At 33.0% G+C, this 144,179-nt stretch overlaps 11 protein-coding genes across 13 annotated transcripts; 5 read left to right on the top strand and 6 right to left on the bottom strand.

The window, feature by feature from the left end:
- Window positions 1-3,625: 3,625 nt before the first annotated feature.
- Window positions 3,626-15,320, bottom strand: LOC106717082. 3 transcript variants are annotated; one of them, XM_045685369.1, is made up of 8 exons: window positions 15,271-15,320; window positions 13,794-13,895; window positions 12,893-13,003; window positions 12,315-12,404; window positions 11,822-12,012; window positions 10,337-10,429; window positions 9,535-9,675; window positions 3,626-4,372 (listed from the first exon to the last, which is right to left on the bottom strand). In XM_045685369.1, exons 2-8 carry the CDS (start codon window positions 13,876-13,878, stop codon window positions 4,274-4,276), a joined length of 810 nt encoding a protein of 269 aa, XP_045541325.1. In that variant the 5' UTR covers window positions 13,879-13,895; window positions 15,271-15,320; the 3' UTR covers window positions 3,626-4,273. The 3 variants fall into 3 exon arrangements, with proteins under 3 accessions (XP_045541325.1, XP_045541326.1, XP_045541327.1); XM_045685370.1 differs by having other exon boundaries at window positions 13,794-13,883; window positions 15,271-15,317; XM_045685371.1 differs by lacking the exon at window positions 10,337-10,429.
- Window positions 15,321-31,027: 15,707 nt separating this feature from the next.
- LOC106717037 (zinc finger protein 181) lies at window positions 31,028-44,544 on the bottom strand. Its single transcript, XM_045685213.1, has 16 exons — window positions 44,391-44,544; window positions 43,835-43,957; window positions 42,541-42,688; window positions 42,153-42,250; window positions 41,637-41,751; window positions 41,128-41,294; window positions 40,498-40,689; window positions 37,168-37,256; window positions 36,789-36,911; window positions 35,909-36,016; window positions 35,277-35,379; window positions 33,798-33,919; window positions 33,376-33,484; window positions 32,465-32,563; window positions 31,850-31,966; window positions 31,028-31,263 (listed from the first exon to the last, which is right to left on the bottom strand). Exons 1-16 carry the CDS (start codon window positions 44,517-44,519, stop codon window positions 31,096-31,098), a joined length of 2,010 nt encoding a protein of 669 aa, XP_045541169.1. The 5' UTR covers window positions 44,520-44,544; the 3' UTR covers window positions 31,028-31,095.
- Window positions 44,545-45,776: 1,232 nt separating this feature from the next.
- LOC106712669 (zinc finger protein 425-like) lies at window positions 45,777-58,172 on the top strand. Its single transcript, XM_045685212.1, has 13 exons — window positions 45,777-46,079; window positions 47,176-47,307; window positions 47,713-47,932; window positions 48,516-48,636; window positions 49,391-49,519; window positions 51,075-51,192; window positions 52,138-52,356; window positions 52,438-52,559; window positions 53,984-54,094; window positions 54,755-54,958; window positions 56,187-56,298; window positions 56,859-56,966; window positions 57,909-58,172. Exons 1-13 carry the CDS (start codon window positions 45,942-45,944, stop codon window positions 58,101-58,103), a joined length of 1,929 nt encoding a protein of 642 aa, XP_045541168.1. The 5' UTR covers window positions 45,777-45,941; the 3' UTR covers window positions 58,104-58,172.
- A 1,147-nt stretch (window positions 58,173-59,319) lies between these two features.
- Window positions 59,320-64,582, bottom strand: LOC106712640 (zinc finger protein 510). The gene is made up of 6 exons (XM_045685388.1): window positions 64,332-64,582; window positions 63,794-64,140; window positions 62,967-63,107; window positions 61,858-61,962; window positions 59,513-59,627; window positions 59,320-59,449 (listed from the first exon to the last, which is right to left on the bottom strand). Exons 1-6 carry the CDS (start codon window positions 64,533-64,535, stop codon window positions 59,339-59,341), a joined length of 1,023 nt encoding a protein of 340 aa, XP_045541344.1. The 5' UTR covers window positions 64,536-64,582; the 3' UTR covers window positions 59,320-59,338.
- Window positions 64,583-70,861: 6,279 nt separating this feature from the next.
- Window positions 70,862-76,134, bottom strand: LOC106712618 (sorting nexin-16). The gene is made up of 2 exons (XM_014505236.2): window positions 75,921-76,134; window positions 70,862-71,898 (listed from the first exon to the last, which is right to left on the bottom strand). The coding sequence occupies exon 2, from the start codon at window positions 71,890-71,892 to the stop codon at window positions 71,047-71,049; it is 846 nt and encodes a 281-aa protein (XP_014360722.2). The 5' UTR covers window positions 71,893-71,898; window positions 75,921-76,134; the 3' UTR covers window positions 70,862-71,046.
- A 436-nt stretch (window positions 76,135-76,570) lies between these two features.
- LOC106712634 (WD repeat domain-containing protein 83) lies at window positions 76,571-77,576 on the top strand. The gene has a single exon (XM_014505257.2). It carries the CDS (start codon window positions 76,654-76,656, stop codon window positions 77,569-77,571), a length of 918 nt encoding a protein of 305 aa, XP_014360743.1. The 5' UTR covers window positions 76,571-76,653; the 3' UTR covers window positions 77,572-77,576.
- A 661-nt stretch (window positions 77,577-78,237) lies between these two features.
- On the top strand, window positions 78,238-81,835 carry LOC106712588. The gene is made up of 4 exons (XM_045685211.1): window positions 78,238-78,848; window positions 79,367-79,611; window positions 80,356-81,326; window positions 81,381-81,835. The coding sequence occupies exons 1-4, from the start codon at window positions 78,418-78,420 to the stop codon at window positions 81,459-81,461; spliced, it is 1,728 nt and encodes a 575-aa protein (XP_045541167.1). The 5' UTR covers window positions 78,238-78,417; the 3' UTR covers window positions 81,462-81,835.
- Window positions 81,836-82,879: 1,044 nt separating this feature from the next.
- LOC106712652 lies at window positions 82,880-86,269 on the top strand. Its single transcript, XM_014505276.2, has 5 exons — window positions 82,880-82,964; window positions 83,655-83,879; window positions 84,353-84,492; window positions 84,965-85,124; window positions 85,839-86,269. The coding sequence occupies exons 1-5, from the start codon at window positions 82,943-82,945 to the stop codon at window positions 86,267-86,269; spliced, it is 978 nt and encodes a 325-aa protein (XP_014360762.2). The 5' UTR covers window positions 82,880-82,942.
- A 5,246-nt stretch (window positions 86,270-91,515) lies between these two features.
- LOC106712628 lies at window positions 91,516-97,845 on the bottom strand. Its single transcript, XM_014505249.2, has 5 exons — window positions 97,314-97,845; window positions 95,299-95,484; window positions 94,664-94,833; window positions 94,362-94,545; window positions 91,516-92,024 (listed from the first exon to the last, which is right to left on the bottom strand). The coding sequence occupies exons 1-5, from the start codon at window positions 97,475-97,477 to the stop codon at window positions 91,943-91,945; spliced, it is 786 nt and encodes a 261-aa protein (XP_014360735.2). The 5' UTR covers window positions 97,478-97,845; the 3' UTR covers window positions 91,516-91,942.
- A 612-nt stretch (window positions 97,846-98,457) lies between these two features.
- On the top strand, window positions 98,458-110,562 carry LOC106712585. Its single transcript, XM_045685210.1, has 14 exons — window positions 98,458-98,730; window positions 99,093-99,194; window positions 99,941-100,065; window positions 100,597-100,730; window positions 101,923-102,047; window positions 102,724-102,830; window positions 103,398-103,520; window positions 104,219-104,475; window positions 104,821-104,917; window positions 107,390-107,457; window positions 107,739-107,754; window positions 108,148-108,267; window positions 108,991-109,108; window positions 109,529-110,562. The coding sequence occupies exons 1-14, from the start codon at window positions 98,566-98,568 to the stop codon at window positions 110,420-110,422; spliced, it is 2,451 nt and encodes an 816-aa protein (XP_045541166.1). The 5' UTR covers window positions 98,458-98,565; the 3' UTR covers window positions 110,423-110,562.
- A 3,634-nt stretch (window positions 110,563-114,196) lies between these two features.
- Window positions 114,197-141,014, bottom strand: LOC106712578 (cyclin G). Its single transcript, XM_045685163.1, has 11 exons — window positions 140,518-141,014; window positions 127,503-127,615; window positions 126,872-127,078; window positions 123,474-123,589; window positions 122,788-122,915; window positions 121,982-122,133; window positions 121,284-121,386; window positions 117,850-117,944; window positions 116,724-116,849; window positions 116,005-116,093; window positions 114,197-115,222 (listed from the first exon to the last, which is right to left on the bottom strand). The coding sequence occupies exons 3-11, from the start codon at window positions 127,034-127,036 to the stop codon at window positions 115,141-115,143; spliced, it is 1,056 nt and encodes a 351-aa protein (XP_045541119.1). The 5' UTR covers window positions 127,037-127,078; window positions 127,503-127,615; window positions 140,518-141,014; the 3' UTR covers window positions 114,197-115,140.
- Window positions 141,015-144,179: the final 3,165 nt, after the last annotated feature.

The raw sequence follows: 144,179 nt of genomic DNA, 5'->3' as shown, positions 1-144,179 counted from the left end.
ATTGTTTGTTCAAAGAAATAATAAGAACATAAAGCAATCAAGGGAAGTGTTCACTAACTGATCGGTTTAACTTGTAACATCAAAGATCTCACTTGTATTGATGCCGTTAAACAAATTACTCTGATATTTTCGTTCATCTACCAGTGTGACCATAATGCTGGTTATTCCACGATAGTCCCGGATAATTTTGTTTATGTTATTCTAAACTAGCTTTTTCCCGCGACTCGGTCCGCGCAGAATAAAAAAAAAAAAAAAAAGAAAACGGGGTAAAAATTATCCTATGTCCTATTCCTGGTTCTAAGCTACCTGCCCACCAATTTTCAGTCAAATCGATTCAGCCGTTCTTGAGTTATAAATGGTGTAACTAACACGACTTTCTTTTATATATATAGATTTGATCGCAGCGGAATTTATCCAGTGGTACCGATACATGAATGTTGTCTGGAGGTGTACTCTGGGCGCTAATAGCGTCTGTTAAATATAACTTAGTTATATTACAAAAAATTTGCAACATCGATCTATCTAACGTCAATGAAATCGGTATCAGGTTCAGGATCAAATTTAGTTATTGTAATAACATCTGATAAATTACTTCCTCTTATAAATTAATTTAAAATTACTTGTATTTCTGATGAGATAACAATTTTATACTAGTTTAGAAATTCGAAACACACTTCTTCTGCACATAAATTTGAACTGTATAATTTTACAATCATTCGTTTGCTCAATTTACAATTTTAAAACTGCAATAAATATGTACAAACTAGCTTTTACCCACGACTCCGTCCGCGCGGAATAAAAAATAGAAAACGGGGTAAAAATTATCCTATGTCCGTTTCCTGGTTCTAAGCTACGTGCCCACCAATTTTCAGTCAAATCGATTCAGCCGTTCTTGAGTTATAAATAGTGTAACTAACACGACTTTCTTTTATATATATAGAGTTATCGTTTCGCATATTGATTAAAATAATAATTTTCCGGAATGTCTTTGTGAATCTTTTAAGCGTGGTGTCTATACAAGTCGCGAGCCATCTTCACCACATGGCCCCGCGTCTGGTTCTAACGGAAACGTGTAATAAACTCACCAAATTAGATATACAACCTGCGCACACGGACAGAAATAGATACACTGTTTTTATATAATACATTTCATCCTCATGTTTCCTAAAAATTTAACGTCATGATGGAAGAGGATTTCGTTCACTATCATCTGTGAACCGACAAAGTTACTACAATTGACCTTATGTTATGTAGTCAAAAGATGCACTTCAGTGTGCCACTCTACTCTCGAAGGCCTTCACTTCATACTTGGAAATACTGACGCACCTTTGCTGTATTCAACGAAGATTAAACAGTGGTAGAAGCCAGCAACATCTGCTGCACGAATGAGCCAGCTCGCCAGGTGCAATAAAACGACTACACAGACAGGCGTCAAGCGTAAGTAATTCTTCGTTTCGTCAAATGATTGTGCGTTCCGAAGACTTAATTTTAGTCCTGTTTCCCTTCCCACACTTTTCTTATAAAGAAAGGATGGGAAGGGGAAGTGGTTTTGATGGTGGATGGCACGCATAGGATGGGGAAACATTCTTTGCCTGTACGTCTCTTCATTACAGATAGGCTACGCATCTGTAATTGCGAATGACGCCATTTTGGCCAGTTAAGGTGATCACTTGCTCGTTTGCCACCTTATGAAATAAAAAAAGATTCAAATCGTTTCGTTCGAACTAGAGGAAAATCGATTTTTAATGGGTACAAAATATTGGTCCGAGGAACTTCTATTTATTACATTTTTATACGGCCAAAGGAGGAAGAAGGTCGCCTGATTTTAAACCCATCTGCAAGAATATACTGCGTTGTCTACCTTTCTTGAGTGGAGGAGTGAAAAACTGGTAAAGGGTTTTTATCCTTAACCTCTATCAAGCCTCATCTCCCCTTCCTTTCCCTTAGAAAATGACGTCAAGGAAAGGTTTTTTGAAAGTGACATGAAATATTTTCGCTTATATACCTATAATTCAATGTTCTTTATATATCACGAACATTTCCTTGTTAACCATAAAAAAGTAATCGTAACTCTTTATTGCATCAGACATTTGTAACATTTTTTTAATGTGCTGATTATTTTTTTATTATTTTACTCCTTGAATGATTCATCAAATGTGTTAGCGTCAGCCAGTTATCAAAAATACCTCTTATCTTTTTTTTAAAGATGAATTAACAGTTTTAGGTAATTCAAGAGTTTAAAGTTTAGAGAATGCTGTAAAAACTACTATTTTTGGAGGCTCAATGTTATTTTTTATTTTCATTTTATTTTATTTTTTATTTAACTGGAAAACTATGTTTTTATAGTTTTCGAAAATAGACAGTGAAAATAAAATAATCTTGGAGTTATTTCGTCTGCATTGGTCCTACCACTGTCGAATCTAACATACAGAGGGATCTTCGGAAAGAGAACTTACTCCTAAGCGTGTTTTTCCACTAAGAGACTAGTCTTTTTTTGTCCTATGTATAAAAGCTAGCCGAGTGTAACGGGCACTAAAATGCAATCAGCATAGGTGGTAATCTTACTATCTCACTAACATAAACGGGAATGTTTAGAAAGATGGATGGATGGATGTTTGTTTGAAGGTATCACCGGAACGACTGAACGGTTCTTGATGAAACTTGGCACAGATGTAGAACACAGTATGGAAGAACACATAGGCTACTAATTAAGTTTTTTTAATTCCTCGTAGGCTATAGTAAGTCTTAAATATGAGAGATTTTATCGTAAAAATTGATGTCGGGAATTCTTTACAATAAAACAATAAGTTTTTACGCTTAAAAATGTATTACTTATTTCATTTATTTACATTAATAATACTTAATTCATTTTAAAATATTACAGTATCGGTTCGTTGGTGAATAAATAACATGTTGTAGCCTAACAGGATTATAAAAACTTTTATTATATCGCGGAAAAATATGGAATTCATTTCTTTGCGAACATTTTAAAGTGTTGTTGGAAGCGCTTACAGATTAGGATTTTTATTTGGTTAGGCTATAACACAAAACATCCGATAAACTGTGTTATTTTTTATATTTCTTTGGTTAAAATAATTATAAACATTAAAGTTTTGTGCAAGTTGGCGCCATTTTTTTTATAAACCATATTTGACACTTGACGTTTGGTTACATTTTTTAATTAAAAACCGTTATAAACAAGTCGTAATAGATTATATATTAATTGGAGGTGATTTTATCTATATTTTATTTATATATTTACTTAACATATTCAATGTAAAATATCAAACATGTGTTAGACATCTAATCTATAAGTGTTGCCATATTGATGTTATTTTTATGACATTATTAAATTTAATAGCGAACACTTATCGATTTTTCTATTCCATAATTAAAATTGAATTTAAATATTACATTACAAACATTAACATTCGAGTAGACTAGAATTTTATCTATTACAATAGTTATTTATAAAAAAAATACGAACTTTTTTTTGTTGTAGTAAATTTTGTTGTTTTACTAAGTTGTCATCATAAAAGAATAACAATAAATGCGTTTATTTATATATAATTAGTATACTAAACACAAAATCAAAGTCGAAATTGATAAAAGATTTTTAGAGTGTACATTATTATTTGATGCGTATGTTGAAGGTCTTTAGCATAGATAAACAACCTAAAGATGTCTTCCATACAAAGACGTATAATAAAGAATTTTCGAAATGTCATTATTTATTGTAAATGACAACACTAAGAGAATTCATCCAGACCATAGACTATTCCGGAGGCCTTTTTCTCTCTCATTCACTTGTTCACATGATCTTACTTATATTATAAATGCAAATGTTTAGATGGATGGATGTTTGTTAGAAGGTATTTCCAGGCTCAACGGATCGTGACGAAATTTATTAGACGTAGAACATAGTCTGGAAGAACACATAGGCTACTTATAAAGTTTTTTTTTTTTAATTCCGCGCGTACGGAGTCGCGGGCAAAAGCTAATAAATTGTAAATCTATAATCTTTGGTCAAATATCCATAGTATAATTTTTGGTATTCATGGAAAGGTCAAGTGACGCCTCTTGGAATGGTGGTAACTATTTCTTCACGATGTCTACGCAGAGACGTTAACTAAGGGAGTCCCTTAATGTATATTTGATAGAAATCTCTTAGATTATATGTATAAGAAATCCTTTAACGCTACTCTGAGGCAGTTAAGTATTCATTTTACTTTAATTATCAACAATTAAACTTATAGTAATTAATCTAGACTATTTAAGTCTGTAGATTCTGTTCGCTCTTCAATTCTAAAGCCCAGACATGTTGTGGCCAGCCTGTTCTACCTTTAGCCTTCTTTTCTACCAATGCACTGTTCTGAAACAAGAATTATTTATTAAAAAGTTATAAAAAACTGCAGCAATATATACATGTAAATACTAGCTGTCGCCGCGACTCTGTCCGTGCGCAGTTAAAAAAAGAACAATAAGTAGCCTGTGTTCTTCCAGACTATGATCTACATCTATGCCAAATTTCATCTAGTACCATTTAGCCGTTCTTGAGATACCTTCAAAAAAAACATCCATCCATCCATCCAATCATTCGCATTTATTATATTAGTAAGATATTAGTAAGATATAAAATTATAAACTAAGTATGAACAAATTAATCGATTCGATCACTAGTTAAAAATCGATTCATCAAAATCGTTTACATAATTAGTTGTGTTAAAATAGACATTTAAAAATGGAACGCTCAATGAACACGAATAATCTGTTACAAATAGAACTGGTGGGAAAGAAAACAAAAAAAAGTTTTTTTTTCCACCATTCGAGTATCGAAACAGTCGGCGCATTGATTGCCAGCACGTGTATTCGAGTGGCTGAACGGAGCTTGAGCTTTTGCCTTTGACAAAAAATTGGGCGGGCAAAAAACTTGCTCCTGTCTGATCGTAAATTTGACAGCCCGCTTTTTAGTTATTTTACGTTAATGGAAAGAAATACTTGTAGGTGTTTCAATATCCTCAGATAATATAATAAATATAATAAAATAAATAATATAATAAAATAGGTTAAATTCAGAAATATCACCTATCCATATCCCACTTTATGTAAGGGTGAACCAGGTTTTGAATCTCTAGATAGGTGTCTACCTTCCAAAATTTCAATCCATAGCACAGAAGACAGGCGTGAAGTGGAAGCAATTCCATGTTTTGTTTAATGACTGTGCGTGCCCGGAGGCCTAATCTTAGTCTTCTTTCCCTTCCATCCATTCCTTAGAAGGAAATGAATTTGACGGAAAAGTGGACGCATAGGAAGGGAAAATATTGCCTATCTGTGCTTACCCTCTTACGTCTATTAAAGGTAGGTAACGCATTTACAATTGTTTATATCTATTGCGCAGCGCTGACTTCGCTATTTCTGCTGTTTGCTCGTTTGCCACTTTATCAAATAAAAAAAAACTTGAGAGGTGTGTTGGGTCACCCGGATGGAACGAAGTTCCTTTCTATTAATTAGTGAAGGAACCAATGTTTATTCTATGAATAAAAAACTTAAGTCTTCACAAGAAGTACATTTTATTTCTATGAATTTTTGTTATATATTGTCACGTCATTGCCATGGTTACTATAGCAAAAAGTGTCGTGACAACTTTTCGTAAGAATTTTTTCCGTCTAGCCCCCTTTCACAACGCGCGATAAGGAACTTCGTTCCAAAAAAAAACAATTTGATATTCCTTCGCGTTGGACCGGAATGAGATACAAATGAAGGTATGTATGTAGGTCAGTCTACCTGATCTGTTTTGTTTAAAAGTTGCTCGTGCTGACTGGATAACATCAGATGGTATCCTCTGTTTACAACATAATAATTTACGACTACACGGCTACAGTTTTTTTTTAATGTTTTACAGGAAATTTCCTGTTGAAACGGTATTTTTTTGTTATAAATAGATAAACAAATGATACATGTTTTGTATTTTTTTATGCCACCAACAAGAGAAATATTATTTTTCAAGGGCATGTCCGTAAGTTATCTTACTAATATTATAAATGCGAATATTTAAATGGATGTTTGTTTGAAGGTATCTCCGGAACAGCTCAATTGATCTTAATGAAATTTGGTATAGATATAGAACGTAGTCTGGAAGAACACATAAGCCACTTATTATGTTTTTTTTAATCCGCGCGAACGGAGTCGCGGGCGACAGCTAAACATATAAATATTTCTAAGCTCTATCATTCTATTTTTAAAGTCTAAGGGCCTTACCATAAAAAACAACTTAGTGTTCAAATACATTTAAGCTTAAACATACGTCAACCTTTTTATACTGTGACGCTAAAATTATGCGTAGACTTGCGAAATACGATCTTTACCAATAAATAATGAAGTATTTATACCGAAAGCATTGTTGTGATACATATTTATGGTGAAACATAACCACGTTGAAGTCAATAATATCAATCAGCGGCAGTCAAAGGGTTAAAGTACGTGTTTAACTAAACAGTGTCTAATAGCATTTTTGGAGTAATTCAGTATATGTTTTGTTTGATCGTTTTTGTATCTTTTTTTCGATCGTCATATTTCAATAAATTGATGATTATCATTTTCAAATTAAAATACACAAAAATAATTAAAAAAAATACAAAGAGTAAAAATAAAAAAAATATAGTGTTGAAAAAAAAAATTAAACAAGTAGTTTTTATTTAGTATCGTTTTCACAATTAATCGTGCGATAGATAGTAAAAAAAAAAGTTTAATTAATACAAAATAAACGCCGTATTAAATTGTTTGATAATGTTTTTTTTTTACAAGACCAATATTAGACAGTGCATAGTTTTTCCTTGTGCACGTAAGATCTACTCTACGACACATCTCAATTAAATACAACATTACATTAAAAAAAAAACTCGTTACTTCATAGGCGTGAGTGACATGACAAATGACACTGACCTCTATAAATGGATAGGCTATAAGTCATTGTATTTTGTATCAAATTCATTCTCGCCATTTTGGCGTTGACGGTCTCGATTGGTGGCGATGGTGAGGATTCCTACTAATAACAGAAATAGTATAATCTGACAGTATAAATTCTACAGGCGCGTTTAAGTGGGAACAAAGCAAAAGATGTCATCTCCTAACAACGACCTATTCATATAGTAGAGATCAGGGGACATAGAGCGAGAAATAAAAGTTAATATTTTCATAAACACTGGCTGAAAAGAATACATCCTTCACACAAGGAAATTAAATTAAAAAAGTTTCAAGAAATAAATTCCAAACACGAGTATTTGTATTTTATTTCCCGCCATTACTTTGTTAATAACTCAATAAATACGCGCTAATCTTGTACAGACGCTCGGCTAATGTAATCGCGAACGCCACATGGCCCCGGCGGAATGTTCTAGATCAGGGATCGAGAACATTTTGTATAATTTACTCAATTAAATATTGCAAGAGATTTCTTAATAATATAAAATTAAACTCACCGATAATCTTTGTTCATTGCTAACAAAATTACGGACTTTTTAATTTAAAATTGTTATTTGTAAGTAACTAGTTTAAAAATACATTTATTTATATATGTTTGAAGAATTGAAAAATAAAATCTTGAGCAAATTGATTTATATTTGTAAAGTACAATATGGTTAGTAAACCATAAGAACATTTTGTATTCCGGACCAAATGTTTATAACCACTGTCTCAGGAACTCTGACGTACGAAACGAAAGCAATTCTATATCAGATGAAATTGAATGAAAATTACGAAAAGTAGGAGAAATACTTGAAATGGTGCTAAATTCTCGAAATAAACATATAGATAAGAACTTTTCAAACTTTCACCATAAATAGTAGGTTAATTTAACTTTGGGTTTCGACTGTTGTGACACTTGTATTAAAACATAATCTGTTTTTTCAAAGAGTATGTCCTCTATAAAAGGACAGGCTATGAGAAGTGTTATTTTGTGCCTATTTGATTTTCGCCATTTTGCGGCGCTAACGGTTGCGGTTCATAGCGGTGGTGAGAATTCGAACTAATAATGATAGAATTAATTTTCAATAACATCAATACTTTTAAGTTGGATCAAAGTAAAAGCTTTCAACAACGACATATACCCAAAGACCTTCATCACCCTCTCCATGTCCCACTTACATAAGGTCAGCGCACCAGGTTTCTGTCCTTAATAAATCTATCTACTGTCGTCTAAATCATCATTCTCTTCGCAATTCATCCCTTTCTAAACCTACCACTACCGGAGTACCCCTCCACGTTCATACTTAAAGTTCTCCCATGCCCATATCACGCTAACATTTCACTTCTCAACGTAATACTAACATTATAAATGCGAAAGTTCAGATGAATGGATGTTTATTAGCAGGTAACGCGAAAACGACGAAGCGGGCCTGTATGAAATTTGACACTAACATAGCTTATTGGAATAGCCCTACTACTAAGTTTTTTTTAAATTCCGCACATACGAAGTCACTGATAAAAGCTGTTCTACATATTACAATTGAATCTCTTTGTATATACAGAATTTCGGTCTTTTATAGTAAAAGGTAGATAAGTTATTTCATTCGTAATATTCAGCACAAAGTCATGTTTATTTTTAGATACTGTATAACGGTAGCTTCGAACAAGTGGATATCCATTAGTGAAGTTCACAGGGGAAAATTATTTCTTATCTGTATCTGTGACTGGCGCCGGCTGTACGCATCTCAAGTGCATTGCATTTGTGTATACATTTTAAATTGGATATAGAGCCATCTGACGTAAAGAGTTACATCTCATACGATTCATAAGAGTAACCCTTTTCGATGGTTATATTCGATAGGTGATGAATTATTTCATGTTTCTTGTAAGACGTCCGTAATCTTTGGTCTTGTGCCTGCTAAGACCAGACCTCAGTTAACACGTCCCCCACTGCCATAAGTAAGACTAGGTCTCAGTCTGTTCTAACCTCATACAAACACATGATGATGTTAATCAGCTCATTATACGTCCTCACCATGTCGCTCGGAGCCAACCCTAAGTTAGAAGTGACCAGGCCATAGTCGACAGGCACAGTGCGAGTTGACTTCACACATATCTTTGAATTTCTTCTCAGATATGTGCATCATGATGTTTTCCTTTACCATAAGAACGTCGGATAAATGTACATATGTAAATCGAAAATGCAAAAACATATTGGTACATGTTGGAATTCAAACCCAGGACTTGTAGATTACAAGTCAAGTGCAACCCTTGAGTCACCAACGCTCTCAAACTATCATTCACGAACATTTCTTACCAGATATATTTATATATCGTGATATTTTCCAGAAGAACGTTCAATGTATGTAATTTAAAAATGCCAAAAAAAAACATTGGTGCTTTAGGGATGGAACCCAGACCAGTAGATTACAAATCCTATGCTTAAACAATGTGCCGTCGGCACTCTGTGACTGCACCTATAGCATTTACCCTATTTCGTAAGTTCTAAGGTCCTGTGTAAGACTTAGGTTTATTAGAAGTTTTCAATCAAAGTAATATAGCCTTTATTACCTGTGCATTAGGATCTGTAGTTCTTCGCCTCGGTGGTGTATGGTGTAACTCCGCCCGGAACCCCCCCGCTGGCTCCCCATCGGTCTCCAGAACTTTTAGTAAGTAGGAGATGTACGATGTTGCAAGACGTAAAGTTTTAATCTGTTGGAAGATGTTAAAATTACATTTATATAGGCATTTAGTACGTCTTTTTTCGACTCACTTTAGTGCTCCGGATTAGAGGACCTAGCACGAATATTCATGAGAACGTTTTCGTAAAATTATCGACAAAAATTGTATTAGAATTTGTTTAGCGTATCGGGTGTAAAGTACACCAACAAACAAAGCACATATTTTGTCGATGACGTTACGAAGGTGCGTATCTCAAATATTCGTATTAGGCCCTTAGATATCTGTACGTTATATATCTATGGCGGCTGTAAGCTAGTGTTTAAAAGACCGGACTGACTGTAATACTCCGGAATGAATCAAATGTTACCTCACACTTCAAAAACGGCACTTATACGTGTATTTTGCTAACAAGTTAAAAGTCTCAAAAGAAAAAGAGAAAAGAAATATAAGTATATTAATTATTATAAGAAAAAACGTACGAAATAATCATGTTGTTGAAATATCATAGAATAGAGAGAAGATGGAAGCGAGAAAAACATTTTTCTAAACAACAAAACCAATTGTTTGTCATAGATTAGATTGAAAATAGAAGTAAGACCCTTCAAGATGTTTTGACATATCAACACTTTTTAATTCTACCATAGACTAGACATAAAATAGAATCATCAACATGTTTTAGGGTATCACTGACCTTGGTCATCTTTGTATCGGGTAGAACGCTTGGTATACGATCCCTGAGGTTTGAGAACGCAGTGTTGATGCTCTGCGATCTCTTTCGCACCATCTGGTACAAGTACAAGTTGAAATGAGACAGCATATATTAAAATGGTTATTCTGAGAAAACTATAAAAGATAGATATATGCTATCGCGGACTTTTATTTAGCACATTTAAAGAGCTACAATTCGCCATACATCATTTTTATGTAGGTCTTATAGTTTAGCCTACGTAAGCGCTGAAAGCAAAAATGTCCCTAATTTTCGCAACAAATTTTGAAGCTATATTCAAAATCTACTAGTCTTATAGTTATTTAAAAAAAAATGGGACCCATCTACAAGCACTTCCTTTCGATTAAAATAATTTTTATCAAAATCGGACCACCAGGGGCGGAGATTCGCAGTAACACACAGAAAAAAAAAATTCAGTCGAATTGATAACCTCCTTCTTTTTGAAGTCGGCTAATAAAAGTACGTATTTTAACACGTTATAGTTTGAATATAAAATAAAGACTATAAAATGCAAGTTAACTATTCTAAAAAGTACTTTCCATAGTTATTTCAGATATTGAAACACTAGCTTTTGTCCGCTACTTCAGCTCGTGCTAAATTTCGTCAAACCGTTGCGGACTTACCAAGTAAATATGTTAATCAAACGAACCGAATCCGAATAGGTAGCCTATGTGTTCTTTCAGACTGTGTTCTACATCTATACGAAATTCCATCGTAATCCATACAGCCGTTCTGGAGATATTTACTAACAAAAAAAAACCTGAGAGGTGTGTTGGGACACCCGGATGGAACGAAGTTCCTTTCAATTAATTAGTGAAGGAACCAATGTTTATTCTATGCATAAAAAACTTAAGTCTTCACAAGAAGTACATTTTATTTCTATGAATTTTCGTTATATATTGTCACGTCGTTGCCATGGTGACATAGCAAAAAGTGTCGTGACAACTTTTCGTAAGATTTTTTTCCGTCTAGCCCCCTTTCACAACGCGCGATAAGGAACTTCGTTCTAATATCCACCCAAACATTCGCATTTGTAATAAATAACTACATATTTACCGAAGCCTATAAATTTAATTCTAGCCATAATATAAAAAGCGTCGATAGTATGTTATGGAAAATCTCAAACTTCAACCGTAATCATTAGCGTTTTATTTCAGAACATACTTATTAATTTTAAAGGAAGGATTGTGTCAAAAATTAAATGATCAAAGCCCTGCAAAGATGGATGATGTATCGACATATAAAATACGTGATTCAAATTTATTGCTCGACCGACAGAAGTGTAACTATTTCGCGTCTAAGTTCGTGACTTATTGTGACTAAAATGACTTGACCGATTTTAAAGTGTGAGGTGTCAATCGATTCGTATTATATCTAAGAGTGTCATAGTCTTACAGTCAGTCCGACATATTAATATTTATATTAACTATTACTTGTTTTCTAACTTACCTTAGATAGTTTCGTATCAGGAGGTACATTTGGTATACATTCTCTGAGATCGGTGAAAGCGGTGTTAATACTCTGCGTTCGTCTTCTCTCTTTCTTATTTGCTGTCGTTCTCCTCTTGACAACTCTCACGAAAGAAGAGGGAGTCGGTCGTTCGTAACGGAGAGGTAGAGATTGCATCTCACAATCCAGACCTGAGAATAAATTGTTTAAGAAGGAACATTTAAATAATTGATTTTACTGCTGAATAAGTTATCATTGCAAATAATTAGTACAAAAAAATGTCATTTCTCTCTCTTACAGACAGAGATACCAACATAGTTTTGTGCAGGTTTTTCGCCAGTTGAAATTCACAGTACCTAACTAAAATTCTCTCTTGTTTCTTTTTTAAGTAATTTTTTATAAGAACACGAAAGGTAGCGTTTGGTCGCAATAATGAGTCTTCTAAAGATGACGTCATCACATGAAGTAACAACCATATAATTATAGTACTCACCAGGGTTATTGGGTGCGAAGCTGTGGTGCATAACATTATGGTGATACGTATCGTATGGCTCGTTCCCAGCTATCTGCATATCCTCGTAACCTGTTAGGTAGAAAACAATAAAAAATCTAATCTTTGGACTTGATTAAAAAAGATATTTAATCTGTGAAATGTGTTTTAAATCAAAGAGTAGATATACAACAGATAACAGACGGGACAAAATTAAGTTTATTTCGACAAACTTTACTATTCACCGTCTAGGAAAGTTAGATGTATTAATAATAGCAACCAGATAATAAACGATCAAGCCCAGGTTCGGCCCTCTCGGGCACTCCTAAATCGGATTGTAAACGAGTAATGAGTGATAGCCCAAGCAGAGGTCTTCTCTCGGGGGCCCTTGAGCCCAGTCACTCCACCGAAGCAACCTAAAAGTTCGTCGTCCTCCCAATCCGGTAATAATAACAAAGTATCGGCCTGAGCCTAGACATCTAAGCCGTCGAGCCTAGTAACTCTTAAACGAGGTTTAGGTTAAGCAGCATCTGCACCCGGCCACCTCAAGCCTGGTGAAGCTGTAACAAAGAAATACTCACCGTATCCTCTACCGATGTAATTATTAGTGTCATGGTAAACATCCTGGGTGTCATACTCGTGAGTTTCTCCATTGGAGTTGGCCCAGTACACACCTCCATCCATTGGACTACCTAATTGAACAGAGAAGTACATCACAACACAAATCTTAAGTAACTATTATTTTTTTTAAATTAAAAGGTGGCAAACTAGCAAATTGCCACCTGGATTCGCCGCAATAGCGAGGCGACCGTTACCCATAGACATCCGCAAATGCAGATGTGTTGCCTACCTTTAATTAACGGAGAAGGGGACGCACAGAAAGAGGATATTTCTCCTTCCTATGCGTCCCCTCTTACGCCAAATCCACTTCCCCTTCCCATCATTTTCTCTATTGGAAAGGGAACTAAAATTAGGCCTCCGGTACTAGTTAGTTGAAAAAAGAGACAAAATCTATCTGTCAAATTCGTCACCCAAATCGATGTATCATTCGTCCCCTTTCATTCTCTTCACAAAAACAGATATAACAATATTTTTGCGCCAGTCGTTTAGATTTATTTTCACATCGTCCTTTTTAAAATCTTTGTAGTTTCAGTAAAAATGCTATTGAATTTCTTCGACTTGTTTCATCAATTTTGTTTCACCGCCAGGTGTTCCGTGAACCCCATGGGTCCTGAACTAACTAGGCAATCACTAATCTAATATACTGTTCGGAAGAAACGGGATTCTTACCACGATTAGGCTGTTTGAGCTCCCGATATTTCGGCACAGTTGCATGCGCCATGTTCACGGGTTGACTGGTGTTGTGCGGTAGTGTGAAAAATGTTAAAGATATGATCGTGGTAAGAATCCCGTTTCTTACGAACAGTATATTAGTAAAAACCAGGAAAGTTTGAAGTTATAAATCACTAATCTAGTACATACCTTGATGTGTAGGTTGACAGTAGAAAGGCGGTTCATATCTATCGAAGCCTTCGTCTGACGGCGACATGCTGCCGTAACTCGACATCGGACCTGGTGAATTGACTGGTTGTTCAAATAAAAAAACTTAAATTAATTAAATGAACAGATTGTTTCAGAGAAATTTAATGAAAACAAAAAGACATTTGCAATCAAAATTCAGTGATTATATTACTAATATTATAAATGCGAATATTTAGATGGATGGATGTTTGTTAGAAGGTATCTGCAGAAGCTCAATGGATCTAGACGAAATTAGGCATAGATGTACATAGTCCGGAAGCACACTTAAGTTAGTTTTTAGTTCCGCGCGGATGGAGTCGCGGGCGACAGCTAGTTTCTAATATATTATGAATTTTATATGTAATATTATAAACTTAATTTTTTCAGAGGTAAAAATAGAGTTATCTAGAAATCCTTATTAAATGGACGCATAAGAGGCACATACAAAGTACCGAAGATGTAAGTAGACCGAGAAACATTAATATAATGAAATTGTTATTTAAATTAAATATAAATTACACTAGAACATAAAACTAAAAACTTTAAATAATATAATACAAATTAAAAACTAAAATATACCATTAAAAGGAGTCCGTTTAGACATTCGGTATATTATAAGTGACTTTTAAAATGAAGAGGTTATTAATTCGTCTTTATGGTTTAACAGTATTTCGAGTTTAATCATTAAAGGATTAAAATCAGTTTGGAACATTATGACCACGTATACAATATGTTTACGTTCCTTGCTTCCACATTGTCAATATAAACATTTGACTCGTCTGTCGGTCAAAACGTGTGCAACACGTGTTTAACAAATATCTTATCATTGTATCAAATACCTTAGACGTAAGGAGTAATAAAAACTGACCTTGACAATTCTGATAGTCAATTTGACCACAGATAATACAGTACTGATTTTATAGATGTGTAAAAGTGTCTTAAACATAAATAAGAACAAGGCAGTGTTATTATGCCAGAATAATATAGATTAAAAATATATTCGAAATTACGATATAATTCGAGTGAGATAAGTACTTACTATTGCCGTTAGGTAAAATAATATTAGTTTTTAATTTTTGCCAATTTTTTTAAAGCGAAATTATTATATTTTTTTTGAATATCTTAAAAAGTAATGAATCGATTTTGATAGTTCTTTCACAAATAATACATAGTAATGATTTAATCAAAAGTAATTAAAACATTATTTTAATATTAATAAAAGTAAATATATCTTACTAATATTATAAATGCGAATGTTTAGATAGATGCTTTTTTGAAGGTATCTGCGGAACGGCTCAATGGATCTTGATGCAATTTGTCACAGATGAAGAACATAGTCTGCACGAACACATAAGAATACTTATTAAGTTTTTTTAAATTTAATTCCGCACGGATGGAGTCGCGGGCGACAGCTTGTAGCTTTATAAATATTACTTACCAAGGGTAGTTTTAAAATTACACACAATTGAGTAAATAATTCACAAATAACCCATTACAGCACAACTTATTTCATTTTTTTAATGAAAAAAACACTGCTTTTAATTTAGCGATAAACAAAAAAGTTATCAAAACATTAAAAACCTCTTTTGTCAACACAAAATAGATGTAACTGTCAACCGAAACACTTTTTTTTTAAATATTTGTTACTAATATTGTTAACAACCGTCTGGTGTCCTGACTTTTCGTAACTAAATCCATATTCGAGCTAAAAACCCTGGATTGGAAATAAAAGGCGGGGTTACGGGAACGCCTTATCGTAATAACAAAATGACTTAAACGACATCACAGAATATCTGTCTGACTTCGATCTAAAATTATAACTCTGAAATTTAAAAAAAAAAACTTTATCTATGTTTTGTGGAAAAAAAATCTTACAAAAATTTATCATTTTGGTATTAGAATTAAAATTTTTTAAGAGTCGTATCTTTCGATTACATAAGACCTTATTACACGATATAAGACTTCCGACGAATCGGGATACGCTTGCGTTTGTCTCCGCCCATTTAGATTGGATACGGCTTTCTCTTTTCCTCTTACAGTATTAGTAAAGAACGCAGAGATTTGTTTTAATTTGATTAAGTCTTCTACGTTGGTGACGCAGTGGTTAAAAATTTTAACCTATAAGCCCTGGGTACTGTTTTCGAATACCGGAACGGCTGCACCGATTTTAATGGGACTTTATCTGGAAGGTATCTGATCCACGCGGATATATTACAGGCTACTTTTTTAAATTTCGTACTGACAAAGTCGCAGGCAATTGCTAGTGTTTGTATTTTTTATTTATTTATGATCACATACCTATTATTGTTCTTTATTTCACCTTCCAAATCATAAACACACTACATCTTTTGTTTAAAAATGTGTTTTCTTTCGTTTACATTTTACAAGCTGTCGTCCGCGACTCCGTCCGCGCGGAATTAAAAAAAAAAAACGTAATTAGTAGCCGTTTTGTTCTTCCAGACTATGTTCCACATCTGTGACAAATTTCAGCGAGATCTATGCAGTCGTTCTGGAGATATCTTCTAACAAATATCCATCCATCCATCCATACATTCGTATTTATAATATTAGTAACATTGGTGCAAGTTACAATTATTTACACTATAAGAAATGTTTCAACAAATAATTAATTTTTACTTTGACGTGTGCTTCCATTGATACATGTGTCTCATTCATTCTCTTTTACAAAAATGAGACGAAATATATATGCATATATTTACGCAATAAAAACCCACCGTTATTCCAACAATTATCACAATTGCCTTATGAAATGCATCATTATTTGTACAGCTTTTGGAAAAATGTATTGTTAAAATTTTGTATATAAATACGGTTTTAACTTTATAATATTATATCAAAAGCATAAAGTACATCATGGATAAAATTATTTTAATATTGCTGGCTTTGGTAAGTAATTTCAATATTTTTTTTTGTCAAAAGATATTTATTTTTTACCTATTTGTAATACTTCAGATGTCAGTCTATGTCAATTTAATTTTTAATTTCAATTTTCGTTTTTATAGTCTATGACAGTTTTTTATTTTTTTCTTTTATTTCTAGGCACTAGTTGCTGTAGTACAGCCAAGTAAGTAAACTATTGTTTATTTTTAAATTACTTAATTAATTAAAATGTTATTGAAAATGTTTAAACAATTATTGTGAAATTTTGAATTATTTAAAAATATACATGACTTTCAATATTTTTGGTAAATAAAAAAAAAATATCTCAAACAGATTGCATTAATCTTATAAAAACGACCACAACAACAACGAAGAAACCAACAGCTTGCACGGATACAACAACAACATCACCAACAACAAAAAAACCGACGACAACAACAACAAACCCAACGACGACAACAACAAAACCAATGACGACAACAACAAAACCAACGACAACAACAACAAAACCATCGACAACAACAACAAAACCAACGACAACAACAACAAAACCAACGACAACAACAACAAAACCAACGACAACATCAACACCAACAACAACCGAACCCTGCACAAGTCCAGAAACAACAGAACAACCTAGTTGCACAGATAAACCTGAATCCAATCCGTATTACAATGCCTATAGCAGCGCTGAAAGTGAAGCGGCAAGCATTGCTTCAGGTAAAGGAGGCAACGCTTTAGCATTAGCTAAAGCGAAAAGCAAGGCGACCAGCATAGTGTGAAACTCTGCAAACAGCGCTGCAGTCGCTTACAGTAACAATCTGACAATTATTTGTAGATGTTATTTTTAAATATTGACGATTGTTAAAATTAAATCATTTAACGGTTTCATTTTTTTTAATTCCTAATTTAATTGAACATAAGTAATCATCATCAGCTCACTATACCTATGTCCCCACTGAGGGTCTCGGAGCCTACCCTAAGTTAGGGGTGATTAGGCCATAGTCAACCACGCTGGCACAGTGCGAGTTGGTTGGCTACACACATATCATTAAATTTCTTCTCAGATATGTGCAGCATCACGATGTTATCCTTCACCGTAAGAACGTCGGATAAATGTACATATGTAGGTAAATCGAAAAACACATTGGTACATGGCGGGATTCGAACCCAGGACCTGTAGATTGCAAGTCAAGTGCTTGACCCCAGAGTCACCGACGCTCAACATAAGTAATATATAAAAAAAAATCTCTATAAAACGAAAAGAGCAAATGGGTAAAATGCTACCCGTAAAATGCGACTGTTACGGTATCGGTTGTTTATTGCGTGCCGGAAGCCTTATTTTAGCCATCTTTCCTTTTCCACCCTTTTATTATAAGCAAAGGATGAGAAGGAGAAGTTGATTTGACGGAGGAGGAGGTGCATATGAAGGGAAAATATCGTCTTTCTGTGCGTCCACTCCTCCGTCGATTAAAGGTAGGCAATGCATCAACAATTTTGGGCAGCGATGAATTGCTCGTTTACCACCTTACAATATAAAAAATCCATTCGCATTCTCTCTGTTATTTCAAAATGTATGAGAGGAATAACAATATGTTTTCATAGAATTGTTTAGATAATCATAGTTTCGTAGACGCTGAATCAAAAAAAAATCTAGGAATAAAATATATTGGAGTTAGCCTAGCCTATATCATTCGGGGATTGTGTAGCTAGCCAACATTGAAATAATTTTTCATATCGTTTCAGTAGTTTAGAAGTTCATAATTTATTCAATACAAACAAAAAAAAACTTTACTCTTTTATTTATGTCTTTATTGGTATAGATCTAAATTTAATTTTATTAAATTTTTACAACAAATAATTCTGTTAATCTTATTCAAATAAAAATATCAAGCAACCTTATCTAATGTTGATTATAATTATATAATAAAACCATTAACAGACCCCAAGTTTATCGTATAATTACATTATTATCAACGTAACACAAAACCGCAATCGAATAGATTTCGCGCCATTGTATTTTCCCTCCAAATGTTTTGACAGCGTTACGCCATTTTGATAATTGAAATGTCACAGGGGAGAGTCTGTATTAACTATAAACTTAACGATAGTTTAACTCTTAATTCTTGGAAATTATAAAAGACGGACTAAATAAATTTAGATAACACTATCATCATTATCATTTGATTTTAGAGAATAAACATTTTAGTTGCAAAATAGAATTATTAAAGATTTTGCTTTTAGTTTTTTTAAGGTTATAAAGTGGCAAACGAGCAAGCGGCAACTTGAATTCGAAAAAATAGCAAAGCGACCGTTGCCCATGCATTTGCAGATGCGTAGGTATACCTTTAATCGACAAAGGATGGAATGCACAGAATGATGGTTGTTTCCTATGCGTCCCAGTCTGCCAAATCCACCTCCCTTTATCATCCCTTCCTTATAACAAAAGAATTTGAAGGGGAATAGTACTAAAATGAGGACTGCAGCCCGGTGGTATTACACCAGTACAACCGGGTCACTCATGCAAAATATATAATTGCGGGTCCTTGTTAAATTTTAAACTGTAGTTAACTATCCCGTTACCAGTAACAGTTTTACCAGACTCAATAAATACGCCCCTCTAATACACTTGATACTTGAATTGATAACCTAAAATGTAGATTTACGATATTTCTGTATGGAATAAAAGGTTACATTAATTTCTCACAGCCATATTATTTCCATGGGTTATAATGTTTTAAATTATATTAAAATTTCCACAATGATAGCTATTTTTAGTAAAAAGTCTTTCAATCATTTTTGCTCAACTGAGAGAAAGGTTATTTCTTAAGATCGTCCGTTCCATTATGCACTGTAACTAAACGACTTGACCGAATTTTAAGTTATTCGATTGGTATACTTTGTTGTATTTATTGTCGCATTCCAAAACTTTAAAGTGTCACTAAGGGAGACGCTCAGTGTAAATTTCTGGCACTAAATGTATTAAGAAAGACTACTTAATGATTCCGAGTACAGTTAATCTAGCAAATTTAATGTATTCATTAATTACTAGTTCTGTCAGTTTGACCTTTTAATATGTTATTTTACTAATATTATAAATAAGAAAGCTTAGATGGATGGATGAATGTTTGTTTCAAGGTTTCTCCGGAACGGTTCAACGGATCTTGATGAAATTTGATGCATATGTGGAACATAGTCTGGAAGAACACATAAGCCATTTATAAAGTTTGTTTTTAATTCCGCATGAACGGAGTCATTTAACTTTTTAATTTCCAAAAAGATCAAGGTACGCCAAACAATCTTCTAATTCTTTGTTTTTTTTTTAACTTTTTTTCGACAAACTATTTAAAAGACTAATGTTTGTAAAAGTGCGTAAAGGTCATAAATAAACACTTTAATTGTGTGAGCACACGCCGTTACACTGGGGACTCGTAAACTGACGCCCATACATTCCCAATTATCACAATATTGCTGTTTAGTGCTCAAGGTTCCGTATCAATATTAAAAAAATTAAGTAGCTATTGAAATATGTATAATATTCTTGGTCTAATTGGAACGAAGTTCCTTATCGCGCATTGTGAAAGGGGGCTAGACGGAAAAAATTCTTACGAAAAGTTGTCACGACACTTTTTGCAATAGTAAGTATGTTAACGACGAATGAGCGCTACTTCACCATGGCAACCACGTGACAATATATAACGAAAATTCATAGAAATAAAATGTACTTCTTGTGAAGACTTAAGTTTTTTATTCATAGAATAAACATTGGTTCCTTCACTAATTAATCGAAAGGAACTTCGTTCCATCCGGGTGTCCCAACACACCTCTCAAGTTTTTTTTATGTCGTATACGACTCAGTCCAAGTAAAAAAAATTAAAGAGTCAGTTAAGAACATATTTTAAAATACACTAAAATCTCATCAAAACTTTTCATTTTAATTTACAATCAATGAATTCTTGAATTTTAATATAAAATTAACATTATTTAATTAGATTTACATAAGCATAATTTGACAAGTAAAAGTCCAAATACATCATTAAAAATATCACACCTAAAACCGTTTTATGTACCGTGTAAAGGAACGCTAAAATCATCAACAAAAATGCAATCTAAAACCGCGCGTGTCACATAACATTCAAATTAGGAAGCGGAACGGAACGCGACCTCGCCTTAGATTTGCCGCCATTTTTTCTGTCACTTTTTTGGCTGCTGTCATTTATTTACGATCCGTGAAATATTTTTTTTTTCTTTAAGTAGGAATAATTGATATCCCATGTTAAATATTAGACGATTGCAATGAAAACGTATTTATTTTTTAGAATTCGCAAAACCATATACATTTTATGCAACTAAAAACATCTGTGTTCATATAACCTTTGTTTTAAATTGTTTTTAATCATACATCTGAATAAATATTTTGCAAAATAATACACCTACTTATCAATTAAGTAAACAAAAATTACAGTATTCATAATTTATTAAATTGCATATTTGTGCAGTCTCTGTACGTTTCTTACATTATTTATCAAATATAGTTATTGTCCTTTCCAATGAATTATCGTCGTATATAGAAAGAAGTTTTGTTTCTGTCGCGTTTAACAAAGTTATGGCAATTTCAAAATACGCTTCTAAACACGACGCCAAAGCAGAGTCGAAAGCTGGCGACCTTTGCTATAACCTGTGTACGTCACAGCATTAACTATGACGTCACGTAATTAGGAACTCATATATATTGATTCTTTTTGGAACGAAGTTCCTTATCGCGCGTTGTGAAAGGGGGCTAGACGGAAAAAATTCTTAGGAAAAGTTGTCACGACACTTTTTGCTATAGTAAGTATGTTAACGACGAATGAGCGCTACTTCACCATGGCAACCACGTGACAATATATAACGAAAATTCATAGAAATAAAATGTACTTCTTGTGAAGACTTAAGTTTTTTATTCATAGAATAAACATTGGTTCCTTCACTAATTAATCGAAAGGAACTTCGTTCCATCCGGGTGTCCCAACACACCTCTCAAGTTTTTTTTATTTATTGTTTGACTTTTAGAATTAGAGAAGAATATGGAGTGGGAAATAAGTAAAAAATAATGAAAATTGACGACGATAAAATGAAGTTTTTAATACGAGCCGCCCCCTACATGTATACAGTTACAAAGCGAAGTAAAAGCAGACAAAACTTTTTTTTTTCTCTTTCTTATTTTTTTTCTCTTGTATTTGTGTGGTAATAAACGAGTTTCTTTCTTTCTTTCTTCTTTAAAACATTTTCTTTGAATAATTAAAAATTTTTGGCTTTATAGCATCTATAAAATTACGCGAATAATTAAAAAAAAAATCGTGAATCACGCGAACAGTTTATGCTGTAATTTATACGTCTATAATTATGAGGTTATATTATAAAAGACATGTTTTGTTTTAAGACATTTACAAAAACGAATACTTCGCTCTGTGGTTGAGTCGAATATTTTTTTATTCATCAGTAATTTTTTATCGACAATATGAAATATCTTTTCTTCTTCCTTGTGGTAAGTTTTATATTTAAAGAGTATGTAGACCATAGATAACCATTTTAGTTCTGGTAGAATCTTTACAAAAATCACTTGTTTCTTCTTCACTGGTAAGGCAAAATAGTAAGTTTTATAGTTTTCAAATGTCTTGGTCGCTCTGAACTTCGCGTGAGTCGTTGCGCTATACGCAATGTCAAGTAGAGGTGCGTAGTGGGATGTGGAAGGAGGGCATTATTCAGCGTGCCGAAGACCTTGAGCCGCCAAGATATATGAAAAGAAATATACCCGTATTCGAAGAGCATGTTTCCTTTTCCATACCTCCCCTCTCCCCAACCCTACCTCGGGCAGTAACGGTTCTAGCTCTTCTACCGCCCTGTGCATTTTAACTGTGCCTTTCATGGTGTTTACAGGTTTATGTGAGTCTGTGTAATTCGCAGACCTGTGGCACCCCTTTCTGTGCAACGCCCTGGTGGGTCGTCCAACCGCAAACCCTAACGCCGACCCTGTCTGTTACAAATGTGTTTTATATTAACGTAATACTTTCTTCATCAGGTCACAGTAGCGTTTTACAGCCCTGGTAAATCGGATGGTAGGTTTTTTTTTTTAAAAAAGTGTATTTTTAATAACATGCCACTCGGGAGGTTCATCACATTGCAACCGCACCGACAGTTTGACATCTCATATACTGTTCGTAAGAAACGGAATTCTTACCACGATTAGGCTGTTTAAGCTCCCGATATTTCGGCACAGTTTCATGCGCCATGATCACGGGTTGACTGGTGTTGTGCGGTAGTGTGAAAAATGTTAAAGATAGTCGTATCGCTCTACCTTCTTTCTAATTCGGCGACCACTACTACTGTCCGCGTTCTCACTGCACATTAAGTTCGCACTCGATGTTATTTTTTGGTGTCGACGCAGTTTCTTACGAACAGTATATTAGTAAAAACCACGAAAGTTTAAAGTTGTGCATCTCTCTTATATTCTCTGTTCTCATACAAATAGAGATGATGGTCATCTTGTCTTTTTTCAGATGACAATGACGTGGCGAATGCTATTAGTAAGTGTCCTTAATATCGTCTTAAAACTTTCAATTTATGACCAGCTGTAGCCCGCGGATTCGTCCGCGCTGATTAAAAAAAAACTCAATAAGTAGCTTATGTGTTCTTCAAGACTATATTCTACATCTATGTCAAATTTCATCAAGATTCATTGAGTCGTTCCGGAGGTATCTTCAAACAAACATCCATCTAAACATTAGTATTTATAATATTAGTACATACATAAAAAATATTTAATTTACAATTTTTTTTTCCAGCTGAAGGTCTTAAAAAAGCAACCGATTTTAACGAAAAGATATGTAAGTTATATATTATGTATTAATTAAAAGACGCTCAAAAATTGAGCCTATTTAACAGGGGGTCTAGCAAGAATTTTTGCTAATAATCGTTGGTTTCTGAGATTAAAATACCTATATAAAAGTTATCTCTGTTTTGGTAATGATAATGAGAGTGCTGACAGTATGTTTTCTACATAGATTATGTTCTCAAGAACCAACGATAAACATATCGACACCGACAAAATTCTTATTAGATTTGTACAATGCACCTACCGTTCGAAAGTACAACGAGAAATCTCGTACTCATTTTATCATTTTTTATATTGATGGCGTTACGTAATACTTTATCGAAAATCGAAGCGAGCGTATCACCATCTCAAAGGCCGGCAACGCATCTGCGATTCCTCTGGTATTGTAGATGTCCATGGGCGTCGATGAACATCTTGGTGTTCCCGATGCTCGTTTGCCCCCTTCTCTTATAAAAAAATAAAAAAAAAAAAAAAAAATTTGCGTGCTTCGAAATTCTTGGCTGTACGTGCAATCGAACATAGATTCTAATTGCTTTGTTAGACTGCGCAAAACATCTGATCGGAAGATCAGCCGTACTTTAGAGTCGACATCTGGCGAATGCTCAGCGCGCAAGCTACTCGCAAGATGCTTGCATATGACACTTTTATCAGCCGTGATATCTGAATTCACTTACTTCGGTCTTCCTCTTTCACATGCTCTAAACCTTGGTTACATACGAGTAAATGCTACAAAATATTTTTTATGTTACAGCGGATTTAGCAATGAAGTTTTTATCGAAAATTAACGGTAAGTTTGTCTCATACTTTCTCAACTATTAATATCAGTTTAAACTTCATCAGTGGGTTTCTGAGACCAATATGTCCGTTTAAAACATATCAGTATTCTGCTTTTAGACCAGTGTAGAAGCTGTTTAAAATAATAAAAAATGAAAAAAACCTTAAAGAGAGATCAGATCGCCCGTAAATTATTTTTCCTTTAATTTTTATATCCCCCTCCTTTTCTAATGCGTTTCATTCTATTATTTTTTTTTTTTTATTTTTTTTTTGTTTTAAAAATTATCGTCATTGGTCTATTTGTCAAAGATAACGATAGGGATGTGTTTTATACAAAGACAATGATCTCAGAAACCAACGGTTAATAATTTTTTTTTGACAATTCGTTGTACAATTTTCACAGACCAAGTGGAGGACTTTATTGATAAAGTCAGAAGAGGTAAGTAAATTAAAATACGTTGTTAATAATAAATTATCTATATATTAGGACGTGAAGTGTCAAAATTCAATTGCTCAAATGTTAACGGACGGCTTCGTCATTGGTTGAGAATTGCCACCAAGGCAACCATCGTTGCTGCTATTGGCTTGCAATTACTAACACCCTAAGTTAAGTTTAATTACGCGAAAATGTATATCCTAAAAAGTGTCGTAAGTATAGGGCTTTTAATTAAAATAAAGTATTACTCAAAAATATGCTTTGATTGTTAACGTCCTACATAATAAAGAAGAGTGTACATAACCTCCTTCTTTTTTAGGTCGGCCAAAAAAGAACGCTTTTTTATAGTAGTAAAGATGTCTTGTATTTTCTTTTCAGCAAATCTTTTCTCAAAGGCAAAAGATATCACAGAAAATATAAGTAAGTTCTTTATCGTGTTAAAATTATTTTTATAGCCCGAATAGGAAAAAAAAAACTTGGCCGTAATACGGAAATATATGGAAATACATACTTTGCGTACTTTAGAAAATAACGTACGTAATAAAGAAGCCTATTGAAGCGCACCCCAGGCCAGAATATTTATATTCAGAATATATATATATGAATTGATTGACCCCTGAAATTATTAATATTTTAAATCTGCAAGGAAGTAGACTTATTTTATATCTGACTAGCTTTTGTCCGAAATTTTGTCTGCGAAGAATTCAAAAGAGAGAAAGAAAAAAAAGGGTAAAATATCTCGTGTGTTATTCGAGACTATGTTTTATATCTGAGCCAGATTTCAATACGATGTGTTGAACCATTTTGGAATAAATGTGAATGATAGGTAGCCTTTATGTTCTTCCAGACTGTGTTCTACATCTATGCCAAATTTAAACGAGATCCATACAGCCATTATAAATGCGAAATTTATAATAGTACTAAGATATTGTATGTAAGTTTTAAAAGAAAAGTTGCCAGATAGAAGAACCACAGAAATAAATATTTCAAGTCTTCTAAACAAACTACTAAATGTACTTGTTGTCTATGCTTTCGTCAAATATAATTTATCTGTGTCCAGATAATATCGCTATCGAAGCGGTTCAATCTAATAAGGATGTTGGTAAGTAAAGTCTAATTATTATTAACACCTTGGCAATGGTAAGTAAATCCATAAACCTTCATTAGAAGTAGCGGCGGGTCGATATTCACCTCCAACGATATCTTTGCCAGTGCGTGGTAGGTAGACCCACTACCAAGAGGTTTAATTAAAATTATTATAGTTTTTGGAACGAAGTTCCTTATCGCGCGTTGTGAAAGGGGGCTAGACGGAAAAAAATCTTACGAAAAGTTGTCACGACACTTTTTGCTATAGTAAGTATGTTAACGACGAATGAGCGCTACTTCACCATGGTAACGACGTGACAATATATAACGAAAATTCATAGAAATAAAATGTACTTCTTGTGAAGACTTAAGTTTTTTATTCATAGAATAAACATTGGTTCCTTCACTAATTAATAGAAAGGAACTTCGTTCCATCCGGGTGTCCCAACACACCTCTCAAGTTTTTTTTTACTGTTAAATTGACCTTGAACCTGACTTCATTAGGTGTGATTCTTCCCTGGATTTGCTAAACAGGATATGAGAAATAAATAAGATAAACCGACAGGCCATCATCGAATTCAACCGCAATAGAAAGTAATAATGGGACAGGCAAAAATAAAACAGAATTATCGTGATAAAAACGAAAAAAGTTTTTTTTATTAATTACATACATTTTTTTTTTTTATCTTTTTTTCTTAGAGGAAAGGATTTCTTTAATATTGCAAGTTAAATAACTCTGCGCTCAGTAAGGTAGGGTCGCTAGCTGTCTCTTGTGACGGTGAGCAGGAGAACCTCTGCCGCATTGAGCGAAGGTTTTTCATCTTCAGAATGTAGTAGGCTATAATGTTTTGAATGGGAAAACCTATAAGTTTGTCCTCAAGTTGAAATATATATTTATCTCTGTCGATATCTTACAAATACCTGAGATGATCGTACGCACAAGCAGGAGGGACATAATTTAGGTTTAGTTTTTAAGAATTCTAAAAAAAGACAAACAAAAAGTCACTTACATGAAAACAATATTGTACCACTATACATAATACAATAGGGTCGTCGTTTTAGTTGTCAATTTACTTTTTTACAACAAATCTAAAATGTATTGAGCCAGTCTTTGATTTAAATTGATAACATGAACTTACATTTTTAATGGATGAAGGTAAAAAGTTATAAAGTTGTACTCCTTCGTAAATTTTCATCCTTATTAATTAAATTTAAAACTTGTACCGCAGTGAACGTGTAAAATATAATTTAGTGTTTAATTTTTAAAATATGATGTAGTCTAAAAATGCTTTTGGCTATGCAACCATTTTGAATTGTATTTTTTTTTAATCAGTAATTAACATTTGACAATTTCAGCCGACGCCATTTTGAATTCTCTTACTGGTGAGTAATTGCTATTGAAATTGGTAACGTATTGTTTTATTTTTAAGGTTAATTACTGTGATATTGAAATAAAAAATCTTAGAATATTGTTGTGCAAAAAATTCTTAAATATAAAAAAATATATATATATTATATTCCTTATAGTTAACAACACATTACCTATATCCATATATATAGTTCAATATTTTTTATTCAATATATTTAAAAAACTCACAGAGGTGGTGCAGGAAGCTGCTGATGGTAAGTTTTTATATTTATTATTAAAACTAACTGTCGCCCGCGACTCCGTCTGCGGGGAAACAAAAAAAAAAACTTAATAAGTAGACTATGTGTTCTTGCAGATTGTTTTCTACATCAATGCCAAATTTCAGTAAGATCTATGCAGCCGTTCTGAAGATACCTTCTTACAAACATACATCCATTCAAACATTCGCATTTATAATATTAGTAAGAGTAAGATTGTATCTGTTATCGTATAAACTTAAAAACTACTTGTTTAGTTTTATTTTTATTTACTTATTTGGTTCAATAACAACCCTTAGATACATTTTATTAGTGACTACAGAGAAAAAGATTTTTCACTCAAAAACTACAGTTTTATTATTCTAGCTGTCGCCCGCGTCTTTATTCGTATGAAATCTTACTAAATGCGAATGTTTAGTTGGATGTTTGTTTGTAGGTATGTCCCGAACGGTTCAACGGATCTTGATGAAATTTAGCACAGGACATAATCTGGAAGAACACATAGGCTACTTATTAAGTTTTTTTTTAATTCCGCGCGGACGTAGATGCGCGTGACAGTTATAAAAAATAAACTGAGTTGTGTAGCCTATGTATTATTCCAAACTGTAATCTGTCTTCCAAATTCCATTTAGATACGTTCAGCCATTAATAAAAATCCATCACACATTCGCATTAATGAAAAAAAAATTTAATAAAATTGTTGCCATAGATAAAGATGGTGACCAAAGATAAAATATTTGAAATTTATTATTGACTTTTCAATCCAATAAACAATTTATTATTCTTTAACAGTTATAAGCGATATTATTAAAGAAGCGAAAGACGATGCAAAAAGTAAGTAAATAACGATTTTTTTTATATAATATATTGTAGGATTCGATTGCAATGACAATTGTATTAATACATATTGTTGTCTTTGTTTTGTCAAAGTGATTGAAAGGGACGGCAATATGTGTCAATACAAATGTCACTGCAGACGAAACCCAGATTTAAGGTAACAAAAAATATTAAATACTTAATACGTTTAGTACAAAAGTGTAATGTTTTTGTTATAAATTGTTACCTTTTTCAGGTATAGCTGAAGCTCTAGCTAATTAAAATTGTCTGTCCTGTGAATAAAAAGATTTTTTCAAGGATATGAAGTTTTATTTATTACTAACTGTGCATAACTTCGTCTGCGTGAACTTTCTTCGGGTATTATTTTTGATGACTCAGGTTAACTATTTTACTTAAAATTATAAAATGTTAGAACAAAACTTATTAATCTTACAAAACATACACGTAAACTTTATATGTATATTCAAGTACAAACTTGCATCTCTTATCCCCTATTTACCCCTATTTTACATCCTTAAGGGTAAAACTTTTACGAACTTTCAATGTCATATTTATTCATATCAAATAAGTTCTTAAAAAATAAGTTTCAATCTTCAAACTGTAAACCATACGACCACCCCAACTTTCAACCCCTTTTTCGCGTTAAAAAAGTACCCTATGTCCTTTCTCAGGATCTAGACTATCTGTGTACCAAATTTTATTTAAATCGGTTCAGTAGTTTTGGCGTGAAAGCGACGCAAACAGACAGAGTTACTTTCGCATTTATAATATTAGTATAGTATAATAAGTATAATTAGTATAATAAAAATAATAGGACTAGTGATCGCCGGCCACTTCATCAAAAGTCTTGAATAAAAAATATCCTAAGTTACTTCTGCATATGTATGCTTGTATGTATGATGTAGCTACCTTCCAGTAAAAGCCCTATCAAAATCGGTAAACCCGTTTCAGAGATTACTCTGAACAAAATCGGTTTTAGAAACAGACGAATAAAAAACTTAAAAATTGGTTTGGCTTCGTTACTAACTGACACTCAAATTTTTTTAAATGTATGGATATTATCTTTAACTAATAGAATATTAATAAAATTCTACCCATAGATAAACCTATAGACATCTAATCTGGAGCACAGTAAGGCGAAAAAGACTCGGCAGTGGCCTTTTGTTAAAGTAAAGTTCCTCAGTGCTGTCAATTACAAACTCAAATGACATCAAACTTGTATGAAACACTCCATATATCTTACTAATATTATAAATGTGAATGTTTAGATGTATGTTTGTTTGAAGATATCTCCAGAATGTCTCAACAGATCTTGATGAAATTTGTCACAGATGTAGAACATAGTCTGGAATAACACATAGACTACTTTTTTTTTTGTTTCCCCACAGACAAAGTCGCGGTCGACAGCTAGTAGGTTATATATCTAGTATTCGAAGTTTTTGTGAATTAAATGTGACATTTCTATATTTTTCCTCAAATACGTAATGATTGAAATAAAACTAATTTTGTTTACGTATTAATTTTATTTATACAATATATGAGTATTAGAGAAGTAAAAATAAGTCATTTATTTATCGATTTCAATACAAATGACAAATTATAACAAACCTGTCTAACAGATTTATTAAAAACAGACATGTTTATATCTAATATATAAAATTCTCGTGTCACAGTTTTCGTTCCCGTACTCCTCCGAAACGTCTTGACCGATTCTCATGAAATTTTGTGAGCATATTCAGTAGGTCTGAGAATCGGACAACATCTATATTTCATTTTTTTTTAACTGCGCGCGGACAGAGTCGCGGGCGACAGCTAGTCAATTAATAAATCCATAGACAAGAAATGTCAATGTCAGTTTGACATGCGTAAATAATTTCTCATTTCCATTGAATTCGACTCTACATATATAATTAAATAGAAATAATTTCATTAAATTCTTATAATACGTTTATTAATATGTCAAAATATATTACATATTTAGGATAGACAGAGGTTACAAATTTATATTTTATAAAATCTCAAGACATTTCTCTCTCTCATTACCAACAAGGCTAATCTCACCCGATGGGTATAAGTCAAACTAAATTATGTCAGCACACTAGCGCCCCCCTGTCAATGTCACAATAACCTTGTCGTACTCTGTCATGTCATTTCTATTATTTTCTATGTCTGTTTATTTTAATATTTTGTGACAGAAGTAAATGAGTCTCTTACTGGCGCAGAGAAGCGCAGATATAGATTTGATTAAAATTACTAAATTTGTCAATTATTACCAAATGTGTCACATAGATTTGAAATATGTTACCAATCTTGTCATCTAACTTTGACATTTATTACCAATTGTATGATATCGACTAGATTTATTACCAATTTGATTATAGATTTATTACCAAATGTGTCACATATATTTTAATATTACCAAATGTGACACATATATTTTAATATTACCAAATATGTCACATATATTTGAATATTACTAAAAGTCAAATATATTTGAATATTACCAAATGTGTCACATATATTTTAATATTACCAAATGTGACACATATATTTTAATATTACCAAATATGTCACATATATTTGAATATTACTAAAAGTCAAATATATTTGAATATTACCAAATATCAAATATATTTTTATATTACCAAATATGTCACATAATTTAACATCTATTACCAATCGTGTCAAATGAATCTGACACCTTTATAATACAATAATGGCAAGTGATATCACCAACTGACAATAAATTGTTCAGAATTTCCTTTACCAAGAAATAATTCAGGACAACTCTTCTGTAATTCATTTACTTTTTCTTCCGTCGAAGGATATACATCTTTTTTATCTTCTTTTCTCTTCTTACAGATATTGTATCTTTTAGTTTTAATGTTTAAATGTACCTGAAAATATATTTTTTTTTCATAAAAACATGAAAACTAGTAGTTACTCTATTTCATAGAAACTAGCAGTTACTCGTGACTTCTTCCGCGCGGAATTAAAAAAAACCTAGTATAAATATAGTAAGTCACTAAGGGATTAGTGTAGCTTCACAACAGTGAAAGAAATTCAAATCAGTTCAGTAGTTTTTGAGTCTATTCGATGCAAACAAACAAACAAACAAATCTTTCCTTTTTATATATCATCATATTTGTACACTTTTTTAGAACAAACGGAAAGTAATGAATGTCTTTGACATACTTAAATTAAACTTGGAGAAGAACATAAAATTATCTTATATATATAGTCAGAAAGTGGTGTTAGTTACACTATTTATAACTCAAGATAGGTCGAACTGATTTAGCTGAAAATTGATGGGGAGGTAGCTTAGAACTAGGAGACGGACATAGGAACTTTTTTATCTTGTGTGCATTTTTTTTATTCCGCGCGAACGGAGTCGCCGGTAAAAGCTAGTTTTTAAATAAAAAGAAATCTTTGATTATGAACTATAGGCGAATTTCGACAAATAGGCGACCAGTATATTCTTACCTGTCTGTTATGTTTATATAAATTAGATTTCTGTGAAAATGTCGTAGGACAGTATTCACATATGAAAGGTCTCTCCCCTGTATGTGTACGAATATGAGATTCTAACTGAACTTTAGTCTGAAATAAATACATACATATAAACTATATTTAAATATTATAGGGCCCTTACATAGGACATGCTCGAGGCCCTAGATTTTTATTGATGAAATAACTGTACGAAAAGAAAATATCATTTTAATTTAGTCTGAAATAAAAAATACACGCTATTATTTGTTAACTTTGAAATTGACAAGAATCAGTGTTAGTAGTTTTTAAGTTTTTCAGGAAAAACTGTTTATTTTCAAATTTAAAAATTAAACGAGTAGTTTTTGAGTTTTACAGGAACAAGTACTGAGTTTATTTTTAAATATGAAAATTTAACGAGTAGTTTTTTAGTTATACAGGAACAAATACTGAGTTTATTTTTAAATATGAAAATTAAACGAGTAGTTTTTGAGTTTTTCAGGAAGAAATGGTAAGTTTATTTTAAATTATGAAAATTTAATAAGTAGTTTTTGAGTTCATTTTGAACAAATTACATTTTCTTCTATATATAAAATTAATAATTATACATACAGGAAATCCTTTGCCACAGTAATGACACATTTTATTATTAGGTCTGTCCCGATGTACATATCTTATATGTTGATCTAGACCAACTCGATTCTTTGTAGCCTGAAAATAACATTACATATACAGGGTGATTCTTAATGGACGACTCGAAAACTTCATGGAGGTAGAGGACTTCTACAGCTATTTGTTTTATTTTTATTTATTTTTTATATCAAAATGTGACAAACGAGCAAACTGGATTCGCCGAAATAGCAAGGCGACCGTTGCCCATAGACATCCGCAAATGCAGATGTGTTGCCTACCTTTAATCAACGGAGAAGAGGACGCACAGAAAGAGGTTATTTCTCCTTCCTATGTGTCCCCTCTTCCGCCAAATCCACTTCCTCTTCCCATCCTTTCCTAATAAGGAAGGGGAAGATGACTAAAATTAGGCCTCCTCCTTTTATTTTAACTTTATAAGTAGCCTGTGTGTTCCAGACAATATTCTATCTATCTCTACTCTATTTGTTCCAGAGATACCTTCCAACAAATTATCCATCCATCCATCTATCTAAGCTTTCACATTTATAATATTAATAAGATTTATTAAATCACGCCAAAAAAAAAATCACTGATACTTTTTGGAACTGTATACTAATTAAAGGCATGTATAAATTAAATTGTACACATGTAAAATAGTCACTAACTATATTAATTAGTACTATATATGAGTGTCTGTGGCTCAGGAGTTAAGCACTTGACTTGCAATCTGCAGGTCATAGGTTCGAATCCCGTTATGTACTAATGTGTATTTCGAATTACAATATGTACATTGTGAAGGAAAAAATCGTGATTCAACCCGAACATATATGAATTTCGGTGAGGAAAAGCCTTATGTACGAAAGGCTATGTAATAAGTATATAAGTTATATTACCTTATTACATATATGACAATTATATACTTTATGTAAATGTTTATCTTCTATATGATCTCTAAGTTTAGTTTTGTCCGCGAAACGTTTATTACAATGGTCGCATATAAATCTGAAAAATACATTTTATAATCTATGTAGTTTAATAGTTTTTGAGTTTTATTAGTAGAAACAAGTTAGTTTTTCAAGATTTCATGCCAAAAGAAAATATTTTCCTACATTATTATAAGGTTATTTGAACAGAAAGATAAATCGGCTAAGTAGTTTTTGAGTTAATTTGAGCCAAACACATTTTTTAAAATAAATTAAATGTTTTTATGTTATTGATGCCTCTGTTCTCGTCTATAAAGAATAAAAGGTATGTAAATATATAATAAAAATGTCACTGCAATGGATTTCTATTATTATATGTTTAAATGACCTACTTTAGTTGATCTCTTGATACATGTTTTAAACTATTACGTAAATGTCTCTTGTAGGAACATATTGATGAGAATTCTATACTACAAGTGACACAAAAAGCTGCCCCACTATTTGTCGCCTTTGTCTGTAACAAAAATAGAAGACATGACAAGGTAAATAGACTGACAACTTTATCTGACAAGGAAGCCCCACCTTGAAATTAAACTACAATAGGTTATTAGCTCTCCTCTGTCAATGTCACAAGATCCTTGTCGTGTAGCCTATCATTTTCTATGTATGTTAAATAAGTATGTTATATATATATATATATATATATATATATATATATATATTATAAGATATTTGATGCAAAAGTATTTTAAAAGAATTAAACTAACAGCGAAATAATGAATTTAACTCTACTTCATAATAATCCTCGCTGTAGTATAAACTCAAGCCGAACGTAAATAAACAAAAATGTCAGACGTTCCGCAATGACGGATGGGAAGAGACTGCCTCGAGCAGCAGCGCATGCGACCTTATAAAACCTTTTGTGAGACTACCCTCAACAGTCCTAACAATATTTTATGTCAGAACCGCGATAACAGTCTATCTCCCTGGGATAGATAACTTGTCGGTTTATCAGTACGACAAGGATTTTGTGACATTGACAGTTACTAATGAGTTTTTGTAATTTAGTTTTTTTTTCACATCATACTGTAGCAAACCAGCAAGCTACTACTTGAATTCGCGGAAATGGCGAAGCGACTGCTCATAGACCTCCACAATTGCAGATGCGTTGCCTATCTCTAATAGTCAGAGTAGGGAACTCACAGAAAGAGGATATTTCAACTTCCTATGCGTCCCCTTCTTCGTCAATCCCACTTCTCCTTTCCCATTTACTTTTAAGAAAACTCCATCAAGTCAGATAAATTTGTCAGTCAATGGATGCCTTAATCTAAATTCTAAAGTGTCAGGTGTCATTACATTTGTATTACCGTGGCATGAAATGGGTTCAGTCGATTTTATTTACCTACCTGACTCATCCGTTTTTATGTATGTAGATTTGTATGTATGTAGGTTCTTTTGTGACAACCTACAGCCTAAACGCCTGAACAGATTTTGACAAGTGAGGTGTCATTCGATTGGGATTCTTTCCCTGAGTGTCATAGAGTATTCAGTGTTTTTGGAACGAAGTTCCTTATCGCGCGTTGTGAAAGGGGGCTAGACGGAAAAAATTCTTAGGAAAAGTTGTCACGATACTTTTTGCTATAGTAAGTATGTTAACGACGTGACAATATATAACGAAAATTCATAGAAATAAAATGTACTTCTTGTGAAGACTTAAGTTTTTTATTCATAGAATAAACATTGGTTCCTTCACTAATTAATAGAAAGGAACTTCGTTCCATCCGGGTGTCCCAACACACCTCTCAAGTTTTTTTTTTTGTTAATAAAGTCCCATTTAATTAATAACAATTATATATAATATAATAAACTACCTTAGTATCATGTTTTTCGAGATGTCGTTTCAAACTAGTCCTCCAACGAAATACTTTATCACATATTGTACAAGGGAATGTGTTTTGTAATTCGTGTACCGCTCTGGAAACATATATACCGATAGTTTATAAACTGACGAAGTGCGGTGTTACACAAAAAAATAAATAAATAAAGTGATAAATTAAGTTTCATGTATACACTTGCTTCATTAAATAATAATAATAATAATAAAAAACTCATTTAATCCATTCAGAAAGCAAACAATAATTGGAAAGAAAACAATAATAATGTAATATAAATAAAAAAATAACAAACATGCTGAAGGGAGGGAAAAACACAAAACTATATATATAAAAAAGCAACAGGCATGTACATATTAACAAGTATAAAAAATTAAAGTTCCTACTAGGTTTGCAATGCTGAATGGACAAGGCCTTTACTCAGCATTGTGCTTATTACTTTTCAGAAATAAGCGCTGATATCTAAAACTAAAACTAAACTATCCGTTCATATCATACACTTTTGAACGCAACTTCATTTCATTCATTTGTGAACGCTAGTTCACTTCATTCACTAATTAAAGACATAGAGACCGAGCTGCAAGAGACAATCATTAATTTTAAATACTCACAGTCTATGGTTGACGAGGCCCGCTCTATGACTAAATGTCTTCTCACAATCTGTGCACTGAACTCTAGATTTGTGACTGTCTCTATGGTAGCGATGGCTGTCTATTGAACTGTCAAAGTAAATTGAAATTATTATGAACAAAACAAACATATTTTTAAGAAATTATTCCACCATGCTTTGGAACTACGTGACATTGTACAGTCAAACCTGGATAAGCGAGAGTTCAAGAGATCGCGATTTCTCGCTTATAGAGATTTCTCTTAAAGAGTTTCTCGCTTATCCTGGTTCGAAAATATAAGCTAGATTTTTTTTATCCGACTGACAAGAGGGTAATATTCGCGTTTAACTTTGTTTTTATGTCTAAGTTTGTATGTCTGTGAATTACATTGTATCCGAAACAACTGAACAGATTTTAACGAGTGAGGTGTCACTTAATTCATGCACTTTCCCTGAGTGTCATAAAGTATATTATACTAGCTTTAAAAAACGAATAAAAAAATGCATACAAGATAAAAAAGTTCCTATGTCCGTCTCCTAGTTCTAAGCTACCTCCCCATCAATTTTCAGCTAAATCAGTTCGACCGATCTTCTGTTATAAATAGTGTAACTAACATGACTTTCTTTTAGATATATAAAGATTCCAGAGAAAAACTCCTATTCCGGTAAAACGAAGTACAAGCCCTAGCAGAGGCTCTTTAGGTAGCCCTTGAGCCTAAAACGAAGAACTAAGCACAATCTGAGCCCGACCACTTCAAACCTTTTGAATATGTAAATGCTTTAGGCAAAATAGTGACTCAGTCACAAAAAAAAAGCTTCAAAAACTTCTCCCTCTGTCAGTCAATTAAAAAGAAAAATTAAATAGTAAAATTAAAAAAACATACTTAGATATCTTCCCGCACAGATTACATTGATATTCCTTTAAAGATATCTCATGCGTTGTATAATAATGCTGCTCTATCGCCTTCTTGTCTATGGTACGTTTCTGACAGATCCCGCACTCGTATCTATGGTCGGTAAATACAGATTAAATATAACAACCATCTATATTTATAGACCAAATGCTAATTAATAAAGATAAAAAAAGGAATTGAAATTAAAACTTTAGTCTTCTCTAATTAAAAAAAGGCTAAGAAACTAATAATTTTATAATTTTTTTTATTTCAAAAAAAATTATCGTTGGTTGACAAAATGTTTTTATACAAGTGTTGCCATAGTGGAAACGCACAGATATATATAAATACAGATAAAAATATAACTTACCTCCTAAAATGTCTTTTACAATGTTCAGTAAAAGATTCAACCGAAGAAAGTAAAACACTGCATATAGGACATCTGTGCTTACCTATATCCTGATAGTATAAAAAAAATAAGAAAAATCCTTTAAAAAAACAAATTTTTTATTATATTTTTGTTAATTAAAAAAAACTGAGAATTAAAAAAAAGTCAAACTAATCATCAAGACGAGTCAAATGAGCCCAAACTCGATAAGGTTGTGTAATTTCATAGCAAAGTTCCTATGACCACCTTCCAGTTCCATCATCAGATCATCACCATGTCATCATAATATTGTATTATCACACAATTTACACATTTATACAAAATTTCACATCAATCAGTAAACGAGAAGTTGATCTTTAATTTGTAAGATTTTATGACAAACATCGGAGCATATTAAACTAAATAAAAGCTTCTAGAAAAGTAAACATTTAGTATTATATAATTTAAAAAAAACTAAATAAGTAGCCTATGTGTTCTTTCAAACTATCATCAGCTCACTATACATCCCCACTAAGTGTCTCAGAGTCTACCCTAAGTTAGAGATGACTATGTCATAGTCAACCACAGTGAAGTATAGTGACTTCACACATATCATTGAATTTCTTCTCAGATATGTGCAGCATCACAATGTTTTACTTCACAGTAAGAACGTCAGATATATGTACATATGTAAATAGAAAAACACATTGATACATGGCGGGATTCGAATCCAGGACTTGCAGATTGCAAGTCAAGTGCTTAACCTCAGTCACCGATGCTCTCTTTTATAGTCTAAGAGCCCGTGAACCCCAGACCTTCGTTATTTTATAAAAGCTGAAAGTTTGTCAGCGCATGCTCCCAACACAGGTAAGAACGATGGACTATTATGAAGTTTGGGTTACCGTGGCTTTGGCAGGTAAACGGTACTAAAGGTGTGTAAAATACCGATCTAAATTCGTCAAATTATAAAGTGTGATTTTTTGGTATTACCTTCAGAATATTATTAAAAATCACGTTATTGATTGCCAGACACTTAACATCGTGGCAACCCCTTGCCAGACACCCCTAATGTTCATGAAATTATAATTCTACTTATGTTATAGTATAAAAGCTGATTTTTATATATAATACTTAGGTAATAATTAGATGATGTTTCTTCATCAGCCAGACATTTTTGATAGTTCCAACCCCTTGCCAGACAATGATGTAGGGTCGCTGTAGGAGCGAGCGCGAGACAGTATATGTATGGTGGGTGCGAGTGAGATGGCGAGATAGGTCTATCGCGATCCCTCAATAACAGATTATAAAAAAAAAACCAAATAAATAATACTCAAAAATTTAATTAAAAATATATGAATAACATTACAAGTTATTATAGAGCAAGAGCCCGTGAACCCCAGACCTTTATTATTAGTAGTAGTAAAAGTAGTATCCATTTCAATGGAATTCTCTGCATATATTCTCTCCAATGAATCAGTATATAATTCATGTAAATGGAATTATATACTGATGACAGCGGCCATTGTTGATAATATCTTCTTCTATGATGCTACAAATTTCATTGAAAGATTCTTGGTGGTACTCTCGATAATGATGCCAATCACTTTTAACAGATATTTTCGCCAATGAAGATATTTTATTATTAAACTGAATCCTACAGTCAGTGTGATAGTATATTTTCGGATTTGCAATACTTTCCAATCTACTTAACAACTCATTATACTCTTTTTGATTTTCAATGCTAGACATTATACGAGACTGAAATTGGTTTTTATCACCTTCATGGAGTGGAAGCATTTTTGATCTCACTTGTCTCTTTTTTTTATTGCAAAATAAACAAATTTTTTTACTTATATCAACACTGGTATCACTTGAATCGAACTATTTACTTCTGTGGTTGCATTAGCATTTTCACTCACTTCTTCAAGTCCGCGAATGTCCACAGCTGCCTGGGAAGGTTGAAGTTCTGATGATTGAGAAGCTGAAGGTGGGTGTGATACAGTTAACTCAGACAAATGCGATGAACCTGGTATTGAATCGTCTGTTGATATATTTACGTCTTTAGATGGCTCTTTTTCTTGCTCTGTTTCAACAGTCTTTTTAGAATTTTTAGGTTCTGGGGTAAAATATTTTTTCATCAGTCATAAGTCATTAGTCATTTTAATCAGTATAAGTAAAAAAAATTGTTTATTTTGTAATAAAAAAAAGAGACAAGTGAGATCAAAAATGCTTCCACTCCATGAAGGTGATAAAAACCAATTTCAGTCTCGTATAATGTCTAGCATTGAAAATCAAAAAGAGTATAATGAGTTGTTAAGTAGATTGGAAAGTATTGCAAATCCGAAAATATACTATCACACTGACTGTAGGATTCAGTTTAATAATAAAATATCTTCATTGGCGAAAATATCTGTTAAAAGTGATTGGCATCATTATCGAGAGTACCACCAAGAATCTTTCAATGAAATTTGTAGCATCATAGAAGAAGATATTATCAACAATGGCCGCTGTCATCAGTATATAATTCCATTTACATGAATTATATACTGATTCATTGGAGAGAATATATGCAGAGAATTCCATTGAAATGGATACTACTTTTACTACTACTAATAATAAAGGTCTGGGGTTCACGGGCTCTTGCTCTATAATAACTTGTAATGTTATTCATATATTTTTAATTAAATTTTTGAGTATTATTTATTTGGTTTTTTTTTTATAATCTGTTATTGAGGGATCGCGATAGACCTATCTCGCCATCTCACTCGCACCCACCATACATATACTGTCTCGCGCTCGCTCCTACAGCGACCCTACATCATTGTCTGGCAAGGGGTTGGAACTATCAAAAATGTCTGGCTGATGAGGAAACATCATCTAATTATTACCTAAGTATTATATATAAAAATCAGCTTTTATACTATAACATAAGTAGAATTATAATTTCATGAACATTAGGGGTGTCTGGCAAGGGGTTGCCACGATGTTAAGTGTCTGGCAATCAATAACGTGATTTTTAATAATATTCTGAAGGTAATACCAAAAAATCACACTTTATAATTTGACGAATTTAGATCGGTATTTTACACACCTTTAGTACCGTTTACCTGCCAAAGCCACGGTAACCCAAACTTCATAATAGTCCATCGTTCTTACCTGTGTTGGGAGCATGCGCTGACAAACTTTCAGCTTTTATAAAATAACGAAGGTCTGGGGTTCACGGGCTCTTGCTCTATTAGTCTATGTTCTATATTTATGTCAAATTCTAACAAGATCCATTGAACCGTTCCGGAGATATCTTCAAATAAACATCCATATATAAAAAATACTTACCGACTTATGTTTGTTTGTTACATGTGTATTATAAGTTTTGTAACTATTATATCCAATAATACATGTATCACATTTATACTTCGCTTTGTTAAACACATCTCTTCCTTTTTCTTTCTCTCTTTCCAACAACATATCTTCGTATGTCAATTCAATTGTTAATATCTTACGACTCTCTTCTAATGATTTTTTCGACTACAATTTAAAAAAAAACTTTATAAAATAAAGTAGTTTTTGATCTATACAAATATTATTAAAACTAAAGTTTGTTTGATAAAATAAACTCAAAAACTACTGAACTGATTTGAAAAATTCATTGTTAGGTACACTATCTTCAGGTGACATAGACTATATTTTTTTATTAGATTTTTTTTTAATTCTGCATGGACGAAGTCGCTCGCAACAGCTATGTGCAATAAAATTATAAAGATGTAGTTTTTTATGTAACAAATAAACTAAAAAACTACTAAACTGATCTTAAAAATTCTTTCACCATTAGAAAGCTACATTATCACTGAGTGACATAGAATATATTTATTAGTATTTTTTTATATACTTGTTGATTTAAAAAAATTATTATAAAATCTAGTCTGATTAGAAATTGTCGAAATTAAAAATCTGACTGCAACATACCTTTTTAGAACTCTCCTTTAACTTTCCCTTTTTGACAACTTTACCTCGTTCTCTTTTATTTTTTATATTCTTCTTTGATCTTATGAACTTCTGTAATTCACTGTCCAGTTCCAAATCGGAACAGTCTGATGATAAAGTGTCTTTTGTGTCTGAGTAATCTTGTAAATCAAAAAAAATGACAAAAGGCCTTACCATAAAAAAACTTAGTGACAAAAAAAAAACAATGATATTTTAACTTTAAAATATGGCAACCCTTTACTGCATGCTGATATGAGATATCAGAAATCATGATGATTGCAATACTAGCTATTGCCAGCGACTCCATTCGCGCAAAATTAAAAAGTAATCTACGTGTTCTTTCAGACTATGTTCTACATCTGTGCCAAATTTCATCAAGATCTGTTGAGCCGTTCTGGAGATATTTTCAAACAAACATCAATCCATCCATCCAAACATTCGTATTTATAATATTAGTAAGATTAGTGTCGCACAGTTACATAGATACATACCTTTGTCATATTCAATTTTTAATTCATCTTTAACACAAACAATCTGCAAATCTTTCGGTCTGTTTGTATCAATATCTTTGTCCTGAGATGTCCCATCAGTCTTTTCATTCTGGTTCTAAAATTAATTTATTTACAAACATTAGTATTTTTACACCATTATTTTGTAATCACATGATTCAAAAATATTATTCCTTATAACTCCGGACTTGAACTCCGGAATGCAAAGAGGTTAAAATTGATAAGAAATACATTTTTTTTCTACAAGTGTTTAAACCAGGGATTCCCAAAGTGGTTGAGTCTACCTCTTGGAGTCAACATCGAACTTAAAGCATTGCTAATTCTCACTCTGTCTTCTATTGACTTAAGTCAGAATTAATAATAATAGTTGATCTTAAAAGTAGGTAATTTGGCCTTGGGGGGTCTGAGGTAAAAGTTCATTTTGGAAAAGGGGTCGCTTATCCAAAATAGTTTGGGGGATTCCTGGTTAAAACATAGAATAGAAACTCATAGTAATACCTGAATATTGGTGATCTCAGTGTGTCTATCTTGGTCTATATCTGAACTATCCGATAACAAAGTGTTTATCTCTTCCAAATTATTCCTTATATTGTCATCTGTAAAGGATATTAAAGTGAGTATGAATTAAAATAGTATATTTTATCTACACTTGATAATAAATTTTTAATTCTAGTCTAATTACAAATTGACCAAATTAACAAATGTACTGTGACATTAATACAATACAATTAGACTATCTAAATTTTTAAACCAACTTTGAAACAATATTAATTGCAAATTAATTGTTAGTTTAAAAAAAATATATTTATGGTCTTATCATCTAGTCAAATTATGTACTGACCAAGTTTATAATCTGGCTGTGACATAAACAAACACTGGTAATTACCTTCAATTTTCAATTCATCTTTAACACAATCTAATTGACTCCAATCTTGTAACCAATCATTTTTTGGTGTAATATCGATATTTTTATTAACAACCACTTTTAATCTAGGAGGTCTAGACACATCTGACAGAAGACGTTCTGCAAGATTCTAGAAAAAAAAGTTTTTTTTTTAATTCCGAGAAACACTGCCTTTTGCACACTATAGATGTAAGCATAATCAAGAGAGGTAGAAGCACTAAATATACCACTGATATACAAAAAAAACTTGAGAGGTGTGTTGGGACACCCGGATGGAACGAAGTTCCTTTCTATTAATTAGTGAAGGAACCAATGTTTATTCTATGCATAAAAAACTAAAGTACATTTTATTTCTATGAATTTTCATTATATATTGTCACGTCGCTGCCATGGTGATATAGCAAAAAGTGTCGTGACAACTTTTCGTAAGAATTTTTTCCGTCTAGCCCCCTTTCACAACGCGCGATAAGGAACTTCGTTCCAAAAACAAATTACTTTATTAACAAAGCACATATTTATCTGTGGACTGTAATAGCCATTTAAAAAAAAACAGCATAAATGCCTATGGAGCCCTTTAATTAATTCCTGTAAAGTCAATAATAATAAAACTTTAATGCAGGCACATGGTCCGCAAAACAAACTGAGAAATTAAATAAAATTACAACACATGTAGATGTGGCCACATGGCTAATACGGGACAATCCAAACCCGCTCTATCAACAATGAGTTACAAGTAGCTTTTGGCGCTAAGCAATAATAAGCAAGACATTTGTAATTGGAACGAAGTTCCTTATCGCGCGTTGTGAAAGGGGGGCTAGACGGAAAAAATTCTTACGAAAAGTTGTCACGACACTTTTTGCTATAGTAACCATGGCAACGACGTGACAATATATAACAAAAATTCATAGAAATAAAATGTACTTCTTGTGAAGACTTAAGTTTTTTATTCATAGAATAAACATTGGTTCCTTTACTAATTAATCGAAAGGAACTTCGTTCCATCCGGGTGTCCCAACACACCTCTCAAGTTTTTTTTTATTACAAAATTGCTAGAATGAAGTTTAAATACATTAACACAGACAACGGACTCTTTATGCTGCCGCCAATAACTTAAAGAACTTCATGGTACTATAGTGTTTGTTTAAACAAAATGCAATAAGAGATATACCAGAGATGGGACTGAATTTAGATATGACAGCTCATAGAAATATATGAAAGAGTATTTACTGGCACATAAAAATAAAGGCAGATTGATAATTTAGTACCCAGTACTTACTTCACTCGTGTAAGTCTGCAGTATCCGATATGAATCTTTAACTTGTTCCCTGAAGCTAACAGCTCTCTTCAAAATTGCTTCACACTCCCAGCATATTGTTATAGACTTTGGTATATCACAGAGCTGCCAAAATAAATTATAATTTTTTTTAACATTTACTTCAATCTTTATTATGAGTACTAGCTATTGTCCATGACTCCATCCATGAGGAATAAAAAAAACTTAATTAATAGTCCATGTGTTCTTCCAAACTATGTTCTATATCCATGCCAAATTTCATCCACATCCATTGAGTTGTTCTGGTTAAACATTGTAACATACATCCATCCAAACATTTCCATCTATAATATTATTAAGATTAATATGTGAGACCATGTATAAATATAGACAAGGACAGAACCATGTAAAATGGATATTCATAATCTCTGCCTATCCCTTGAAGTACGTACAATGTTCTATGCAGAAACCATTGATGTATAAAAACATCTGATAATATATAGTGTCATCTTATTTTTTTTTAAATAAATGGGTAAAGGAATATGTTTTATATACTTACAGAAATTTCGTTAATACAATCCAAATAATACTTGATAATATCAAGTGATATGAATTCTTTTAAAGATTTTTCCACACACAAACAGGCCATACAGAGCAAATTCTTTGCAGCCTCAGTTTTAGACTCCATTGTAAATGTTTATTTCTTTAACACACTATATATTAAAAACAAATTAATTTTGAAAATATATTTTGAGCCATTTAACAACTCATTACTGAAACATATATTTTAATGAACTTATAAAACACATAACGAGTTTTATTTTAGTAAACATCACACGCTACACACACAAACTACAATGTGAAAGTTGAAGGAATTTGTATCAATAACAAAACAAACTGCAAACTTTAATCATTGTTGTAGTTTGTCTATTGAAAGATGATTAGTTTGACAATTCAGTAGAGGTGAGTTGAGTAAAATCGTTTATGAATTTTTTCGATTTTCGATTATTGTTTTTGAATTACAATATTTAAAAATTTGTTTCTTTCTTCTACTTTATTCTCCAAAACAACATAAAGAATTAAAACATTAAACTAAAAAAAATAAAGTGTTGGCAAACAAAAAAATATATGTATTTAATGTTTTTTTAGAAATGAGCGATATATAGCCAAATAACTGTAATAAATTCAAAAAGTAATAAAAACCGAAATTGTAGTACTTATTTTTAATTGTATACTTATTTATTTATCAACTAGCAACACTTAAATTGCAACAAACCCTTGATTATGAACAAACGGACTAGGCAAAGAGTCGCCGCCGTTGCACTAAAAAACAATTGGTCTTTTCATAAGGTTCAGGTACCGTAAAAGATGACAATCCAAAAGATGAACTGTCATTGCTCGGAAATGACAGATTTTTCTTTCCAGAGTTGCCTTCTAAAGGGAACTTAAACGGGCACTTTTAAGTTAACGTTAAGGGAACTTAAAGGGCACAGTTAAAGAACTGGTTCAAGTCGTCAGCGCCAAAATGGAGAATATCAAATATGCACTAAATACCACGGCTTATGGCCTATCCATGTATAGAGGTCAGTGTAACAATTACACATTTAAAAAAAAAATTACTTATTTTCAACATTTTAAAACAAATTACTCGCTTTTATTTGTCAGGGGAATTGCTGATATCTATAGATATAAGTTGGATAGTTCGCTGCTAGAAAATGACAGCTTTTGTTTTTTTTCGACTCAAAAACACTAATTGAAGTTACTATCACTTATTCTATCTCTATTATTAGTTCGATGCTCCAACAACGCTATCAATCGGGAGCCAAAGTGGTGAAAATTAAATAGGCACAAAATACCACAGCTTCTAGCCAATCCAGTGGTTTTTAAAGATCAGTGGAACATATGTAAGCAATGACAGATCCTGTCATTTAAAGTCAAAGCGGCAAACATAAGCAGCCATTTTGTAGTGTCGTGGTGCTATTAAAAGTTGTTCATCAAATTTCGTCTATTTTACATGGGAGTATTACTTTTTGTTATGATTCGATATTTCATTTCAAACTGATAGTATAATTCAGATTGTACGAAAAAAATATTTAGAAATTGTAACAAAATGGAGCAAGACGTGGAAACATTACAGCGCAGGATCTGTAATACTTGTCTTAGTTCCGATCGTGATATAATTATAATAAACGAACAATCGGATTTATTCCAAATATTTCGCCTTTTAACTTACGATTTCGCGGGTGAAGTGAGTATTTTAAAACATATCAAACTTTTACAAGTTATTTATAATTTTATTATATTGTAAAAATGCATGTAAATCCTTTTATGGGTTTTAGATAATCTAAAATAAACGGAGAGATGCACAAAATACGAAATATACTTAAAAAAGATTCATATTTAATACTCAAACTTATAAAAACAAAACATATTAAACTTACAAAACATTCATCCCCTATTCCTAATCGTTATTTTCGAACTTTGAACGTCATATTTATTTATATCAAACTAGCTTTTACCCGCGACTCCGTCCGCGCGGAATAAAAAATAGAAAGCGGTTTAAAAATTATCCTATGTCCGTTTCCTGGTTCTAAACTACCTGCCCACCAATTTTCATTCAAACGATTCAGCCGTTCTTAAGTTATAAATAGTGTATCACGACTTTCTTTTATATATATACTAGCTTTTACCCGCGACTCCGTCCGCGCGGAATAAAAAAAAATAGAAAACGGGGTAAAAATTATCCTATGTCCGTTTCCTGGTTCTAAGCTACCTACCCACCAATTTTCAGTCTAATCAATTCAGCCGTTCTTGAGTTATAAGTGGTGTAACTAACACGACTTTCTTTTATATATATAGATAGATATTAACAGTGTTAAAATATAAGTTACAAAGTTCTAACTGTAAAAACTAATTCCATACAACTTTCCATTCCCACTTTTATCCCCTTACAACCGTATTTTCGCATAAAAAATAGCCTACATCCTTTCTTAGGCTTTTGTCTGTGTATTAAATTTCTTGAGAATATATGTAGCGTAAGGGTTATTAATCTTGTATTCTTCCCTGAAGTGTCGTTCTGGAGATACCTTCATACAAACATACATCCATCCATGTAAACATTTGCATTAATAATATTAGCAAATTTTTCTGCCAGAACTATCTAATTAGATTGAGGGTAGGCAATGCATTCGCAATTGCGAATGTCTATAGTCAGCGGTCGCTTCGCCATTTCGGCGAATTCAACTGTAGAATATAAAAAAAACTTACTAAAGCTTTCTTAGAAGGATAGATACATTTTTTAGATGCTCTTATTTTTTTTAAAATCATTGATTACTTATTTTCAGGTTGACCCATTAAGTATCCAGACACTAGAAGTGTGTTGGGAATGTGTTGCCATGTTGAAGAAATTCACAAAATTCAGAGCAAAAGTACAAACAGCTCAACAACATTTACGAGTCATCAACGATTCACATGAAGTATGTAATTTTTTTTTTATAATCCATAATAAAGCATTTAGTAAAAGTATTTGAAAATATTAGCAGAACTAATATTTCTTGCAATCATTCCAACTTAGGTCTACGCTTATTATCAGCTCACCCTACCTTAAGTTAGGGGTGACTAGGCCATGAACCATGCTGGCCAAGTGCAAGTTGACTTTTTGGTTGCATCACAATGTTTTCCTTGAATGTAAGAACATCGGATAAATGCACATATTTAAACCGAAAATCACATTGGTACACAGCAGTTTTCAAACCCAGGAACTGCAGATTTCAAGTCAAGTACTTGATACCTGAGTCACTGACGCTCCTCCTTCATACCTTGAACCTATAATTATTAACAAGTATATAAGTTAATAATAGAGGTAGTTAATAATTTTTCAGAACATGGATCATACATATTTATCCCAATCTTTATCATCTATGGAGATGATATTAAAGTTAGGTTATGACAAAATATATATAGACACATCGGCCAAATTATTGACGGAGTGGTCAGCTCATTATATAGAAATAAGTACATCGGAGAATATAAAAAATGAACAGTATGATATCGCTCAAATTGTGAGAGAGAATATCGATTTGGATGAAAATATACTAACTGGTATGTATGTATATAAGGAACAGAATTGTTGGTTGTAGCCTCATAAGGAAGTACACGGTACTGCTCTGTGCAATTTCTTTCCATCCATCATTGTGTCAGACATTTTTGTTTATTTACTTTCGGTTTGAATTTGTATTATTTTAGGATTATTTAGAATGTGTTACTGTTTTTTTTTAAATACTTTTGGATCAAATAACTACCCGCAATTTCGAACTGGTTTAATTTTTTTGTGACGTCATTACTAGAATAATGGCTTATATAGAACTTTTTTGGTATCATTAGTTGCTTGACTAGTGTGTGTGTGGTTGCCGGTTTCAATCCCGAGACTGAACAAAATTTTTGGGTGATTCTTTAAAATTATTTGTGTTTGCAAAGACTAAAAGCTTCTAGAATGTTCAGTCAACAAATGTTTTACTTGTGTATCCATGTTTGTATGTATGTCAATTCCATTGAAACCCGGAGACTAAACGACTAAAATAATTTTGACAAGTGAGGTGACATTTGATTTGTATACTTATTCCAAGTGCCATAACGTTACAATAAGTTTGATTTTAAAATTAACAGAGTTTTATTTGATACACAGTTCCATCTATGGTTATTGATGGTCAAACGGTACCTCATATCATGATAAATGCTGAACCTTTAGCCACAGAGACGGGTTACAAGGAATCAAATAATTTGATCATACCGGAACTTACAGTCAGGTAAGAGGTTAAAATTATTAATATTAAATAACTCTGGGACTTGTAAATTAGTGGAAATAAGTGATAATCTTTATAAGAATAGGATGAGAAGGTAATTTGGCGGAGGAGGGGAGGAAGGGTTTTTCTTCTTTTTAAATTAATAGTGGACCCCATCGTTTTTTCGATGTTTTCGTCAACATCAGGTTGAAGATAAATGGAAGTGTGTGATCAAAATATTAAATAGCAAAGGAAAATCAAGGTAACGGGGTCCGGTATTCTCTGACTAAAGACCAAAAATGGGATATTAATGGTGGGGAATTTGGGGAGAAGTCATACAATTGAATTTTAAGTTTCGGAGAATAGGAACGGTTATTACCTCTTTCTGTGCATACCCTCCTTTGTCTTGTAGGTAGGTAACGCATCTGCTAATGTGGATGTCTATGGGCAGTGGTTGTCTGTCTATTTTGGCTTATTCAGATTGCTGCTTGCTCTTTTGTTACCTTATACTATTTAAAAATGGTTTTATTAAGCGATTACTCTTACAAGAAAAGATTTGTATTTACGTATGTAACGAAAAAACTCAAAAACTAGTGGACTAATTAAAAAAATCTTTTTGCCATTAGAAAGGTATATTATTACTGAGGGACATAGGCTATAATTATTGTTAGATTTTTTTTTCAAGTGATTTAAGACAAATTCCTCTGAGTGTTATAATAAATTTACATATATTTAATTTTTTTCATTCAATTACTACTTTGTTAGCTGGTATTTTCAGTTCATTAGAAATTCCCAATTTAAATGCAAATGTTGAACAAATACAAAAAGTTGTAATTGAAGAAAAACCAGATTTAAAAGCTGGGTATACAACGGAATATATGAATGAAGAAGACATGCTGGCATTTAGGTGAGAACACAACAATACATGCACTTTATTACCATCATCAGCTCACTATAAGTCCCCACCGAGGTGCTCAGAGCCTACCCTAAGGCTGCCTGTCCATTGACGCGGAGAGAGGCAGCGGAGCTGAGCTAGCGAGTATTGCGGAGCGGAGTTACGGACTGTGTCTGTCCATTGACGCGGAGCTAGGCAGCGGTGCGGAGCCAGCGAGTATTGCGGAGCGGAGTAACGGACTGTGCGGAGCTAGGCCGAGTTCACGCAACGAGTCATTTGAGCGGAGGGCGGCGGGCGGTCAGTTCAGTCATACGCGAAATATTACGGAAAACAGACATGTTGTCGACGCAAAAGTTGAAATGTTACTACCTCACATTGCTCGAAGAAGAAATGTTAGACTACTATCCCAATATCCCATACCCCCGCCCCCGAGACCGGGCCGTTTCCCCGCCGCGCCGCGCCGGCTCACTCGGCTGCCCCGCTCCGCCGCCCCGCTCCGCCGCCTCGCACCGCTACCTCGCACCGCTACCACGCACCGCTTCCGAAAATGTATGAATTTTTAAACTAGCTCGCAAATCCCTTTCCACTAAAGCGGAGCGGAGATTTCATGCAATCCTATTGGTTAATATTTCTTCGTTTCTCCGCTCCGCTGCCCCTCTCCGCGTCAATGGACAGGCAGCCTAACTGAGGGGTGACACGCACTTTATAGTCCCACAAAATATATAAAAAAAACTTGAGAGGTGTGTTGGGACACCCGGATGGAACGAAGTTCCTTTCTATTAATTAGTGAAGGAACCAATGTTTATTCTATGAATAAAAAACTTAAGTCTTCACAAAAAGTACATTTTATTTCTATGAATTTTCGTTATATATTGTGACGTGGTTGCCATGGTGAAGTAGCGCTCATTCGTCGTAACATACTTACTATAGCAAAAAGTGTCGTGACAACTTTTCGTAAGAATTTTTTCCGTCTAGCCCCCTTTCACAACGCGCGATAAGGAACTTCGTTCCAAAAACACATTAAGATGAATACATGAAAAATGACACACATGACATAACAAGATGGTTACAATTTCTGACAATTTGACATTAACAGAAGATTTGACCGACAAGGCTATTTCACTAGCGCCCCCCAGTCAACATCAAAAAAGTGTCACAAATTCCTTTTAGTAGTTGTCATGATTTTACTTTTATGCCATTCTTCTACGTCAGTGTTTCTCAAAGTGGGCGCTAACGCCCCCTTGGGGGCGTTTGAAACCTAGGAGGGGGCGATAAGGGGCCCAAAAAATGGGGGGCATTGAAATTAATTAAAGTAATGAAATTGTGATTTTTAAGTTTTAGGGCTGAATAAAAATTAGGGGCGCTCTGAAATATAATTGATTTTCAAAGGGGGCGGTGAAAGAAATAAGTTTGACAATCACTGATCTACGCCTATATTTTCTGACAAAACTAAACGAAATAGGAACGCCGTCACCGGGCCAGATAACCTTGTTTGCCATAGTTTCACTTTAACCCATCGGGTCAGATAAGTTCGTCACATTTATGAAACGTTATTTTTTTCTTTCAGGGAAGAAGCGAAAAAGAAATTCGCTTATGCAAGTGCGTTACATAAATGTGAACTTTGTATTATTGGTTTCTACACACAACAACAAGTCGAAGAACATTACGAGCGCGCTCATAAAGCTGTAAGTCAACACATTACACTGTATGTCATCTATAAACTACATTACTTGCCAAACTGTTATTAAAAATGACACCATTTGCCAATTTGTAATTTTGAGACTACATCATTTGCCAGATTGTCATTCAAAATTCACAACATTTGCCAGATTGTCGTTTAAACATTACAATGATTGCCAAGTTATATTTTATCACTACAAAATTTTCCAAACTGCAAGTCTTTCGTAGATTACAACTTTTGTCGATTTTTAAGTCATTTTGAGAATACAAAATTTGTCAAACATAAATTACAATATTTGCCAGCCTATCATTAAAAAACTACAAAATTTGTTCTTACTATATTTGACATATGTATTCCACTAACGTCACAAAACAAATAATACAAACAAATAATTGTTGATATAAGACGCCATGATTTAGTCACATGCAAGGACACTACGTGCGACACACTAAGGGCCACTACGTGCGGCACATTCAGAACCTCCACTTACGTCACATTATTTGTTGGTATAAGACACTATGAGTCCCTTAGACTATTAGAGACTTAGTCACATGCAAAGCCACAACGTGCGACACACGAAGAGCTACTACTTGCGGCACATGCAGGGCATCTAATTGCGGCACATTTAGAGCCTCCACTTGTGGCACATTCAAGGCCTCTTTGCGGCACATGCAGAGCCACTTTATGTGGCACATGCAGGGCCACTACGTGCGGCACGTGTGCCTGTGACGTCACAGTAGTTGCGTGGCTTAGCACAGCTGAGATAGTTCCCCCGTCGCGTCGCGCAGAGGGAGGGCACCGCGCCGTGCAAGGTGTGCTACTCGTACGTGGAGGAGGGGCGCGTGTCGCAGCACATGCAGGGCCACTACGTGCGGCACGTGTGCCTGTGACGTCACAGTAGTTGCGTGGCTTAGCACAGCTGAGATAGTTCCCCCGTCGCGTCGCGCAGAGGGAGGGCACCGCGCCGTGCAAGGTGTGCTACTCGTACGTGGAGGAGGGGCGCGTGTCGCAGCACATGCAGGGCCACTACGTGCGGCACGTGTGCCGGCTCTGCGGACACGCCGAGGCGACCGTGCGTTGCGCACAGCTGCACGTGCAGACACACCACGAGAAGAAGTTGCCGAGCTCACTCATCAAGATCGGGGATATTAAGCAAGTTGAAAAAATGGTAAGTTATTATGTCAACTAATCAGTCTAACTATTTTTTATTAATTAAAATAAGAATTTGATATAGTGACTTTCGTTTCAGCGTCAGAAAAAGAAAAAAAAAGATGCGCCATCGACCACTCCTGATCCAAAGGGTTTAAGGAAATTGCTTTCAAAAACTACAATTGTTGGATATCAATGTTTAGAATGTGATATGTTCTTTAAGTGAGTACTTTAATATACAATTTTTAGAAAGATATGTCATAACTACGCCAAATGGAGGACCATATCTGCCTTTCTTTCACTAAACTTTAAAAGGAATAGAGCACAATACATTAGTGAAAACAGCATTTAAATAGCTTAAGTCGTTTCTGAGATTAGCGCACACAAAGAAAAATTTTCAGACAATGTTTTTATTCTGCCCTGTAGCCTAAACTAAAACGGTTTATATAATAGCCGCCATTACAAAATGGCGGATGACAAATGAAAAATTATAAATGTACGAAATTATTACATCCGCTATTTTGAGACAGCGGCCATTTTGGATTCTATGAGTCAAGCATTCATTTGACATTCATATTTTTTGTGCAATATGTTAACATGTTATCCATCAATTTGTAATTGCGACCATCTTGAATTTAACATAATCTATATTCTACTTCTTCAAGCCTTTACATTTGATACCCATGTCGAAGTTGGTTGTCCAAATATATGTGTTTCGCCATTTTATGATGGCGGTCTGGATTTTTTATCCTGCACTGTATTATTCTCTAACGTAGTAAATACATTTTTAATTCACTTAAAAAATACTTTAAATGTTACACCAACAAAATTCTCTGACCTGGTGGGCATAAGTCAAACTAAATTACAACTCACTAGCGACCTCCTGTCAAGGATAAAAATTACAAGATCTTGTTTGTATTATAGCTGTCATGTCATTTTCTATGTCTAAGTAGGTTTTATATATTCTGTCAGAACGGCGATAGTAGCGCCCCTCACTAATTCAAATATTACTTATATGTATGTAAAACTAGTTGTCGTCCTCGAATCCCTCCGCATGAAATAAAAAAAAAAATAAGTAGCCTATGTGTTCTGTTGCGGCCTCTGGGTTGCATACAGCCTTTTTGCTTCAGCCTTTTAGGACATTTTTAAATATTTTTTGACGTTTTGTTTTATATCTTGTACATTTTTATATGACTTTATCTTGTTCCTGTCTTTTCATTGAAAAAGTTATTAGTGAAAATTTATTCAGTACATTCATGTTCTACTAGACTATGTTCTACATCTGTGATAAATTTCATCAAGATCTGTTGAACTGTTCCGGAGATACAAACAAAAAACTTGAGAGGTGTGTTGGGACACCCGGATGGAACGAAGTTCCTTTCTATTAATTAGTGAAGGAACCAATGTTTATTCTATGAATAAAAAACTTAAGTCTTCACAAGAAGTACATTTCATTTCTATGAGTTTTCGTTATATATTGTCACGTCGTTGCCATGGTGATATAGCAAAAAATGTCGTGACAATTTTTCGTAAATTTTTTTTCCATCTAGCCCCCTTTCAAAACGCGCGATAAGGAACTTCGTTCCAACAAACATACATTTAAACATTCGCATTTATAATATTAGTAATGTTACTTACTATTTCAGGAATTCCCGAGCTCGTAAAGCGCATGTCGCCAGATATCATAGAGAAGGACTACAATGTGATCATTGTAAGAAGAGATTTGTGAACAGAACTACATTAGTTACACATCTCAAGTAAGTTATATAAAATACAGGATGTTTTGTTGGGTCTATCGATGAACACACTGAATGGATTTTTTCTTTGACAATTTAATCTATAGGTTCAATGCTAAACACCCCTTATATGTAAAGTAGAAACTTTAATCCCCTTTTAAAGTGTAAAAAGTTATCTATATATATATATATATATAGTCAGAAAGTGATGTTAGTTACACTATTTATAACTCAAGATAGGTCGAACTGATTTAGCTGAAAATTAATGGGGAGGTAGCTTAGAACTAGGAGACGGACATAGGAACTTTTTTATCTTGTGTGCATTTTTTTATTCCGCGCGGACGGAGTCGCGGGTAAAAGCTAGTTTATAATAAAAAAATTATTAATTGTTTTCAATATGCATTTTAAGTCTCCTAATAATGGTCAATGTACAAATTGACAACTTTACAGGAGACGTTCAAAAAAACGAAAAATAGAAAACGGGGTAAAAACTATCCTATGTCCGTTTCCTGGTTCTAAGCTACCTGCCCACCAATTTTCAGTCAAATCGATTCAGCCGTTCTTGAGTTATAAATAGTGTAACTAACACAACTTTCTTTTATATATATATATATAGATGGTCTCTTTATAAAGTTTAAATAATTCATATTGAATAACTTTAGTATATATTTATATCAACAGGTTACATGAAGGTCCACCACCGAGGAAACCATGTCCTATCTGTTCAAAACTGGTCCGAGTGGTACAGTTAAAGTACCACATACAACGACATCAGAATAAAGGTCGGTACGAGTGTACCGATTGTAACAAAGTGTTCTCCTATCTCACTACGTACCAGGGACATCTTAAATACTCGAGGGCACATGCTTCAGAACAAGTTCTCAAGTAAGTACACTACAGTACAGTTTGTTTGATGTGAAACATCTATAGGATCACTTGTAAACCGAATTGTTGGCGTGGCGACGCTTGCCGTGGCGACGGGTCGCCAAGCTATACTGAGAGGTATTTAAATCTCTAACATTATCTTTGCTCTGAGCAACGCTACGGGTCGATAACAAAACGGGTCGTAAATTCCCTCTCCCTATATGGCACCGAACCCGGCCTGAATCCACCACAATACGACGCTTTCCGTCCTGTCGCCGGGGACTTTCCACAGGATGAAGGAACCTTTAAGGTTCAGTATGTAATCCCGATAATTGAACTGATCGGAACCTCGAACATTTTAAATCGTTGCTTTGCATATATATTAAGCTACTAGAAAAACTTCAATATCGTGTTTTAGAACTTAAATCAAATTGATGTGAAACATCTATAGGCTCACTTGTAAACCGAACTGTTATACATATTACTTGTACACACACGATGTTTCACATCTGTCAGGCATCCCATGACGGCTCACAAGTTTTTTTTATATTACAATGTAGCAAACGAGCAAGTGGCCACATGAATTCGCCGAAATGGCGAAGCGACCACAGCCCATAGACATTGGCAATTACAGATGTGTTGCCTACCCTCAATCGACTAAGGAGGAGACGCACAAAAAGAGAATATATAACCTTTCTATGCATCTCCTCCTCCTATAATAAAAGAGATGGGGAAGAGAAAGAGAAGTAAAACAAGTCCTGTGTGAGACAGAGATGAGAGTGTAGTTGAGGCGTGTCTTCTGTAAGGTCGTGGTATTTCACTGAGAGAGGACAATTCCTACAACTTATGTTGTTGATGATGACTAACAATGTTAAACATACAGTCAGAATCTGTTATAACGACATCGAAGGGACTACTCATATTGAGTCGTAAAAACCGATAGTTGTAACAACCGGTGACAGGTTAATAGGAAAGATATGTAATAACATTCAGCCAGGACCTTTGATTTTGGTCAATTTAACCGGTATGTTGTTCTAAACGATGTCGCTATAAACGGTTTTGACTGTACTTATATGTAGGCCAATTTAATTGTTTGACAAATAAAATGGTTCTGTTTTGATGGGTTTGTAATTTGGAAGGTAGTCGATGTTTTTTTTTTTTTACATTTGCTCTGATAAAGTCGCAGGCAATGTATTAGTCTTAGTTTGAATTTTTTTTGTAGTTATTTATTTAAAGCATTTCCCCTCAGGTTCCCATGTCCGATGTGCAACAAGGGATATCCTACGAAAGAGGCGATGCAGGATCACTTCAACTATCAACATCTCGGCAAAACATCACACAAATGTCCGCTCTGTGATAAGGTGAATTCATTTTTATACAGCCTAGAAATATTTATCTAAAAGCAAGTTTTCATTTTGTTCTGTGTATTTAAAAATTTGCTATTACAAAATGGCAGGCGCATTGGTGTTTAAATTGCTTTAGTTGAGGAATTGCTATTAAAAAATGGCAGGCGCATTGGTGTTTAAATTGCTTTAGTTGAGGAATTGCTATTAAAATATGGCAGGCGCATTGACGCTTAAATTCCTTTAGTTAGGGAATTGCTATTAAAATATGTCAGGCGCATTGGCTTTTAAATTACGTTAGTTGAGGAATTGCTATTAAAATATGTCAGGCGCATTGGTGCTTAAATTCCTTTACTTGAGGAATTGCTATTAAAATATGGCAGGCGCATTGACGCTTAAATTCCTTTAGTTAGGGAATTGCTATTAAAATATGTCAGGCGCATTGGCTTTTAAATTACGTTAGTTGAGGAATTGCTATTAAAATATGTCAGGCGCATTGACGTGACTAATGTAAGATATTAAATTCTAAATGTGATGTTAATTAATGTAAAAATAATCATTTATAAATGTTTTTTTAGCCTATAGCGTCTAGAGCTAACGTAGAGCGCCATCTAATGAGGGTACATGGAGAAAAGAAGGAGAAACCAAAGAACCACGTCTGTCAGCAATGCGGGAAGGGATTCACTGTGAGTATACATTGCTTGTTTAATAGAGACAGGACTTACAGGATATTTCAGTTCCTGTAGGTTCCTTACCCTACCAAATACATAAAAAAAATTATTGGGAAGGGAAAAAAAACTAGAATTAAGCCTTCAATCATTTAATATCACAATATATTCATAAACTGTAGCACTTTTAAAATTCATTTATCCAAATGAAGGGTGATTTATGCAAAATTATCATACTATAGTAAGTTACGTAGCCATTGTAGTGTTTGTGTCTATGGAATAGATACAATTCACTGTCTCATGTACCACACTGGAAGGTACAGCTGTCTCTGGGTAGTTGAGTGACGAACGCGGTACGAAGCGGACGTGCGCCTGCGCTCCAGTGTGGTAGTGGTGAGCCAGTGTCTGTCCTTAATCATCTTTAGGGACCCTATGGTCCTACAGCCACCAAATAGCATAAGTTTATCATAAGCACTCACTTAGACCTGATAACATTCAGATTGTATTACAACGCTTTATTGTATCCTAATGCTTTCCTTAGAGATAAGTTCAATAGAATATTTAGTTCGCTTGTAACCTTCTTAAAGTATAGTTGTCTTGTAAAAAAACTTGAGAGGTGTGTTGGGACACCCGGATGGAACGAAGTTCCTTTCAATTAATTAGTGAAGGAACCAATGTTTATTCTATGAATAAAAAACTTAAGTCTTCACAAGAAGTACATTTTATTTCTATGAATTTTCGTTATATATTGTCACGTGGTTGCCATGGTGAAGTAGCGCTCATTCGTCGTTAACATACTTACTATAGCAAAAAGTGTCGTGACAACTTTTCCTAAGAATTTTTACCGTCTAGCCCCCTTTCACAACGCGCGATAAGGAACTTCGTTCCAATAAATAATTTTTTTTTAAAAGCCCTATCCCTGACCGCATGACATAACTAGTGTAATATTTTATTTTTCAGGACAAAAAATCATTAAATCAACACGAAGTTATCCATTCTGGTGACAGACCATTATCTTGTAACATCTGTTATCAAACTTTTAAACAAAAAGCATCTCTTTACACTCACAGGAAGAGAGTTCACAATATAACGCCCGCGAAACGAGTCGTTGAATTCATTGATGATAAAACTAAGATAGAAGTTAAATCAAGTTGAAGGTAGAACAAAAAAAAAAAGAATGTAGGTAGAAGAAGAAAAAATTAAAATGAAGGTAGATGTTAAATCCAATTTGAAGTTTTTTTTTTGAGACAGGAAATGGCCGCAGATGGTTCAGTCTAGAATTTATTTAAAAGGAGACTTGAGGTCTTAAGTTGTCTCTTGCTGTTAATTATTACGAGATTGAATTAAATTGAAGGTAGTATAAGAAAAAAAATATAAAACATTAAAATTTATTTAATAGATCTAGAAATTAAATCAAGATTTAAGATCTTTTTTTTATTTGGTAAATAACAGCCTAAATTCTATCTTTTGATAATTTTTACTTATCTTTAGTACTTGTAATCGGATTACATCCCTTAATCCACTTTGATATCTATCTTTTTTTTTTGCCCTACTCACAGGAGGGTAAAATTTTTTGCGTTAATGACACTTGAGATTAAGAATCTAATGAAAATTATTACTTTAAAAATACAATGGATATAAAATACATTACCCACCTAAGTAGGGCAAAAATAAACTGCGAGACAGCTATGTATTTTTTTTACTATATTCAGTTTAGCGCCATCTTTGTTGTGAAATTAAAATATATTGTTCTATTAAAAATGTATAAATAAATATGTAATTATAAAATAAACATGTTTAAAAATTATGGGCTTATTTTTATTTATCAAATATTTTTTTTATAATCATGGAAAGTTTATAAACTATCAACAATGTATAGTTTATATTTCTTGAAAGTTTATTTTGAAAGAATATTAAAACTAATTTTCTTGAGATTTCTCCTTTTCGTGTACTCTTTGATGTCCTCTCAATACTTGGTTAGTCTGAAATTAACAAAAAAAAACATTATAACCTACTTTTAATGAAGACAAATAAAATTAAAAAAAAAACTAAAAGACTACTCATGATTGTAGTTTTTGAGTTCGAATTTTTAAAATACAGATCTGACTCCATGTAATCTTCTTTTATATATATCTATATATATATATATATATATATATATATATATATATATATATATATATATATATATATATATATATATATATATATATATATAAAAGAAAGTTGTGTTAGTTACACTATTTATAACTCAAGATCGGTCGAACTGATTTAGCTGAAAATTGATGGGGAGGTAGCTTAGAACTAGGAGACGGACATAGGAACTTTTTTATCTTGTGGGCATTTTTTTTATTCCGCGCGGACGGAGTCGCGGGTAAAAGCTAGTATAGTTATAAACTTACCTTAAAGCCGATGCCACATATTTCACAAACATAATTCCGTTTAGTGATACCACCAACATGGCGTCTCATATGACACCTCAATGCACGAACACTGCAATACTGTAAAAATATTTAATTTTCAGAAAATCTTAACTTAATTTCAACTCAGTTAAAAAATCAGACCTTTCTCGGACATCTTGCACATTGTAGCCTGTTCTTTTGAAGATGTACCGTCTCATTATGTCTATCTCTTTCTTTAAATGTTAGAAATCCTTTGCCGCAAGCGGGACAACAATAACTGAAAAGAAAGACAATTTATTCAGTTCTTGATAATTACTTGCCGGAGGCTTAGTTTTAGTCCCCTTTCCCTTCCTACCATTTTCGTATAAGGGTAGGAAAAGTGGATAGAGAGGATGCATAGGAATATCCACAGGTGGGCACAGTTAATCGAAAAGTTAACTTCGTTAATCGTTAATTCGTTAATTAAAAAATTAACTTCGTTAATCGTTAAAGCGTTAAATTCTCGAAAATTTAACGCAAGTTAAAGTTAATCGTTAACAGTTAACTATACCAAAATTATACATACTAATTTCACACTTATGTGGCGACACTTGTTTAAAATAGTAATTTGACTATACATTTATAGAATGTATACATTAGTATTAGAGACAAATATGAATGCATTATAGTTTATTTCATTACGAGTGCGGAAAGCCTTACTGAGCCTTACGGAAGAGTAACTGAAACAACGCTTGCTTAGTGCAGACTGCTTTAATGACATCACATTGACGTAATGGTCGGACGCAGCCGACCGTTCCTATTTGCGCATAGTTGATGCGCATATATAACACTTACATTGCAAAGAGTTCCAACAAACGTCTACCCGAGCCGAGGCGCAGCCGAAGGTGAGGGTTGACAGTTGGAACAAGTTGTAATGACAGTTTCGCACGTGTACTAAACAACTATTTTTGATACAGTTGCGAAAAAATGAAGCAATTCAATAGAATATTAAAAACACAATAAACTCAACTAACTAAAATGTTTGAAAAATGGCGCCAACCGTAAAAGAATACAAACAGAGATTTTTTGTTTTTTTCACCCATTCTGGGTAGGCAAAGGGAACTATGCCCAAAGAACCAAGTCTTCAGTAGATTATTTTTATTGATATGAAATGAAAATGAAATTTAATGAGATGAAATAAAATGAAACCTAACCTAATTCCTTGAATCAAATCATTAAATCTGATATTTTAACATATTAGAAGCTTCTTTTTAGAAATATTTGCGTGAATCATAAAAACTTCAATGATTTTTTTTTTTGTAAAAACTTCGTGGTTGGTTATTCTTTTTAACAGACATTATTTTGACAGTTGGGAAAGACAAGTTCAGAAAAGCTAAAGAAAAAGCACGAGTAAAAAAGTGTTTTAATACAGTTGCTCAAAAAGTTTCGTATTGCAGGGACGAAGAGCGTTCGGAATGGTGGCTATTACATACTCTTGCTTTTATATACTCGTAATGAAATATACTACTTCGAACCTTCTTTTGATTTTGTCCTGTTGGTCACGTCTTTCCCGGACGCTCTGATGCATACACTTGCACGTGAACTTCACATATTATATCAATTATCAACTTGTTCGTTCACCATTCGAGTCGCCGACAGTCGCCCTACATAGCTGAACTTACGAGCGTGGCGTGGCGCGTAATTTAAACAAAATGACAGCACGTCTCAAAGTTTCTAATTTAACGATTAACGGACTTTTACTAACGGAAGTTAACAAAAGCGTTAACACTTTTTGAAGTTAACTTAAAAGTTAATCCGTTAAGCAAAATGTTAACTTCGTTAATTAACGATTAACGGATTAACGAGTTAATGCCCAGCTCTGGGAATATCCTTATTCTGTATGTCCCCTCCTCCGTCGATCAAAGGTAGACAATGCATCTGCTATTGTGAATGTCTATGTTGCAGTGGTATTCAGGTGACTGCGCTCATTTGGCACCATTAATATAAAAAAAAATACTATTGAAAATCTATACGTAATCTTACTAATATTATAAATGTGAATGTTTAGATGTATGGATGGATGTATGTTTGAAGATATCTCCGGAACTGCTCAATGGTCTTAATTAAATTTATCACAGATGTAGAACATAGTCTAAAAGAACACATAGGATACTTATTAAGTTATTTTAACCCCTCGGACAGAGTCGCGGGCTACAGCTAGTTTATAAAACATGTGTAGTTATCAACAATATTAAAGCCAAAACTATGATTTTCAGAAAGTTTGTTAGTTTGTGTGTCCTAATCTCAAAAACTATATTAAATTATGATGCAGTTTTTACTAATATATTTTTATAAATACCATTAAGTAATTAAAGTTTCTTTCAAATAAGTAACTTAATAAACAAGTTATATCAATTATTTCCTACATTTTGATCACTATTTTAAGTTGAACTCTGATCGGTTAGATCAACCATTTAAATAGGGTTCTGCGTACACTGGAAATTTAATTTAAAGAAAATAGTACTCACCGTAATAACTGTGGATCAATATGTCGTGCTGAAATACGTAAATGTTTGTTGTAACTGCAACTTGTTTTGAAAAATTTATCACATGGCTGACAGTAATGCCTGAAACTGAAATATAAACCTAATTATTGATACAAATTTGTCTATCCCACTACTGTGGTGATTTTTTAAATTATTTTGTGAAAATTGTGACATAAAACGAAGTGACATAAAATAATATTGTAAAGTAGCTAATGTTACATAATTATGTAAGTGTTTTACCAGAAATGTTTTGGAATTAATTAGTATTTTTTTATATTATAAGGTGGCAAATGAATACTAAAATTCGCAAAAATGGCGAAACGACCGGCGGCTCATAGACATACGCAATTACAGATGCGTTGCCTACCTTTAATCAAAGGAGAAGGGGACGCACAGAAAGAAAAATTTTTCCCCTTCCTTTGCGTCCCCTCTTCCGCCAAATCCATTTCCCCTTCCCATCCTTTCCTAATAGGAAAGGGTGGGAAGGGAAAGAAGACTAAAATTAGGCCTCCGGTACCACACTCATCAGACTGCACGCGGAATTGCTTCCACTTCACGCCTGTCTTCTGTGAGGTCGTGGTATTTCACTGAGCGAGGACAATTCGTGCACACAACAAATATTGTTGTTGCGGGATCTACCACTATAGACTGAACTGAACTAAAATTAGGCCTTCGGCTTGCACTCATCAGACCATAGTAGAATTACTTCCACTTGATGACTGTCTTCTGTGTAGTCATGGGTTGAGTTGAGGTTGGTCACCAGTTGAGCCGGCCCATTTATACTACAGATGTTGCTGATGTCTACTACAGTTACTAGTAGCTAATGTTTTATAGTTATACTAGCTTTTACCCGCGACTCCGTTCGCGCGGAATAAAAAATAGAAGACGGGGTAAAAATTATCCTATGTCCGTTTCCTGGTTCTAAGCTACCTGCCCACCAATTTTCATCCAAATCAATTCAGCCTTTCCTGAGTTATAAATAGTGTAACTAACACGACTTTCTTTTATATATATAGATTAGAAGTTAACTAGTTTTTAGGTAAATTACAATTTGTTTAAGATTTACAGATTTAAGTATCTGGTGTACTTACATATTATCTCTAGGCGTTGTAGTATGTACAGTAGCATGGTGGGTAGACAGAGAACTGCGGCTAGAGAACTCTTTGTTGCACACTGAACATATCACTTTGCCACGATGCTTCTGTCTGTGGTATTCATATTTACCTCTGCTTCTGTAATTATAATTGATTGAACTAGTAATTGCCTGTGACTTTATCACCCGGAATAGTGTAACTTTCCAACAGTGAAACAATTTTTCAAATCAGTTCAATAGTTTCTGAGTTTATTAAATCGACGTCCTCACCGAATAACCTCAAGTAATAGGAAAAATAAAAATTTTCAGGAGAAGCAAAAAACCGTATTTCTTTAATAACTTCATCAATAATTATTGTACAAGAATCTTTTAGATACCAAAACAATGCTAATTTTTATAGCTACATTGTATTTAATTTACATTCATATATTCCGAGCGTATTCTGTGATATGAAGGTAAATAGATAATATCGGAAATAAAAACGAATCTGTTTCAATAATGACTTTTTATCTCCGTAATTAACATTAAGAAAAAATTAAAAAAAATATCACAATGTGTAATAGGACCTTTATATACCGAATTCGACGGAAAAGCAAGAACCCGGTAAGAGTGCATTACAGGATTATTCGAAGGGGGTTCGAAATGTAAACTAATATACAAATCTATCCTTTTTATAATATTAGTTTGGATTAGAGTCTTGTGACATTGAGAGAAATAGTTTGGGACTCTCCGATCAATCTTGACTGGATGCAAGTTCACTTTAAAAATAATTAAATCGTAGATTTATTATAACTGATATGATTAATGAGTCATGGAAAAACTTACTCAAACTTTTCCTTACACTCACTGCAACTATATTGTTTGTTTGTTATTACTCTCTTCTTTTTACTTCTTACTTTCTTCTTTTTTGTTCTTTTAACTATACTTTTCACATTTGTATCAACACATTTGTCTTTGATCAAATCTCTATCTAATAAACTATTTTTGGACATCCCTAATTCAATACCTTTGCCTAATTCTGGGTTAATTAATTCAGTGTTGCCAGATAATTTTGATTCAATATTTTTGGTATTTTCTTCAATAAATTGATGATTATCACCAAGTGAAAATGTAAATATATAACATGTGCCCAAATTGGAACTGCTTTGTACAGATATAGGTGTTTTATTTACCTAAAAATAAAATAAGCTATAAAAGTACTAATAAATAATACTGTAAAAGTAATAAGAAGCAATTTCTTCTTAGTGACAGAATACATTTAGTTTTTGGGCCCAAAATTAGTGTATGCTACATCTTAACCATATCTGGAGGTAAAATTTAAAGTTTTTTTACCGTAAAAACAAAGCAAGATTTTGTTTCTTACCTTAAAATGTTTATCCAATATATCTTTAGAGTTCAATGCTCTTTTTCTTAATTTTAATAAATGTTTCAAACTTGCTAAACACTCCCAACATAACTTCGATATTTCAATTTCCTGTAGTATCATTCTCATAATCTCCTCCAATGGTGTTGATATACGAAATAATTTACGATCGTTACTTAAACATATTAAGCAAATACTTTCCATATTTATTTTCAAATTTAGTTCATTAAAAATTATACACAATTCACGAAACTGGATTCGACAATTCAAATATAATGTCAATGTCACTTTTGTTTTTTGTCAATGTTAAGTTAAAGAATGTTGCCAGATACATAAAAATTAAACAGTTACTGCTGCAATAAGTTTTACAATAATTCAATGCAATAAGACTTAAAAGCACAATCAACATCTCTCCTACAAAATATGTATAATTTTATCCGAAATGATTTTTTCATACTAAACAGCACCACTTCAATAATTTTACAAAAAATAAATATAGCTGAAATTGACCAACGCCCAAAAAATTCACAACAAAGAAACTGCAGATTAGGTAAAAGTACTTAGTTAGTACTAAAGGTATAAAAAAAACAAATAAAGTAAAAATAACTTTAATGAATTCATATCAAATGCTGTAAAAGCGTTATGTGGTACATACTATTGTTTAAATCACCGCATATTTTTCTTAAATCTAAAATTTTCGAAGGCACAAAGTTATTGCTTTGAACACTTTATTATGAATATAACCATACTTTTGTATTTTATAGAGAACAAAGTAATTATTAAACCTATGGTCAATTGGACCATATAGAAAAATTATAAAAATATTAGATGACCTTTTAAGCCGTGCAATTATAAAGCTGCTATTTAGATAAAAGGACGCCTAATATTCCAATATTAAGATACTAGAATTAATTAAAAGAAAATTACAACCTATTTGAGAATACCTAATAATTTATCTGTGATGCGTTTTGTTGTTTAACCTATATTTATTTGAACATTTCATTTTGTACATTAAAAAACTATCATAAACTATGAAATACATTTAAAATGCGCTGTAAAAACGGTCATTACTTAAATGCATTTATGCAACACCGAAATATATTTTAGTTAAAGAAAAATCGTTTAATTCATAGAAATTTGGATCTTAATGCACGAGTTTTAAATACGATTCTACTCTAAAATTATATTTAAAGTTAGTAGTGACCCAAAATATTCTAAGACAGTTCAAAACTTAACTAAAATAACATAAAATTATATATTTATTAATCACATTTCAAATGCTTTGTTAAAATTAGTGACATGGTTAGCACCCATATGATATTTTTCGCGCAAAACTGCTAGAGTGAAGTTGTCGCGAATAACTGCTATAGTTCGAAAACCTTATCTGTCCCGGTGAGAGGCGCTGTTATCTCGGTTAGATCTGTCAGAAATCATGTTAAAACATACTTATAGGCCTAAAACTAACACCCAAGATAAAATGGCTATAGCAAGAAGAATCTTGTGGCACTTTGACTGAAAGGTAACTGAAGAACTATTGCAATTAAATATGAACTGCCCTGATATGCACACCGGATCAGATAAGTCGGTCTATGTGTATATAAAAATACTATTTATAATGAAAAATGTAAATATCACTTTAAATTTGTACATAAGAGTAATCATTTACCACATTTAGATATAAAACAGGTTATTTATAATATATCTAAATCCAAAAATTAATATCTAATTATAAACAGTAAAAACTTCAGTAAGTGACATGGCGAAAAAACTGGTATCCAATTTCTAATGAAAAATTAAAAAAGTAAATGTCTTAGTTTTCTATTTATTACCAATAGAAAACAAAAACTTGCTTAACCTTTTCATTACTTTTCATAGAATACCAACCAAAACAGCTTATAAAATAGAAGAACCAACTTTTTTGTTAATCTATGATCTTGTCACTAAGTTTTTTTACTCTATGACAATCAAAATAAGTTTTTACTGTATTAAATAAAACCTCCGTGAAGTTGGCCCCCTCACTTTAATTTTTTTAACTTTTTTTTACGCAAATCGTTTGAGAATCGTTTGAGAGGGTTTGAGAGAAAAGAAATATCGTTTGAGAGTTCCTACTTTCTCCGTAAAAACAATTTCAAATTCTAGTGTTAAGTTGGCCCCCTCACTTTACTTTTTTTTATTTTTTTCAATGCGAATCGTTAGAGAGTCGTTTGAGAGACATTAAGAGAAAAGAAATATCGTTTGAGAGTTTTTACTTTTTCTATAATAAATATTTTAATTCTGGGCATCGAAAGTTACAAGTCGATTTTCTTTTTTTTCCGAATTAAATATGGCAATCATGCACTTGGACGTTTCAAATTTATTGTGTAGGTAGAGAATGGTAAGAGAGTGATTGAGAGAAAAGAGAAATCGTTTGAGAGTTAATACTTTTTCTGAAATATATATTTCAATGTCGGAATCGAAAGTAACAAATCGAATTTCCTTTTTTCCGAATTAAATATAGCAATCATGCACTTAGACGATTCAAATTTATGGTGTAGGTAGAGAATGGTAATAGAGTGATTGAGAGAAAAGAGAAATCGTTTGAGAGTTAATACTTTTTCTGAAATATATATTTCAATGTCGGAATCGAAAGTAACAAATCGAATTTCCTTTTTTCCGAATTAAATATAGCAATCATGCACTTAGACGATTCAAATTTATGGTGTAGGTAGAGAATGGTAATAGAGTGATTGAGAAAAAACAGAAATCGTTTGAGAGTTAATACTTTTTTTGAAATAAATATTTCAATATCGGAATCAAAAGTTACAAATCGATTTTCCTTTTATTTCGAATTAAATATGGCAATCATGCACTAAGACGTCTCAAATTTATTGTGTAGGTAGAGAATGGTAAGAGAGTGATTGAGAGAAAAGAGAAATCGTTTGAGAGTTAATACTTTTTCTGAAATATATATTTCAATGTCGGAATCGAAAGTAACAAATCGATTTTCCTTTTTTCCGAATTAAATATAGCAATCATGCACTTAGACGATTGAAATTTATGGTGTAGGTAGAGAATGGTAATAGAGTGATTGAGAGAAAACAGAAATCGTTTGAGAGTTAATACTTTTTCTTAAATAAATATTTCAATTTCGGAATCGAAAGTAACAAATCGATTTTCCTTTTATTTCGAATTAAATATGGCAATCATGCACTTGGACGTTTCAAATTTATTGTGTAGGTAGAGAATGGTAAGAGAGTGATTGAGAGAAAAGAGAAATCGTTTGAGAGTTAATACTTTTTCTTAAATAAATATTTCAATTTCGGAATCGAAAGTTACAGATCGGTTTTCCTTTGCTCCGAAATAAATATGGCAATCATGCACTTGGACGTTTCAAATTTATTGTGTAGGTAGGGAATGGTAATAGAGTGATTGAGAGAAAAGAGAAATCGTTTGAGAGTTAATACTTTTTCTGAAATATATATTTCAATGTCGGAATCGAAAGTAACAAATCGATTTTCCTTTTTTCCGAATTAAATATAGCAATCATGCACTTAGACGATTCAAATTTATGGTGTAGGTAGAGAATGGTAAGAGAGTGATTAAGTGAAAAGAGAAATCGTTTGAGAGTTGATACTTTTCCTGAAATAAATATTTCACTGTCGGAATCGAAAGTTACAAATCGATTTTCCTTTTTTTCGAATTAAATATGGCAATCATGCACTAAGACGTCTCAAATTTATTGTGTAGGTAGAGAATGGTAAGAGAGTGATTGAGAGAAAAGAGAAATCGTTTGAGAGTTAATACTTTTTCTGAAATATATATTTCAATGTCGGAATCGAAAGTAACAAATCGATTTTCCTTTTTTCCAAATTAAATATAGCAATCATGCACTTAGACGATTCAAATTTATGGTGTAGGTAGAGAATGGCAATAGAGTGAATGAGAAAAAACAGAAATCGTTTGAGAGTTAATACTTTTTTTGAAATAAATATTTCAATATCGGAATCAAAAGCTACAAATCGATTTTCCTTTTATTTCGAATTAAATATGGCAATCATGCACTAAGACGTCTCAAATTTATTGTGTAGGTAGAGAATGCTTAGAGAGTGATTGAGAGAAAAGAGAAATCGTTTGAGAGTTAATTCTTTTCCTGAAATAAATATTTCAATTTCTGAATCGAAAGTAACAAATCGATTTTCCTTTTTTCCGAATTAAATATGGCAATCATGCACTTAGATGATTTAAATTTATGGTGTAGACAGAGAATGGTAATAGAGCCATTGAGAGAAAACAGAAATCGTTTGAGAGTTAATACTTTTTTTGAAATAAATATTTCAATGTCGGAATCGAAAGTTACAAATCGATTTTCCTTTTTTTCCGAAATAATTATGGCAAGAATGCACTTAGACGTTTCAAATTTTTTGTATAGGTATAGAATGATTAGGCAGTGATTGAGAGAAAAGAGAAATCGTTTGAGAGTAAATACTTTTCCTGAAATAAATATTTCAATTTCGGAATCGTAAGTAACAAATTGATTTTCAAAAACTTACAAATCTCAAAAATCGAAATATTTCTTTTGGAAAAAGTATTAACTCTCAAACGATTTCTCTTTTCTTTAAATCAATCTATAACCATTCTCTACCTACACAGTAAATTTGAATCGTTTATCCTCATGATTCCCATATTTAATTCGAAAAAAACGAAAATCGATTTGTAACTTTCGATTCCGACAGTGAAATATTTATTTAAGGAAAAGTATCAACTCTCAAAAGATTTCTCTTTTCACTTAATCACTCTCTTACCATTCTCTACCTACGCCATAAATTTGAATCGTCTAAGTGCATGATTGCCATATTTAATTCGGAAAAAAGGAAAATCGATTTGTTACTTTCGATTCCGACATTGAAATATATATTTCAGAAAAAGTATTAACTCTCAAACGATTTCTCTTTTCTCTCAATCACTCTCTAAGCATTCTCTACCTACACAATAAATTTGAGACGTCTTAGTGCATGATTGCCATATTTAATTCGAAATAAAAGGAAAATCGATTTGTAACTTTTGATTCCGATATTGAAATATTTATTTCAAAAAAAGTATTAACTCTCAAACGATTTCTGTTTTTTCTCATCCACTCTATTACCATTCTCTACCTACACCATAAATTTGAATCGTCTAAGTGCATGATTGCTATATTTAATTCGGAAAAAAGGAAAATCGATTTGTAACTTTCGATTCCGATATTGAAATATTTATTTCAAAAAAAGTATTAACTCTCAAACGATTTCTGTTTTCTCTCAATCACTCTTTAAGCATTCTCTACCTACACAATAAATTAGAAACGTCTTAGTGCATGATTGCCATATTTAATTCGTAATAAAAGAAAATCCGATTTGTAACTTTCGATTCTGACATTGAAATATATACTTCAGAAAAAGTATTAACTCTCAAACGATTTCTCTTTTCTCTCAATCACTCTATTACCATTCTCTACCTACACTATTAATTTGAATCGTCTTAGTGCATGATTGCCATATTTTATTCGTAATAAAAGAAAAATCGATTTGTAACTTTCGATTCCGACATTGAAATATATACTTCAGAAAAAGTATTAACTCTCAAACGATTTCTCTTTTCTCTCAATCACTCTATTACCATTCTCTACCTACTCCATTAATTTGAAACGTCTTAGTGCATGATTGCTATATTTAATTCGGAAAAAAGGAAAATCGATTTGTAACTTTCGATTCCGATATTGAAATATTTATTTCAAAATAAGTATTAACTCTCAAACGATTTCTCTTTTCTCTCAATCACTCTCTTACCATTCTCTACCTACACAATAAATTTGAAACGTCCAAGTGCATGATTGCCATATTTATTTCGGAGCAAAGGAAAACCGATCTGTAACTTTCGATTCCGAAATTGAAATATTTATTTAAGAAAAAGTATTAACTCTCAAACGATTTCTCTTTTCTCTTAATCACTCTCTAAGCATTCTCTACCTACACAATAAATTTGAAACGTCCAAGTGCATGATTGCCATATTTAATTCGGAAAAAAGGAAAATCGATTTGTTACTTTCGATTCCGACATTGAAATATATATTTCAGAAAAAGTATTAACTCTCAAACGATTTCTCTTTTCTCTCAATCACTCTCTTACCATTCTCTACCTACACAATAAATTTGAAACGTCCAAGTGCATGATTGCCATATTTAAATCGGAAAAAAAAGAAAATCGACTTGTAACTTTCGATGCCCAGAATTAAAATATTTATTACAGAAAAAGTAAAAACTCTCAAACGATATTTCTTTTCTCTTAATGTCTCTCAAACGACTCTCTAACGATTCGCATTGAAAAAAATAAAAAAAAGTAAAGTGAGGGGGCCAACTTAACACTAGAATTTGAAATTGTTTTTACGGAGAAAGTAGGAACTCTCAAACGATATTTCTTTTCTCTCAAACCCTCTCAAACGATTCTCAAACGATTTGCGTAAAAAAAAGTTAAAAAAATTAAAGTGAGGGGGCCAACTTCACGGAGGTTTAAATAAAGACCTAAACACACTGCAAATTAATAAAGATAACGAATATTTCATGCATGAATTACCTATAGGTAAAACCAGAATCTCATAGATCCATTGCAGTGACATTTGCTGAATATTGCTGTCTGTTTCTTTTAAGCAGAATAAGAGGGACGGCAATATAACAGGTATTATAACAGATTCACCGTTAATTCAAGATTTACTACAATTTGGACAATTCTTTGATTTCAATTCGAATTGCGCTAATTGTCTTTGCAGATGCATTATAGTCGCATCCTTTTGCTTTAATTGGACCTTTAAAGTTGTTATGGAGTCCTCCAAAGCACCATACACAGCTTGAACTTCAGGTTGATATGTAAAAACTTGTGGTGGTTCATCTAAACAGAAAAATTCCCTCACCACTGGATGATTGGGTAGTTTTAAAAGTACCGCATTCACAAACACTTGTAAACCTCTAACACGCTCTTCTAAGAATGCCGGTTCGAAGTTATCACGGAACCATCTTTTGCCAGGTAAAGGAAGCATTACGTTTGGTAATTCAGATTTTATCCTTGTATATAATCTTACAAAATCAGTATACCTACGAAATACTAACCAAGATTGATCCCTTTTATCGTCTTCTACTTTTAATTTATATATAGTGAACCTAGCTCTTTCTTCCATTACTTCATAACCTACAATTGGTATTTGTAATGATTCAAATTTTTTAATTTCATCGCTGTGTAAACTTAAATCTATATTACTTATACTATTTTGTACATTTCTATTAAAATCTCTTGAATAATTTTCATTTATATTACCCATAGATTTATAATGATTTCTTTGCATATTTGATTTACGCTGCTCTGTGACTTCATTGTCAGATGTCGATTCTTTATATCTAGCTTTATAGAAGTTATTGAACTGCACTATGGCATTTGTTTGTGTTTGACAATCATCACTGGATGTAGATGATACTTCATTGTTCATGCTATCACGTTCTATCAAAGGTATCGTTCTATTATTGTCCAAATTTTGTACAGTTGCCATTTTTACCATATGTTCCTGTAAAATAAAGAAATATCATAAATACATATAAATTTAATAAAAAACCAGTCAAGCCGTTTCAGAGGAGTATGGTAATTAACATTGTGACACGAGAATTATAATAATGTATGGATGTTTGTTTAAAGCAGTGTTTCCCAAAGTGGGCGATAACGCCCTCATGGGGGCGTTTGAAACCTAGGAGGGGGCGATATGGGGCACAAAAAATGGGGGGCATTGAAATTAATTAAAGTAATGAAATTGTGGTTTTTAAGTTTTAGGGCTGAATAAAAATTAGGGGCGCTCTGAAATTAATAATTGATTTTCAAAGGGGGCGGTGAAAGATATAAGTTTGACAATCACTGGTTTAAAGGTATCTCCGGAACGACTCAAGGGATGTCGATGAAATTTGGCACAGATGTGGAACATAGTCTGGAAGAACATAGGCTACTTATTACGTCTTTTTTGTCGCGGGCGACAGCTAATATAAGATAGATTTCCTTGCGTGTATTTATCTACATCGTGTTCGTATTAGAAAACATTAACATAAAACACGTTTCATTATTGAACCGGCATCTTTTACTTTAGATATTATTTTTTAAAAAAAATGGGACCCATCTGCAAGCACTTCCTTTCTATTAAAATAATTTTTATCAAAATCGCACCACCAGGGGAGGAGTTTCGCGGTAACATACATAAAAAAAACAGTCGAATTGATAACCTCCTTCTTTTTGAAGTCGGCTAAAAATAATGTTTTAGGTCTTAATGGAAAGGATCGTATCGTCCCCGGCTTTATTCACGTCAAGGTCATTGAAGACAAATTTATATGCGAATTGAATTTAAATAAAGCTGTTGAAGCCTTGATATATTCAATAAACTAATCTACTAATATACCATACTAGCGATACATTTAGGCTTTACAGGAGAGCATGTAATATATTTTGAATACATTTTTAACTTTATCATTAGACTAGCTGTCGCCCGCGATTCTGTCCGCGCGGCATTAAAAAACCTTAATAAGTAACCTATGCGTTCGTCCAGACTATGTTCTACATCTGTGACAAATTTCATCAAGATCTGTTGAGCTGTTCCGGAGATACCTTCAAACAAACATCCAATCATCTAAACATTCGCATTTATCTCATCTATATATATAAAAGAAAGTCGTGTTAGTTACACTATTTATAACTCAAGAACGGCTGAATCGATTTGACTGAAAATTGGTGGGCAGGTAGCTTAGAACCAGGAAACGGACATAGGATAATTTTTACCCCGTTTTCTATTTTTTATTCCGCGCGGACGGAGTCGCGGGTAAAAGCTAGTTTATAATATTAGTAAGATAGTATTTATGTACTTCAATAAAATAATGGACAATCTTTTGAGATTTTAAGCCTTTGTCATTACGTAAAAATATTTCGTAAATAACCATTTAATTTGTAAAAATACAGTATCATAATGGAAGTCAGTGGAAAAACTCCTAAACTAATAAAAAAGAACTTGATGAAATTTCATACATTCAAGTAAATGAACTTACACTGAACTAAATATAAACAAGTTCATTGACATCTATTTACCGCTGTAACACGTAACTGTAAAAGTGTTAATAAAAAAATTATAATTGTACCAGCTCGTAAAGTGACGTAGTCACAAAAAATCACCGACAAAAAATAAAAATTATTCCGCCTTTTTCAATTAAAAAAAAAATCCACAAACTAAAGACCGAACCGATATTTTAAGGCATAACATCGCCAATTGAAATTAAAACAATCGATTTTATAAAATCAAAAGCTATTGTCTGCTACTGCTACTGCATTAGTGTAGAATTAAATAACCCGATATTACTGCCGGATACGTCAGCTACCTTACAAAAAGTCCTCAGTATTTTTTTTTTGATTTAATAAGGCATTGGAATCCTGGCAAAGTCGATCCAGACGTTTCACAGATTACGCGTAACCGTAACAAATGTCGACAGACAAAATTTTAAAAAATAAATCTTTCATCATCAGTGAGGCATAGACGAAATATTTTTTTTTATTACGTACCGAAATTCCATTTCATTAAATCTATAGTTGGAAATATTCTGTTTTACTACAACGCCATCTATGATTATAAAGCTCACAATATTTTGAAAATAAAATACAAGACTACTAATTAACGGGCAGTTAAAGTAATTATGCATCATAATGAGTCAAAAGCAAGTATTTTAATTATACTTAATGAAACTTACAGTTAATTTGTATCGGAGAAAGTATAAGTTAAAAAATACTTTCTTTTATCAAGAGCTCGCCAAATGGAAGTCCGCATTCTCTACTTTTTTTTCGTAATGCGTTCTCTAACTAAAGCTCTGGGTTAGGGGTGTCACTTTGGTTGTATTTATGAATACATTTAAATTACCATAATGTACTTTTGATTTATCAAACCCTTAGCATAAGTTGAGGAGCGTCAGAACAAAAATCGATAAATATGTTTTCTTTTTAAACATTTTGATTTTTTTATATTGTCAATTGGTTGTGAACCATAAACTTGGCCATATATTTACACTTTAAAAAAAAATTGACTTATCGGTTTTTGTTCCGATGCACCTCAACTATCTTTCAATAAAATTATACTAAACTGCTATTTAAAGACTGTGAGTGTTACAATTAAACAACAATTTTGTTGATACCTATAAATACAAGTCCAACCTGGATAAGTGAGAGTACATAAGACTGCTTTTTCTCTCTCATGGACATTGTCCATCGGGACGGACCAATAACTCGCCTATCAACTGTATTTACTTCTAAATAACATGGGGTCAGTAGATATTTGACCTCTATAAACTTGTTTAAGGCTCAAGGTCTTTTGACTGAATTAAATTGCCAGAATTAAAGAATTAAATATTGAATCTGATAAAGGTACATATGTATGTAACTGTGTGACACTAAAATTACATACTAGCTGTCTCCCGCGACTCCGTTTGCGAGAAATTAAAAACTTAATTAATAGCCTATGTGTTCTTCCGGACTATATTCTACATCTATGCTGAATTTCAGCTAGATCCCTTAAGCCATTCTGGAGATATACCTTCTAACATTCATCCATCTACACTTTCAAATTTATAATAAGTAAGATAACAATTTTGAACAAGACAATGCACTAGGTGCAATTTTAGGAATTGGTAGAATATAAAGAGATGTTAGATGGGGTAGAACCCCGCACACACTTCGTCTACCTGCAGTAGTATGTTCTACAGACATATGAGCATGCACTTTTGTTTAGTTATTGCTTCTATTAAATTTTATAATACACAGTAATAAAAAGGTTATTTAAAACAATTTTACGATCATGACATTATCAGCACTAAACAAATCCAATGTCAAATAAAACATGAAATTATAATAAACTTACGGAATTCTAAATTGTTATTAGTTTTTGTCCTGGCACTTGTCTCTCGTCTTATACACACATACATACAAAACAATAACAAACATAACAATTGACAGATTGCCAAACTGTTTACTAAAACATTCTCTTAAAACAAACAATATTATTATATTGATTCAGAAAATATCTATGACAATAATTTAATAAACAACAAAGCCTGTAACTATATGGGGTGATCAGAGATTGTATATTTTCCTTACAACAGGCAGAGTTTATCAATCACTTTTTAATCCTGTCACCTTTCACAAAATACAACATATTCCTAATTACTTGTTACTTCTTATACCACCATTTGCATGACTAACTGCTACCTGACTAGTTAATTATAAATGGGGGTAGACTTTATCTCATTGTAAGGAACAAGGCAAGTTTTTGTAAGTGGATCACCGCGAAATTCCCTGACATTACACATAGTAAATTTGCCTATCGCAATTTAACACACTCACTGTATTCTCTGCAGATACACTTAAGAGAATTATTATTCTCACTGAAATGTGTTCAGGTGTAGCAGTAGTAAAAACCTACGATAATGAGTTGTTTTTGTTTATTTGATTGACGTTTTTTCGATGTATTTGATTTAGCATATTGTGATAATTAATAAGATAAATTACAATACTTACTTTTAGTTTAAAATGAACTTTCTGATAACAGTGCGCAGTATAATTTGGTTCAAATTTGACACCTTTGATTTGATTACTGCACAATAGTTCGTATTCGACGAGACATTTTCACAATAGAATGATTGCTATATGACGTCAGCGTTTCAATATTAAAATAATGTAAACTTGTATTTTTAAATTATCACATATCCTTGAAGATAACGAATTTAGCAATATGAAATTGAAATATATATATATTAGAAAGACAAACTTATTTTACGACGACGCTTCACAAAAAGTTATGACACATAATAAATAAAGAAAATACAGGATAGTGTTGTCAACTTTATATCGATCATAATTTCGATTTACCAAATCGATATAAAAGTTCGTCTTCCTTTTTATCTATTTTTAAATGTAAGAATACATCATTGTGTGAATTTGTAAACCGCTTTGTGTAAATCTAAACTTTTTCGGTAACTAATTTTGTCCGTGGTTGTTTTGTTACTAGTCTTGCTCTTCATGTACTCTTTGAATCAAAGATCAACAGAGACTAATTATTTTTGACAAAATTACAAATGACACATGTCAAATAGTAGCTAAGTCAAAACAAACAATTCGTTTTAAATATTGTAAAAGAAAATGCTATATTTAATTCTTCGACAAAAACAACATAAAGCCATCATTTAATGCACTGAGTCTCAGAAATATACTTGAGAATATCTTACTATATACTTGGATTTAATGAGATTAAATGATGACTGAACTAGAATTATCAAATTTAGTAACAATTAAATGCAAACAACAAGTGGTACGAGCAGTGCGCTTTAACATTGATGGTTCTTACTGTTTAACCTGTGGAGCTGACAAGAAAATAAAACTATGGAATCCACATCGTCAATTACTTTTAAAAACTTACGGAGGACATGCGAATGAGGTTTTAGATGCAGCAGGTTCATGTGATAGCAGTCATATCGTCTCTTGCAGTGCTGATAAGTCTGTTATACTATGGGACGTGGCTACTGGCCAGCCTGTACGCAGATATCGTGGCCATGCTAGCACGGTAACATGTGTAAAGTTTAATGAAGAGTCAACCATGGCTGTTTCTGGATCCGTAGATAATACCGTTGCCTTTTGGGATGTTGTTAGCAGAAGGCAAGAACCTGTTCAAGTGTTAAAAGATGCTAAAGACACAATAACATCTATACAAGTTACAAATAATGAAATTTTAACATGTTCCATAGATTGTCACGTCCGTTTGTATGATATACGTGTTGGTAAGATGATTTCGGATTATATTGGAAAAATGGTTACTTTTGGAAGTATAACACATGATGGACAATGCTATGTGTTAAGTTGTGCGGATAGTACAATTATGTTGTTTGACAAAGATTCTGGAGAACTGTTGAATACTTTCTCCGGTCATGAGAGTAGAGATTACCTTTTAGAAAATGCTATTAATGAGAAAGACAGTTTAATAATATCAGGGTCAGCAAGTGGAGAGATATTATACTACGACTTAATAAGTAGTAAATGTGTGAAGAAATTAATACATAACTTAAATAAGCCTGTTATTTCTATCAGTCATCATCCTACTGATAGTTACATGTTAAGTGCTTCTGAAGATGAAATAAAACTTTGGGGTACTAGATTAATGGAAATGGAACAATAAACAATATAACATTAACTTTGCCATTTTTTTTAAATTATATTTTTCAAATATCTTGGCGGACTAAGGTCTTCGACAAGCTGTGCAGTGCCCTTCCCCATATCCTGCTATTTATTGCAACAGTGTTTTATTGCTTTGGTGTAAAGATTACCACGGAAACGACTCGCTCTAGCAGTAACAGCAATTTTCTAAAATTAGTTACTTTATCAATTCATGGCGGAGTGACGGAGATTCAATAGGTAGGTAGGTGTTGTGGGAGATGAAAGGATGCTGCAAAAATAATTGCAATAAATAATCTAAATAGGAATTAGTAAAAACCTTAAATGACCACGGATAATTTAGGATTGCTTTTTTAGACGTATAAATTGTAGTGCCAAAACTTTCTAAAAGCAACATATTTAACGCTGTTTAACTGTCCAATGTTATGTACTCTTTGGCAACAAGTGCAATTGCAATTGACAATAGTTTCGATTCCTGTTAAATCGATTTAAGAATCGTTTGATCGACATATCAAACATGAAAATGCAAAACACTTTAATTTCATTCTTTTATAAGTTTTGTTAGTTTCTCATCTGATAATAAGAATTCGTTACTTTTTAATTATCACCGTAAAAAATAAAGTTTTACTGCTGAAGTATTGATTGGACAAAGAAATTACCATAAAAATCGATTTTAAAAAAATCGACTGTGGGTACGACACTTCGAAATGCCCATCCTTATCGCACAGAATTAAAAAATTAAATTCTCAAATTCCGACAGGCGTCACTCGATCGTTTTTTAACATTTCATACGAGTAGAAGTCAAAACAATATAAAAATACGCTTAAAAGTTTTAAATGCTAACCAGAAAATGGGGACCCGATCATCTGCTAAAATAAAACTGCGGAGTCTTGCCTTTAAATGCGACATTTGCGGTCGCAGATTAATGAGTGCAGAAGCCCTCAGAACACATCAATTGTGCATACACAATATTACAAATAAAGTTAAAACGAAAGTTGCACCTAAACAGGGCGTTACCAAACCGAAGACTCAGCCACAAACACAAAAAATGAAGAATATAAAACTTGAAAAGCCAAAGTCTGCACCGACGAAGAATGTTGCAGTCAACAGTAAACTAGTGAACAAAATAGAAGAGAAAGTAATTGCAAAACGTGGAAGTAAATCTATTGAAACTTGCAACGAATACGAATGCCCGAAATGTTTTAAGAATTTCCCTGATTATTTCCTAGCTCATAGACACATACAAAAGTATCATTGCTTTAACAGTAATAATGAAAAAGTGTAAGTTAATTCTTCCATTTCATAACAACATATTTCAAAAGATTATAAATTGGCAACTAAAAAAAAAATTGTAGGTTATGGTATCAAATATTTTCAAACAATTGCATTTGGTGTACTGTTTCCCCTTTATCTTATAAAACAAGTGATACTTACACAACTATGAAGAACTATTATTTAATTGATAAATTCAATAGACCGGATATTTAATTTTCTACCTTCATAGTGTCTATCTAATATATAAAATTCTCGTGTCACAGTTTTCGTTCCCGTACTCCTCCGAAACGGTTTGACCGATTCTCATGAAATTTTGTGAGCATATTCAGTAGGTCAGAGAATCGGCCAACATCTATTTTTCATACCCCCTCCCCATTTTTTAACTGCGCGCGGACGGAGTCGCGGGCGAAAGCTAGTATAGTATATATTCTTTCTTACATCTCTATCAACAGTCATATCTTATTTGATTCCTTTATAATATAAAAAAAGTTAAACAAAAAAAAAATCTTAATTCTTAATTTCAGGTCTCCCAATTCACCAAATTTAATAAAGCCAAATATAATGTTGGTTTGCGCCAAATGTAATCGACGACCGAAGTCATTAGAGACACATAAATGTACATCGTTTAAGTATGACCAGATTGAAAACGCAGCCTTGTATATATGCATGGGTTGTAAAGAACAATTCCAAAGTTTGAGGTTATTCGATCTTCATGTGTCGGGATTACACTGTGACGGAGTTGAGAGTATGTTCTTCCCAACAAATGAAGGTAATGTTCATGAAATTATTAATACAATGAAATCTCACACTTTAACATCGGATAATCTGTTTATGGGTCACAATGGGTTATACATTCATTTATATAATTACCTTATGCCACTGAACAAAGTATGTAAATATCTAGCTTTTTCCCGCAGCTTTATTCATACAGAATTAAAAAAAAACATAATAAGTATCCTATGTGTTCTTACAGACAGATGATCTACATCTGTGCTAAATTTCATCGAGATCCGTTGAGCCATTCTGGAGATACCTACAAACAAACATCCATCCAATGGTTCAATGTCTCTTGCTTATTAGTTAGTGAGTGTGGTGCCTAATTCTAGTCCACATTCCCTTCCCACCATTTTCTTATACTGAAAGGAAGGGTAGGGGTACTGGATTTAACAGAGGAGGGGACAAATAGGAAGAGGAAATATCATCTGTATGTGAATCCGCAATTGCGGATATCTATGGATAGCGCTCACTTCGCTATTTAGGCGGATTCAGGTGACCGCTTGCATGTTTGCCACCCTATGATATATAAAAAAAATCAAGATCCTGTACTAGGTGACTTGAAACTAATTTCTGCCTATCCCTTATTTAATATGAACATATTTAACTTATATAGGAACAGCTAAAACACTCACACATGTCCGGTGTGGGCACTGACTAGTTTATAATTATGTAGTAGTTTATGATAATGTCTCACGAAAGTTTGAATAATTTAATAAATATGTTTTGTAATTTTCAGTATTCCTATCATGGAAAGAAGACGTATTAAAACAGACAGGACTAAATTATTATGTACTTGGTAATTATAATTACAAAGAGATACTCCGTTGTCCTTGTATACCAGATGAAAACGTTAATGGTGATATTATACCATATTTATGTCCGTCTTGTATAGTTGTGCAAGAATTACCCAAAGGTACACAAGTGCACTTTTACAAGAATCATTACAGTCATGCGTGTGGTACATACACTTTACCAGATAAATATAAAAAATATACATTATCCACACTTATACAAAATGAAGAAGCGTACACAGAAATTGATATGAAAGCAAATGGAACTGAAATTTATCAACAGTTTAAACAGTTAATGGATTGTATTGTTCAAGATGCGGCTAATATAAAAATTGATTCTTTAAAAATCTTGTTAACGAAAGCATTAGATATGACAACTGTTTTGAGTAAGGAAGTTGATACGGATAGTACATTTATGTCAATGAAATTAATATTAGATAATAATATTACTGGTTTATTAAATAATGATAATCAACAAGTTGGGAAAAGAAAAAATATATTGAATGAAAAAAAAACTGAACCTATAACGAAAAGATTTAAAACAAGAACTTATAAAGATAGTAAATCTGGAAGTTTAGAAGATGCTTCAATAAAAATTGTCAATTCATTCTCTTTAGCTGAACATGAAATAGTTGATGCAATTAATAAGGGTAATGAAAATAATGAAGAAAATACAAGTAATAAAGTTACCGAGAAAAATATAAAAGATTCACCATCGAGTTCCGATAAAGAGAAAGATGAAGTTGTAAATGTTAAAAAGAAACAAACTGAACAATCGCCATCATCGTTTGCTGACTCATATAAAGTATTTGTGAAACAATTATCAGAACCCAGTCCACCATTACGAAAGAAAAAATCTAATACAATAATTAAACAAGTTATAAAATCTGAAATTGATATACCTAAAGAAATAAATATAAAACAAGAAATAATTGATAATGAAAATTCATCTGATATCAAACAAAAAGATGTCAAAATAATACCAATAGATTATGAATATGAAATAAAAGAACAAGAAAATGATTGTAATATACTTATTCTTAAAATATAAAAATAAAAAGACGTAAATTAAAAAAAAAACTTGTAAATAACCAAACTTTATGGTGGCTCGGAATAACATGATATTGCGCAGAACACAATTTTACTATGAATTTCGACTGCACACAAAATTTATTGACATTCCTCAAAATCTAAAAAAAAAAAATATGAGATTCACAGTTATGGTGAATTCACTTTCGTAAAATTATTGCGTACTTCCCTACAATATTGCTATTCCTTTTGTTTTCTTTCAGAAAACATCATTTGAAATTCTTAGTTGTGTTCCAGCTCGATATTAAAGATCGCGGTCAAACCCGCCATAGAGTTTGAATCTTTTAATACTTTTATGTTGTGAAACAGTCAATCAACATTTACGGAATTGTGGTTTAATTTTTACAAATAAAATTTTGTCTTTTTTAATGTTTTTTTTTATTGTTTACTATAGTTGTAATTCTGATTACAATACTTATTATATTAAATTGTTTTAAATGGCTACGAAATCATGTTTTTTTTTTTCGGAAAACTTAACACTTTCTAAATGTTATTGAAAAAAGTAGTTCGTATTGTAAAGTTTGAAAGAAATAAAAACTACTTGCTTTGTTTTAAATTATGTTACAGTTTAAATATATTATTTGGTATTTTAATCAGATCATTAAATTTTTGATATTATTTTTGCACCTCAATTGTTAGTTTGTATGGTCAGTTGTAATAATAAAAAGTTGTATATTTTTAGGAAGTTTCATTTGCCTCATTACAATAATTTACTCATAAGATGAAGAAGACAAACATTAATAGCTAATTACGACATTAATTTGATCAAATCTGATTTGAATAAATGATTTTTTCGGAACAAAAATTTTCAAAATGTTAAAGAAGGACAATTTAAGATGTTACAAAATTTATTAAAAACTTGTAAACAAAATCGGTGCTTTTATATTTCATCTCTTATGTCACACTATTGTACTAAGTTTGTGCCTTGTCTGTGTCTTTTTTTGTTTTATATTTATTGTGTGACAATAAATGTTTTTTAATCATAATTAATTTCTGCAGTATTATTTTGTTCAACCGATTCTATCTATTTAAGTAGAAAACATTTATTTAACACTAGCTGTCGTCCGCGCGTAATTAATAAGTACCCATGTGTTTTTCTAGACGATGTCCCACATCCGTGTCAAATTCCATCAACATCCGTTGAGCCAAGATACCTTCAAATAAACATCCATAAATCCATTTATCTGAAAATTCGCATTTATAATATTAGTAAGATTTGTTTTTTAGCCTATAGGTTAAAGACAAGGTAAAACTTGTCTTTAAACTTGAAAGTTAAGTAGTTTCACACTCTTTGGTTAAATACTCTTTGATTTTATCATGTCAAAACACCATGTTTGAATTTAAAAAAACAAAACATAACGGTTTTAATGTTTATGTTTTGTGATATGTGCTAAAATTATATTAAATTCTGATCATATATTAGGAAATAATATAGAAAAGGAGATGAGTAACGCAACCAAAATGCGTGAGTACAATTTTTACCACTATTACATATGAATAATTTAATAATGTTAACATATTGATTCATAGAATTCACGAATTTAAAATAAATGCCAAAAGATAACTGTAACTTCGTCAGTAATATTCTTGTTTTTTTCTTTGATTGTCGGATCATTGCATGAATATGCTTTTATTAATAAACTAGGTTTAAAAAAACGATTGTGATGACTATGTTTTTACATGTGTTTTATTGCAAACCCATAGTAAATAAAGGCAAAATTAGTGATAAATATTGTAGGTAACAGCAACAGTCTTTAGTACCTTCAAGAAAAGACCGTATTCCTTAACCCTCAACTCATTAACTGTTCTCTTATTACGTCCAAGTTTGATCAATTAAAATTGTGCTTGGTTTACATTATACTAGTATAGTTATGCTCAAAATCAGTAACTGGCGCCAGTGAGCTTGAACAGTCCATGCCAGGCCAGTGTCAATGTCGTACTCTAGTTGCATAACATAAACCTGGTATAAGTCAATACACTGATTTTTAGCCGACTTCAAAAAGAGGGTTATCAATTCGACTGTTTTTTTTTTTTATGTGACTGCGAATCTCCGCCCCTGGTGGTCCGATTTTGATAAAAAATATTTTAATTGAAAGGAAGTGCTTGCAGATGGGTCCCATTTTTTTTTTTAATAATTATAATTATCTTTTTCTAGAACTGGATGAATTAGAAAGACTGATGAGTAGAATGCCACGAGAGCTCTGCTGTACAACATTGCTGCCGGAATTTGGTGTGCGCTGGCGTGACATGGCTAAAGCTATACGCAGTGCTCGTATGTCGATGACATCAGCAAGTATTGCAAAGATTGTGTGCAGGAAGGTCGCTAAGAATCTACCTGCGTTAACTGTCGATGAGATTATAGCTAAATTGAGGTTGCAGAGTAAGTAAATTTTACTAAAATAAATCCGAAAGTTTAGATGGATGGATGTTTGTTAGAAGGTATTGTCGTAATGTATCAACAGATTTTGATGTAAATTGGCATAGATATAGAACATAGTCTGGAAGAAAACATAGGCTACTTATTAAGTGTTATATATATGTATATATTCCTATCAAGTGGGGTCGGTGATAGGCAGACAGTTGTAAAAATAAGGTCTATAACACCTTGTGTGCTGACCCCTTGTGAGTGGGATGAGGCCAGGGTGATAAGTAGAGTAGAAACTTTTGTGACTTTGAGCAGTTTGAACAGACATTTTGGTAAATTTCACATTAATTTTGACACAAAAATACTGATAATTTTATGTGTGTACAGCCTCCTTAAAGGATTTCTAGTTAAGATGGCTTTCTTTGTAAATAATAAATTTCTAGCTTAATTCCAACACATTTATGTAAAAGTTTTTTTAATTCTTTCAGTGGTTGCGATACAGAATCGTATCTGGCATGTGATTAATCTACAAGAACCGCTAGGTGAGCTGTGGGAGCCGGATGAGTTGCCGGAGAGACTAGTTGACGCACTGACGACTGCGCGCGTCAGCAAGAATAAGCACTCAGAGGTATGTTTTATCTAATAATGTAGTGTTTTTATAATGTGTACTTTGAAGACTTTGTTTTTAAACCAGAAAACATTCAAAAACAAAAAAGTCACATATTTGGATTATAAAATCTTACTTTCATTGGCATAATATTACCAATGCTTTGGTTCATTCATAAACATACAAACTTTTTGATGTGAAACTTCTATAGGATCACTTGTAAACCGAATTGTTGGCGTGGCGACGCTTGCCGTGGCGACGGGTCGCCACGCTATACTGAGATATACATATAATATATATATTTTATTTTAGTAATATTTAATATTATTTATTATTATTATTATCATTACTATTACTATTATTATTTATTTAATTATAATGTTTAATATTTTATGCATATTGCTTGTACAGACACGATGTTTCACATCTGCCAGGCGTCCCATGACGGCTCACAATTTTTATTTAAGTAGATAACTTATACTTATATCCCCAGGTCCAAACGGTCCAGTTAGGTGATCTAGTGTTTGTGAGTATACAACTCAAGTCTGAAGTGAGATGTAGTGCTCCAGTATATTTGGCAATGCCTTTAGGACTCCCCGTTGCATTGGTTAGTTCCATAAAAGCTAATGGGTTACTACAAGCTTGTGTGTTAGGTGAGTAACTTAGATAATAATATAAAGGTAAACTCAAAGTGGCAATGTTTTTTTTTTCTGGATTTTGTGACTTTATTGGTCTTAAGGTGTTTTTTTAATGTTTATATTCCTTATTTATTGGATGTATGGATTTTAGTGATGTCGAAGTACCAAAGAAATAGACATCTTACTAATATAAACTAGCTTTTACCCGCGACTCCGTCCGCGCGGAATAAAAATAAATGCACCCAAGATAAAAAAGTTCCTATGTCCGTCTCCTAGTTCTAAGCTACCTCCCCATCAATTTTCAGCTAAATCAGTTGGACCTATCTTGAGTTATAAATAGTGTAACTAACACCACTTTCTTTTATATATATAGATGAATATTTAGATGGATGGATGTTTGAAGGTATCTCCAGAACTGTTTAATGGATCTAGATGAAATATGGCTTAGAGTTAGAGCATAGTCTAGAAGAACACTTACGCTACTTATCAAGTTTTTTTTTTTTAAATTACACGCGGATGGAGTCGCGTGCGATAGCTAGTTTTTCGTTTTTTTCAAATTTGCCAAATATTTTGACAACAAATTAATAGCTAGATTTAAGATTCAAACTTTAACAAATTAAAATATAAATACTTAAATGCCAACATAAATTTTATGTTGTTACAAGTTTTATTTGTTATTTTTTCATAATTTTTTTTTTAAAAACTGTAAACTAATTAATTATTTTCCAGGTTTAGGATACAAAACCTTTTCGGACGCCAACCTGAATGGTAGACATATACCCTCACTACTTCGTATCCATGGTGGTTGGGACGAAAACCAAGGTTACATGACTGAAATACCTAAATACGATCCCGTACCAATTGTAACTAAAACTGGTATAGATTATACCAACAAAGCTTACGATGAACATTACGTTAATACAATATTAGGACCGGATCCGCCATTGTTGACAGATTTACATGTAACTACGTCTAAGATGTTGTTCAACAACGTTGATGATAAATTAATAAATTTAAAAGCTCATTTTTCCAGTCAAGATATTGCAAAGACTTTGAAAACTTTCGTAAGCAAAGGTTCTTTGGCACCTAATTCGGAATTATTACATATTCTACATACAGCAAAATCTAATAGATTGGAAAATTATACGGAAAGTGAATAATCTATATACCTAGTCTTGCCATATATTCTGTCCCTAGCTAAAACATGTCTATCTCAAAAATAAATTAGCTAAAAGTAATGAAATACAACACAGTTATTCTTTATTAACTATTTAAAGGAACAAATAAGAAATTAACTCAATATGACTAGTTTTGGCTTCACACATGTCTTCAATCAATCCGGACACTTGTCTATCGCCGCACGCACCGTTTCCAAAGGTATCGAAGCCTCTCCTGCCAGCAAATAACGTTTCAACAACTTGATACTGTGGTGAGGTTTCGAGCAGGCTATCTCTCTAAAACTGCCCACAGTTGTTAATCCCTAGGGCTGAGGTCTGAACTGCCCGAGGGCAATCTTCACACGCGATAAAACCCGGCAAATTGTCCTTTAGCCACTGCTGAGTGGTTCGTGCTTTATGTGCCGGGGCCGAGTCCTGTTGAAAGATCCAATGCTCATTGGAAAACATTGTTTGAGTGAGTAGCTTCACAACAGGCTCCAAAATGTCACTCAGGTAGTTTGCCATCTTCGTTTTTATGCCATTTTGGCAAAAATGGAGGTCAGTGACCCCTTCGTACGACACGCCCCACCAAACCATGACTGATGCCGGGTGATGGCCTCTTTTCACCTTGGCAACCTTCTCCAAAGCCTCCTGAGAGCTGTGAGCATAGACCCTGTCATTTTGACGGTTGTATTTCTCTTCTACCGTGAAAATTTTCTCATCGGAAAACAGGATTCTTCGGTACCCGCCATTAGCGTGCTGTTGAAACGGCTATTTCGCTCTGGTCGCTCTTATGATTTGTAAAGCAACTGTCAAGCGATATCGTGTACTTCATCGATAAGCGACAAATCTAAGGTCTTCTTTAGTCATGCGAGAGATGGTTCTCGGTGGAATTTTCATCTCCCTAGACAAGATTTTCTGCTTGCGGAGAGGATTTCTTCAGATTCGCTCAGCGACAGCTTTGATCACCGCTGGCGTCCTGGAATTACGCTGGCTGCCGCTCCTGGGCCTGTCATCGATAGAGGACATCTCACTGAACCTTTTGATAGTAAGGTACACGAATTTCATTGAGATTCGAAGCGATTGTAACAGATTGAATATCTCGCTCGAAGTTTTACTGCACTTATGTAGAGCTGTTACAGCGATTTGATTGTCTTTGCCGCCCCACTCCATGATGATTTCTTGGATGAATACCATCAAGTGAGGGTTTTCTAGGAGAATGAAACCTGCTAATGTCACATGAAAATAAAAAAAATTGAAATGACATTCCATTTTCGAAAATTTTTAATACAAAACTTTGGGACAGTATTTATGGCTAGACTAGGTATATAAAATTCTCGTGTCACAGTTTTCGTTCCCGTACTCCTCCGAAACGGTTTGACCGATTCTCATGAAATTTTGTGAGCATATTCAGTAGGTCTGAGAATCGGACAACATCTATTTTTCATTTTTTTTTTAACTCCGCGCGGACGGAGTCGCGGGCGACAGCTAGTAATGAAAAAAAAATCATCGTGACATCAGCTGATTATGTCAAAATGGCGGCAATCATATAGTCATAAAATGCAACAGCTTATAGCCTGTCCAGTGGATGAATATGATGCTTTCTCTGTTTTTTTTTTTAAAGAGAATGTGAGAGATAAGGTGTTACGACTGAAGAATTAACGTAACACTTTCACTGCCGACTTTATATAATAAAATAGTATTGAACATGTTAATTATAATAAATTTAAAACAAGATTATTAATTTTTGTAATTTAAGTGGAATAATTATATAATTAAATTTTTTTACAATGTTTTTTATTTTATAAATTCCTTTAAATTTCTGCGTGGTTTTCTTCGTTTTTTGTTCGTATTTTTTTATTTGGAAAAATAAAACAGAATTTGACAAGATATTTTTATTTAGACCACCACATTCGATAATTCTAAACAAACTTATAGAAACAAAATATAGACTAGAAATATAATAAATCTATAGTTTGAAAGAAGTTTATTGGACCAAATTATTAAAAAAAAAATCGCCAAAACGAAAGACATTTCTTTTTTTGATTCCATAAGAGCCAAAAACAAAAGCCATTTCAATAACAGTCCAATAAACTTCTTTATTTATAACTGAAAGGAAAAAAAACACTTCAATTCCATAACAAAAAACAATATAATTATCTTCTCCGTCACATTTTCTTCGACTAGTGCCTAATGATGGCAATATTTTTAATATTAATGGCATCTCCATTTAAAAAAAAAAGTTTTCGCACCAAAACAACTGTCATGTAATTTTTTTTTTTACTTTATGACCTTGTTACACTGTGGTATAACAGACATTTTATGGAGACCATAGAGAATAAACTGCAGCCTTTTTGTTTTTTTTTTACTTGAATTTTGTCAAAGAAAAATTAATATTTATCAATGTTATTTCTAGTGAGCTGTAAAAAGGAATAGCTGTAAAATGTAACATAAAAAAATTCCAAAGGAACTATTTAAAATAATAACTAACTTTCCCGACATTTATATCAATCCAGATAAACATAACCATGGATTATTACGACATTGAATAATCTTTATTAAAAACAAAAAATGTTATATTAGAATTTTTTTTTTCATACATCCTATTTTGTCCATTAAAAGTAGGCAACGCTGCAATCTTAAATTTACTGTAGATTGTCACTTCGCTACTTAAGCGATATGATGTGGCCGTTTGCCAATTTATTTATGAAAATTTAGTGTTGAGCGTGTGTTTTCCGGTTTTTAATCGTTAACTTTTAGGATATTTTTACTTGTTATAACAGTTTCTTTTATCAGAATCAAAGTGGATTGTAATATGTAATTTATTTTTGGATGCTTTTTATGGCATTTTAAATAAAATTATATTGATTTCAAATTTATTAATCTTTCATTTATATAAAAGACGATTCAATGTCGTACATAACTAAATTTGACACTCAAGCGTCTAAGACTTAAACCAACACTGAAACCCCCCTCAGTTACCAATTAACAACTGGATATAGTAATTAATAATCATTTATCTATATCTAGCAAATATGTAACAAATAACCGAAAGCAAAAAATCGACAACTTAAACACGATAGTATCAATAAAAAAAATATATGAATTTCTTTTAAAAAATATGGCAACACCATTGCACCAATACCGATGACACTAAAGAGATCAAACAGTTCAATTCAACAAACATTTGACTTTCCTTACCTATAATAACTATGCGAGTAAAAAAAAACATGCCTAAAATCAACTATATCGCCAATCGTTATTAAAAAAAATAATTTTGAAATTTTATTTCGTTATTATTTTTATATTGCATACAGAATACATATATATTTATTTAAAATTTAACTATCTACATACAAGCACACATGAAATTTTTATGTAGTAAGTAGTGTAATAGTTATGTAGTTATGAACATATTCTACAAAAAGACAAAGCCTACATCAAAATCAATACCAGCGTTAGGGTAGGGAAAGATCGGGGCGCTGGATAGAAAGGGGCGCCATAGGTCTAGGAATTAGTCACGTGAACAGTTAACTCCCCCCCAAGGCATGATAGAAAACCGACACTGATCAAACTAGTTGCTATTTATCTTATGTAACTCTTGTGTTAATACATATTGTGTTTTCTCTCTGTCAGCAGCGTTAGGGTAGGGCAAGGGCGAACGCTTAGAGCGCTAGACATAAGCGGGCGTCGCATACCAGAGAAGGAAGAAAAGGGGCGCCAGCAGTGCCTCCTTATATCTTTGAAAAATTTCTCCCAATACTAAAAATGGAGGGGGGGCGTCGCAAAAATCGCGCCCAGGGCGCCGGAAATTCTAAAACCGACCCTGCTCTGTTTTATCAGATAGAATGACAAGTAGGGCAATATGTATTAAAACAAGTATCACTGTAGTCTACAATTGGAATTTTAACGGAAAACTAAAGAGGCATAGACAATGAAATAAAAAGCGATTTACAAACTGCACACACTAATTACATTTTGACAGCTGTCATTCGATAGTGATGTACCCGATAGCGAATCGGTAACATAAAATACCGATTCATCGATTATTTTACAAAATCGATAAAAAAATCCGGTTATTTTGTTATTTTAAATTCTTATTTTCTTGATATAATGTAAAAAGTATAAGCGAGGTTATCTTTCGATAAATTTTGGCAAGATATTAATATAAATATTTATTATTTAACCAGGACATTAATTATTTACAAACAATTTTTTAAAACGAATATTAGCACCAAGTTTGAAACGCGACAGCGTTAAATCAAATTTATAGCAAGCTATAATAATAATATTTTTTCATATTGCAACACTCTTACCATTGTCAATTAAATTTTTCTTAACTATTTAAGTTACGTTTAATCCTTAATGATAATGAAAACTTCCACAAATCTAAAAATCTACGAAGAACTTTTTTTTAAAAACCTTATTTATCCTAAAAATGTTCTTAATATTACTATTTATAATAGAATTTTGTACTGAAAAAACGGCCGATTCAATTTTTTCCCCCTTTTTTCACTGTCTTACCTTAGATTGTACTTTTATCCTAGACTTTAATGAACGTAGGGCAATTTAGGACTCAACAATATTACAAATGGTACTTTAAATTGTTATTAAACATTACTCAATAGCGTTATTTTCAAAAACCTAAAAATTATAAGAAAAAAAATCTTGAAAAAAATAATATTTGACAAAAAAGATACATAAATTTTCTAGAGCCAAACATAGATAAAATTCAAACTTCATTTTAAAATAAACGCTTCTCGTACAGATTATAACATTCATAAAATCTAGAACAAAGTCAATCTATGGTAAAAATCTTCCAATCTCTATACTACGATCACATTATGCCAACTGATCACAGATTTTTTTAACCCTGCCACTTCTTTGCCGCTACTCAGAAATTATTTATTCACGTTTTATTTCTAAAAATATTTTTTACATGTGTTTATAACTTAAAAAAAATCCTTAATCTTTTATAGTTTTAAGGAACAAAAATTCTAATTTCCAATATAATGTACGAAATAGAATAATGTAGACAAAAAATAATAAAATAATTTCTGCAGCGGCAACACCATTTTCAAACCTCAATATCCTTTCAATCCTCTCCCATTGTTCAAATCCATATATTAACATACTAATATATAATAATAAATATGTTTATAATATAATAAATTACATAAACATATCTTCAATCAAGGAATATACAGAAAATGTATATTTTAGACACATCTACAAGACTTGTCTATGGGTCATAAGACAAAAGATAACTTAAGACCACAGACAATTACTGCCAATGATATTTTCTTACTAGTTTCATATTCATTGACACATAATGTTGTCTATGTTTTGTCAATGAAAGTTTTTGCCGCCAATTATCAAGTGACGCCTGCGCCATCTTGATACTTTTAGCGCCATATTGCAAACGTCATTTTTTTTAATAAGACAGAGACAAACATGTGTAAATATTGAACAAAAAAAATAACTCGAACATTCTTAAATCGGAAAAACATACTTATAAAATAAATTAGTCGAAAATAGACTTTAACGTTTGGAAATAAGATTGAATTTATCAAACTAAATGTACTTCATGTAAACTATGATCTAATGGTTGTTATTTTAAACCATATCCCATTACAATAAGAATCATTTTACAATGTCAAGTGAAAGTCATACCTTCTAAATGGATTTCACATCTTTTTCTATTTCGTTGGTATCCTTTATATCATCAGATTCAATATGTGACATAGTCATGTGACGTCTGAAAAATTAAACATAAACAAATTGAAAGTAACAATCTTATATATATAAAAGAAAGTCGTGTTAGTTACACTATTTATAACTCAAGAACGGCTGAATCGATTTGACTGAAAATTGATGGGCCGGCAGCTTAGGACCAGGAAAAGGACATAGGATAATTTTTACCACGTTTTCTATTTTTTATTCCGCGCGGACGGAGTCGCGGGTAAAAGCTAGTCTATATATATAAAAGAAAGTCGTATTAGTTACACTATTTATAACTCAAGATAGGTCGAACTGATTTAGCTGAAAATTGATGGGCAGGTAGCTTAGAACTAGGAGATGGACATGGGATTTTTTTTATCTTGTGTGCATTTTTTTTATTCCGCGCGGACGAGTCGCGGCTAAAAGCTAGTTAGAACTAAAAAAAACTCTATTGTACCTCACAAACTGTAGGAAAGAAAACTAATTGAATTACACCGAACTCATCAAAATCCTATATTTTATCTATACTTATATTAGGTCCTTACATATGAAATTGGCGTTTTGTATGGGAGGAACAAAAAGTCGAATATTTTTTAATATAATATATTTAATTAGTCAAAGTATGAACCATTTTTTTCTATGCACTTTTGCCATCTCATAGGTAGTTCATTGATCCCTTTACTAAAAAAACCAGTCGGACGGGAATCAATAAAATCTTTGAAGGCGATTTGGACTGCCCCATCGGAGTTGAATTTTTTCCCTTGCAAGAAGTTATCCAAATTTCGAAAAAAATGGTAATCTGTTGGAGCAAGGTCCGGGGAGTACGGAGGATGTCTTAGACTTTCCAATTGAAGCTCTTCTAATTTAGTAGCCGTCTGTTGCGCAGTGTGTGGTCTAGCGTTGTCGTGAAGCAGCAGTGGCGTGGAGCGATTGACCAGCCTAGGTTGTTTAGCCGCTAGCTTTTCCATCATGGTTTGCAATTGCTGACAATAGACATCAGCCGTAATAGTCTGGCCAGATTTGAGAAAACTGTAATGAACAATACCGGCACTAGTCCACCAAACGCTTACAAGTAACTTTTTTGGGGTTAATTTTCGCTTGGGGCAGGATTTGGCTGGCTGGCCAGGATCCAACCATTGCGCTGAGCGCTTCCGATTATCTTAAAGAACCCATTTTTCATCACAGGTAATGATTCGGTTTAAAATACCTTCATTATTGTGCCGGTTTAGTAATGTAACGCAACAGTCGACGCGCGTTTGCCGGTTTGCTTCAGTCAATTCGTGAGGTACCCACCTTTCAAGCTTTTTAATCTTCCCAATTTGCTTCAAGTGAATTAAAACAGTTTTATCACTAACATCGCAGCCTGCAGCTAACTCGGACGTGGTTTGCGATGGATCCGCTTCCACAATAGCCTTCAACTCTTCATTATCAACTTGAGTCTCAGGCCGTCCACGGGGCTTGTTCTGCAGATCGAAATTTCCAGAACGAAAACGTTGGAACCAAAAACGAACTGTGTTTTCTTTTGCAACACGACCGCCATACACATCATTCACCCTTCGAGTCGTTTCCGCAGCACTAGTGCCACGGCGGAACTCGTACTCGTAAATAATGCGATATTTTAAGTTTTCCATTTTGTAAAATGAGTGACGCAAACAGAAAAAAACAGAAGAAAAAAACAAATGAATGACGGTCATCGAACCACAAATACATGAGTCTATAGCTGTACAAATTTGAATTTGGAATTCCTTACCAAAGAGGAGAAATTTGTGATTAAAGTGGCCAGTACGAAAAACGCCAATTTCATATGTAAGGACCTAATATAAAGAGAATCTTCAATTAAAAACATATCTGCGTTACTAATAACAAAAAAAAAGAAATGAAATAAAAAAAAAATTAGGCTAAAATTAATAAACTTAAATCTTAAATTGATATCAACTGAAAGAAAAGAGGTCTCTTTTCTTTACAGTTGTATAAAAAAAAGGAAAATTTCGTTTGTTTGCATTGAATAGGCTTGGAGACTAGTAAATAGATTTGAAAAAATTGCTTAACTGTTGAGAAGCTACACTAAGCCGGGTGACATAGGCTATATTTATTACTAGATATTTAGTATACCTGGCGGAAGAAGTCGCGGGAAATTACTAGTAGACATAACGGATAATACTGATCAGTTGAGAAGAAATAAATGCAAGCATTAAAATCTTTTAATCCTATTACTAGTGAGAGATAACTTTATATACCATTTTAAAGAAATTATATGAACTGTTCAACTGTCATAAGAAAAAAAATGGAGTGCATAAAGCTTTTTTTATGAAAAAAAAATTTTTTTTTTTGTTTTTGGTTAAATTTCGATCAAAGGAGGTTAATTAGTTCTTACCTTAAACCTCTTTCTCCACGGAATGATAAACTGCAAATAGGACAGTGTTTCCATTGCTGACTCTTGTCCGATATCGGTTTTTGGCTGGTTTTCAACTTGATAGGAATATCTTCGGATATTGAATTAGTTGGTTCATCTTGTTTTTGTTGATTCTTTTGTGTTGATTTAGGTTTCTGTTTAGATTCTAGAAAAAAAATTGTTTTTCAATTAAAAGGACTAAGACTGCTTATATAACCTTTGTGTACCTGCTTATATAAAAAAGAGTAAAAAAAAATACAAATGGTCCTTCAAGTCGGATTTACCTTTCGCAACAATAATAATATTAGGCACACCCATCACACTGTCAGGTGATTCACTTTGACTGTTCCTCGTGTCAATATCAACACGACTTAGTGGTATAGCTTCATCACTGGAACAATCACTGCCACTCCGAGTCTTGTTTGCCTGATGTTTCTTGACACGCTTCCTAAATCTGTAAAGGAATTCCTAAAGTTGTAGACTCACTTTTTAATGTAAAAGTTGGAAAACAGAAGACAGAATAGATTGCATTAATGGACAGAGGAAGGAACACTGAAAAAAATATGTGACTCCTTGTATTTGAATATTGGTCTAGATCAGTGTTTCCCAAAGTGGGCGATAACGCCCCATTGGGGGTGTTTGAAACCTAGGAGGGGGCGATAAGGGGCCCAAAAAATAGGGGTCATTGAAATTAATTAAAGTAATGAAATTGTGGTTTTTAAGTTTTAGGGCTGAATAAAAAATTAGGGGGCTCTGAAATATAATTGATTTTCAAAGGGGACGGTGAAAGAAATAAGTTTGACAATCACTGGTCTAGACTCTAGATAGTTATTCATGGATAGGACATACATACAAACATTTCTACCAATCAGTGATGGTTAAAAGACTCAATAGTAGTATACAATAATATAATACTAACCGTTTCCTTGGTCTCTTGTAAACTGGAGCAGGTTTATTAAGTTTGGTTTCTTCATTGTTATTTATATTAATGTACTTCTCGCACTTGCTGATAGCTCTCTCCTGGTCTGTACTACTGGATAGGGAACTCTTGTCGCAGGCAAACAGATCTGTTTCGTTACTGAGCTCATTGCTGTCTATTTGATCACTGAAAATACATATAGTGAAATAAAACGAATAGAAAACCTGAAAATAGTTTTTTCAGAAATTACGATTTATAAGTGAGAGTCGTTAACCAGTCCCAATGGATGACCTACATAATGAGGAACTCAGGTAAAAGGGAAACCTTGATAAGCAAGAAAAATATGGTCCCTTGGACCGTTGCTTATCAAGTTCAACTGTGTTCATAAAGATGGCGATGAGATTACGTTCCGGACACATTCCCAGCAACAAGTTCGGATTTCTCATGAAAAAAGTTCAATCACCTAATTGCAGAGACTGTGGGGTAGTGGAAGACATCCACCATGTTGTTTTGGAGTGTGCTCGGAACGAAAGGCTTAGACGTAATTATTTCAAGGTGTTCGGGTATAATGTCGGTCAGATAAACACTATCCTGGCTTACCCGTCTTCTGACGAGGCCAGGATGATGTTTAAGTTGACCGACATGTGTTTAAGAATCAATGTAGATAATTAGATGTAAGGTGTATTTATTGGAAGGCTTATGGGGCAATATGGTCGCATTGCGACAAAGCCTCTTAAATTACTAAAAAAAAAAAAAAACTGTGTTTAAAATTAAGTTCTTAATATTTGTTTATATTTAACAATATCCTTTCAGGTTCCACAACCGAAAATAACACTTATCTTCATTAAAAAAAGTTTAAATGTTGTTTTTCAGTGCATAGATATTGATAGACTCCTATGAATAAGGGCCAATGTGCATATTGATTACAGGAGAGGCTCTCAAAGTTTCAACCATATAGGATAATAGACCGAATATGCCCTTTAACTTCAGCAAAAAATAACATTTACACATGTAAATGTGTATTTATGTTTAGTGCATGTTGTTAACTAAACTAAGAGGTAGCTCTTAACATAAAAAGTAAAAATCAAATGAGAAAATGATGTTCCAAATTCTATCTTCAAAGTCTGATAGCTGGTATTATTACTGAAAAAAAAACCTTATAATAAATAACCTACTTTCCATAACTAAAAAATTAAGGCTGTTATTGAATAATCAAGACCTTGAATTAAAAAAAAAACTGTTAAGAAACATTTGTTTTAGGTTGATTTCACTATCACTACCTAAGCACTTGTTAAATACGTTATAACCATTTACTTAAATTAATTGTATTAATATAACCTAATTTAATAACTTATAGCTATGTTTATATAAAGCAAGGAACCTGCAGTCAAAGTGCGTAAGCAGTTTTGCAGGGCATTATACCATAATTGAAAATAACTTATTTCATATTAAAAAATTCAAATTAAAAAAAAGTTTTTTTTTTAACAAGAACAATAAAAATATATATTAGTATAGTTTATAAACATTGATATTCAATAGATGAAGGTTTTCATACAATTTTGACATCTATTCAATGGTCAATTTTCAAAATGTATTATAAATGACAACTTCAAAGAAATTTAACCCAACAAAAGGCCTCCAGAGGTTTTTTGCCTCATTTTTGTACTCCAGATTAGGTATCCAGTTTAGTCTATGTTTATAGCAGTTACATCTGCTATAAACATAGACATTATCATTAACTAATATAAGTATGGCTAAAACACTCACATACATATGTCCACTGTCGGCACTGACTAGTTTCGAGCCCATCGGGGGCCCTTCATTGGGGTGAATGGGACTGGTATTATTTCACATGTGCAGCCCGTTGTGGCCTCGAAACTAGTCGGTGCCGACCGGACACATGTACATGAGTGTTTAAGCCGTTTCTATATTAGTTATCTGCTGTAATGTTATTGAGAGATAAAAATAGGTAGTAAACTACTGAAAAAAGAAAAAAAAAGAAAACATTATCTTACCTACAATCTGAGATATCACTTTGTGATCCAGTTTCAAGTTTTTTGATTTGAAATGTTATATTAATCCTTTTATAAATCTCTTCAGTGATATTAAGACATTTTTCCTTAGGGTTCAGAGTTTCACCGGAAATTTTCGACCAAGCTGAGTCTTGTATGGTCGACATTGTTCCAATTAGAATCTTATTCGTATTTTCTTATTTACTTGCCATTTTTATTACAGTAATATCATTGAAACGAACAACTTTAACCGTGTATGACATGGTGCGTACTTATATGTGAAAATGGCGGGATGAGATAAAATATTATCCTTGGAACAATGTTACATATGCCACTGTTTAATACGCAATTTGTTAATCATTTCTTAAATGTTGAAATCGAAAATTTTCCTTCAACGTTTCGACACTTTTTGTATATATAAAAACAAAGAATCGTCAATAATGGCACTCAAGTCAGTAACAAAACTTCTATATATGTATTTAAATAAGACTAGATATATAATGGTTCTCGCACTCTCAAAGAGTACAATTCAACAATAATAAAACATAAATAACATTATGAACTAAATTAAAACTACAATAGCATTTGCGGTGTTTTTTTTTTTGGAGGTTTTTTGACGTTTTAAATTTAGTGTTGCTTGACGTTAATTGCTCATAATTTTAAAATGAAAAACCACTTTCCGGGATAGGCAACACATTAATACTATTTTCGCGATGTTAAAATGACATTTGAGGAGATTAATAAGTAGCAAAAAAGTGTTATACACTGTTATAGGACTTGCATTAAGGCTTATTAACACTTTAGGCGTAGGTTCAATGCCAAACCACGCTTTAACTGCTCTTGTAACAAAGGAAATGATCTTCGATTGATAAAAGCTGACTTTGATGGATGTTTCAAAAATGTTGTATCTTGTCTATTGATTCCAATAAAGCAAATGAAATTAAGAAAATTTCAGGTGTTTTGTTACATTTACGTATTCATTCGTTAAAAACTAACATTGAATGAAATAAATAATTTTTATACAAAATTTTCATATTTCAGAACGGAAATTAAATGTCATTGACGTTTATGGTTTGCATTCCCGCCATAGTTATGTTATTTTGACAAGAATATTTTATGTTTTGTACTTTTGTACTGTACCATTTGATTTAATTAATTGTGTTTTCGTGATGAATTTGTTTACGATCTTTGTATTTTATATTGAAATAGTTATTTATAGTACATTTTAGTCGTAATCTTGTAATAATCAATTATCATGTCTTGCAAAAAGGGAGGCAAAACTAAAAAACATTTACTCTTAGCTAAATTAGTCACTGCTGATATTGGTTCTTGTTCATTTTGCAATCGAAATATTGACGATGAAACTATTTATGGCAAATTGTACTCAATCGGTGATATTTACTGTCATTATTTCTGTGTTGTAAGTATTAATTTATCGTTAACATTCCGTTAAGTTCATTATTGTTTATAAATAAACGTGTATGTACTTTTGACCTACAGTATGCATAAAAAAACATTAAAGTTAATTTATGTCGCGAAAGTGAGTGACAGTGTTGTCGGGGTCTTCTCAAACGGACTTATACAGTCTAGATTGATGAAACACTCAAGAGGAACAGTATTAAGAGTGCACGAAACCGATGTACATGTATGTGTGGATGGATGAATGTAGAAGAAGCGAGAGTGGTGTATCAGAAGTGATCCAGAAGTTATTGGTCTCTACCTAAACCTCAGGGTTATGGCAGTTTTGTGATAATAATATTAACTGTATGTTTAATTTTTTAGCTACTATCTTGCTGTTTGATACAAAAGGGTAAAGACAATGAAGGACTATTTGGCTTCTTATATCCTGATATTGTAGCAGAAATTGAGAGAAGTAAAAAACATGTAAGTGCCATATTTGCTAATAGCATTGCCAGGCATGCAGATAAAGCCGGACATAGGTAGGCTTTTTGTTTGCGTGTCCGGCCAAAATAAACAGTTGTCCGGCTTTTGTTAGGCTTTTTACATTTCCCAAACAAGAGTGTACCTATTAATACTGAGACAAAATTCTAAATAATACAGGGTGTCCTACCTTTCTACCCAAATGTCCAGCCAAACTGGCTGGTTTGTCTGGTTAGTAGGTTTGGAGACCTGACAACCCTATTTGCTACTGTAATATACAAAAGATTTTGTTTAAGCTATTTCTTAATGTCATCATTGGTTCATATATGTACGTACACATGTACACATACTGAGGAGTTCAGAGACTACCCAATGTTAAGGCTTCCTCAACTATAGTCGTTAATAGCCAATTGCTTCACTTTACACATACTTCTTTGCATCGTAATGTTTTCCTTCACCGTAACAATGTGTAATAAATATCCATTTTGCACGATAGAGACTTAATTTTAGTTCTATTTCAATTGTGGAAGTGGATTTGACAGGGGAAGAGATATATTCTCTTTTTGTACATCCACTGCAACTAATGGCAAGGGTTGCTTTGCTATTTCTGGGAATATTGGTGGCCGGTTTGCCTTATATTCGAAAATTTAACATGTTACAAGGCAGGGATTGAACATCAACTTGTAGGTCCTAAATCCGGAGGTTAACCACTTCACCATTAATTATTATCAAACTATTTTTTATTACAGAAATGTTCTTACTGTGGTAAAGAGGGAGCCACTCTCGGTTGTTCTGTGACACAATGCAGGAAACAGTTCCACTTACCCTGCGGAAGAGAGAAAGATGCTGTATCACTATTTTATGGGAATTATAAGTAAGTTATTATAAACTGTCACATGAAAGAGAGAAATTAAGACTTATATAAGGGATTGTACATCAATTAGACGATGCTCGGAAGAGGTGGAAGAATGAAGGTCACAACGAGGGACCTTTAAAATTATCACATATATTTATTTTCTGAAAATAAATTGACGAAAATTTTATTTATTAATTAACTATCTATCACCCGCGACTATGTCCGCTAAAAAATATGTTATAAGACTATGTTCTACATCTGGGACAAATTTTATCAAGATCCATTGAGCTGTTCCGGAGATGTCTTTAAACAAACATACATCTAAATCTAAACATTTGCATTTATAATATTAGTCAGTTAATATTTTGCAAATCTCAGTATTCTATTAAACTAAATACACACGTGTGATTTTGGGTGTAGGTTTGAGGGGTAGACCTATACCTCTATTTATTTCACCAAAGTGGAATTGTCGGTCTAAAAGTTGGTTAAAAAAACCATCATGTGATTAGTCATGACACCTTATTCTGCTAATTAATGAGTATTCTACAGGTCTTTTTGTCAATTGCATGCACCAAGACAAAAAATTAATAAAGAAATAATGACCAAAGTTAAAGAAAGGACGTCAGCACAGAGAAAATACAAGGTTTTGGAAGAGACAGAAATAGTTGATATTAATTCAAATGGTAAGTACACATATAACCAAACTTTAACCAAATTTATTTATTTGTGATTCTGTAATATAATGGATTAAGATTGCAAGATGGAATGATGATCTGATCAAGGTTGCGGGAATATCCTGGATGTGGGTTGCACAGGACGGATCATTGTGGCGATATTTATGAGAGGCCTATGCCCAGCAGTGGGCGTTACTAGGCTGAATACATAGATAGAAAATGGATGCAAACAAAAATATATCCTAACTGAATTCTTATGTTGCCGCAGGCTAATTTTTATTCCAAAGAAGCTTTTCCACATATGATTCAATTTTTTAATGATAAACGGACAGTTAGTTTTTGAGTTAGCTATTTAGGATTGTAGGCATCTTATTATTTCAGAGTAGTTTAAACTTCTATTGATATTTTTTGATTGTTTAGAGAGGGAATTTCATCTCTGCATTTCCACCCCCATGTACAGTCAGAGCGCTTCGCAGTGTTCAACTTTCGGAAAAATTGTCTTGTTTCTTTCAACAAGACAAATTAGAGACAGTAGTAAACAATAGGGAGAAAAACTAACTTTTGCTTACAATAGATGTCAGCATAATTAACTATAACACTAAATATATCACAGATATACAAAAAACACTTTATTTTATGTACAAAGTACTATTTACACTTCCTCTAAATTACACTCAATAAATTAAAAATAAATAATTTTGAAACATAGTTCATAAATTATTTATAACAAAACATGAAAAAGATATTTGTTTGAAATCGCTAAAATGACGTAAAAATACTTTAACAGATGATAGCCCACTCTAAGAGCTGGCGCCACCTACTCAAAGCTTTCAGATTTTCTCCCCATAAGTCATATAGATCTGATATCAAGAAAGCGTCACAACATCTTTGTTTTTTTTTTATGTCTTAGTAGGTTTTACATATTTTCTGACAGAACTAACTGCGATAGCAGTGCCTCTCTCTTCGTATCAGAAATCCATGTTGGATTGGAAATTTAACTTTTGAATAAAGATTGAATGATGGCTGTGAAGGTAGAGAAAGTCCAAAGAAAGTATGGATGGATTGTGTGAAAGAGGATATACGTAAGAAGGGGGTAAATTCAGATATGTCAGCTGATAGAGATGTATGGAGGAGTATATACTGTGCCAACCCTCCATAGGGATAAGGACAGGTTGATGATGATTATATATTTAATTTTCAGATAGACAAGTAATAGATATTGTATGTGTAATATGTTACGAGCCAGTAGAAGCCAGTCCATCTATAAACACATTCTGGCCGCCATGTTGTGCGAGAGATGCGTGGTTTCATAGGAATTGTTTGCAGGTATATATGTTTACTAATTTAATGTTTTTTGGAAGAAAAAGAATGAATCACCATGTATATTTATTTGTTTATACAGTCAAAATCTGTTATAACGACATCGAAGGGACTACTCATATTGAGTCGTAAAAACCGATAGTTGTAACAACCGGTGACAGGTATTAATAGGAAAGATATGTAATAACATTCAGCCAGGACCTTTGATTTTGGTCAATTTAACCGGTATGTTGTTCTAAACGATGTCGCTATAAACGGTTTTGACTGTATTTATATTTAAAACAAGCTGTATCTCGCGACTCCGTCCAGGCGCAATTAAAGAAAAACCTAATAAGTAGCCTATGTGTTCTTCCAAACTTAATCTACATCTGCGCCAAATTTCATTGATATCCTTTGAGTCGTTCCAGATATATCTTCTAACAAACATCCGTCCATGTAAAATTCTCAACATTAGCATTTACAATATTACTAACTATATCCCGTGCCTCCGTCCGCGCGGAATTTAAAAAAAACTTATTAAGTAGTCTATGTGTTCTTCCAGACTTATTCTACAAGTATACTAAATTTCATAGAGATCCATGCAGCCTTTCTGGAGATACATTCAAACAAACATCCGTCCACCTAAACAGTCTTATTTATAATACTCGTATTAGTAAGATTTAATAGACAATTCTATCAACAGCGCATGGCATTAAGTGCTGGGATGCATTACTTGAAATGTCCTCTTTGTAACGACAAAGAGATATTCCTAGACGCTGTTATGACACAAGGATACTATGTTCCCGATAGGTATGCACTTTACATTGTCACACTTGTATATAAATTAAAAAAAAACTACCGATTTCAAAAATTTCACCTTTCACTATAACAATTACGTTGATGAGTGTTTGTGCCGACAAAATTTCAGTTCTCTTCATCTTTTCACCATTTCCATATAATAAAATACATTAGCTTTTGCCCGCGACTCCGTCTGCCCGGAATTAAAAAGAAAACCTAATAAGTATCTTATGTGTTCTTCCAGATTATGTCTACACCTGTACCAAATTTCATCAAGATCTGTTGAACCGTTCCGGAGATACCTACTTAAACTTTTGAATTTTTATAATATTAGATTGGTATACATCCTTTTTCATGTACCCTTCCCTTGTCTATTAAAAGTAAGCAATGGATCTTGAACTTTTTAACATATAGCATACTTTAAAAGTAGCCTGTGTTCTTTCAGACTATGTTCTACACCTATACTAAATTTCATCAAGATCCATTGAATCGTTTTGGAGATACATTCAAACAAACATCCATCCATCCATTTAAACATTCGCATTTATAATATTAGTAAGATTTACTGGTATATAACAGAGACGCGTCGTGGGAGTTAGAACAAAACGCGTTCTCGGAGATGTACGAGAGAAGTATCAGTTGTTGTGCGCTCGATTGTCGATGTCCTTTGGGCAGAGAACACGATTCTGACAATGATAATGGGTAAGTCTGACTAAATTTAACCAAACTGTTGCCATTTTTTATTATTTGTTAATTGATTATAATCTATCATATTTTAAATTAGCTGTCGATCGCGACTCGTCCGCGCAGAATTAAAAAAATAAGTAATAAGTAGTCTATGTGTTATAGATTATAGACTATTTTCTACATCTGTGACAAATTTCATCAAGATCCGTTGATCCATTCCGGAGATACATTCAAACAAACATCCATCTAAACATTAGCATTAATAATTTTAGTAAATTGACTTACCCTTTTTTATAATGTACTATTAATGAATCTGACGGTATTTCGACTTAAAAGCGACATTCGTTTGGACGTTTCGTAAGCATTGAGACGATGCGGAAACAATACCCAAATTAGGACGCTTTTAAATTTGTCTGTACGAATCGCTTTTTACAATTATACCATCGTTTGCGCAACATAATGCTGCCTAATTGGTTATTTTGTAAGAAGGGGCGAAGTTTGTTGCATTTTTTCTGTAAATGGAACACCGCGGAATTCCCTGACTGTACAAATCAGCGTTTGACCATTTTCTTAAAGATACACATTTTTTAACTAGCTTTAACTATTTTGAAGTAATTAAATATTCCTGAAGTCATAGAATAGTCGATACGGTTATTTTTTTAATGAATTATTGACTGGTTTCTGTAAATAATTATATCTTTATATAATTACAGATCTTGGGACATAAAGTTATGCATATTATGCGGCAGTAGTGGTATGCATGAGAAATGCATGCAAACAGAAAATAACAAAAATTGCAGCAATTGCAAATGTTGCAGTAATTGCGAAAATTGCAGTAATTGCAAAAGTTGCAGTAATTGCAAAATTTGCAGTAACTGCAATAACGGAAGGAACGTCAGATATGTTTGTATTACATGCGCTCCTGCCGCGCCTAAAGATATCGATTCTCTCGCTGCTAATATTGAAAAAGGTAAGTTAATGATTTTTTTATATCATAAGGTGCGTTAGCGGTCTTTTAAATTCGCATAAATAGCGAAGCGACTTATAGATATCCGCAATTGCATATGCGTTACCTTTAATCGACGGTGGAGGGGACACACAGAAAAAGGATGTTTCCGTCTACCGTCTAATACTTTTCCACCTTCCACTCTTTTACCTACTTAAAGTACTGAACTAAGGGAATAATTTTAAAGATAGGTAACCCCTAGATAAATAGTTAGACTAGATTTTTTCAAATAATCCTAGAATACATATTTTTATCTTATTTTTTTGGGTAAGGATATGATAAATTCATTATTTTTTTTATTTTTTCCAGTTGTAGTGGGGGAGGAAACCGCACCCCAAATAGTCAGACGCGGCCCCGTGATGCCTTGTCGTATGTCACTGAGACGAACTAAACAGATATATAACAGGTAGATATGACCAAATTACATGTTTAATATTGAATAATATAAAAGACCGATTAAATATACTGACTTATTCCACTGACTAACTTTCCCAACTGATTGACTTAATTCACCAACCGACTGACTAACTTCCCCAACTGAAACTTTCCCAACTGATTGACTTACTTCCCCAACCGACTGGCTAACTTCCTCAGCTGATTGACTAGCTTTCCTTACTGACAGACTGATTAAATTACCCAATATATTGACTAACTTTTTTGACTGACTGACTATCTTCCTCAACTGATTAACTAACTATCCTTACTGGCAGACAGACTGATTAAATTACCCAAATGATTGACTAACTTTCTTGACTAATTGACTGATTAACTTCCCCAACTGATTAACTATCCTTACTGACAGACTGATTAACTACTCCAACTGATTGACTTCCTTTCCTGACTGACAGACTGACTAACTTTCCTTACTGACTGACTGTCTGATTAACTTCCACAACTGATTACTTAACTTTCTTGACTGACTGATTAACTTCCCCAACTGATTAACTAACTATCCTTACTGACAGACTGATTGACTTCCTTTCCTGACTGACAGACTGACTAACTTTCCTGACAGACTGATTAACTTTTCCAACTGATTGACTATCTTGACAGACTGATTAACCTCTCCAATTAAATTACTAACATTCACTACTTAAATTATTCAAACTTTCGTGAGACATTATCACTAACTTATATAGAAACGGCTAAAACACTCACGTATATATATCCGGTGTCGTCACCGACTAGTTTCGAGCCCTACGGGGGCTCTTCATCAGAGTTACCGAATAGCGAACACGACCAGCAAACCACGGCCTCAGGTTGCAGAGCGGGTCCCGGTCTATTTACCATTTATGCGAGGGGTTACGGACAAAATTGGACACCTGTTACGCCGTAGGTTCAGCATCAGGACAATTTTCCGCCCAATGACACAGATCAAACAACTTCTGCGATCTCCAAAGGACCGGGATCCCCTGGATAGTCCTGGTGTCTACGAGATCCCGTGCGACTGTGGTAAAAGTTACGTCGGCGAAACGGGGCGCAATATAAAGTCGAGACTCTCTGAGCATATCCGCAGTATGCGTAAATTAGACGGCAACACCTCGGCGGTTGCGGATCACGCACTTAACTCCGGAACCTCGCATTATATTAGGTTCGACAAAGTTAAAGTGCTGGCCCGTGAGAGGAACTTCGTGTCTCGGAAGCTTCGGGAGGCTATTGAAATAGGTCGTCGACCTAATTTCAACAGAGACAAGGGGTGGGCTCTGCCGCGTACATGGGAACCCGTCTTAATGAACGCGGCGCGACACAACATCAACAGTGCTGAAGACGATATTGTGGATATAATCAGTACATTTTGTGCCCCCGGAAACGCTAATAACAACACCAACACTGCTTTGGTATCAACCTCGTCAACGACGCCGGCGCACCCCGCGCCCCCCGCCCCCTCAAGACGCGCCCTAAGAGCGCAGGCGCGCAGTGAGCGACGGGCCGCGTCCGCGAAATAATACCAATCCCACTCACCCTGATGAAGAGCCCCCGTAGGGCTCGAAACTAGTCGGTGCCGACACCGGATATATATACGTGAGTGTTTTAGCCGTTTCTATATAAGTTATTCACTACTTACTAATGAAGCATTGATACTAATAAAAATATGTATAGATATAGGACTCTTTGCTTTAAAAAAATAACTATTGTTTTCAAAGACAGTGTTATAAAGTTTTCATATTTTTGTGACAATCGCCTTCGTAACCTTATCGTGAATTATGTCGAAATTAGTATGACGTTTATTTTATGACGTCATGAAGGCTATGGTCATAAATAAATGTCTCCTATGAATAAAGGTTAATGTCAATCACCGAGAACACACCCAGAGATCACCGACATCAAGTTGTTGGGTTTCTTTAGAGTGTTGTGTTGTCCGGAGTGAATCTAGATCCTGGTCACAGGCAAAATATACACCAGGTCAATGTACAAATTGACAACTTTACAGGAGACGCTTACAAAGTTTCAAACATATAGGAAAATAGACTGTTTTATTTCAGAAAAAAAAAACATTTACACTTATAAATGTGTACTAGCTGTCGCCCGCGACTCCGTCCGCGCGCAATTAAAAAAAAAACTAAATGGGGGGGGGTGTATGAAAAATAGATGTTGTCCGATTCTCAGACCTACTGAATATGCTCACAAAATTTCATGAGAATCGGTCAGGTCGTTTCGGAGGAGTACGGGAACGAAAACTGTGACACGAGAATTTTATATATTAGATTTATGTTTAGTGCATGTTGTTAACTAAACTAAGAGGTAGATTTTAACATAAAAAAGTAAAAATTATCAATTTGTTACTTAGGTCATTATACATAGGAACCATATATATTCGTAGTCGGTCAATAAAGATATATGATTTATTAATTTTTTTTAATTATTTTTTTATTTTCAGTGCATCAAGTTCAAATAATTTGGATTTCAAACATATAGATACAAATAAGATAGATGAAAAACAAAATGGTTTGTCTATTTTTTTTATTTTGTTACGAAATTTATTAATTTCTTTATAACTCTATGGTCATAGATAAGAACAATGATAAGTATACTCTTATTTTTAGTTATAAACTAGCTTTTACCCGCGACTCCGTCTGCGCGGAATAAAAAAAAACACAAGATAAAAAAGTTCCTATGTCCGTTTCTGTAACTAACACGACTTTCTTTTATATATAAGATGTAAAATAATAAATATTTATCATATTCTGATCTATGACTGAATTATAACAAGGTATATATGTAATTAGAGGAAGACCAAAGAATGTATGTATGGATTATGTGAAAGAGGATATACATAAGAAGGGGGTAAATTCAGATATGACAGCTGATAGAAATGTATGGAGGAGTATATACTGTGCCTACCTTATATAGGGATAAAGGCAGGTTGATGATGATGAAAAAAAAAAAGAAAAATGAAGACAAAAAAAGGAAAAAAATGCTTCATAAGTATTCTATGTAAATCTTTTAAATTGTAAGGAATCAATAAAAACTATAATTATATGTGTAATTTTTTTTTTCAGATATAAAAGAAGATATTAAAATATCTCGTATGGATTTAAATTTAAAATCACCTAAAAGAAGAAATTATATACAAACTAATATATTAAATGTGATTGATAATAATTTGATATCGCCATTGAAATTATTTGAGAACAGTTTGTGTGAAAGAATCAGTGACAATGAAAATGTCGAATTGGATTTAAAAAAAATTATAGATATAATGTCGGTGAAATTTAAAAAACCGAAACCATTGATTGTTAAGAAGAAAATTATCAAGTAATTATATCTTACTAGCTTTTACCCGCGACTCCGTCCGCGCGGAATAAAAAAACTGCACACAAGATAAAAAAGTTCCTATGTCCGTCTCCTAGTTCTAAGCTACCTCCCCATCAATTTTCAGCTAAATCAGTTCGACCTATCTTAAGTTATAAATAGTGTAACTAACACCACTTTCTGACTATATATATAGATGTGAATGTTTAGATGTATGTATGTTTGAAGATATCTCCGGAACAGTTCAACAGATCTTGATGAAATTTGTCACAGATGTAGAACATAGTCTGGAAGAACACATAGGATACTTATTAAGTTTTTTTTTAATTCCACACAGATAGAGTCGCGGGTGAAAACTAGTATGTCTTCTTCCAGACTATGTTCTACATCTGTGACAAATTTCATCAAGATCTGTTGAACTGTTCCGGAGATATCTTCAAACATACATACATCTAAACATTCACATCTATATATATAGTCAGAAAGTCGTGTTAGTTACACTATTTATAACTCAAGATCGGTCGAACTGATTTAGCTGAAAATTGGTGGGCAGGTAGCTTAGAACCAGGAAACAGACATAGGAACTTTTTTTATCTTGTGTACATTTTTTTTATTCCGCGCGGACGGAGTCGCGGGTAAAAGCTAGTTTATAATATTAGTAAGATTTTGTTCCGTAATAGTATTTATGCTCTTTAACATAAACTAAAACCATGTTTTTTTTCTCAGTGACTTATTGGAGAATGTTCTAGAAGATTTGAAGAAAGATAAAATTAAATCCATAGAATGTATCAAAGAATGGAAATCACCTAAGAAATGTGATGAAATAGAAAATGATAATATTAAGGTAATAATATAATTAATATGTTTTATATTTTTAGTTTCAATTGTCGAAACATGTACAAAGACATTGACTTTATCATAGTTTATCATTGAAAAAAAAAACACAAATTAACTGACAGACTTGTGATGGTTTTTTTTTAGCATTAAATTCAAATTACAATGAGATTTTAAAAAAATAAATAAAAAAATTGGTATGTTAAAAAATGAAAGAGGAAATGATGTAGTTTGTATATGTAACAAATAAACTAAAAAACTACTGAACTGAATTAAAAAATTCTTTCACCATTAGAAAGCTACATTATCACTGAGTGACATAGGCTATTTTTATTACTAGATTTTTTAAAATTCCGGGCGAAATCGCAGATAAAATCTAGTTAAAAATCGTAACACGCGGACAACTACTAATAATTCTAATATTTTACAGAAAGAAGATTCATTTGAAGCAAGTTTTAAAGGATTTGATATTGTCAATGAAAATCCAACGATAAATATAGAAAAACAAATCACAGAAGAACCAGACACAAAAGATAATATAGAAAAGATAAAAGATAACTCTGAAAACATATTCACAACACCTAAAAAACTGAGACCAATACATATACAAAAAGATTCCACTATGGAAATATCAGAAAACGATCAAACTGTTAAAATAGAGGTTTTTAAAAGCGAAGAAAATACACCGGAAAATATTAATAGAAAAGATTCAGAAATAAATTGTATGGAGAAAATAAAATGTGCTTTCAAATTTGATCCCAACAAAGAAGAATTACATACAAATATACATAATATAGATATTGAAAGTTTTAAAGATCATTATTTAAATGAAGTGGAAAAAGATAAAAAATGTATCAATAATAGAAATGTCAAAAATAATGAAATAAAATCAGCTGTCAAAAGAAAGTTGCCAATCAAAGAAACTGTCATTAAAAGAAAAAAAAGAAAAATAAACAAAGAAATAGAAATCGAATGTTCTAATATGAAATCTTTAAAGAAAAAAAATAAAAAGATAAGAAAACATAATACGAAATTGTCAATTAAAAATAAAGATATAAAAGTTAAGATACGATGGAAATGTGAACAATTAAAATTGAAAATAACAGAATCATCTAGAAGAAAGAAAATACAAAAGACGAAGAAATTAAAACAATATTTATTGAAATTCTCTCCAGAAAAGATGCGACAAAATTTAGAAAAGCCAAAAGAAGAAATACAACCAATAAAAAGGAAAAATGTAAGAAATGAAAAAACCACAGATAAATTAATTCAAACTTCTTTGTATGACTTCTTTAAATCTAAAAATGACAAGAAAACTTCATAAAGTAATAAGAAAAACTTATTCCAAATGAAAGCTTATAAATATACAAGTGTCATATTAAAGTTGCGGACAACTGCTTATTTATAATATACTAGCTAAAGCCCGCAACACTGTCCGCGTGCAATTAAAAAAAAAACATAAAAGTAACCTATATGTTCTACATCTGTGATAAATTTCATCAAGATCTGTTCCGGAGATATCTTCAAACATACATACATCTAGATTCTAGACATTCACATTTATAATATTAGTAAAATATACTTTGGATTGAAATGAGGAAGTTTTTTTTAAATATCTGTAATTTGTATTTATATTTAGGACTCTATTTTTTGTGTTATTTTCAATAAACTATATATTAAATGGCTGCTAAATTATTCAAACTTTCCTGAGATATTATCATTAACTTATATAGAAACGTCTAAAACACTCACGTATATATATCCGGTGTCGTCACCGACTAGTTTCGAGCCTATCAGTGACCTTGGGGCCGCGTCCGCGAAATAATACCAGTCCCACTCACCCTGATGAAGGTCCCCCGAAGGGCTCGAAACTAGTCGGTGCCGACACCGGATATATATACGTGAGTGTTTTAACCGTTTCTATATAAGTTAAGTGGATGCTTTAATATTTTTGTTTTTTTCAAACGGTTTTTTTTTTTTGTTATATTTTTTTCGAATACATTGCTATAGTTAAGGTTATAATAATGTTAGGTTAGGATTTTTTATAATCAATACATAGTATAAAACAAAGTCGCTTTCGCTGTATGTCCGTATGTATGCTTAGATCTTTAAAACTACGCAACGGATTTTGACGCGGTTTTTTTTAATAGATAGAGTGATTCTTAAGAAAGGTTTGTATGTATAATAAATGCATAATATAGTAGAGAAACACTGATAAATTTAAAGTTTTCTAATGTGATGTCGTAAATAAGCACGTTTTTTTGCGCTTATATTGCAAACGCTGGCTGAACCCTACGAGATAGACCAAAATAATGTACTACAGTATTGTTCACCTTAAAAAGTTCAACAAAAAAGTCCGCGATGGTATATGTCTATCTCTTAGGGATAACCCAGCATAACCATTTTTATTCTTTTACGAAGTGATTTTAAACAATACAGCATTAATCCTTATCCATTTAAGTACCTTAAATAAATTGTGCATTTATTCTGTAGTAGGTATATTTTGCATTGCACCCGTGCGAAGCCGGGGCGGGTCGCTAGTTTAATATATTTTGGCAATTGAAATGGGATAATGCCATTTTTGCATCAAATTTATGGAAATGACATTTTGTATTGTTTAAAAATACATAATGTACTTTTTCCTCCAATTTACATAAAAACCCCGGAATGCAATGTTTTTGTTGCGCAGTAGAAACTTTAATAAATGTCTAGAGATGTTGCATGTTGAATTTCAAAAGGAAATCGAATAGTAAAAATAATTTTTCCTACTTCTAGTAAATATTCAACTGATATGAATTTATTTCAGAATAGAATGTATTAAAGACCGTTAAAGTTATCTGACCCGGTGGGTATACAAACTAAATTATATTTCGCTAGCCAAGGCAATATCAAAAACGTGTCACAACATCCTTGTCGTGTCGTACTGTAGCTGTTTTATATATTACTAGTTTTTACCCGCGACTCCGTCCGCGCGGAATAAAAAATGAAAAACGGGGTAAAAATTATCCTATGTCCGTTTCCTGGTTCTAAGCTACCTGCCCACCAATTTTCAGTAAAATCGATTCAGCCGTTCTTGAGTTATAAATAGTGTAACTAACGCGACTTTCTTTTATATATATAGAAGATTTTTGTCTTTATTACGACAACCTGCGATAACATCGCCTCTCATCGGGTCAGATAATCTTGTTACTGCAATTACGTAGTTATGAAATTAAAGTTAACTTTATTGTTAAAATTGTTTTATTTAATAAATCTTACCTTTGTTTTTTCTCACGATGATTTTGATGAAGTTTTCTTTTGATATAAGAAAAAGAAACAACAAAATAGAATCGCAACTGTTTATTCTCGTTTCGAGACAATATTTCTTTCATTATTTTTTCATCACAATTATTGGTGTTCACAATATAAATTCACAAAATAAAACAACGTGGCGTGCAATATGTCACATCAATAAATAACTTCGCCTAAAATTGAAACAATAATTCTTTTACATTATTTTAAAAATACAATTTCGATTCATTTTCACCGATACCGCCAAACTGTTGCGAAACGATTTGACAGTTTGTTTTTTTTTCATCCACTGGAGGCAAAAGTAAACTTCTTTTCAGCCAAACAACTTTTTGGCTATTTTAACAATCCATCAACTCGTTTTCTACACTAACATGCTTATCATAGACATTTCTCATACAAGTTCTAACATTAAAACCTTCACGCGTCACATAGATATTTTTTTAAAACAAAAAAACTACCACAAACTCGCCACAAATCTTTGTATTGGGTGATATTAGCAAATATAACGACACGTACGACAAAAATGCACTGTAGGTATCTTTGTCTCATACACAAATGTGGCTTAAAAGCCGAAATGCAGACTGTTCCATACATACATTTTACATTAAAATTTACACACAACACAGACACATGCAAAGACAAAAATCTTTTTTTTTTTTCTTACAGTTTTTTCAATGATTCGATTCGTGTTATGCTATTGAAAAAATACCTGAGATCACATTTTTTTACGGATTTTTTACAATATTATATATATTTTTTTTGTCATTTATTATCATTTACACCTAGATTAATTAATAAGTATCAAATATTAAGAATAATTACAAAATAAAGTGAAAATAATAATTTTTTTTTGTTTTTTTTTTCTATCCCAAATTACATAAACCCTTGATAATAGAGTTAGTCATTTGAAAAAAAAAATTACAATCATTCTATTAATTACTAAGTAATGTACTTTTAAAAAAAAATATCGGTGGCATTTTCATATTTACCCCCGTGTTTTTTAAATACTTACGAACTATTTATATGGAATATTTAACGCCGCTTACAAAAAAGAACATCACAGAGACAAAACTGTTTATAGAGTTGATGGGAGGGATTTTTTTTTATTTTTCCACGTTACAAAAAAAATGGGAAACTATTAAAGCTACATTTCTACAAGTTTCATAAACATTTCTAGATCGATCGAGCATTTCATAAACAAGCCAATATTTAACGGGGTAGACAGAAATTATAAAAAATAAATTCTTGTCTTGAAATTTTTTTAAGCTTTTTTCCAACTTTTTTTTTAATCAGAACACTAAAATAGGCTAAAAAAATTACAAAACCAGAAACAATTATAAAACAGATAAGATTAAATTTATATAAATTGTACGGAAATTTCAAATAATAAAAATTTTTAATTAAAAAAATACATTAAAATTATCCCCGTAAATAGGCATTTTACGAAAATCTCAACTGATCTATAAATGTTTATATATAAAAAAAACTATTTATCCCCATTCCGCACTCTTTATGTACAATTTTTTTAAACTTCATGTCCTTTCCAATGTTGAAAAAAAAAATTCTCAAACTACCTACAATTTTTAAATTTTTTGGATGATTGGATTTATAAAAATTTTTGGCTCAATTCTTGCTAAATTAGATTACGTTATTGTAGAATTAACTATGTAAGTAACTTTATATATATAAAAAAAAAATTGGTTATTAAGTGACATCTATAGGGCAAATTGTAAATCTGTACAGAAAAAAATCATTCCAGAACTTTTAAATGCAAATAAATACTAAATACTCGGTTTATTTTATTAAAATTTAAACTTAAAATTGTCCATTATACAAGATTATCGTGATTTCTAATATTGTAACGTACATACAAAACAAAATCTTTGTATATATATATATATTTCGGTAGTGACAAACTTTTATTAAAGCAACCGATAGATAACGGATCACGGAATTTTGACTTTATTCAAAAGTGGGATCCAAATATTTAACACAAGATATCCCCAATATTATCTCAGACCACTATTCCACTGGATAGGCTATAAGTGGTGGTATTTTGTGCCAATTTGAAATTAGCTTATCGTAACTTCAACTTGCTTCAAATTGGAACAAAACATTTCTAAGCAGTGACCTGTCCAGTTGATAAAAAATATATTTTTCAATATTAAGATATGTTAAGGTAAATTTTCACTAGCTGCCATAAATATTGTTAAAAAAAGAATTTTTGATAAATTCGCCTATTTAAAATTTTGTACATTTTAAGATGGTTTGATACAAAATGTATTAAGCATAGGAAAATATATTGAAACATATTGGAACATTGTATATGCCTTTTAATTATAATTATTGATTTCTAATCCAAGTCTAGTCTAGTCTAGTCTTCTTCTAATCAAAGTCTAGTCCAAGAACGACTTGATACTCTTGTGTTTATGGGGTCGTTGTTAACTTTTATAACCGACTAACGATAGACGTTAGATCTTGAATTTTTGGTGTCTTTTGAAAGACTAGTAGTGTCGGTTTGGGGGTCTTGTTTTTTTTAATTTTTTTTCAACTATACATCTTGTTGGATCTTGAAGTCTTGGAGGTCTTCGTTACTGTAAGACATGAAGGGTTTTGGGGGTCGTTGTTTTAACTTTTGATTTTTTTTTCAACTATACATCTTGTTGGATCTTGAAGTCTTGAGGGGTCTTCATTACTGTTGGACACGAGAGGTTTTGGGGGTCGGTGTTTGTTCAGGGGGTGTAGTCAACGTCAGTTGCTGCAGTAAACAGGTAGTACCGGACTCCTCGGCCAATCGGAGGTCTCCTCACTTTCGCTACTTTCGCTACCCGTTCTATAAGAGAAGAATACAGATAATTACAATATTAAGAAAATTTCACATTTAGTAATTGATCAGTTTTAAGGATATAGTTCACAATATCAATGTAACATGACATACAACCATACAAACATATTTTTAATCCCTCTAAAACAAATAGAATAAACCTTCTTTCTATTGGGGAGGAATTACGAATATATTTAATTTTAAGATATTCCTCTCAAATATGTTTGGTGACAGTCAGATGGCTGTAAAAATTAAGCCAAAACTTTAATGTTTATAATGGAATAAGGCCAAGGAGATGATGGGGAATAAATACAAATGATTTTTTTGTATATAAATGGATAGAAGAAAGGACATAGCCTGATTAGAAATATAAAAGTAATGCAATAAAGTCATTAAAGCGCTTCAATGCCAGTATTTTTACATTCTTGCTTGTACTATACATAAATAGAATTCGATTGCATGAACACACATTCTCTGTTTTGTCAAAGAGAATAAAAGAGACCACAAAAGAGGGACAGTTTTGGCATTACCCAGAGCCAGAAGGGCCCAGAGCGCGATTTCTATTACGCCCCCCTTTTACCATAACTTGGGAAATGGTGGGGGTTGTGTAATTCGCAGACCTGTGGCGCCCTCTTTCTGTACAACACTTTAACGCCGGCACTACAGTTTTTTTTTTCGTTATAAGGTGGCAAACGACCAAGCTGCCATACGAATTCGCCGGAATGGCGAAGCAACCGCTGCCCATAGACTTTTGCAATTGCAGATGCGTTGCCTATCCTTTGTATACTGACCTGTTCCTACTGGGCGTGGTGTCTGTGGCAAGGTGTTGCTCCTCTATGGTCGGCAATAGCGAGGTCAGACGGTCCGTCGGCCGCAATACCTGATCATAATTATGTAATATTAGTAAGATTGTAAAAAAATCTTATTTTTTTTTGTTCATGTTAATCTCAGAAAAAATTGAAACGATTTTGTCTGGATTTTGACTGGAAAGATTTATTTCTTTGTATTGAATAGGTTCAGAAATTACTGAATATAGTTAAAAATATTCTTTCACTGTCGTTAAGTTATATTAACACTTGGCATGAGAGTAACGTATTTTTACGTTTTTGCAGTCACTGGAGCGAGGGTCACGTAAAAATCACGTATTTAGTACATTTATGTTGGACAAATCTACGAAATACGTACATTATAATATACGAATACGTATATGTTAAATAGGATTGTTAAATTAAATAATACAGTAAACAAAATAAAAAACAACATTATTTATGCGTGTTGTTTACGTTGCTAGGCAACGTTTTAAAATTTTTTTTTCCACAACTTCTCATTGTCGAGTTAATTCGTATCTCCAGAGCTTATAAGCGGTGATTTACCAATTTGAAGCTAGTTTTTTTTTTGTTATAGATTGCAAAATTGATAAAATGAGCTGTTGTGACAAAACCGCCCGTTGCACGCGTAATTCGATGCTAAGTGTTAATTGATTATTTTTTTAAAAATTCCCTTAGTATACCTTTAGTGTACGTTCCGATAGTCTCCATACGAGTCGTTGTCGCTGTGTGGCTGCACAACGTCCTTCATATCGCGACAGTACAGTGCGGAACACATCGCGAGTACGAAGCAATGATGTTTCCGACATCTGAAACATATTGAAAACATATATTAACTGTCAAATTGTTTCAAATACCGTAAGACATAATAATAGGTAGGTCGATATCTATCTATATATATATAGTCAGAAAGTGGTGTTAGTTACACTATTTATAACTCAAGATAGGTCGAACTGATTTAGCTGAAAATTGATGGGGAGGTAGCTTAGAACTAGGAGACAGACATAGGAACTTTTTTATCTTGTGTTTTTTTTATTCCGCGCGGACGGAAACGCGGGTAAAAGCTATTTGTATATATAGTACAATTGCTGAAATATTGTATTATTTTATTATATTTTTATTAATATTTGTATTGTTTTATCACTGTTCATGTGGATACAGATTTGGTTTATTCATCTTAATTTCTACCCAAAGGTTGTCTGACAAAGATCGCTGCTTAGCAATAAGAAAACTGTGGGTAGGGAACGTGGACTAAAATTAAACCACTAATTAACTAAGGCTCACTAATGCAACAAAATAAATATGTAATTGGAATTTGATAAAAAGTCAAACTATGCAATTTTAACTTCAATAAATAATCTTACTAATATTATAAATGTGAATGTTTAGATGTATGTTTGTTTAAATATATCTCCGGAACGTCTCAACAGATCTTGATGAAATTTGTCACAGATGTAGAACATAGTCTGGAAGAATACAGACTACTTATTAAGTTTATTTTTAATTCTGCGCGGACAGAGTCGCATGCGACAACTAGTATTTCATAACCGCAGTTACAACATTGTTGGATTTTGGTGAAGTATCAAATGTTATCTATTAAAATGGCTGACCTATAATACAAATGTCAAGGCAATCATTTTAAAAAGATTGTTTTTTTATCAAAATTTGTTTTAAAAAAAGAATAGTTTTAATTAAAAACTAAACTAAACTCAAACTACTAAACTAATTTCACATTTTTTTTAATGAAAAAAAAATCTCGTGCAAATATCCACTTGAATATGGGTTGGATTATTTAAAATATATACTTACATTGCAATATGCTTGTAATTGAGCTGCGAATTCATATAAATAGTACAACTCTTCAGACACGTCTTTATGTCTAGCCCATTCCGTTAGTTGTTTTTCTGAAAAAAAAAAAACATAAAATAAAGAAATAAAACTAAGAAGTTCATCATCATCAGCTCACTATACCCACTGAGGGACTCAGAGTCTACCCTAAGTTAGAGATAACTATGTCATAGTCAACCACAGTCAAGTGTAGTGACTTCACACATATCATTGAATTTCTTCTCAGATATGTGCAGCATCACAATGTTTTACTTCACAGTAAGAACATCAGATAAATGTACATATGTAAATAGAAAAACACATTGGTACATGACGGGATTCGAAGTCAGAACCTACAGATTACAAGTCAAGTGTTTAACCACTGAGCCACCTATTATTTTTTTTTAATATAAAAATATAAATAAGCAAAACATTACTAACAAAATACTATTGTGAATAGTTTATTTTATATAAGGAAATAAAAAAAACTTTATTATTATATTTATCAATCAACGGCAGTCAAAGGGTTAAAATAAATGTTCAACTAAACAGTCACTAATAGTATTTTTTTGGAGTAATACAATATTGCACAGGACCAATCATTTTGGCAATCTTTGGAGGAGATTTATGCCCAGCAGTGGGCGTAATTAGGCTGAATAGATAGACAGATCTTAAGTACAATTTTGCACAGAACTGATCATAGCGTGGATTTTATGGGAGACCTATGCCCAGCAGTGGGCGTAACTAGGCTGAATATATATATATAATACAGTATTTATCTCACCTAGCTGATGATATACAATGACCAGCGCCAGTTCACTCATCCTTGCATTAGCACATCCGGCATCACATATAGCTATATACAGTGTTTATCTTACCTAGCTGATGATATACAATGACCAGCGCCAGTTCACTCATCCTTGCATTAGCACATCCGGCATCACATATAGCTATATACAGTGTTTATCTTACCTAGCTGATGATATACAATGACCAGCGCCAGTTCACTCATCCTTGCATTAGCACATCCGGCATCACATATAGCTATATACAGTGTTTATCTTACCTAGCTGATGATATACAATGACCAGCGCCAGTTCACTCATCCTTGCATTAGCACATCCGGCATCACATATAGCTATATACAGTGTTTATCTTACCTAGCTGATGATATACAATGACCAGCGCCAGTTCACTCATCCTTGCATTAGCACATCCGGCATCACATATAGCTATATACAGTGTTTATCTTACCTAGCTGATGATATACAATGACCAGCGCCAGTTCACTCATCCTTGCATTAGCACATCCGGCATCACATATAGCTATATACAGTGTTTATCTTACCTAGCTGATGATATACAATGACCAGCGCCAGTTCACTCATCCTTGCATTAGCACATCCGGCATCACATATAGCTATATACAGTGTTTATCTTACCTAGCTGATGATATACAATGACCAGCGCCAGTTCACTCATCCTTGCATTAGCACATCCGGCATCACATATAGCTATATACAGTGTTTATCTTACCTAGCTGATGATATACAATGACCAGCGCCAGTTCACTCATCCTTGCATTAGCACATCCGGCATCACATATAGCTATATACAGTGTTTATCTTACCTAGCTGATGATATACAATGACCAGCGCCAGTTCACTCATCCTTGCATTAGCACATCCGGCATCACATATAGCTATATACAGTGTTTATCTTACCTAGCTGATGATATACAATGACCAGCGCCAGTTCACTCATCCTTGCATTAGCACATCCGGCATCACATATAGCTATATACAGTGTTTATCTTACCTAGCTGATGATATACAATGACCAGCGCCAGTTCACTCATCCTTGCATTAGCACATCCGGCATCACATATAGCTATATACAGTGTTTATCTTACCTAGCTGATGATATACAATGACCAGCGCCAGTTCACTCATCCTTGCATTAGCACATCCGGCATCACATATAGCTATATACAGTGTTTATCTTACCTAGCTGATGATATACAATGACCAGCGCCAGTTCACTCATCCTTGCATTAGCACATCCGGCATCACATATAGCTATATACAGTGTTTATCTTACCTAGCTGATGATATACAATGACCAGCGCCAGTTCACTCATCCTTGCATTAGCACATCCGGCATCACATATAGCTATATACAGTGTTTATCTTACCTAGCTGATGATATACAATGACCAGCGCCAGTTCACTCATCCTTGCATTAGCACATCCGGCATCACATATAGCTATATACAGTGTTTATCTTACCTAGCTGATGATATACAATGACCAGCGCCAGTTCACTCATCCTTGCATTAGCACATCCGGCATCACATATAGCTATATACAGTGTTTATCTTACCTAGCTGATGATATACAATGACCAGCGCCAGTTCACTCATCCTTGCATTAGCACATCCGGCATCACATATAGCTATATACAGTGTTTATCTTACCTAGCTGATGATATACAATGACCAGCGCCAGTTCACTCATCCTTGCATTAGCACATCCGGCATCACATATAGCTATATACAGTGTTTATCTTACCTAGCTGATGATATACAATGACCAGCGCCAGTTCACTCATCCTTGCATTAGCACATCCGGCATCACATATAGCTATATACAGTGTTTATCTTACCTAGCTGATGATATACAATGACCAGCGCCAGTTCACTCATCCTTGCATTAGCACATCCGGCATCACATATAGCTATATACAGTGTTTATCTTACCTAGCTGATGATATACAATGACCAGCGCCAGTTCACTCATCCTTGCATTAGCACATCCGGCATCACATATAGCTATATACAGTGTTTATCTTACCTAGCTGATGATATACAATGACCAGCGCCAGTTCACTCATCCTTGCATTAGCACATCCGGCATCACATATAGCTATATACAGTGTTTATCTTACCTAGCTGATGATATACAATGACCAGCGCCAGTTCACTCATCCTTGCATTAGCACATCCGGCATCACATATAGCTATATACAGTGTTTATCTTACCTAGCTGATGATATACAATGACCAGCGCCAGTTCACTCATCCTTGCATTAGCACATCCGGCATCACATATAGCTATATACAGTGTTTATCTTACCTAGCTGATGATATACAATGACCAGCGCCAGTTCACTCATCCTTGCATTAGCACATCCGGCATCACATATAGCTATATACAGTGTTTATCTTACCTAGCTGATGATATACAATGACCAGCGCCAGTTCACTCATCCTTGCATTAGCACATCCGGCATCACATATAGCTATATACAGTGTTTATCTTACCTAGCTGATGATATACAATGACCAGCGCCAGTTCACTCATCCTTGCATTAGCACATCCGGCATCACATATAGCTATATACAGTGTTTATCTTACCTAGCTGATGATATACAATGACCAGCGCCAGTTCACTCATCCTTGCATTAGCACATCCGGCATCACATATAGCTATCTCCAATAAGTTAACTAGTTCACTTTCCTGCAATCAAAAATATTTTTTTTTATTATTTTTACAGTATTTTATAGTAAAATTCAATAGAATCTTACTAATATTATAAATGTTAATGTATGGATGGATGGATTAATTTTTGTTAAATTTGATGAAATTTGTCACAAATGTAGAACTCGAGTGGACGGAGTCGCGGGCGACAGCTAGTTGATGATATAAACATGTTAATTTTCAACAGACTACAAAAAGGATGTTCTCAATTCGTCTGTATGTTTTTTTTTTTAATTTTTGTTCCTTTATAACTCCGTCCATGTTTGGCCGATGTTTATAATACTTTTTTTAATCCAAATGTATTGCACGTGATTTAGTCCCATTAAAAAAAGTGTCTAAAGTATTTTAATAAATCTGTTTACAGACTTATAAAGATAAAATTGTTTCCATAAGTTTATTAAAATTTCACAATTGTATTAAATTCGACTAATTTATTTAATAATATATTCAAACAAACATGAGGACACGAAAAAAAAAAAGACACCATTGTCCATAGAACCTATTTGATCCCCTCCTCTGCCAAACTCACTTCCCTTCCCTATGTAAATGTGTAAAGTGTGTAGAGGAGACATACCTGAGGCGCGGGCGCAGCAGCCAGCGCTCTGACGAGCCTCAGCCAATGCAGAGGTGTGACAGCGCGTGCGTTGTTCAGCGCCAGTTTGTCAGCCAACACACGTGACATGCGCGCCACGTCCCGCCACGTGCACGCCGACTGAGACACCGACACTGAAATGTTCAGTCGACATTATGTAATGTTCAGTCGACATTATGTAATGTTCAGTCGACATTATGTAATGTTCAGTCGACATTATGTAATGTTCAGTCGACATTATGTAATGTTCAGTCGACGTTATGTAACGTTCAGTCGACGTTATGTAACGTTCAGTCGACATTATGTAATGTTCAGTCGACATTATGTAACGTTCAGTTGACGTTATGTAACGTTCAGTCGACATTATGTAATGTTCAGTCGACATTATGTAACGTTCAGTTGACGTTATGTAACGTTCAGTCGACATTATGTAACGTTCAGTCGACATTATGTAACGTTCAGTCGACGTTATGTAACGTTCAGTCGACGTTATGTAATGTTCAGTCAACGTTATGTAATGTTCAGTCGACGTTATTTAAACAGTAGAACTATACTACAGTAATAACTTTACTTCTTACTAATATTATAAATGTGAATGTTTAGATGGATGTTTATTTGAAGATATCTCCGGAACAGTTCAACAGATCTTGATGAAATTTGACAAAGATGTAGAACATAATCTAGAAGAACACATAGGCTACTTAATTTAATATCGCACGAATAAAGTCGACGAAACATATAAAGTGAATCTGATAATGTTTAAGATGTTCAGTGGTAGTAATACTCACCCAACTCCTCAATGGAGACAGTCCTGGCTTGCTTTGTGAGTTCCGCGTGTTCGTCCAATGCCACATTCATACAGGACACGGTGATGCAAGGAACATGACAAGGACGTACCTTCATCTTTGTTAGAAACCTGAAATAAATATCATTTGTGTAAAGGGCATTTATAAAGTAATCTTACTAATATTATAAATGTAAATGTTAAATGATTGTATGGATCATTATTCTTATTACAGTGTAAACTCTTTATAACGAAACTCAAGGGACTGAGAATTTTTTGTTGTTATAGAGACTTATCGTTATATGGAGTAAACAAAAAAAAACAACCAAATTAACAAGATAACATAACAAACTAAACTAGTTTGGCTCACTTCAACGTTACCGGGAGTTTATTGTTTTAAAGGATAACGTTATAAAGAGTTTACACTGTATTTTGAAAAAAAAATAAAAAAAATTGGTTAGTTGCCTATGTGTGCCTTCGAGACTATGTTCTGCAACTGTGCTAAAAGTATTTCGCTGAAATTTGTCACAGATGTAGAACATATAGTTTGGAAGAACACAGAGGATACTAATTAAGTTTTTTTTAAATTGATTTTTTAAATTTCCTAATAAAAAAATTTGAGAAACAGAACTACAATTTCAATTGTCCTAAGATACACAAGAAGTTATCTCGTGTCTTCTGTTGACTTACCTATCGAATAAATTGATGGCACTGATAAGTACATCAGCGGGCAAGTCGAACCACACTTTGAGGCAGCGAAGCACATGTGCAGCGCCGTCTCTCGCACCTATAGTTACCTCACCACTCTGGAATCAATTCAACTCATAGTAAAAAAAAAAGAAAAAAGAACAATTCATAAAAAAAAACAATCTCAAACAAAATGCACTAAAAAATAACAACTGACAAGTTCTTTCTTGTAACATGTCTATATTGTATAATTATTGTTATTTCGCAGTCGGTGTCGGCCGAAGTAATGAGGTGACATTTAATATCTGAGATGTCTTAGACATAGTTACGTTTATGTCCCTACTTAGGCTGAAAGCGAATCCAAAATAACAATAACTGGGCATGGGCATATTAATATCACATCTTTGTCAACTGTCTGGATAGCTGTTCTGTTCTATATTTGAACCAGTGAGAGGCTTGCTTGGTTCTGTCAGAATATATATAAAACTACTTCTACTTCTATATCTATGAAAATTATTTGTAAAAAAAAATTTACTACCTAATAAGTTATTTATGAAAATGGGCGGTGTATGGATCGTTACAAGAAACATGGTATTTTTTCTGTAAGTGGAACACCGCGGATTTCCTCGACTGTATCTAATACAAAAGGTATTCTTATAAAAGTGAAATGTTAGTTTTTATTTAAATATTAAAACCATATAATTTAATTAACTCATTATTTTCGAAATACAAGAAACAAATGCGCTATTTAAACATTATTTCATAATTTCTAAGCACTAAAATAGCGCATTTAACTTCTGTTGTAACCGACATTATAGTTATTACGTAAGACCTCATCTCTATGCGAGGTATAACCAAGCAAATTTCGAAACAGAGCTATACGTTACGTACATAACAATTGTGAACAAACAAGTGTGAATGGGTTTTCATTGAAGAAAACATATTTAGTCTGATGTTTCAGATGTACAGCACTAGATAACTAACAAACTTTATTTGCAGAATGTGAAAAGGCATCATCATCAATCAGCTCACTATACTTCCCCACTGAGGGGCTCGGAGCCTACCCTAACTTAGCAGTGACTAGGCCATAGTCTTATTAACTGTGTGCTTCTGAGACCAAAATCTCTATTTTATTCAAAGTTAATAATCGGGATGAAGATATGTTTTTTCAGTCAGAGATTTTTATTTCAGAAACCCACGGTTAGACATTCTGAAACAGGCATAAGAATAAACAGAAAAGTAATAAGATTCAATGTCAATGGCTAAGGCTTACAAAGACGAGCGATATAATTCTTTAAGAAGATGGCAATAATTACAAAATATAACTTCTGATAGAGATGTACGGAAGAGTTGGTACATTTGCTGATAGAAGTACAAAAGGTGATGGTGATGAAGATATGTTTAAATACAAGTTTTACTGCAATGTAAACTCATATATAATTTCGTATTAGAGTTTAGAAAAACTTTGCGAAATATTTACAAATTCAAAAAACAGATCGCTTTGTTCGAATACATCTGAATAGCAAACATTGGTAATTGTAATTCACAGTTAGGTTTCTCGGTTTTTTAAATAACTTACATCAACTTTACAGAAGACGTAAAAAACTGTCTATTTAAAAAAAATCGATGGATTTTTTTCAGTAATCTTACTTATATTGTAAATAAATGCGAATGCTTAGATGGATGGGTGTTTGTTAGAACGGACAACTGCATAGATCTTGATGAAATGTGGCTTAAATGTAGGATTGTGTATGTAGGATTTTTTAATTCCACCGCGAACAAAGTCGCGGGCGACAGCTAGTTCTTTATAACCTTACAAATTAAATTCAACAGACGACAAAACGGTTACATTTTTATTTGGGTCAAGGATTCATTACGTGTCACCAAACTATTAAGAAATGCTTTAATGCAGTATTTTTCATGGGGACGGAAAACATCCGTTAGCAGCTGAATTTAGGTCAATCGATAAACTAATATATAATTTTAATTTTAAGAGCGTCGGTGGCGGTATCTGTAAGTCCAGGGTTCGAATCCCGCCATGTACCAATGTGCTTTTCGAGTTTCGATTTAGATATGTACATTTATCCAATGTTTTTACGATGAAGGAAAACATTGTGATGCTGCACATATCTGAGAAGAAATTCAAAGATATGTGTGAAGTCAACCCGCACTGGGCCAGCGTGGTTGACTATGGCCTAGTCACCCCTAACTTGGGGTGACTAGGCCATAGTCCCTCCCCTCGGTGGAGATGTATAGTGAGCTGATGATGATGATAATTTTAATTGAAGTCGAGATACTTTGAAACAAACATCTATCGATCCATCTAAACATTCGCATTTATAATGTTAAGTCAGATTTGGTTAAATTTCAAACTGAATTTCCACCAAATAATGATGTACAATAACATATTGTAATCTGTGTTTCTTGTCCAGCGTAAACAATTTGTTTTTACTTTTATTATTAAAAAAATAAAGATAATTTAAAAACATCCTATATAATATATTTTTCGCAAGAACCGACCTCCGCTCTATGTAAATGGTACGCAACAAGGTCAGTAGCGATAAAAGATTTTCGCTGTATAAATAAGACAGGGGCAACAAACTACGGCCCGCTATTTTATATAGTTTCTTTACTTCGGATATAAATCGAATAATATTATTTAATGACTTTACTACATTGTTTATTTATTTTAAAATAATATTTTCACACTATTTTATGCAATTTACAATAATATTTTTATAACGACAAAGAGTCACATCTCGTTATGAGATTTCATAAGAGATGTACCTATTGTCAAGTAGTTCGACTTTATCCACTAAATGACAATGGCTATGTACATCAGTGTCTCCATAAAAAAAAAACAACTAAAAAAAAAATAAGAAATACGTCCGCTACGTTACTACAACATACTTGTACTTTCAAGTATGTCAGTAGGTCAAGATTTATTTTTTATTAAAGCGGCCCTTAATAAGAGAAATTTTAGCACCCCTGCTATAGGTGGCAATAGTCTGTTTTAATACGCAATAGTTTTGTATATAGTTGTCGTTGAAAATATTTATTTTGTAAAGTTCAAGTAATTCGTTATTTATTAGTACTCATGTTACGAGTGAAGAAATGTATGTTACTGAAAAGACTTTAAATATGAATGTGGAGGTAGGCCTAGGTAAAGATGGATTGCGTGAAGTTAACATGATTAAGTACTAATAATAAAGACCCAGTGATCCAAACATTTCAATAAAAAACTACTAGTCTTCTAGTTATTTAAAAAAAAGTTAAAAAAAAAAATGGGACCCATCGAATGGGAGGGAGCATCGCGGTAACACACATAGAAAAAAAAATACAGTCGAATTGATAACCTCCTTCTTTTTAAAGTCGGCTAAAAACATAAAAATTCAACTCACCTCAGATTCATCAGGTAAACACAACCTTGGTTGAAACTTATGCTCCAATTGAAGATATTCGTTGAGTGTGGCGTACAGCTGTTCAGGTCTATCACCCATTGTGTCGGTTGACGAGCTGGGTATACTGTCGTCAGCACCCGGGTGCCTCGCGCCCGCTCGCGACATCTCGCCCGGTCTGGCAGTATCGAGCAAAGGGTGAATCGGCACCTATAATAAAACATACATCATCACCCTATCCTTAATTAGGCCAAGTAGGATCGACAAATAGTCTTTCCACTAGTCACAGTAGAATTTAAAACTCTTTTTCCTCTTCGTTACTATTTTAAAGAGTAATGTATACCACCGGTTTTCTAAAGGATGAAAATTTCAAATCTTAGAAGGATTCCAAAATTATTTTATTACCTTTCGTATGTATTGAAGTGTGAACAATATTCGATGACCTCGGTAACACCGGGTTAAGTAAGTCATATCGTCATCCCCCTGTTTATATTTGGCAGAATAGAGATAACAATATGTTACACTAGAATTTTGTTCTCAAACCAAAAAGTAGACAATTATAAGTCATCTAGAATTTAGTCTAAAACGATGGTGTGTCAAATGACACCTAGTTTTGTACAAACACAGCACTTACCAAAGCTTGTGCAGGAGAAGAGCTATATTCGACAAATCCCCCTTTTGCGCTCGCGCCGATTCCCCCACTGCCCGACCCGACAGTCCCAGCGACCGGGCGACGAGGCCTAGTACCTGACAAGAGAGCGTCGACTGTCAGCGCTGAACACTCCATGGTATACCACAGAGCGTTCCGAGATAAGGGATAAAGGTTTATGAGACCAAAGGAAAAAAGGGACTGAGTAGTCTTGGTACTAGTAGCAAAGGATAAGGAGTGATAAGGATAATGTAAGGAAGGACTTCCCTATTAGGTTACCGGGTACAATGTCTTGTTGAAAGACAATTGCCCAGCCACCTCGCGCCTGAGTGTCAGGTTACTCGCAGTAATGGTTGAGCACTACTGCCCGGCCCAGCTGTCGTAGACTACAATAGCCTCAGTAGACTACACTTCAGCCTGTAGTAGACTACACTTCAGCCTGTAGTAAACTACAACAGCTAAACTACAATATAAATAATTATATATCGCCACGGTCTATCCCGATCCCGCTAGTATACACCGGGTTAACACCCTTGATACTATTTTTATGTCTCGTAATGAGATTGTGGGATCTCTTGATGAGGGATATAGTAGTTATAAATAAATCAATACCTGTAAAATATTAATTTTAAAATTATTTTGCAAAAATTCAAACATTCATTGGGCCATTATTTTACAAATCATATTTACTCTGAAAAAAAAAAAAAATCAACAAATATAACGTCATACAAGGAAGCGTTTTACGATATACAAAATGATAAATATATTTTTACATTAGATAACTGAACTAAAGAACTTAAAATTGGTCAACAAAGTGACTTACAAAAGTACGTTAGGACGAAGGTACTTAAAAAAAAATTATCAAGTTTTTTTATCGTTATTTGCATGATACTTGTCTGGCCTTGGCAGTCAAAACACGCGGGCGATGGCTGACAACTCAGGGTTGTCACAAATTAAATTTAAAACAAAGTATTTATAGTGTGTTTTAATTTAGATTGTTTAGTAACCCTGGAGGTTTTAAAAGCGTAATATATTAGTAGCCTATTTTTTCTTCCAGACTATGTTCTATATCCGTGCCAAATTTCATCCAGATCTGTTGAGGTATTCTGGAGATACCTTCAAATAAACATCTATCCATCTAAACATTCGCATTTTCAAATTAGATACTTCTAAATTTTCCAAAAAAACTCTCACTCTTAAATAACTAAAGTGTTTATTTTAGGTTATTTTTACCAACAGTAATACTACTGTTAATTAGGACTAGGCTATGTCTAGAAAGGGACAGAAATATCAGATAAAAATTAGTTGTAACTTTAAGAGAAAATCTTCATCTTTTACATGCAGAGGTTCGTCAGTAATTTAAATCTCAACAATCTTTTGACAACCATAAATTATAACGAGCTTGTTTTTATCACTTGTGCTCGTAAAAACATCCGACTGGTCTTCGCTAAAAATTTCAATAGATTACGCCACGCCTCTTAATGCGTTCAATAGCCAAATAATATTTTTGTCCGACTGTCGGTAGAGCAATTTTTATCACAGACTAGCTTTTACCCGCGACTCCATCCGCGCGGAATAAAAAATAGAAAACGGGGTAAAAATTATCCTATGTCCATTTCCTGGTTCTAAGCTACCTGCCCACCAATTTTCAGTCAAATCAATTCAGCCGTTCTTGAAAAACAATACCCTATCAGTTGGGGAAAAACAAACGTCATTTCTTAAATTTTATTGCATTGTCATTTATCAAAAAAAAAAAAAAAACAATAGATAGTGAGTGTCAACAACCTGACTATTCTGACGCACATACTGAGAGCGATAAACTTTCGTTTTTTTAATGAAGAAAGGTGGTTAACCAGTAAACAGAGCGTCTATCACGAATATATACGATAAGCCTTTAAGTCATCTACAAAATGTCAAAATTTGTAACAAATCTAATACAAATTTTATAGATGAAGTTACAAATACTTTCTCGCAAACTTTCGTACTAGGCCCACACACAGGTCACAGGTGTCTTGACACAGGTAACATAAGGATGTTAGGACTGAATTTCATAGACATCTGTCACGACATATGGTTTTTGTTATTTGGATTAAACGACGATAAACTAATGGTTCATTATAAAAATTTTCATTCCTAAAGCCCGCAATACACCTAGTTACTGTTCAATTCGATTATAGATAAAAATTACGGTGTGTAACGGACTTTAAACTATTGAACATACAATCAATTTTCAACCATGTTACATGCGAATAGAACACAAAATGGTACATCAACGGTCAAACAAATTCGTAATAGACCTCATTACGAACTTGTTTAGGTCATGACGTGCCAACAAGCACGTACGCACGTGTTAGTGATAATAGCAATTAAGAGACTCCGTAAGTACCACGTGAAATCTTATATATATAAAAGAAAGTCGTGTTAGTTACACTATTCATAACTCAAGAACGGCTGAATCGATTGGACTGAAAATTGGTGGGCAGGTAGCTTAGAACCAGGAAACGGACATAGGATAGGAATTTTTATCCCGTTTCCTGTTTTTTTTAATTCCGCGGGAACGAAGTCGCGGGCAAAAGCTAGTGATATATAAAACTGTTACTTTGTCAAAACTAAAATGCATATACGTTAAATAACTTAAAAAAAAAAAAACTGAATATAATAAATATCAAATAATTGTCCAATTTAAAGCTTTCAAACGAAAAAATACGTAAGGTCTTCAAAATGTGTTTAAAAAAAATTCAAAATTTGCCATCGAAAATACTGAACATATTTGAAAAATTCTTTTACTGTTGAAGTACCTACACTATCCCCTAGTGACATAGACTAAATCTATTACTAGATTTTTTTAAATTCCGCGCTATACACTTGCCTAATATTTAAACTGCCATCTTAATACAGGTATTATTGTAGTGTAATTCTACGGTTAAAGACCTAAGAACGTTTAAATTATTAGGTCCTTACATATGAAATTGGCGTTTTTCGTACTGGCACTTTAATCAAGAATTTCTCCTCTTTGGTAAGGAATTCCAAATTCAAATTTGTACAGCTATAGACTCATGTATTTGTGGTTCGATGACCGTCATTCATTTGTTTTTTTCTTCTGTTTTTTTCTGTTTGCGTCACTCATTTTACAAAATGGAAAACTTAAAATATCGCATTATTTACGAGTACGAGTTCCGCCGTGGCACTATTGCTGCGGAAACGACTCGAAGGGTGAATGATGTGTATGGCGGTCGTGTTGCAAAAGAAAACACAGTTCGTTTTTGGTCCCAACGTTTTCGTTCTGGAAATTTCGATCTGCAGAACAAGCCCCGTGGACGGCCTGAGACTCAAGTTGATAATGAAGAGTTGAAGGCTATAGTGGAAGCGGATCCATCGCAAACCACGTCCGAGTTAGCTGCAGGCTGCGATGTTAGTGATAAAACTGTTTTAATTCACTTGAAGCAAATTGGGAAGATTAAAAAGCTTGAAAGGTGGGTACCTCACGAATTGACTGAAGCAAACCGGCAAACGCGCGTCGACTGTTGCGTTACATTACTAAACCGGCACAATAATGAAGGTATTTTAAACCGAATCATTACCTGTGATGAAAAATGGGTTCTTTACGATAATCGGAAGCGCTCAGCGCAATGGTTGAATCCTGGCCAGCTAGCCAAATCCTGCCCCAAGCGAAAATTAACCCCAAAAAAGTTACTTGTAAGCGTTTGGTGGACTAGTGCCGGTATTGTTCATTACAGTTTTCTCAAATCTGGCCAGACTATAACGGCTGATGTATATTGTCAGCAATTGCAAACCATGATGGAAAAGCTAGCGGCTAAACAACCTAGGCTGGTCAATCGCTCCACGCCACTGCTGCTTCACGACAACGCTAGACCACACACTGCGCAACAGACGGCTACTAAATTAGAAGAGCTTCAATTGGAAAGTCTAAGACATCCTCCGTACTCCCCGGATTTTGCTCCAACAGATTACCATTTTTTTTTAAATTTGGATAACTTCTTGCAAGGGAAAAAATTCAACTCCGATGGGGCAGTCCAAATCGCCTTCAAAGATTTTATTGATTCCCGTCCGACTGGTTTTTTTAGTAAAGAGATCAATGAACTACCTATGAGATGGCAAAAGTGCATAGAAAATAATAGTTCATACTTTGATTAATTAAATATATTATATTAAAAAATATTCGACTTTTTGTTCCTCCCATACAAAACACCAATTTCATATGTAAGGACCTAATATTAGAGAATCCACGCCTAGCATAACAATGCTAGTTACAGTGAAAGTTACTTACGCCCCACCGCGTATTGTGTGAAATTCACACAGCGCAGCGTTAGTAAAACACTAGTGTTGGGAATTTTATCGATAGTTTTTTGCCCGACTGATTACTCTATAGTCTATCTATATATATAAAAGAAAGTCGTGTTAGTTACACCATTTATAATTCAAGAACGGCTGAATCGATTTGACTGAAAATTGATGGGGAGGTAGCTTAGACCCAGGAAACGGACATAGGATAATTTTTATCCCGTTTTCTATTTTTTTTTCCGCGCGGACAGAATCGCGGGTAAAAGCTAGTAATAATATAAAGAGAAAAGATTTCATTGTTTGTATTGAATAGGATCCGAAACTACTGAACAGATTTGAAAAATTCTTTCACTGTTGGGAACAATATCCTCGGATGACATCTTACTAATATTACAAACTAGCTTTTACCCGCGACTCCGTCCGTGCGGAATAAGAAAAATGGACACAAGATAAAAAAGTTCCTATGTCCGTCTCCTAGTTCTAAGCTACCTCCCTATCAATTTTCAGCTAAATCAGTTCGACCGATCTTGAGTTATAAATAGTGTAACTAACACGACTTTCTTTTATATACATAGATGCGAATGTTTGGATGTTTGTTAGAAGGTATCTCCAGAAGGGATCAACTGATCTCGCTGAAATTTTGCTTTTATGTAGAACATAGCCTGGGCGGTGTCGCCAGTGACAGTTAGTCTTGGCCAGCGGTCGCTTCGCTGTTTCGGATAATTCCTGGCAGCTTATTCCTTAGCCACTTTATAATATAAAAAATAGTTTGACTAGAGTTCCAAAAACTGTCCCGTATAGAGCAGTTCATTTATCGCAGTTATATATTTAAAAAAAAAATACATAAACATAGAAAATGAAAGACAGGACAAGATAGCTACAGACCGACAAGAATCTTGTTGGCATTTATTTTGAGCGTGGATTGTATTCTTTTTTTTTTTGAGTCACAAGGCACTAATAATTTAATTACATAAAGAGGCAAAAATTCTCCATTTTAAAGGACACTTACATTTTTTCTTAAGACAAACCAAAGATGGCGCCACTGGCCATATAAAAAACAAACAATTTTTGGCTTCAACTTCATTATTGATACACGCAACACGTATTACCTTCAGCTTCACTAATGGCTAAAGGTTTGTCGCACTGTTATATATCTCACTCTATTTGTGGGCATACATTTTCGTCGTCTTGATTATTTGAACGCGTTCAGATATATCGAGCATGCGCACATCCCTATCAATCCTAGTGTAAGTTACGCATTAATTACTCTGTATGCATACATTTCACACGGTTTGCGTTCATAAAAAAACTATGACACGCCTTATTATTGTCAATTTGCAAGTTATACTGCCATTTGAAGCAAATATATCAATAGAATTTATTTCATTTTGTTCTACAGGTACAAAAAATCGTTTGTTTCATGAGATTCTAGAATTTTAAGAAATATATTAAAGCGAAAAAATAAATATTTCATTAAATATAATTAAATAAAATACTTTAATATTTTAATTTTACATATACACTAACCATATCATTAGAATAACATTTTTAAATTGAATCTCAAGCCCTATTTGGACCACGAATTATCATTTTATAAAAAAAAAACTAGCGCCCACAACTCGGTATGTGGAGAATTAAGAAAAAAACTTAATAAGTAGCCCGTGTTTTTCTAGACTATGTTCTACATCTGTGACAAATTTCATTCAGATCCGTTGAATCGTTCTGGAGATACCCCATCAAACAAATATACCAAACATTCGCATTTATAATATTAGTAAGATTTAATATAATAGCCATGTTACGAGATTCAACTAGTAGTAAGGTCGTATACAGTTTATTAAATCAAGGTTGTGAAGAGGTAGACCTTACAATGAAGGCTATTCGTTAAGGTTATGGTGGTCTCTTACTATGGGTGTCAACTTTTTTAAAATTATTATATGGTAGCATACGATCAAGTGGCTACTTAAATTATATATATATACTAGCTTTTACCCGCGACTCCGTCCGCGCGGAATAAAAAATAGAAAACGGGGTAAAAATTATCCTATGTCCGTTTCCTGGTTCTAAGCTACCACCAATTTTCAGTCAAATCGATTCAGCCGTTCTTGAGTTATAAATAGTGTAACTAACACGACTTTCTTTTATATATATAGATATATTTGATATAGGAAGGGGAATATTTCCCCTTCCTATATCAAATCCACTTCCATGACACAAATTGTCATCGCTTTAATCTCATTAACAAATCAAAAATAACAAAATGTGTCAAGTGCCTGCAGTCGACTCACATAAGTGAAGAAGCGAATAAAATTCTCTGACTTTACAAACTGTTTGCTTAACAACAGTAGCTTTCATACTTCTGGAACTTTCGACAGGCCGTAGATTGCGCAACTGCTCCGTCCCTATCGCGTATGGTGCGGTGAAACTCGACAGATGTGACGACAGCTGTTAACTCTGGCGTATGGAATAGGGTGACAATAAATCAAGAATTATTAAATTTACTAGTTGTCGCCATAGACTCCATCCACACGGAATTTAAAAAAATTTTTTTAGTTGAATGTGTTCATCCAGACGTTCTGGAGGCATCTTAATGGATGGATGAAACTTAGATGGATGAAACTTAGGTATATGTAATTTTATAAAATGTGGGACATAAAAGTAATTTTTGTTGTAATTAAAATATTTTATAAGATAAATACGTGCCCATTCTTTTATCTCACGTTATATTAAATGTCCACAAAATTTTATTGTCACCCTAACAGATAAACAAAGCAAGTGCGCACATGAAAACGCTTGGCCTAATTTGTACACATACGTCAGAGGCCGTAAATAATGCCACACACGTGTAAAGAGCCCATAAACGGTCAAACATGTTTTTAAGCTTAATCAAGCTATTCATAAAAAAAATGAAATATTTGACAACGTTTTTTTGGAACCAAGTTCCTTATCGCGCGTTGTGAAAGGGGGCTAGACGGAAAAAATTCTTACGAAAAGTTGTCACGACACTTTTTGCTATATCACCATGGCAACGACGTGACAATATATAACAAAAATTCATAGAAATAAAATGTGCTTCTTGTGAAGACTTAAGTTTTTTATTCATATAATAAACATTGGTTCCTTCACTAATTAATTGAAAGGAACTTCGTTCCATCCGGGTGTCCCTTGACACCTTTCAAGTTTTTTTTTTATAAGACATGGGGGGAAACGAGCAGCGGGAACACCAAGGTGTTCATCAACGCCCATGGACATCAGCAATACCAGAGGAATCGCAGATGCGTTGCCGGCCTTTGAGATGGTGATACGCTCGCTTCTTGAAAGACCCTAAGTCGTAGCAGTTTGAAAATACTTAAACACTTAATTAGTAGCCTATGTGTTCTTCCAGACTATGTTCTACATTCTAGATCCATTAATTTTTTTTTTTTTAAATTGCGCATATTGTCTACCATAGTTTCTACAAAAATTTCGTTCAAACCATAGACAAATATAATCCGTTCCGTTTTCCGTTACGTTGAAGTGCCATCTAGTGTACCTATTTCTTGGTATGATATTTTTGGCGCGCTATCGCTTGGCGGGAAAGTAGGCCGTTAACGAGTCAAAGATCTTAGCTACGATAATAAAACTTGTTTTCACATTTATAAAAATGTGTGGCTAATTTCGTAATCCCTACTAAAATTATAAATGCGAAATTAACTGTTTGTTTGTCTCACTTTCACGCCAAAACTACTAAACCGATTTAAATGAAATTTAATACATAGATAGTCTATAGCCTGAGAAAAGACATAGGCTACTTTTTAACGCGAAAAAAGGGTTGTAAGAGATTGAATGTGAGGGTGAAAAGATAGAAATATGAAACTTATTTTTTCAACAGTAGACAGTAGTAGACATTCAAAGTATACTTGGCTAAAATAATTAAAATGTTACCCGAAGACAGTATTATACGTAGACGAAGTCTCGAGCACAGCTAGTATCAAATATGGCTTCTTTGTCTAGAGAATTCAAAAAGTAACTAGTCAGATTTTTATACGCAGTTTTACCTAATACATAGATATCATAAGGAATTGACTGGACTTTGACGGAAAGGTAAAGATAAATGCTGGTATATTATAGACTACTTATTTTTCGCGGCGACGAAGTCGTTTTTTTTGTGACTGAGTAGTCACTGTTTGCCTTGAAGAGGCATTTACAGCTTCACCGGGCTTGAGGTGGCCGGGCGCAGATGGCGCTTAGCCTAAACCTCGTTGACGAAATCGCGGACCATCGCTACTTATGTAATAATTCTAAATTTAAAAAGTTCCGTTGCATTTAAGATAGAAAAAAATGTTTTTACATTATATATTCGTTTATTTACGTAACTAATAGATTACGGGTTCGACGCCCCTTCAAGTGTTTGAAGAAAATAAAAATAGTCTCGTAGCGTACATTGTTGCTTCATAATATTTACTGTTAGGAGAAATTACAAAGGTCATTGCGTAACAATTATACCTCGTTTCGATACAACGCCGAAATCTTACTAATATTATAAACTAGCTTTTACCCGCGACTCCGTCCGAGCGGAATAAAAAATAGAAAACGGGGTAAAAATTATCCTATGTCCGTTTCCTGGTTCTAAGCTACCTGCCCACCAATTTTCAGTCAAATCGATTCAACCGTTCTTGAGTTATAAATAGTGTAACTAACACACCTTCTTTTATATATATATAGATAGATGTGAATATTTAGATGTATGTTTGTTTGAATATATCTCCGGAACAGCTCAACGAAACTTAATGAAATTTGTCACAGATGTAGAACATAGTCTGGAAGAACACATAGGATTAATAAGACTTTTTTTAATTCCGCGCGGACGGAGTCGCGGGTGACAGCTAGTATTGTATATAGCTAATGCTATATAGTTGTGTGAGAAAGTGTTTTACTGAAAATATTTTGTAATTCACTTTTACCGTAAATTTGCCTATCATGGTTTAGATTTTGGATTAGATCAAGGTTCAGTTTTATGTACTAGTGTATACAAAGCCTTAGATTGAAAAAAGTTGGTATGACTAGAACGGATTTTCCTAATTATTTTCTAGCGTTTAATACATTCACATAATTTATAACTTATCAATAATGCTGCTTAAAAACTTGGTTATATTTTTCCTCCGTGTAACTCAACGGTTAAATTTAACCCAGTGACACATATCGTTTCAATGTCGACGCCATATTTAAAATACTACGAACCTTCTCGAACTTGTTAAATTCCATTTTATAAACCTGTTCCAACAATAATTATTACGAATTACTTACATTAAAAGAATATTTGATAAAGCTAACTAAATACGCAAGCGAAGAAACAACGATACATCTTCCTAACAAATTACTACTTCACAGTAATATAAATGCAAAACTTTAGATGGATAGATATTTGTTCGAACTCAACAATGTCTTAGTTGGAGTGTCTAAATGGCGAAAATCAAATGGGCACAAAATACCACGACATATAGCCTGTCCATGTATAAGGAGGTCAACGAGTAATACCCTGATGAAGTCAATGTCAGATGTGACTGACGGCACTAGATGTCACGTAGGCGTCACCTCGGCGGGGGGCCAAGCCTCTAGTACGGCCATGACGGATATTAAACGTGACTTCACGCACAACATTTAAGAGTAAACTGTTCCAAATCACAATTACCCTTCGTAAATGAGATAAATAATTCAATTTAACTTTACCAGCTCAATATCTATACGCATTAATAAAAATTGGAATGTCTGTGTGTAATGTTGACAAAAAAATCACACTTCGTACACATGTCTGTCTGTCCAAAGGTCGCTTTGTTCTGCGTAACGGCTGGGCCGATTTCGACGGAATGGTAGCTGAAGCAATCGGGCGCTAACGTAGTCATTTTTTTTTTACAAAATATAAAAATCAGGGCGTAATTAGAAAAAAAATGAAGCCATCAAAGCTAAAAAATACGATACGTTGGGTTTATATAAAACAAAAACTTTAAATTTAATTCCTGATAAGTACAATGCCAAAACATACAAAAAAAAAACAAGTTGACCTTGTAACTAACAGGTTTTATATATACAGTATACGCAATTAGACATATAGAAAAGGAAGTAATATGCCTTCATTAGAATATATAGGAAAAAACACATGGACATGTATAAATTTGGTTTTATTTAACCATTTACACTGACGAAACATTCACACAAAATTATATCCATCTCTGTGATGTTCTTTAAAACTAGTGGGATGAAGATATGTGTAGAAGTTTTACTAAACATGTTTTGCCATTGAGGATCTATAAAGAAACTCAATTCGCAAATTGTCAATATTAATTCAAGTTTGTTAAAACAGCTGTTTTATAAAAGTCGCAATAAAACGACCTTGAACATTCATAATTATTCATATAAAAATTATATACTAGCATTTACCCGCGACTTCGTCCGTGCGGAATTAAAAAAAAAACTTAATAAAGTAGCCTATGTGTTCTTCCAGACTATGTTCTACATCTGTGCCTAATTTCATCAAGATCTGTTGATCCGTTCCAGAGATATCTTCAAACAAACATCCATTCACTCATCCGTCTAAACCAGGGATTACCAAAATGGTTGATATCGAACTTAAAGAATTGCTAATTCTCTGTCTTCTATTTACCTAAGTCAGAATGAATAATAATAATAATTGATCTTAAAAGTAGATAATTTGGCCATGTGGGGGGTCTGAGGTAACAGTTCATTTTAGAAAATGGGGTCACTTGTTCAAAATAGTTTGGTGATCCCTGGTCTAAAAATTTACATCTATATATATAACAGAAAGTTGTGTTAGTTACACTATTTATAACTCAAGAACGGCTGAATCGATTTGACTGAAAATTTGCGGGCAGGTAGCTTAGAACCAGGAAACGGACATAGGATAATTTTTACCCCTTTTTCTATTTTTTTATTACGCGCGTACGGAGTCGCGGGTAAAAGCTAGTTTATATTAATAAGATGAGAAAGTTTACATTGAATTATGTGTATAACTTCAGAATAACTCAATAAGAAATTTGATATATACAATCTGCAATAACACATCCGTTGCTTATTCAGTTTTTTTAGTTCCTTTCAGAATAAATCGTTCAGCAACAGCTGGAAACCAAATTAATTACCAAGTAGATTAAAAATTGTTCATATATTCACTTTGTTCACTATATTACAATCTAACTGAGCATATTATAAACTGACAAAAAATTACAAACTAATAAAAATAATGTTGAAGTTGTTTTGCAACTTGTGTGCCTCATGACATGATAAAGATTGAGGACAAATTGATAAAACAAGCAATTTGAAAATTTTAGAACCAGTATTTATAATGATAAATGTCAAACATTATGGTAGACCAGTGAGTAGACCAGGGGTTACCAACCCATAAATCATGACTATGAGTCCAGTTGATCATAACAAGGCAAAAGATACTCAAGACAATTTAAAAGTAGCGCCAGTTATTGAGAAATTGAGGAGCAGAAGGTTAGCGTGGTTTGGACATGTTATGTGGAGGGATGATAATCATATAAACAAAAAGGTAATGAGATTGAATGTGGATGGCGGCTTCTCGCTTATAGAGGTTTATTTTTAACCCAATTTTCTTGTTTCCAGAGATTGTCTAGTGAGACTGGATAATGGACTAATGCTTATAGGTTCTAACTTTTCCAAGCTTGACTATACTCTGATTCCTAACAATATTAACCTGTATCACCTAGTTCATGATGTAATCCGTTAAATATATAAATGGGTAGGTTATACCTTACTAATATTATAAATGTGAATGTTTAAATAGATGTTTGTTTGAAGGTATCTCCGGAACGACACAACAGATATTGATGAAATTTGGTAAATTTAGAACATAGTCCGGAAGAACATATAGGCTACAGCAAGCGACGGCTAGTATTAAAATATATTGGATAAATTGTAAGTAGTGATTATGTATAAATTGAAGGGAAAATTTATATAAGATTAATTTACAATTTTGTCATATCTTCCTAGTTGCTCAGAGCAGGAAGTGATGACAAACCTTAAAATCTATTTATAAATTACGCAATACCGAACAAGTCTTAACTTGTAGACAATAATAGAACGATATAGAAGTTTCCAGAAACTTCGATTTATTATTAACAATAGCGTTAAACGAAATTGTTTTAGTAAAAATATCGTTTTAGAGAATACTACGGGTATCTTTGCAATATTAGAAACTGTTGTCTAAAACAACTAACTTTCTCTACAACTAGGTATGTTAAGTCGCTAACTTATAAGGCTAGAAGCTTTCGGTTTATGCAAATACTGGCTGTAAAGCTATACAAAGGACAAAGAACATAGTGGTTGACCCAAAAACCCTTCCAGTTTTGAGGTTATGTTGGCCATAAACTGTTTAATTTTTGCAACGATTAATTTATAATAAAAATAAATATGTGTAAAGACAATTTCAAACTTACCCGGATGCTTCCGTGGGTGGTGTTTGCGTAAAAAACTCCTTATGTGACGAGAAATTTTGTTTCTCCGTATGCAACAAGATTCCAATACAAATTGACAGTTAACTGATGGTCGACAAGTTAGTTCCAGAAAAAAATGGCGGACAGATTTTAAACCGATTACGTCATTTCGCGGGAAATTTGAAATTGCCGTTACACTAAACTTTTATATTAATTATCAAATTAAATGATATTAACAACAAACTTACCTCATAAAGGAATCCGTAATGTGGTAAAGGCGATGGTTTTATAAGCTGGCTAACACATCAGTAATATTTGTCGAATTCAGTCCAAATCCGTGCGCTGTTGCCAAACCGTTATTGCGTCAGTTAATGAATATCTTTCTAAAACACACATTTCAATGCACAAAAGCATTCCTTGGATACGTTTCTAATAATTTTTTATTGGAATAATGCAAAATGAATGCTATAATATCAAGATTAAGAAACGTTAGAACAAAGAAAGTATAACAACCGTAAGGACGGCAACGTCGCTTCCACTATGATAACGATGAACAAAGAAACAGTTTTTTTTCCTGTTCAAGTCAAACTGTTCCTTATTTTACTCCTTCAATAATTAAGTTATGTCAATATATCCAGTTATTAACTTTTAAGAACTTTTAACACAACAATCCTTTACGATCAACGTTACGAAATTAACTGACCTAAACTCTTCGATCTTCGGTCGCTCGAGTTGTTTTTGTTTCGAGGCTGTGTAGTAAACAAAGGCAAAATGTTGCCATAATAAAAAATAATAAGGAATCTTGGTAGAAAATATACTACGTACTTTTTAACAACGGGAATTGATTTACAATGGTCGTGATTTATTGTTGTTATTTTTATAAAAAATAACTATAAAGACAGGAATTTTTTATGACATATCCCTTGAAACAATGTTTTACGTAACTTTAATGTACAGTCGGCTTTGTTCGTAGTGTTCCAGTTGCAAAAGCATTACGTTGCACCTAGCAACGAAGATAAACTCTTCTTACCAAATTATACTTTGCATATTTATTACTATGTTTTCGATAGAGAATTTTTTAAGGGTTAGAAAAAAATACTATTTATTAAAATATTTATTTAATTAATTTAACAATCTATTTACAATTTTTGATAAAACATACGTACAAAATATATTTGTGAATTACTTTTATAAGAAAAATCAAAAATAGAGATACATAACCAATTATTTCACAATAAATAAATGAAACAAAATATTGGGGAAGTTGACGATTGTATGAAAACTAACAATTTTATTTTATTTATTAATTTTAATAAACAAAAAAGAGTAATATTATATCAGATCGAAATTCGAAACTGAAAGGAGATCAATTTTTGATATTACTTTGTTCATAAACATTTCAATATTGTAAAAATTATGCTTAAAAATAGCGTATAAATCGTGCCGGACGAATTGACAATTTTGTTTTATACGAAGTTTAAAAAATATATAAAACCGACAATAACTTTCTTTAAATCACGTGATAGCCAGAGATTTTCACATGTCAGGGGCTAGACAAACTAACATTCGATAAGCAAAGTCCACTAATCGAACAGTCAAAAATGTATGGAAGTAACAATAATTTTCGAATATGTTAAGTATTTTTCTATTTATTTTGACAAATTTTGTCAATTTTACTAAGGATAGCGATAATCGAATGTTACATTATCTAGTCTCGCTGCTCCATAAATTATTGAACTTCGTTATGAAATCGCTTCATAGTGAATGCACTTTATTTAAGGGCAGGCTTAAAAATCTTACGCCAAATTGTAATTTTCTCCATATTTGGTATATCAAACGGATTTTTTTCACTTTAATTGAAGTCACTAAAAATAAAATCCATTGTATTCCGTTCATTCGCTATTTAATTACACTTAAATAAAAAACATTTTTTTTACTTATAACAAAAAATAAAATAAAATAGAAAGACTTATTTATAACTTATACTAAGAAAAGATATTATGCGTAAAACCCTACTAAAACCTTGCAAAGATTTTGACTTTTAACAAAATTCAACATTCGACTATATTAAAAAATATTATGTAATTAAAATAGTATTATGGGTTACGACTTCGGTGACATATTGTCATATCTTTAGTACTCTTTGATAAAACAGAATCAGCAATATATATTAATAAAAGAGCACAATGCATTGCGCATGCATTTATCTGTGGTAGATCCCGCAACAACAATATTTATTAGATGCACGAATGGACCGTCAAGTGGAAGACAGGCGTCAAGTAGAAACAATTTCAGGTTTTGTCTGATGAGTGTGCGTTCCGGAGGCCTAATTTTAGTTCACGTTCTGACCCCATCATTTTCTTATAAGGAAATAATGGGAAGGGAAAGAGGATTTGGCGAAATAGGGGACGCATAGGAAGAGGTAATATCCTCTTTCTGTGCGTAGCGAGTACTTGGAGTTGTCTATGGGCAGCAATCGCTTCGTTATTTCGGCGAATTCAAGTGACAGCTTGCTCGTTTGCACTTTATAAAATGAAATGTAACATAGTAAGTTTCAGATAAAAAAAAAAAAACTAGAAATAATTTTTGTTGTCAATTAAACATAATACGTTTTAAATTTGTGTCATAAAAATTGATTACTTTTAAATTACATATTCATTGTAACTGGCAACTCCAAAGCAACACTGGCGACGCACAATACACATTTTCTTAAAAGTCGACAAAACTGTACACATTTTAGAATTAAAAAAAAATCAATATTAATAATTCATTAAAAAAGATATGTGACTGAATAATATAATAATTCAATTAATATGACTGCTTTATAAACTATTAATTATAATCTTATATACTTTTATAAAAAATAAAGACTGAAATTACTTACGACTTAATCTTTACAACATAATCTCAAGTTGAAAAAAAATGTTAAGTAAAAATCTAAATAAACGTAACTATGTAACCAATTAAACTTGTTCATGCAAATTTACATTAAAAATATCCATAAAAATATTTATTAAGGCACTTATGATAAAAAAAATCATCTTGATGTTGACTTCCTCTTCCATTAGTTGTATTTGCTTTATAAAAATATTTATTAAATTCATCAAAAAGTTAACGTTATATGAAAATCTCGTTAATTAAAAACTAACTTAACTATAAAAACATACAAGATTTATTTTTGTCACTGACCTCTATAGCTCTCAGCTGGATAAGTTGATGCTTTAAGTTTAAAAGTAGAGCCAGTTATCGAGAAATTGAGGAGCGGAAGGTTAGCGTGGTTTGGACATGTTATGCGGAGGGATAAAAAGTAATGAGATTGAATGTGGATGGACATAAAGGTAGAAGAAGACCAAATAAAGTATGTATGGATTGTGTGAAAGAGGATATGCGTAAGAAGGGGGTAAATTCAGATATGACGGCTGATAGAGATGTATGGAGGAGTAGTACATACTGTGCCGACCTTCCATAGGGATAATAGGGACAGGTTGATGATGATGAAGTTGCTGCTTGAAAATAACAGCTTGTAACGTATGTTGCAAAAATTCAATAAGTTGACATTTTTTATGTGCCTTTCAATTTAAATATGAATTTTGAGTTAGGACGAGTAAGGAGCGTGCGCTACGACAGGAACAGGGCCAGACCTTGGCGGAACCTCCCCCTCCCTATTATTAGTATAATTTCTTTATAAAATTAAATTACTATTTTTCTTTATTATTTACCTTTTTTCCTATTAATATAACTGATTTTCTTTTCTAATTTTAGTTACTTTTATTTTTTTTACCTCTAAAAAAAAATAACGTGACAAACTTTTACATTGTTTCAACTTTAAAAGTTAAAACTTTTGAAGTAACTGTGAGTTACTATCTTTTTTATTAGTTAGAATCTTAACCACCGCTGCTACCCGCAACCG

The sequence above is a fragment of the Papilio machaon genome, chromosome 29, assembly GCF_912999745.1.
Source record: "Papilio machaon chromosome 29, ilPapMach1.1, whole genome shotgun sequence".
Classification (NCBI taxonomy): Eukaryota; Metazoa; Arthropoda; class Insecta; order Lepidoptera; family Papilionidae; genus Papilio; species Papilio machaon.
The sequence above is the reverse complement of the archived record's forward strand: the minus strand, read 5'-3'. Positions and strand labels throughout refer to the sequence as shown.

What these genes read in the sequence shown, in the direction of transcription:
- LOC106717082 (XM_045685369.1), bottom strand. Translation starts at nt 13,878, where the DNA reads ATGTCGAGTTACGGCAGCATGTCGCCGTCAGACGAAGGCTTCGATAGA. An exon ending in CTGTCAACCTACACATCAAG is followed by an intron (nt 13,004 to 13,793) that starts GTATGTACTAGA and finishes CTGTTCAATTAG; the next exon opens with GTAGTCCAATGGATGGAGGT. An exon ending in CTACAGATCCTAATGCACAG is followed by an intron (nt 4,373 to 9,534) that starts GTAATAAAGGCT and finishes TTCTTGTTTCAG; the next exon opens with AACAGTGCATTGGTAGAAAA.
- LOC106717037 (XM_045685213.1), bottom strand. Translation starts at nt 44,519, where the DNA reads ATGGAGTCTAAAACTGAGGCTGCAAAGAATTTGCTCTGTATGGCCTGT. An exon ending in TAAAGGAGAGTTCTAAAAAG is followed by an intron (nt 40,690 to 41,127) that starts GTATGTTGCAGT and finishes TTTAAATTGTAG; the next exon opens with TCGAAAAAATCATTAGAAGA. An exon ending in GGCCTCGTCAACCATAGACT is followed by an intron (nt 35,380 to 35,908) that starts GTGAGTATTTAA and finishes ATATGTTTCCAG; the next exon opens with AGCGGTACACGAATTACAAA.
- LOC106712669 (XM_045685212.1), top strand. Translation starts at nt 45,942, where the DNA reads ATGGAGCAAGACGTGGAAACATTACAGCGCAGGATCTGTAATACTTGT. An exon ending in TTAAGCAAGTTGAAAAAATG is followed by an intron (nt 52,357 to 52,437) that starts GTAAGTTATTAT and finishes CTTTCGTTTCAG; the next exon opens with CGTCAGAAAAAGAAAAAAAA. An exon ending in AATGCGGGAAGGGATTCACT is followed by an intron (nt 56,967 to 57,908) that starts GTGAGTATACAT and finishes TTTATTTTTCAG; the next exon opens with GACAAAAAATCATTAAATCA.
- LOC106712640 (XM_045685388.1), bottom strand. Translation starts at nt 64,535, where the DNA reads ATGGAAAGTATTTGCTTAATATGTTTAAGTAACGATCGTAAATTATTT. An exon ending in GAGTGTAAGGAAAAGTTTGA is followed by an intron (nt 63,108 to 63,793) that starts GTAAGTTTTTCC and finishes TTATAATTACAG; the next exon opens with AAGCAGAGGTAAATATGAAT. An exon ending in GTGCAAGATGTCCGAGAAAG is followed by an intron (nt 59,450 to 59,512) that starts GTCTGATTTTTT and finishes ATATTTTTACAG; the next exon opens with TATTGCAGTGTTCGTGCATT.
- LOC106712618 (XM_014505236.2), bottom strand. Translation starts at nt 71,892, where the DNA reads ATGGTAAAAATGGCAACTGTACAAAATTTGGACAATAATAGAACGATA.
- LOC106712634 (XM_014505257.2), top strand. Translation starts at nt 76,654, where the DNA reads ATGATGACTGAACTAGAATTATCAAATTTAGTAACAATTAAATGCAAA.
- LOC106712588 (XM_045685211.1), top strand. Translation starts at nt 78,418, where the DNA reads ATGGGGACCCGATCATCTGCTAAAATAAAACTGCGGAGTCTTGCCTTT. An exon ending in AACAGTAATAATGAAAAAGT is followed by an intron (nt 78,849 to 79,366) that starts GTAAGTTAATTC and finishes TCTTAATTTCAG; the next exon opens with GTCTCCCAATTCACCAAATT. An exon ending in GTTCTTCCCAACAAATGAAG is followed by an intron (nt 79,612 to 80,355) that starts GTAATGTTCATG and finishes TGTAATTTTCAG; the next exon opens with TATTCCTATCATGGAAAGAA.
- LOC106712652 (XM_014505276.2), top strand. Translation starts at nt 82,943, where the DNA reads ATGAGTAACGCAACCAAAATGC. An exon ending in GAGTAACGCAACCAAAATGC is followed by an intron (nt 82,965 to 83,654) that starts GTGAGTACAATT and finishes ATCTTTTTCTAG; the next exon opens with AACTGGATGAATTAGAAAGA. An exon ending in AGCTAAATTGAGGTTGCAGA is followed by an intron (nt 83,880 to 84,352) that starts GTAAGTAAATTT and finishes TAATTCTTTCAG; the next exon opens with TGGTTGCGATACAGAATCGT.
- LOC106712628 (XM_014505249.2), bottom strand. Translation starts at nt 97,477, where the DNA reads ATGTCGACCATACAAGACTCAGCTTGGTCGAAAATTTCCGGTGAAACT. An exon ending in AGTGATATCTCAGATTGTAG is followed by an intron (nt 95,485 to 97,313) that starts GTAAGATAATGT and finishes ATGTATTTTCAG; the next exon opens with TGATCAAATAGACAGCAATG. An exon ending in CGTGGAGAAAGAGGTTTAAG is followed by an intron (nt 92,025 to 94,361) that starts GTAAGAACTAAT and finishes TTAATTTTTCAG; the next exon opens with ACGTCACATGACTATGTCAC.
- LOC106712585 (XM_045685210.1), top strand. Translation starts at nt 98,566, where the DNA reads ATGTCTTGCAAAAAGGGAGGCAAAACTAAAAAACATTTACTCTTAGCT. An exon ending in TTGAGAGAAGTAAAAAACAT is followed by an intron (nt 99,195 to 99,940) that starts GTAAGTGCCATA and finishes TTTTTATTACAG; the next exon opens with AAATGTTCTTACTGTGGTAA. An exon ending in GGATACTATGTTCCCGATAG is followed by an intron (nt 102,831 to 103,397) that starts GTATGCACTTTA and finishes GGTATATAACAG; the next exon opens with AGACGCGTCGTGGGAGTTAG.
- LOC106712578 (XM_045685163.1), bottom strand. Translation starts at nt 127,036, where the DNA reads ATGTCGCGAGCGGGCGCGAGGCACCCGGGTGCTGACGACAGTATACCC. An exon ending in GTTTACCTGATGAATCTGAG is followed by an intron (nt 123,590 to 126,871) that starts GTGAGTTGAATT and finishes AATTGATTCCAG; the next exon opens with AGTGGTGAGGTAACTATAGG. An exon ending in TGTCTCCATTGAGGAGTTGG is followed by an intron (nt 122,134 to 122,787) that starts GTGAGTATTACT and finishes TGAACATTTCAG; the next exon opens with TGTCGGTGTCTCAGTCGGCG.